The sequence below is a fragment of the Electrophorus electricus genome, chromosome 5 (genome assembly GCF_041902795.1).
Source record: "Electrophorus electricus isolate QZ-2024a chromosome 5, ASM4190279v1, whole genome shotgun sequence".
Taxonomy (NCBI): domain Eukaryota; kingdom Metazoa; phylum Chordata; class Actinopteri; order Gymnotiformes; family Gymnotidae; genus Electrophorus; species Electrophorus electricus.
In genome coordinates, this window is record NC_137501.1 from 9928726 (window position 1) to 10051398 (window position 122673).

A 122673-nucleotide genomic window follows, 5' to 3' on the forward strand; every position below is an offset into this window, starting at 1 on the left:
GATTTCCATATATCTTGTAAACGATTTATCTTATTTCTATACATCATGTAATCCCTATATCTATCATAAATATTGATAGCAAAAATTTAACTAAATGTATAATCAAAACAAGATTTTATTTTATTGTGATTATAACCAAGCTACAGTCTGGTGAGAAACACAGATTCATGGATTTATATATTTAAGTAAAATTAGTAATGCTATGAAACAGGCTATGTCTATGGAATGAATGTCAGCACAAGTTTGCATCATGTGGGTCAGTGTTCATTATTCTTTCTGAGTCCCATTTGACTTTCATATTCAGTGGACTTATTTGCATGCAGATGCATAATTATTAGAAAAGCAAAGGCAACCCATGTGTAAGTAAACTTTATTATACTCATATAATGACCTTGTGGCCATTCACTTAAATCAAATTATCCATGTGGGTTAGCTTCTTTGGTATTTACCATGCAGATGTAATACATAAAATCAAGGTACATTTAGTAGTGCACTTGATGTAAAAACACAAGATTTAGCATAGCTGATTTGATATTCTATTATCAAGGTTGAAAATACTTTCAATTATATTATTATAAGTAATTTAATATGTTGTTGTGCCATGTTGCTATAATGTTTCTTTATGCTTTATGGGTTATTTTACATTAAACATTTCCAGCATCAAGCAGAATGTAGTAGGGAACTACCATGAATACGTCTGATTAATAAAATCGATTTATCATAAGCATAACGAATATCTAATGGAAGGCCATTCCTCATCTCTGATATGTTTGCCTGGCCTGTTATATCATTTAAGTGGGTCACAACAATCAGATAAATTATAATCCAACTAGCCCACGAAACCATCAATGAATTCGACATTGTGACCCAAGCGCAGAGTCAGGTAAACAGCATGGTTATGAGGTCTGAGCTGTGTGTTTAGGCAGAGACTTCAATGCAGTCAATTAGCATGTATGAATAACAATTGCCTCAGCTCATTAGCTTGAGACTCGCACTTAACCTTCTCTGACACTTACATATTCAACCTCGGGCCTTTGGTGTCTGTCTTCATAAATATGTTGCGTCTCCTTAGATAACTCTGGCTCAAGTAACAATCCATCATCATGAATCGTGCTCTGTGTGGTGTTTGGCAATCTTTTTTTTCCCTTTATGTATCCAATGGAGAAATTAAAGATGCATTTTAAGAGAGCAATCTATTGGTCATTCCAATAACCCCAAGCTTTCGAACATCAGTGCTACAAGTTCACTACTGTATACAGAGTCTTAGGATGGACATGGCACAGTTACAGCAATTCCTGAAGTTGCTCAGCTGACGAACTTTTTATGATTGCATATCTGATGATGGTTTACATACATTCCGTTTCATCTGCTGTCTTAATCATTGTTTTTTTATACTTTTATACTTTTGTATGTCTTTAAACCTAAAACTTTTGGGCTGGGTCCAAAGAAGCTTTTTTAGACATCTTAAATTCCTTTATTTCAAACTTTTGAAAACAACTGCAATGTGTATTAAGTAACAAATATTCAATTGTTTTTATACATTAGTGGACCTTTTTTTAAGAGGTCACTCATGGTGACAAAAGAAATAACACAAAAACTGTTCATAAGATCTTCCGCTAGCATTCCACCACACACTGAAATATAACAATGGCTCTCAAAGTGTGCGATTTTCCCACAGGCATTCTCTGGTATGCACTTCAGTATTCAAAACCACTTGTCACTCTTTTCATCTATTGTTCATCACATTGACTTAGAGGAAAGGAGGAACTGTCGCAGTGAGCACCTTAAGTCGGCATATAAAAGCAGGCTTGAAAGATGAGGTGCTTATGGTATGTGTTAAAAGTATGGAAATGAGATTGGAATACGCTATTTCAATTTGAGGACAAAATTATATAGACTTTATTCAGTGGAAAGCTAGCGATGCAAAGCCTGACAGAGGAGGTTAAAGTCTGACAGGTAAAATGAGGAGATTCCTCCCTGGTACATTTTTCCTGTCGAGGAGCAACATCTCAATCAAGGCTCTGTCTCAAGATAACAATCACCTAGTAGTATTTACTAGAACTCAGGCATGTGTAATCCTCTTGATAACTACCAAGACCAAAAAACCCTTCTTCATTTGTTTGCATGATGCTAGTATTAACAGTACTAACTTGATCAAGAGCTGCCAACTTGTTTGTATTCGGTTTTGTACATAATTTACGTAAAGCTGTTTTTCATTGCTTAGAGTATCTGGAAACCTTGTCTGCTTAAAAATAAAATGCAGAGCAAAATCTGTAGGCAGCAGAATGAAGACGGAAGAATGCAAACATATGACACTTTTGGACAAGCCAAATAATGTTAAGTAGAATATTATTATTATTATTATTATTATTATTATTAAAGCTAATAAAAGTATTAACCCATAAGTTGCATAGGTTATTTAATAATGGCCCACTAATAACTCAAAAATCTGTAGCAGTACCAAATGTGACACAGTATAATAGGAGCTGACCTGCACACTTTTTTTTGCTGAACTGACCATCATAAAGACATGAAAGGAGAGTAAGTACAGACATGGCAATTAATAGGCAGTCAGTGATATAATTACAGTATTGTACCAACGTTCTGTAGCCTACTTTTACTCATGCTAGCTAAAGATGCTTTATTTGACCAATCACACATGAACAAATACACTCAATTTTAAAATCAAATATTATATTGCTTAACTAGAGCCCATTAGACACTAAGTAGATTTAGTAATGAAAGTTTACTGCTTAACAATGCCTATAATCGAATGACTAAATTACTGCATTAAGTATTAAGTACTCTGTGTATATATACAACAAATATATGTGTAACTGATTTTGTCTTCATTATTTCTCACAGTTGGAAAACAAAAGCAAAATGTGGCATAACAACATCATAATTATGGCCTCCTACCTCTACAAAGAAACCAGTCCTTATTCAGATCAGATTAGCTATGGCTCTGGGCTGGCTGTTGTCTGTCATCCATGCTTATACAGTCTATTGTCTGATACCAATGTTTAGTTCAGTCTGAAACCAAGCAGAGCAGCATTTGTTTTTTTTTTTTATCAATGTCACTCTTTTGTGTTGCCTTACACTTTGCTTAGAGATGCTTTCATGTCTGTCTAATCACATGTTCAGTCTTCCTTTTGTGATTTCTGCCAGTTTTTATATACATATTTACAGACCTTACATGGACGTTTACACGAACACACAGAATGGAGTAATTTTCTGACACTGAAGTAAGTCTGCTAGCCACGATATGACTATTACTGCAAACCATCGCGTTACATGAATAGGCTTTTGTAAACGAGATAATAAATGTTTTATCAGTACTAAGAGAATTACATTTTCAATGTATTGAATAAGCCATCTTCCTTTCGGCCTAAATTAAACTGTTGAAAACAGAAACAAACAACAAACAAATGAATAAATATGACAATAGGTTAACGATAGCGTTTGCATTTTAAAGCCCACTTATATCGCCTCGGGTGTCAGACAGGAGGATTTTGAATGTAGCGCCGAAGAGCTGCTTGATCTGTGGCCCCCGTGTCCCTGCCTGACTGCTTTAAAGCGGCCGAGTTTCGTGATCAGATTATGAGTTGTACTTAATCCTCTCCCGATCTGCCGACGTCCTTCTTGGTTCAATATTACTAATGTACATTCTATTGGCTGCATTTGACAGATGTCTAAATCTCCCTCAATCCGATTGCGCGTAAGACTTTCACTGCCATTAAATCCACACTGGTGGCCTCGTGCCCGCGTTATGTGGAACCTGTGAGTGATATTTTTGCAGTCAGGATGCGCCAGGATACCGCGTTTGCAATGGGACATCGCACACGTATTCAAACGCTGAAAACGCGCTTTTGTCAGCTTCTTGCTGTCCACATGTGGTGATTTCCAGCAACTTGCGCAAATCAATATTGGGTGGTGGGGGGTGGGATAGTGAGAGGAGGGTTGTAGTATATAAATCTGCCAATATGTCAAGAGGAATCTAAATTATGATTCTCTTGCCCATGTTCTATTTTCACTGACTCAGAAGGCAGACGGGCTTCAAGCAGCCTAAAAGTCTTATTAATGAGAAAATCAAACATCGCGTATATCAAAATTATAATGTATATAATAATACTGGATGAATAAGTTTGTTTGTTTTTTACATTTATCTAACGTTATAATTGCACAAGCGTTATATTATATTAATGATTATCATAACAAAAACAGCAGCAGCAGCAGCAGCAACAACAACAACAACAACAACAACAACAACAATAATAATAATAATAATAATAATAATAATAATAATAATATATCGGGCATACCCTTTGTTTTAAATTAATATGTTGTGCTTTTTACACAAGTACAATGTGATATGGATTTTTCTAAAGTGAAGTGTATCTAAAAAGACTTTAATCGCAAACAGACTATTCACAAAAAGAAGGTGATCACCTTCATACATTTATAATTCTATATTCTTAAAAATATGTCCTATGGAAATGTTTCTGAATAAAATGTGAATTTTGAATTTATAACCAATTAGCCTATAAAATGTGTGTATATATATATATATATATATATATATATATATATATATATATATATATATATATATATATATATATATATATATATATAGCCGTTAACTTTGGTATACCACCACTAAGTACAGAAGAGAGCCCCAACATCCAAAGCACACAGGAGTTTTCTGGCTGTAACTTAAACATTTCACGGCATTTGTATACTAACAGACTGTGTGTAAACGTCTAGCGTAACTTTGTTATTTATGTAAATGCAGTAACACAAACAATGGAGCAAAAATTACGATAGGCGTTTTAAAATTAAAAGGTAAATAATTAAATTAGACCATAGATTAATGTAATTTAGATAAACAAATGTCAATGTATTGAACAGTACAAAACACCTGTTATAAAAAGCAGAAGCTTGCCGGGAAAAAGATGCACGTCCTTATTTTTTGTGAATGTATACATACTGTGACCAACGACAATGACGTTTGGCAGGTTATCCCCCCGTTTCAGAAATGTCCCAAACATGCGCTGAGAAGTCTTCTTGTGCTGACACATAATTTGTGTCATTCAGCACGCGTCGTTTGCAGGTGGCCGATTGTATGAGTATCCCAGAGAACCATTTCAATAGCAAATCCTTAGTCCAATTGGGTAGGGTACCTTATAATTAGTCTAATTTCAAGTTACCCCGACACGATGCAATAGCATCAAAAATAAATATACGCAAAAGAAAACAGATTCATGCAATTTCATTTCATTCGTTGTCTTGCTGGTGGATTGAAGTTGACCTAATGTAACAATGGCACAATTCAGGACTAATGGATTTTGGGGGACAACAGGGTTTAGCACAGCGTAACCTATGAAGGCTACTTTAAATGCTCTTTTTCGCCCGGTGAGTCAGGGAACTAAAACATTAAGAGTAGGTGTTGTAAAAATCGATCAGGCATGAATTTGCTTGATGCGTGCTGTTGAAATGAAAGTCTCACGATAACATAATTATTAGACCAAATGTAGGATGTTTCATGCACAGTATCCTGCATGGCAAGAATAGTCTGTCATCTAGCGGTCAAGGCAAAAAAGCATGAGCTGTTGTTCCACAGCTTCCAGCTCTTCCCAAAGATCTCTACTGCCCTCAGGTGGACTATTAATATGACACACGATCTTATTCCCTTGATATCACTATCCCATAGTGCAGTTTTTATTTAAGATTAGCAGTAACATGCCGGTACAGTTAAATGATAGTCGTTCCTGGCGCAGTGTGCTCTAGTCATCTAGCCCGTCAGCATGAACTCTCCCAGGTAAAAAGCTAGATTTGGCTTCACAGTTTGTAAAGTAGCCTGCAGGTTTGAGAATATAGGCTACCCGACTCTTAATAATACCGTACTGTGATGATATGGCAACAAAACAACAGACCATTTATTTTATTAGAAAAACGTCAGACGGAAATATGGCTTTACAAGTGACAGATTTATTTGCATCACGTTAACTATAGTAATCTTGCGAAGCAGCAAAACTCCACCCATTTCACACTTCCCCATTCCTTAGTTCACTCCTTATTTCAAACGCTTTTAGAGAAATAGATTTTAAACTAAGAATCCTATTTGGTTATGAAATCCTGTAGACTATTTTTTGTTTGTAAACAGAGATGACGTATTTATGGCCGGAGCTTAACCTGTTAACATGACAGCGGTTTTGGAATACTGTACCCTCTACAGTATGTATCCTATACAGAATGTGGATCATGCGGACACCTTTCCGAATTATTTTAATGGTTTTCCAGCAGAAGACTGGTGACACCAGTGGACGCCAACCAGTCGATCGCGATCGAAACGTCGATGTCTTCCAGCTAGTTGGTCTCTGTCTCTGTCTCTGTCTCTGTCTCTCTGTCTCTGTCTCTGTCTCTGTGTGTCTCTCTCTCTCTCTCTCTCTCTCTCTCTCTCTCTCTCTCTCTCTCTCTCTCTCTCTCTCTCTCTCTCTCTCTCTCTCTCTCTCTCTCAAATATCTTCGTATACCTTGTGAAAAGTGGAGGCATACAAACTTTTTCAGGCATACAGCTTTGCACTTTGCGGTCACGTACAGGGCCCAATAAGTGTCCTATGTTTTTATTGTGTATAATGGACCGAGTTAACCTAACTTATGGCCCATCTATGTCCTACAAAAGTACTTACTACAACTAAAAAAGTGCATACAACAAAACTACAAAGAGAAATTAACCCATACCAATAGCAAAAATATTTTTAAAGGTACAAAGTCTTGATCTTGGTCTTGGTATTTTGCAGATTTGGGGTGAGTGATGGCTTCAGTCCTGACTGTGGCTGTACTTGGAGCTGATTGTGGTTTTAGATAAAGTTCTTAGTCAAACTCATTTCATCAGTGACTACCATAGCTGGGTACTATGACAATCTTGAGTAAGATTTGGGTTATAACTTAAGTTATTCCATTAAATTGTAGATTGTATTGTAGATGACTGTAGTGAATGATTTTTATCCACTTGTTTCTTTCTTTATAGGCCAGCAGCTCCACAACCAACCATCTGCACCATTTTTTACTGTGTACCAGAACAAGGTTAGACTTTTATTGAATTAGTTATAGTAATTATCTCCACCTTATGGCACAGGAGAGCATTGCTCCTAATAATACTGAGATATTGCAAACAGTTTTTACAAAGTTAAAGCTGCACTATGTAATTTGACAACCCCTCTTGCGGAAATATGTAACTGCAGGAAATGTGCAGAAGAATATTTTGCAATGTGGGTTGTGCTGCTTTCATTCCTGAGCAGATTTATCTGATGCTCGCGAGAACGTTCACACTGAAGGAGTATTCAAAGAGAACTTGATCAGAACTAGGCAATAGAGATGTTATCTAAGGACGAAAGTGAATTATCTACTATTGTAATTGTCTTTATTAGTATAATGTTGAATTTGCATTTGAAATCTTTCAAATGCAGATACGTATGAGAATAAACATTCACTGAGTAGTAGGTTGAACTTTAGCTGTAAGAGTGGCTGGTCAATCTGACAGTGTTTCTTTATCTAGGTTGCTATTATCAGTATCATGAGCAGTTTATCTGGTAGAAGGTAGCTAGTTACTGTTCTGTAGAAAGCTATGACAAAACAATATGTGCTGTGCTTTTTTATTGAATATCCATTGCTTTAATATTGTCTGGTATACACATTACTGTCAAAATTTAACCTTACACGAGCCAATAGTCAAATGCAACCCCAAGAAACATCCGTTTATATTTTAATCCAGGCTAAAGATGTAAACTTGACAGTGAGAATAAAATGTAGCTAGCTATCTACTTATTGTGTTGAGAATGCATATTATGTACAATATTGTTTACACAGTGACAGACAGAACTGGAAATGAGAATAATGGCTAGCCTGGTATTTCAAACAACAAAGCACAAACTCTGAAGCAATAAAGACACTATTAGCAAAGTAACTGGTCAGCATTAGTGAATTAGCCATTTAATGTTAGCTAATCATCTGAGATAACTTCATTTCTGAAATTACAAGGGTACACTACAATAGCTACATTGCAAGGTCAATATTAAGTTTAACAATAATAGTTTGGCTGGCTATTAAAAAAAGTCAACTCAGCATTGCTCCTGAATCCCTTCAGGTCATGGAACCCTAGGCATAATTTTACTCTGTGGACAGTGGGGACATATCCCCATCAATTTCTGCAATGGCTGATTTTATCCCCACCACATTAGTGCTTCCTCTATAAGATGTCTTTGTTTAATTTATTAAATAATAATTTGAGAAATAATATGCTTGTTCTAGTCAATAAAACAAAATGTCTTATTTTACTATTGACAGAATCAGAACGTCTGTGCATAGATTTTATGTGAAATGATGCTGAGACAATAAACACGTCACAACTGACATTTCATGGAAGGAAACAATTTATTAAAAAAAAAAATTGTACTACAATTAAATTTTAAACCATAGACCTGATATTTTTTGTATTGTTCAACGCTGATAGGCATGACAAATGCAGCTTCTTCCTTTCAGTCCAAGAAAGCTCTTTTCAATGAACGTGTGTGCATGAGGACTTTTTTTTAAGGGAGGGCAAATTTGAGGGGCAGCTGAATGCAACACTTGGTCTGTATTCTTGTCTCCAGCATGTTTGAAAGCAATGTTCCACCCATGCTTGGAGCTGTTGAAAACTCTGAAAAGCCACAGAAGACCACTCACTGGGTTTCTCCATGTGTCTCCATATTTATTGATATTTATCTTCTTCCATTCATTAACTCTCAGTGTTTCACAGTTCATCCCTGTGAACCATATCCTCACTGATGTTATTCAGGTAACCAGCCCATAGAGCCAGACCTTATTTTTGAGCCTGTGCATGTGACATTATTAAGTAAACACATTTGACGTTTTCACAAAAACTCCAGTAAAATCTGACCCAACAACTCTGACTTCTGAATATTTTAATGTTCACAGTTTGAGACACAGCAGCTGAAGAACAGGATACCTTTCTCGTCTTGACTCAGTAATGCAATTTCTTTCAGTTTTAAACAAACTTACATAGTGCGGCTTTAAGGTTTTACATACAGTTTCACGGTACTAATATGATTTCCTGTAATGGCACAGAAAAAAAACTGCATTACATTGGTGCTTGACTCCTACATAACTCATCTAAACAATCTAATAATGCTTGTCTGATCTTCACAAAGTACTTTTGTAATGAGAGCTGTGAGATTTGTCTTTTTCGAGTCTGATATTTAGACAAGGCACTATAAAAGGCTGATTGTATGTATGAAAATGACTTCAGATAAAAAAAATAAAATTTAAATTTTAAAAAAACATTTATACATACCAAATTAGAATACACATTTTGTCTAATCAAAAAACAATAAAGTAAACATTAATTTCAAGCTGATAAAAAAACATTTTTTTTAAACTACTAATGAAAAATTGTCCATAGTTCTGTTCTCAGTGTCAGTTTTGCCTTTAAGGACCTTTAAGGGTAATTGTCTGAATGGCTTTGTATACGGACCTGGTACTATTATTATCTTTCATTTCTAATTTATTTAATTACATTTTAATTACAGTTGATTTAAAAATGTAATCAAATGCATTACATTTCCAATTTAAGGTTAACCATAGTATAAAATAGACAGCATTAGATGTTGTACATATAAATTGTGTATTATTGATGACATCTTATAAAGTAAGTATTGAGGTTTTGTGTTAATAATGGATAAATGTCGTAATTCCTTACATTTTTATAAAACCTGGTTCCCTGGACTGTTTTGAAAATTACAGTATCACACGCAACATCGTTGTTCCAGTCCGAACGCGCATATATTGCACGCATTACGACTCTGTTCTTCCTGCTTTATTAAAAGTGAAAGTAAAATGTGTGCGCGACAGCGAGCTAGTTTATTTCTTACATAGTTTGAACCGCAGTTTTTATTTGTTATCTGAACATAATTAAGTCAAGGCATGTGATTTCTGTATACTTTTATGTTTTAGCTGTTAGCAGTAACTAGGAGGCTACAGCTGTTGTAAATTTGCTTTTGGTTTGGTCTTCCGAGCAACGGAAGGACGCAGCGCATTTCATTGTGCACAATGGAAAACCCGCGATTACCAGAGGTGAGTTTAATTGCACGTTTCATACTTCATCTGTTATTAAACATATTAAATAGCCCTTTCATCATATACCTTCTATCTACTACACTTATATCAAACTATTAACTTATTTTGTCTATTTCCAAAAATACCAAATTAGAAACAAAAGTGTCTTAATATAATGAATGTTATTAAGCATGAAGTTTGAACGGTAATCCATTCCTGTTTTGAAGTAACTCTTCACCTTCCAAAACAAATCACCTGCACTCTTAGTTTTGGGACACTCAACCACACTACACTGTATGTGCACTATTTTTTCAACATCACTGCACTTTGATTTCAGATATTCGATGACGTGAAGCTTTCTGTTGATCCATATATGTTTTTGGAGCCACAGAGAGTTCTTAAAAAACTTAAAGACATGAGCGTAAAAGAGCAGGTCAAGGATTCGACGTTAGTGGTTCGAGGACCATATAAACATATCGAGGATATTTACGTAAACTTGTCACGCTTGGGTAGGAACAAAAAAACAAACGGAGCACATGAAGCAAGGAGCAGCCAGTATCACCATACCTCACCACGACCGAAAGCAGCTCGCTGTACACCAGCTGAATCCGCTGAAATCGATGCTGCTGTCGTCCATTACATCAAAGAAAAACATGCCGCTCAACTTGATCAAATAACACGGACCGGAGTCGACTTACAAATAGGCAAAAAACACGTGACTTTTCGTCCGCTGAATATAGAACAGAGAATAGTAGCTCAGTTAGCCAGAGAGCGCTTTGTAACGTTCTATCAAAAGATTGCAACAGCACTGCAAGCCAGGACATATTATTTAAATACCACCCAAAGGCATTCATTACTCCCAATGTTCCCAGAGCTTCTACACAGTACTGCTCAAGGTAAACATGAAATAACACTGACTGGGAACTATCTTGATCTTGAACGATTTGAGCAATATTTACGGAGTCCTCCTAAAACATTTCCTCAGAAACAAACCAGTCACACAGATAAAGTCAGTAGGCCCATAACAAGCCCACCAGCATTACAAAATAAGCCACAGGACAAAGATGAAATTTGTTCCATTTGTTTGGAACCACTGGTGAACTTACAAGTTAAGACTCTGGAGAAATGTAAGCACACGTTCTGTAAAGACTGTTTAAAAGAGGCTTTCAACATCAAGCCAGTTTGTCCTATGTGTGGAGTAATTTATGGAGCATTGAAAGGGACCCAACCCAAAGGAGGCAAATTACAGCCTACAGTGACAGCGTCTCACTTACCAGGTTATGAAAAATATGGAACAATCATCATTCGCTATTATATTCCAAGTGGAATACAAGGGGTGAGTATGTGGTACAGTAGCTAATTTGAAAGTGGTACATTAATTAGCACCAGCATTTTGTTGAAAATTCTCATCCAAGCAAGTTAGCTGCTAGAACATTCCCACCTATTTGATTGTTAAATGGTACAATGGTTGTTTTGGTGACAAACACATTAATGTCATTCATGTTTAATTATGGAGGATGAGCACCCAAGCCCAGGTGAGCCGTATGAAGGCACATCACGCATCGCCTACTTACCTGACTCCCCAGAGGGAAGGAAAGTTCTTAAGATGCTCACCCAGGCATTTGACCAGAGGCTCACCTTCACGATTGGGCGCTCATCAACGACTGGGAAGTGCAACGTGGTTACCTGGAATGATATTCATCACAAGACTTCACGTGACGGCGGACAAACCTGGTAAACCCAATATGCAGAAAGCCATTCACAGATTTGAGGAGGCTGTTCCTGTATTATGACATGTAGGATTTATGTCATTGTCATAAGCATGTATTGCTTTGTAAAAAAAAAAAAAAGCATCTTCCCTTCTGTTTGTCTAGCTACGGTTACCCAGATCCTGACTACCTGAATCGGGTGCAAGAGGAATTAAAAGCAAAAGGAATCTACTGATGTATTTCTGTGCTGCGCACGTTATGCTACTAAGCAACAAGCTGAACTACCAACAGTTAATACTATGTCTTATGACTAAAATGTAACTAGAGATGAAATATTAATTAACAAAACGTGTGTGTGTGTGTGTGTGTGTGTGTGTGTGTGTGTGTATATATATATATATATATATATATATATATATATATATATATATGCGCACAATTTGTGATTGTGTTATTATGCTAATCATCACTAAAATACATCACTAAATATAATGCTGTACACAAAATACCATATTGCTTAGAATGATTTATACATCACTGAAACTACTCAAAGCCAGGTATGCTGCTTTTAATTCTTCTTTATAGTGGAGTACCCCTAATCTGTCAAAGCACAACTAGGTGCGGGAGTGAACAGATGACATCATAGGGCTTGAAGACAAGGGCTTGACATCATAGGGCTTAAGTCAAGGTCTCAGATGGAACCATGAATGATTGACCATTCTCACCATTGGACAGTGGTGTGAATGATGACAGCAAGATTTCCAATCAGAAAATAAAGAATTTATCCAATAAAATGGCTTCCCTCCAGGGTTAGATCCCATTTTTAATTTATTCAGCTTGCCAAACTACACATACCATTATTTATCAAAAGAGTTATTAAAGGAATCTGAGCTACAATTTAACAAAATGTAGGCTCTAACAACACAAGCTCATCTGCCAAAGTAAAATTGCTTATGAAGTTACTCATATTTTAACCATACTATCAGTATATATTTTGTGAGATGTAACCCTGTGGCTGAATTCCCACTGTTGAACAGGCAAATCAATTTTATTTAAAAGCTTAAGCCTAGCAGTTTGTTATAAACAAAGATCATAGGATGCTATACGACTGACTTCCCCCGAGACAGTGGCAGACATCTTAGAAACTACTGCCTTATATGAGAGCCACAATAAACCATCTCAGCAACTCAACTCTATCTACTGCTGACTAAATGGAGATATGAAATGACTATGGTTGTTAATATTTAAAAACATTTTTGTACATTAAATCCTTTTTGTACATCAAGGTACCTTTTCATAATTAATTATTTATAAACAGTTAACACAGAAATTTCGATTACATGGGCTTCTAGTTGATCCTTCTCAGATGGGCATCTACATGGTCTATCACAGCATATTAACAAGTTATCGAAACCTGCACCTTGCTCTGCTAGGAACCTGTCACATCAAAGGCCCTCTACTCACTATGCGTCCAGTGAATTTCTACTCTTGCAATACCTTTCATACACAGCTTCCTGTAGGGTTCCAGTGTGACATTCAAATGACTGGACTGAATTTTAAATGAACAGAACATTCCTCTAATATTCTGACCAGGTTCAGTATTTTCCCCTAATTATTAAATTACACAAGGCTCCAAACAACAATGTGATGTGAACTTGGCAAAAAAGAAACATGTCTACTTTTAATACCTTAGGAGCATCCCATGCTCTATACCTTATACTTTCATTAATATTAAGAGCAACAGAAAAACACACATTGTGAAGGATGTTACAGTTTGATATAGTCAGCCTTCTTTGCAATGCACCTCATCTTGTGAGCCAATCTTCAGCTGTGACTTTGTAAGGAAGCCTGGTGATGTTTTTATAAAGGACAAAAAATATGACAAAAGTTTGGGATTTATAGGCAAATTCAAATTTAATGAAGATAAACAGGTACATAAGCTACTATTTCCATAATTTGTAAAAAGAAAAAAAAAAGCTTGATCTTTTCGCAAAATAAGGAAGTAAAAACTGAATACAGAAAATATTTGGACTCCAGGTTATCCTGGTAGTATTTACAGTATGTACAGTATTCTTATATATTTGCCAGTAATCCTCCTCTGTAAGGCACCAAATGCTAAGTAGCATGATCCTTGTCACTAAAATGTACAAAACCATACAAACAAAACACTCAGTGCAGTTCACTTAAATTATGTTCAGTTTGAAGTAATATTTTTAAATATTTTTGTGTGAGAAAAGATGAGAATTAATATTTTATACAGGGAGTTTTGACTAATATTTTACTAGTTTGTTTTTCGTCATTTCAGAAATTATCATGAGACTTATGACATATGCCAAATAATGTCCGATATCCATCTGAATTTAAGGATTCCACAAAATTCCACAAATTTTTAGGTGATTCAAACCTCTACCCAAATTACACTTGTTTTGGTTTGCTTGTTTTTTAACTGCAGTGTACAATGTACCTTTAACCAATGAATTTGAATGTCATGGTTCATGTTAGCTGAGTTTCATAGTACAAATGAACATTTTTGTCACTGTAGCAGGTAGGAAAATTAAAGTAAAAAGGTTTGAAGTGTGGCAACCAAAGGTATTAATAACCTCAGGCCAGGTTCAAGGCTTTTAAAACCTATCATTTTAATTGTCCCATTAGGAAAAATGCATTGCTGTACTTTAACTGGATGAGATGAATGTTTAAAGCCATAATTTTGTAATTTGATTGGAGACACCTGTAGTATTCTGTGATGTGGATAATATATATGATCAAGTAAAACTAAAAATATGAAGAACTTTAGTCCATTGAGTTAGTTACCGAGGTAATTTCTGTGAAGGGATTATCAGTCTCTCAAAAAAATAGGAGCAACATTTTTAATTGATGTTTCAAAAACAAATTACACACAAGTGTGTGATTTTTTGAACAACTGCAAAAAACTAAAATAATAAAAAGACTAAAATAACAATAGGGGTTCTGTACTCTCACATTTGAACTGGCTCAAAAAACATGGCAATGTAAAAACAATAAACTGCAAACACTTATTCTGCCTTAAAATCACCTTTACAAAAAGATTCATACTCAAATACTTAGACATTTTACAACTGGGTGCCAGTTTTTCTTTTATAAAAACTGCTATTAACATATCACAAATTGACTGAAAATGCAAGGAAAGCTACATGCATTTTATTTTCTGTCAGTATGGCCAAATACATTTGAAATATTAATCTACCAAATTGGTAACTAAATTGGTAACTTAATGTCACAGTAGTCTGGTTTAAACAATAGATCAAATAGGGTTGCAGTGGAACCAATATGGATAAAATCTTAACTGTGACTTCTTTTTGGAAACTGTAAACCAACACCTACACCATGAAGCATAAAAGTCATTGTCATTTGTAAACACAACAACCACTCAGCTCTTACTGTCTGTAACACCAGGAAATGCTTACTAGCGTTCATCAACGTTAAACAATATATAATAAATCCTGTCTTTGAAAGGCATTTTAAGATGAAGAGGTTCGAACTAATGTCTCACATTAATAAAAATAAAGTGCATATCAACACCTTCAGTATACACAAAGTATCATACTTCTAAAAGTACAACTCTTAGTAAACAATGCAGGATGGCGCATTACCACAAAGGAATATCTTGTTTTCCCCAAAAAGGCCAAATAACGTCTGGTAAAAGTCTCAAAATATTACTCAAAGAATTATATTTTTTCTTTACAAAAAATAGGAAGTCTATCAGTTGAACTGAGAGACATACCACATTCTTTGAAAATGTACATTTTATTAATAAACTTAGCAAAATGGCAAGAGTTTGATTAGCCAGTGTACACAAGGGTATCCATGGGGTATAAATAGTATCTTGTAGATTTGAAATAATCTTCTTCTCTATACTGTGTTCTGTGATTTCCAAAAATACCTATGGTACGACCTCTTACGCTCAAATATCCAGCTTTGAGACAGGAGGACAGGTGAAGGCAGCAGTATTGCACTCGCAGTCTTTCATCCGGTGGCAGTCTGATTGCCAATTACTCGTAAGATCTCCCGATGAATGTTAGGGTCTTGCGTGTTGATGCTCGTGTCACCCACCTGTCCATCCTCGTAACTAGATCATGAACAAAACAGAGCAGGGGTTCACAAAATAAATAAATAACTTTGAGGACTTAAGTTAAAGGCTTCTGTGGTATGCCACAAGTAAGGAAACTCATTGTACGCTAACTAGATTTAGGACCACAGAATCAAGCATTGTAAGTTAACGAAGGCAAGCCTGCTTTGATTTACTTACACAAAGAAAAATCGTGTACAGACATGATCTGTGTTTGGAACTACCCAGATGTCACCATGCTTGTGCAGATCCGGCGACGTTATAACTGTGAGGGTGAAAGTCACAGCATTTAGAAAAAACAGCTAACCTGGCCAAATACTAGTATGGCTGAGGTGGGTAAAGGCTGTACCTTCACATAAGGCTATGCATTTCAGATTGCGACTCTGCAGAAACTGTGGCTGCTGACCCTTCTTCTGTGACTGCAATGGATAATGATTACATTTTGTTATGTGCTACTAAAAAAAGCATTGAACTGAAGCCTAGTTAGATTTTATTTATTGTTATCATTAAAATAATTAATGTCTATTTTTACCTGCAAATGAATATTGGTCTTGTTTGTAGCAGTCTCATCCTTTGATGCAACTTTCTGTTGTTTTTTATTCATCCCTGTGGGAAGCAAAAGTCACATTTGTGGATTAACTTTTACTATTATTATTACTAGTGTACTAGTGTAATAACTTGTTAGAGGTTAGAACAAAAAAAACAAACAAACAAACAAACAAAAAAAAAAAACATCACCTGAGTAACCAAAGGATATGCTGGACAAAGGACTAAGATAGATTCCACTCCCATAGATGGCGCCATGGAGCTGCAGTAAAACCAGAACGATTCAGGATGACGTTTCAAATAAGATGAAGTATTCTACTTGTGTCTATGTCTCCTGCCTTTCCGAGACACACTATGTACACATAATCCCATAATCAGTTGCTGGGAAACCTGAACACATTACGTTTTAGTGTTCTTTACCTGGAGTCTTGTGTTGGACGCAACAACCAATCCATTCCTCAAAATGGAATGCCAGTTCTCTATGTGCGATCCACTGAAAAAGATCACTAAAGTATTTATCAGACAAATTACAGTTCAAATTTTTGTTACATCATCATATATTAAAATTTTTGTAAAATCATTTTTGTGTTCAACACTTTAGTTTGTTGACAATGAATAACAAAAAATGGATGTACACAATTGAGTAATAGTCCCAGATTTTCGGCAAACTTAACTCATAAAAGGTATAAACTTAATATATACCTCCTGAGGGTAAAGGCATTCCAGAGGTGTAAGCAGGATAAAGTAATAATAGTTTTCCTTGTAATCAAAGTAGCCAAAGTATTACAGCTGGTGTGACTGATTTTTTTATTGCTACCTTGGCACTGTCTGTGACAGTCCTGACCTCTGTAAACAGTAACTAAACATTTCAGCACGGTCCAGCTATATTAGCCATTAAGGAAACCTCTACTAAAGAACCAATCCTCCCTGTCTGTCAGCTATTACATAAAAGAACAGGCAGCACATAGACGGGAGGGGCTCAGGAGAAAGTCTGGGGTTGAGGGCATGTACCACTTCTCATCAATTCCATGCCCTCCCCGCCAAGTTTCTGGCCGAAGTTAGCAAGAATTGTGAACACCAACTAAAGCAGGTTTAATTAACTGAACTCTTAAACAGCAATGTCATGGGCCGAACATACTGGAAAGCGAAAGTACTTCCGAAGAGGCCTTTGGCAGCTCTGAAATTGGATTCTTTGGCCGGTGGGCTGCTAAGCAGGAGGAACTGGTGGGGGGTGTGCATGAACTTCAGTTGCTGTTGTGACAGAAAGAAAATATGAGAACATGCACTAAAACTAAGCTTTCGTCTGTTTCTTCTTCCCCTCTGTGATTAGGCAGGCGTAATCATGCTCTAAGCTTTTTAACTGCTAGAGTTTTTGTGAAAAATTAGGTGCCGCGTTGCAAACCTCTCTTGCTTACTCATAGTTCCCTCAACTAGAGGCAAAGCACCAGGGCTGTACCAAAAATATTCATTAGCAGTACACTTTATAACTTTAAACAGTACCACAAACTGGCTTCTTTTTCCACATATACAAACAGCCCCAAAGTAATAATCACTTCATTATGTCCTTTGAATTTTGTACAGATTTCAGGTGAGTTGGTAAATTAAAGAAGCTTACTCTGGTCACTGGTAACTTCACTATGTGAGACCTGTTACTGGATATGACCCTGTGAACAAGATAAATCTGAGTTGTTTGTAAACAATACTGTTGACACCTGACATATATAGTTAAAAAAAACACAGATACATAACTAAAATATAAAATAGCATTTATTATAGCTATTAGTTACCATAATTCTGCAAGATAAGGATGTGGACCTTTCCAATAAAGTGAATTTGGGACATATTTTGGCATTTGCCAACACATTATTATAGGAAATATTGAATGATATAAACAGCATGGCCATGTGGAGATGTATTTACCACTGCAGCAGTGGGTGAGCCAGGGGATCAACTCTATCCATCTGCTTCTTTATCTCTAAATATGGAGCCTGTTTGGCACAAATTAAAAAGTTCAGAAACATTTGCTGAATGTTAGAGAAATTTTGGTTTGAGGCCTTTAAAGAAACACTTAGGGTCTTAGGTAAGGGACATTTCATTGATACCTGGGTCATTTCTCTGATGGACGTGAGGCTGTCGAGAGCTCTCATAACTCGATCATAGTCCTTTTTCTAAGAGAAAGCACAGGGTGATAATAGTAGAAGCTAAGTGGAACACAAAGGTGACAAACTGGCTGTTTTTGTAATCTCTTTGCCAGCAGAGTGTAGACTGCTTGGTTTGCACTGCTCAGTAAATGGCCCCGAGTACACAAATCCATATGCTGGTAGTTTTTGTTTTCATTCTGTGCATGTATTAAGTGGTGTAGATTAAGCTGAAGGTATCAAAGCATACCCTTGGGTTGAAGGCCAGGGTCTGAGGGTCACTGGGATCCACCACGGAGGGATATGGCTCAAAAATGACTACTTTTCTTGGGGACTCCAGTGCAGAGCGACACATGGAGACCAGCAAGTCGACAACCTGCAGTTAGTTTTAAATAATTCAGAGGATCAAAGGAATGCTGAGAGTGACAGCTAAAAATGGTGTGTGTGTGTGTGTGTGTGCGCGCGCGCGTGTGCATGCTTGCGCATGAATTCTGAGGCATGTACCTGGGCACCTGTGGCGATCTCATCAGCAGCTTCATTCATGACTCCTAGCGTTTGGAAGGCAAAGACACATAACTCTCTCTCACACACTGTGGGCTGCAAACACACAAGCACACACATACATACATACATACATGCACGCACGCACGCACACACACACACACACACACACACACACACACACACACAATTATTTCATTGGCTAACCTATGCTACTATACAACACAAGGTTTCAGTTTTAAAACCCTAAGCAAAAGCTAGTAAAGGTAAAGGATTATTTGAAAAAACAACAAAGATGTGATCATATTTCCAAAGTTTAATAAACAAATATTGCAATTATTGACTTAGTAAAATAAATGTGTTAGACTTCACTGTCAACTATCCCTTTGTTCTCCAAAATATCTTAAAAGTAGTACTGCTGTAAAAACAACTGAAATGCCAACTCATGTCACTAACCCACCCATAAATATCTATGGGGACCTAAGCCATATGTATATGACAATTTTACTCCCTCTATCACTAAAGCCCATCTATAGTAACTGGAAACATACTAGCCAGCTGGCTTATGCTCCATCTACATCAACAACATGTTGAACTGCATTGGTCATTATTCACTTTCACATTAGCTTCGATGGTTCTTAATTTAATCTAAATCATAGTTATAAAGACTCCCGTGTTGAGTTGTTCTTATTTAATGAACAATCACAACTTTTAACAATGTCTGTATTGTGCTGTCATGTTCGCGGACCGGAGCTTCTCCTGTTTCCATGGCTTCATGATCTCTTCCCTGTGTTCCAGTCCTTAAGTTTCGTTTTCTCCACCCCTCGTTTGTTTTCCATGCCCATCATTGTTTTCACCTGCCCCTTGTTTATACTCTTGTTAGCTTTGTGTATTTATACCGTGTTAGTGCATCTCAAGTTTCCATTTCTAGGTCTATGTATCTTTGATGTTCTGATTCTTCCTCACTTGTGGTTATGCTGTACTCGTTCTCTGTGTACCAAGTTAAGTTGCTCTCTCCATTTACTCTTGTCATTCTCTTGTTGCTTAGATATACCTCTTGTTTAGTCCTACATGATTTCTATTGGTGTTTTAGTTGATGTTGCTGCCTTTGTCTCTATCGCCCTCCCAGTTCATGTTTAAGTTGTTTCTGTTCTCCTGTCTGCTCTGTTAACTCAATACTCTTGTATGTTTCTTTCCTGATCTATAATCACCCTGAATTGGTTTCTTATTCTTTTTGTTTGTTTCTGGTGTTTCTGTTATTAAACTAGTCATTTATTTACATTGTCCTGTTTATCATTTTCACTACGTGTTCCCCTGTTTTGGATTCTGCTCGCTCTCAAGTCCAAGGTGCTGGTACTATGCACGTATGTTTGCTATCCACCTCACCTACGTTACATGTGCCCCGTGATAGATTGGTGCCCTGTCCATGGATGTTTCTTGTTTTGCACCCTGTGCAGCTGGGATAGGCTCCACCCCCGGGGTGGACAAAGTTTGAGTCAAAGCCCTGCCATGATTTCACTGACTCTCAGCCTGTCCCTAAGTATGCACTTGTGGTTTTATGTACTGAAGTGCGCATTCATGTGTGTTCTGATGTTCAAGAGCTTATTAAACACACTAAATGTGTACTTGACCACATACTGCGTCAAAGTGGTAGTGACCAAGGTGCAGAGGCCACAATTCAGAGCGCTACTGATGTTAGCGGTGCCATTCATTCAAAAAAGGTTTTGGAAGTTAGAATGAATTTGTCTGGGATATCTTTTGGGGGGGACCCTGACTGTAATCATACTGTATAATATTTACTTCACATCAAAATATGTTTAGCATGCAGTGACTTCAGCTATCCATGAACTCTTCTGTTCATACCGTAGCCACCGACTCTGAACACTTACTCTGAGCATGGGCCCGTTTTGGAACACGTGAGGTTCGTCACACACCACGCAGAACTCGTTCAAGACTGGGATCCTCTGCTCTGCATACTCCATAGTCTGGGATCATAAAGAATTAAAGTATTCCACTAAAATAATTCCAAATGCCTGTTGGCTAACTGGTGATTTAATTTGCCCTGTTGATTTAGAATGTGTGTGTGATGGTCAGTACTCACCTGGATGAGAAATCCACGATCTCTGGGTGGTATAGACTTGGCTCCATTGTTTGGCTAGTCAGCAACAAGAGAAACATTGTACAATTTTAGACATGACTGTAAATCAAACCATGAGCAAGGCAATTTCTTTACATAGCATAACTAAAGAGAAAAGTGAAAATTTTCATAAACACAAATATACGTAAATTAATCCCTGCTTGGTAACAAACACAGACAGTGGCATTTGTCTCCATTACTGCAGTTTAGTGATGCTAAATGCAAGTCCAAGCTTGAATCGGGTGTGTCAGTGCAGCAAAACAGTGCTAAATGTTTTGGGGGTGGTTCAAGCCCAGAAAAAATTGCAGTATGTGAAGCAAGGACATGAGGAAACGCGGCCCCTTACCGGTGGCGTAGAAGAGAGTGCCGGGGCCAGGATGCCAATGAGCCCTGAGGTAAGCGAGAGACGGCGGCTCTCTCCGGACGGCTCCTTGGGCCCCTCGCCCTTGCCCGCCTTAGAACTGCTGGAATAGGAGCGGCTGAGCAGGCGGTGGTGGTGCTTGAGACCGTCCAGCTCCTCGGTGCGCGTGCTGCCTGAGCATGAGTGGCTCAGGAGCCGGTGGGCCTTCGGGCCGCCTCCACTGTCGGGTCCGCCACCCGCTGCGGGACCGGGCTCGCATCGGTGCTCCCCTGGGCCGGTGCGGGGAAGCAGGCGGTGGGGCCTTGGGCCGCCGCACTCGTCGGGCCTGGGTGGCACCGGGCACGGCCTGGGCAGGAGTCGACCGGCCGGCTTAAGGGATGGTGGCGGCTCCACTGACAGCGAGGGGCCCAGGAGCTTGCGTGGCTTGCCCGCACAGCCGTCGGCCTCAGGCTTGGCCATCGCCGCACAGGTGCGGCGAAGGAGGCGGTGCGGCTTGGGGACGCCGTCCGGCTCAGGCTTTAGTTTCTTTTTGTTCTTCACGCAGCCAGGAGGGGGGTAGCTAGGGGATCTCGAGCAGCACAAGCACAGATGGGTCATTAGAAATTGTAAATGAAGCAAAAATCTCTCCTATGGTTACTGGAGCTGAATTTCACAAAAATCACAATTTTTTGTCTGAAATCTAAACTGTCTTAACTGGGCAATAATTTGCAGACTAATTACAGATCAAAGCAGGCTTTCTGTTAAAGTCTGAGATAATAAGATACAAAGCATTATTCCACAAGACAGGAATCTTAACACAAATCAAGAGACTGATTAATGAGAATCCCTGACACATGTTAGAGCTAATTTCAGTTTCTCAGCAACTGTGACGATAAAGCTTTTGTGGTCTAGAATGAATGGTTTTAGAAGTACAGAACTGGTGAATATACGATATTTCCCAGAATTGTTCTTGTATGATATCCTGTATTGTGTTACAATACCTTGAATCTTCAATTCTCCTATCCTGTAATTGAAGACCTAATCTGAGGGTTCATTTACCTGTCCCTAAACCCACATTTGCTCATGTCACAAACTGATCTTTCAGAGTACCTTGCATATTTTTCAGTATGATGGTACACTATCTGGGAGTCCACCCTATGACCTTGATGCTATTCCCTCCATCTCAGTATGTAATGAACAAGTCAATACGCCTAGCAAGTACGGTACTAAATCAGGTTCAGACGACGTTCTCTTCCTGGATTAACTTGCATGTATTGCCTAATCAGTGTACTGCAGATAAACGAGGAACAAAGACCACGTCAGACCAGCATGAGAGATCTGAGAGCACCACTCCAATACCAAATGCAGTTCATTATATTTTATGCCTGTGCAGAATCAACTGCAGCATAGCTGTGGTGTAACACCACTGTGGGGACCATCATTGTGGTGTAACAGCACTGTGGTGTCACATCATTGTGGGGTAACAGCACTGTAGTGTAACAGCACTGTGGTGTCACATCATTGTGGGGTAACAGCACTGTGGTATAACAGCACTGTGGGGACCATCATTGTGGTGTAACAGCACTGTGGTGTCACATAATTGTGGGGTAACAGCACTGTGGTGTAACAGCACTGCTCTTACCTGCGCAGAGTGGAGAAGATGTGCAGTGGGGACTTCACCTTCTTGTCTGTCAGCTTTTTGCTATGCGGGCGGTTGAGTTTGTCTTTAGTATGCTGCTTCCACTGCTGTGTGACAAAGGTCTGCATTATCCTGGGAGTGAGACAACAAACGTGTGGAGAAGAGCAAAGCTGATGTATGGGATTTTGTAAGAACCGACTGCTATAAAAAGTCGCTCACACAAATATTAGGAGAATTTAGGAAAGGAAATCAAAATCATACTTTTTCAGCTGATGACCCAGCCCAAACCTGTCTTTTGTGGACACTTGAAATACATCAACGGTGGGAACTGCAAAAGCACACAACAGTAGATCTGAGAGACTGAGCTTTAACTAAAGCTTCACACATTGATAAGCCCTCCTGGACATGAGAGCAACAGACATGCCATTTACATAAGATATTCCTTTATAATATCAAATTTTGTGTGTGTGTGTGTGTGTGTGTGTGTGTGTGAGTGACTGTGTTTGAGTCTGAGAGAGAAGCTGACCTGGTCCATTCAGGTACTGCGTGAGGGAGCAGTGAAGACGTACAATAACAGGTTCTGTCCGGATTACATCCCAGGCAAGAGCAATTTCCTCCTGTGGAACAATAGTTCCCGATCTGCTTTCTGACACTGCTATGCGCACTCACATACTAAACAGTTCCAAATCATTACAAATCATTTTACAATAATGTCTAATTTTTTAATACAAGATAGCATACTTACATCTAGGAAACTGACATCAATGTGTAGATCAATGTCTACATCATCAATTGCACCATATTCCCTAAAAGGTACAAAAATGTTTTGTAGGACTTAATATGGCTTATGATGTATTCAGATCTTGTGATACACATAAACTAGTTGTCTTGAGCACAAAGCATATAGCGACAAACAATCCTCATCTGCCCACAAAGCAGCGCATTATAAAATTGTCTTTAAAGGTTATCTACAAGGAATACAATTTCCCCTTTGACAACTGCTCACTGCCATATTATACATCAAGTAATGAATTCGACTTTGCTTTTTACAGCACACACACACACACACACACACACACACACACACACACACACACACACACACACACACACACACACACACACACACAGACATTTGAGGGCCCAGCAAACTGATGACACAACTATTTGATGTGGCGGTTATTGGCGGCTCTCCCAAAACATCATTGTCGGCAGAAACACTAATGAACCCAGTTCCCAAATCCGACTGTAGAGAAAAGTGGTATCAAGCACAGGAAAGTGAGGTGATGTTTTGCCACTCTTCGCAAGTTCACATGGTCGACCCAGAATAATAATAATCTGTGCTCACAGAGAACACACAGGGAACGTTGTTCTCTGTTTTTGATTTGTCGTGTCTTTGCCCTGTCTCGTGATTTGTTATCTCCTCCATCCACTGTTTGCACCTGTGGCTTTATCATTGAGAGGTTCTAACGCCTTTGTAGGTGGCTGTTTTAATACAGTATCAACCCCAACACTGCCTAACTGGGAAGACAGATTCCCTTTGCACTGCTGGAACACAAGCATTCCAGAGATCATTTGTAGGGATTCCCCCACTGGATGTCACCTATGAAGGGAATCCAAATAAGTACAGTGAGTTTTCTCTTTGATGCCAGCACTGCAGAGCACTTGATGGCACACAAGGTTTGTTTATCTTTAATCAAGGGAGCGCTCACCAGGACAGCTGGCAATTGGGCTAAGACTGTTCTCGAGCTGGCAGAGACTTGGAAAGGTTTCCTACTCCTATAATTTAATTGCTTTGATCCAATACCAAGGGTGGGGGCCAGCTCAGGTTATGCTGCTCCAGTACCACTGCCCATGGTCCTGGCCAAACCAGCTCCGCTGGCTGCATTCCCAGATTCCTTTGTTCAGTTCCTCCCGGTGCCAACCTTCCCTGTCCCGCTGCTCAAGGTGCCGGCCACCCCAAGCCTTGACACATGCAGTACTAGTCACTAGTTAGTATCAGTGGACATCTACAGCTCCTGCTCCTCCTTTTGCTTAAACTGATTTTCTGCTCCAGTGCCTCCTCCCTTCAGTGTCAAGGAAGTCGAACCCACATCTGTGCACTGTCCCCAGTTCCCTGTGTGATGGGGATCTTAACTCTAGAACCTGGAGAAAGCATAGCCACCTTTGATCACCAGCTGCCACATGAGCTCCTGGACCTGCCTGCCTTTTTGATGGACCCTCTAGTTTCCTGCGAAGGCCCGACACCCTATGAAGGAGATCCATCAGCCTCCTTCATGGATCATGCACCCTCTGCAGTTTCCTTTCCTATCCTGGATCTTGTTCCTGTGCCATTAGATTTATACATTTGTGACATTTAACAGATGCTCTTATCCACAGCAACTTACATATTTAGCAGTATGATAGCAGATATATTCCCTGGCAAATGAACCCATGACTCCCTGGCAAATAACACCATGCTCTACCTGCTCTACCTGATATCCTGGTTCCTGTTCCTGTCACAGCTCCAGCCACATCATCTGCCATGACTCCCACATCAGTTCATGAACCTGCTCCTGATTTGGTACCTGGATTTGCTCCTGATCCAAACCCTGGTCCAGCACTGGATTCGGACTCTGATCCTGTGCTGAGTCCTGCTCCTAGCTCCACCAATCCAAGGCGCTGGCCCTGCTCCTGCAATGTCTGCCTCATGTAGTCCCACTGGCTGAACACTTCCTGCTCCAGGGCACAGAGCTGCCACATCACACTTCGAGAGCTGCATGTGAGGCGGTGAGGGTTCTGTTATGGTTTCGCCCCTTCCGTTATTTGGTTCACCATTTGGTTTTGTTACTTTTTCTGTGTCATCTTGTCTCCACCCTGTCTTGTAATTTATGTTTTGTTACTGTTTGCAGCAGTGTCTCTTTATATACCTCTTGTCTTTCTGTAGTTTAGTCAAACATGTATGTCCATCTCTTGTTTTTGTTTCCCAGTTGTTTTGCTACGTCTCATATCATTATGTTTTCTGGATATGTATCTGTCTCCCAGCTTTTCAACAGACAGCAAACAGGAACTTCCTGAACTCACCTCTATTCACTAGTCCAAGAAAATTACATAGTGTATTCTCCTGCCAAGGTTATTGGCAGGTTGAATCACAGAAGTAGTATACACACACGGGAGACAGTCTGATAGGAATATATGACCCCTTTATAGCATTAATCTCATTATTTTTCACAGAAGACCATTGTAAATATGAATGACAACTGCACTGCTGCAGTTTGCTTACAAGAAATCAAGCATTTCCTATAACTCAGTAATCAGGGAAGCCAGATTTTCTAAACCTTAAAAAAGATCTTGCCCTAATAGTTATAAAGAGTCTGCCAGCATGTATGAAATCTCACTCAGCTGTGGCATTTTGTTTCTGCTCAAGTTATTTTAGGTGATCATAACATCATTGCGATGACTTTGTAGTGATGCCTGGAATGAACCGTCACCATGGTTACACATCACCACATGAGCCCCTAACAACCAAGGCATCTGCAAAGCAGGGGGTTGCCAGATAAAAATCTCTTTTTCAAAAACTTCTTTACACACACACACACACACACACACACACACACACACACACACACACACACACACACTCACTCACTGTGTGTGTGTGTGTGTGTGTGTGTAATTACATTTTTTTTAAAGTACTTACAACAATTAGGCTAACATATTATGCTAACTGTGAAACTGGTCTACTGCACTCAATTATTCCTCTGTTCTAGCTCTTAACCACTCCAGCTCCGAAATCAGACAATTTAATGCTAGTGGCTCTGGAAATATTTCAAAGTCTCTACAAAGACTTTACAGAATCTATACACATTTCAGGTCAACTGAGGACACAGGATGGGCCAGCTACTTCATGTTTCCATGCTATGGAGTTAGACACAAATTACAGGGCAAGCATTGCCTGGAGTGTACAGGTCAACCATGCATAGCAGCTATTTGAGACAAATCAACGAAATGTCTGAAGCTTAAATCGTAGTGTTTAGCTGTATGTTGTGGTTGTGTGTGTGTGAGATCTGGATACCTGCAGTCTTCAGAATCAAGTCAATAAGGCCCAGCATTCAAAATACATGCTTTTAATAGATGTTTTAGCCTGAAGTAGGTGCTGAAGCATAGTGGCAGATTTTCAAGATGAATAATTTTCTTAGTAACAGCTTGGCCCCATTTATTATGATTCCTTCCTAGCCTGTGTTCCCAACCATGCACATTTTCTCAGGCTGCTACGAACAGCTGCTTGTTATGGGACGCCGCTGCAATCGAGCCCCTTGATATCCTCGAAGGCAGAAGCACAACTGTTGAAATGGCATTTTCGTAATCTCTCTACCAGTCGATTATAAAACAGGTGGGTGTAAAACTTGCTTTCCGGGATCACGACAGCGGTGGACTCTCCAGGGGATTGCAGCCCCCAGGCTTAGAGAGAAAGCCTAGACCCTGAGTGGGTGATCTCCTTTCGTTTAGGGATGACCAACTGGGCAGGTGGATGTTTTTGAGCCAAGAGGGCTGGACTTCACTATGGCCTGACCTTCACGGGGTGAACCCCTCCACAGGGGTGATGGTGGGGATGGGGGTGAGGTTGGGTGGGGGCACAGCTCTAGGTGCCACAGCCCATAAATTACAGCCCCATGGGGGACAGGCATGGAAACATGTGAGCAGGACGTCCAGGCCCTGTCCATTTATCTAAGTGACACAGAGCAAGGCCAAGTTGCATGGGGGGGGGGGGGGGGTGGCAGCTATGGTACATTACTGTTTCCCTGTATGAGGTCACACCACACACAGAGCTGCATTCACAGAGGAATACCAGCTGTCTTGATGGAGTTAAAACAAACACATCGGTTTGTGAGCCAGTGGTTCTCCCAGAGAGCTGAGAGTAAGTAACACATTTCAGCCCTTTCGGTTGGTTGATTTGAATGGTTAAATGGCTTCTTCAGAGGTATACTCGGCGGTGACAAAGGAAACCGTTCCGGACCCATCTGTATAATGCTACTGCTACGTCTCTCCACTTTGGCTTTCTTGAATTCCTTCATACTGTGGAGAAATAACAGGCACTCCTTGCTCATAATGAAGACTGTAAAGGGAGGAGACTGGTGCCTGCGGGAGGTATTCAGGAGCTGCATGACAACAAGAGGATCTCAAAGCACAGCCCAAATCCAGTGAAAAAATAGAGACAGAGCATACCCCAAATTCAGTGAAAAAAACAGATAAAGCATACCTCAAATCCGGAGGAAAAAGAGATAATTGCTCCTGCTTCCTTTTGCACAAACCAACACCTCAGATTCCCCCAACACAAAAAACCCTAAAGCTAAAAAAGCAAGTTTAGATAGTGTTTTTTCAATGAAAAGATTTATATGGTTTAGAGTTTTCCCATGAAAAGTGTGGTACAATTTAAAAGTTTTCTATTGAAAAAAAATGATGGTTCTATTGAAGTGTCTCCATTTCCCACTTCTCCCATGGCACATTTTGTGCTCTTTTTGTTCCCATACTGATTTACCTCCTTTTGCTCTTAAATAAATAAGAGAGTTCCATAGCACAGCATTTCCCAGTCTTATTCTGGGAGAATCCCTACGCTCAGAAGCTAATTAACAACCCCTTCATTTGTTTAGAATGGATGTATCAGTGCACGGAGGGTGCCAAAGCATGCCGTGCACCGGCACTCCGGGAGCCGGACAGTACAAACTCTCCGCCCACTGCCCCAGGCCAGAGGAGCACTCAGCTCCGAAACACAAAGCTTGCCAATGACGATTCACAAACAACAGGCCAGTCTCATTCTGCCATCCACTACTTTGGCATTTGGGGGTAAAGCCTCCCCAGATTTCATCAGTGCAGATACTGCTGCATGAAGGGCAGCCCTGTGCAGTGGGGCAGAGAGCAGGACAGCCAGAAGGACACATACCTGAGAGATACCGCATGATGGCCGTATAAGTCCCTCACGGCTGACAGGTCCGCCTCCAGCTGGGGGTGTTTGTGAAGCTCTCCGTCGTAATTCACCTGCAGGGATAAATCACACAGACACACATACAGGTCAACCACATATAATGTAAAGGCACACATAGCAAGTTAAGACAGAAGTATGGCCATTCAACCTTGGCCAAGGAACCTGGTGTAATAATTTTTTGGAATGCAAAGTTTGTCACAAAATGTCCTTTGATGTGTATCTATTTTATCTTACGTCTGGAGATACATTTACTTGATATGCCATCTTGAGAGTGACTTTTAAAATATCACTGAGATGCTGAAAGAGAGAGAAGTTTTGCACTGTTTGAAGAAGTTAGAAGAAAGCAAATCAGAATGTGTTCCAAGATCTCTCATGAGAGTCATGAATAATGTTTGTGCTTGTTCAAAGCTAGTCAGTGGATGCCTCAAACTGCAAGCTGTTATGTTTGAAGTTTTGAGGAACAACAGGACCTCCTAACAATCTACTGTGAAGCTATAAAATACCAAATAAAAACACAATAATATAGCTTTGCCTATTTGACTATGATGATTATGTTAATGTAATTGTAACATGGCTCCAAAAAATATTACCAAGTATCAAAGTTGAGAGAATACTATAAACATACAAATTTGTCTGCTATGTTTCTATTTCTGTATTCAAATCCCTACAGATGGATTTGACAGAGAATGCAAAGCTGCTTTTATCCTTTATGAATACTGTCTCATGCAAGTGCAAAAGCTCTTTCTTTTGGAGGAATTGGAGTTTTATCTCACCAAGTAATTTGCACACAGCACTGTCCCTCTAACTCACCTTCTGTCATCTGAATTGAAGAGACTCAGATAATATCAGAACTGTCTTAAAATAATTAACATTGTGATTTAATATGAACAATTGTCTAACCTGGTAATTATTGTCCTTTTCATTCTTTACACTGCATAGTTTTTGAAATACCTGATTAAATATGGCACTTATATTTGCTTAAGGGACTGGTCAACATTAAGTTGGGTATACACTGTGTGATTATCATGACAATTATGCTTTTGCACATAACAGTCACAAGATTTCTTTGGCCATGAGTTAAAGTCTGTGGTCTTTGAACGTCTCATGTGTCATGCTCCACGACACCCAATTTAGTGCCTTAGTGACAGACAGGCTAGGAATATCTTCTAGCAGTGTCAGACATTTTGCTCCAAAATCACAATGCTACAAACCAGACTACAAATCAACAGCAGTACAGCAAAATGATAAAGTATGTGGGACGCAAAACAATAAAGTTACAGAAATAAGTCACATATGGATGGACAAATGTAAAATATTGTAAAGTTGTAGCATCATGGGTTTAACGCCAGAAAAAATGTAATTGCATATCTTAACATTCAGTATGAGTGAAATCACAGTCTGTCGTGGAATTTGGTCGAGATCTCAGCGGCAGCATCTCGAACAGTGCGACATGCAACAAACATACGTATTATAAGACCACAGGATCTGCACAGTGTACAGCCAGTATTAATACGGTGTTGTCTGACAGGATATGTGCAACAATTGTGGAGATTAATACAGACCTCTGGACTTTCCCTGAAATTCAGATGCCAATAACACATTACTAATGCCCACATTTTCCTTCACACTAATATGACACCATTAAAAGAAGTGTCTTCTCCCACCAACTCACAACTTAGTTTTGCAACTCAGAAGTGTTCCTTGATCTGTTAAACTTTAAAAACTTCAAAATAATGCAGAAACTTTGGCTATGACTGTTGTAAAATTTAACTGTTAAACACATTTAAATATTAAGGAAAGGCACTGAAGTGCACTGAGAATCAACCTTAATTTGTGCTGAAAACCAAGAGGGGGAGATGATAAAGAACATACAAGCCTCTGTCGTGCTATCATATCTGTGTATAAAACGCTTAGAATATGTCGATCTCCTCCTCAGTTTGAAGGCAAGACGTCGCCGCTCTCCCAGATGCCGGGCAGGGCGGTGTGCCACCGGCGCAGGCCTCTCGTGATAGAGCATTCCCAGAAGCCCAGGCAATGTCAGTGCTGTAATGGGGCCACACTGCCCTGAGTGAGCACCACTGTGCATTCACAACGCCTGTGAGGCCATTAGGATATGCATCTCCATCCAAACAACAGGCCACCAATCAGTCACGAAAGCCTGCCACACATCCAGCCCACCAAGGGCTAATCGAGTTCACTCTTGCGAGCTTTAACATAATGGATCTCCTCCAATGAGTCGGCATATGGGTCATTTATGACTGAGTCACTTGTGCAGACATTCATTCACATGACGGAAGCCCCCCTTCTCCCTGCCTGACAAATGGGCCAATAGCCCTCTCAAGCAAAGAGCGCCCAAAATTATTTTGTATGAGCCATTACTGCACTGGGGAAATTTCACATGAAATTCAAAGTGTCCTTGGCCTGGGTTGGCTACGAAATACATTTTCTTTTCTCACCTCCACGTTGTTAGGCACCTAAGTGCATATGAAATGCAACTGAAGCTCAAGTTAAATTTAAATGTCAGACTGCTGGTGGTGACTTTTCATCTGACTCTGTGTCTCTCTGCTACTCGATACCCTTATTAGTCAAGAGCTGTCAAGTTCACTGGGTTTGTTTGAAATGGTTTATCACGGCCCTGTGAAGCAAACATGTAGACTTTCAGTGAGGGTCATCTGAACTTGCCTGACCACCATAGTAGAACTCTTCAGAGTCATTATCACCCTCCGAGTCTTCTTCTATGGCATAATGGCACTGCAAGATAAAAGCTCAGAGTCATTTTTCTCAGCCATTCATCCACACTTCAATTCATTACTGTGTGTGGAATTCATATGAATGAAAAGAAGACTGAAATCTGCAGCATTGTGTCTACAGTGTTGTATCTTACTGGGTTTTTGTCGAGCTGAAGCTTCGACTTGATGGAAAGACAGCTGGTCGCATCATTATTGATCCTTATCTCTACAGAAAATGCGAAACCAATGATAATGATTACCACAGAATGAGGTGATTTCCACATTAGCATATTCTCTGCTACATATCATGCATATTTGTCAGCATGCAGCCAATTGAGGCATTAAATGTAATTAAAGAAACTGTGTCAACTCAGTACACTGCAACTAATCAAGGGGTCATATTTCTTTGCTAAAAGCATGGCTGGACATAGTTTGGGTCAGTTCTGTTCCAGCTCCCTTAGTGGCAGATATTAAGTGCCTTTCCCAAGGGTAGGGAATGCCACAGGCAGGCATAACTCATTCAAATCTCATTCACCAGTTATCAGTTACCCTCTCACTTGGTACCTGCCTTCACTAGTGGGATTCAAACCTCCAGAGCTCCAGGGATTCTGGAGCCTGAAGCACTGGGGTTCCGGAAACTTCTCTGGGGTCTAGCTAAGCTGCTAATAATTAGAACACTGGCACATACTCTATATGAGTCTGGCTAAAGATAAAACAAGACTGCTGAGGGTATGTTTTTTTTGTTTGTTTTGTTTGGTTTTTTTGTCTAGGTGAATTTTTGCTGACAAACACGTGTGGAGCTCCAGTTTGAAGAGAGGTCAAAGCTGCAAAACTGGAAAGGCCTGCTCCTTAATGATGACATACTCTGCAGTAAATTAGATGGGATGCAGTTTAGGATTTTCTTATACGAGATTAAAAATGGGAAGGAGACAAAATGAAATTATAGCAATGTGGGCTAATATGATTAGTTGCAGAATGTGCTACAATTTCTTGGCTTAAAAGAAAACTATACCAAAGCATTTTGAAAATATGTCCTGCTTAAAGTTGGAGAAAGCAGGTCACTGAGCCCGTCATACATACTGATAATAAATGTAGACATGTATTGTTATATTTGAGCTACATGAGGAATGATATATTTAATGAAACCCTAAACACTCTATGTTATTAAAACTACTATCATAAGTGATTCTGAGAATTATGCTCAAAGGAACATGAAATCACCCTATAATTTGGGAAGAGAAAGGAATGATTCAAAGAAACATGCAAATGAGTATTTCAGAATTAAAGCATTTCAGAATTCACACATGCTTTTGTCAGTATCAGGTGTATGCTTGCATTTGATAGCAGCAACACAGTTAAACACACTAAAGAAAGTGAAATCAACAATTTATAATTAATAATGTGTACTAATATAATGTACTTCTTATCTTTAAAAGTAGTATTCATTGCACAGTTGCTTTACCTGTTGCTATTCTGTGGAAAATCACTGGTATAGGATCTCGTGTGACTAATACTTCATCATCATTCTCAGAGTTAGAGACATATGTGTTGTCTGAAAGGGAAAAGGTGTACAGATATTAAATTTTTTTAAAAATCACAAACTAAACCAAAGAAGAGCAGTAACACCTACATTTAATCAACATGCATCTGATTTGATTTATATAAACATAGTAATGGTCAAAAGACTAAACAGAAATCATCTGATTAATTCACATTTACTTCAGTTTTTGTTGGTATTGTTGGGTTTTTGTTTTTTTTTAATAGTGAGGAAACCAAATCTTAATGAAGTCACAAGGCTCAAGATATGTGCATTTCCTTTGCCTTTACAACTCTTAACATCACTGAAATTTTGATTCTTACAATTCTATGGTGACTTTTTGATCAACCTGCTGTTTATGGGCTATTCTTGCATGCTGTACTGACTTCATCAGTGATGTCTTAGTCCAGCCCTGGGAAGTCCATATTGTTTCACGCTACTTTCTCTATCTGCCACTGAGCCGTGGGGGAGGCTGGCTTAAGGCCCACACAGGTCAACAGGAAATCTGCCTCCCCTGGCCTTTGGTAGGAGAAGAGCTGTAGATAAGTGGTGTGAATTAGGGGTCAGGGTCATTCTCGGACAGAAGGTACCTTAGCCTCCAGCTTTCCCATGCAAAAGCTTTTGACTTTTTGTGATGAAGCCCACCATTTGAAAGAGTCGTGCTGAGATGGGGTGGTGGTGGTGGTTGTGCTGGTGATGGTTTACTGAAGCCACAGCTACAGTGGCAGCAACCTGGAGTTATGTCGGCCTATAGTCAAAGTCATGATGGCACTAGCTATCATGAGTGTGACCTTTTGTGCAACAGCCAAATTCTTCAACCCAGTGAGGACAAACTCCATTCCCAGAAACTGTGGTGACTTCCCACATCAAACATACCTAAATTAACATTTTGTTACTGAGTTAATTCAGTGTGCCAAAGCAGGGTAAATCATGAAACCAAAAGTTGCAGGCAGAGAAGGAGCTACCCACCCCTGCTTAAGCTACTCACCTTACTTTACCAAAAAACAGGCCCTAAATGTACCATAAAATCAACTGCACTCATCCAACTGAGAGATCATTTCAGTTACACCAACCCTACATATCTAGAAGGCCATAGGCTGTATATTAGCTCTATATTAGCTCTACAAGGACGACGAGTCAGCATAGAGCAGAGGTACGAGAACTGGTGAGCTGGTACAAGGTCAAAAACCTGCATCTGAATGTTGACAAAACAAAAGAGATGGTTGCTGATTTCAGGAGAGCACGGAGAGATCACTCCTCGCTTACCATCAACGGCTCCTCAGTGGAGATCGTCAAGAACACCAAGTTCCTTGGTGTTCACTTAGCGGAGAACCTCACCTGGACCCTGAATACCAGTTACATTACCAAGAAAGCCCAGCAATGTCTCTACTTCCTTCGTATGCTGAGAAAAGCCCATCTCCCATCACCCATCCTCTTCACCTTCTACAGAGGTACAATATAGACCATCCTGAGCAGCTGCATCACTACCTGGTTTGGGAACTGCACCGTCTTTGACCGCAAGACCCTTCAGAGAATAGTGAGAACAGCTGAGAAGATCATTGGGGTCTCTCATCCCTCCATCATGGACATCTACACAACACGCTGCATCCACAAAGCCACCAGCATTGTGGAAGACCTCACACACCCCACACACAAACTGTTCGCCCTTTTGCCATCTGGAAAAAGGTACCGCAGCATCCGGTCCCTCACCTCTAGACTGTGCAACAGCTTCTTCCCAGAAGCCATTAGACTCCTGAACTCTGACTAATTCCAATTCCAAACAAATGGACACTTCTATACACACACACACACACACACAGACACACACGTATACGTAAATACACGTATACATACACATGTATTGTGTATACACACACAAACACACACACACACACAGTTTTTTGTTTTTGTATTGGACAAATTGCTGAAGTCAAACTTCACACACATATAATATGCACTCCTTTTGCACTCTTCCTACTGACTGCTAGAATACTGTACTAAATCAGTACTGTATTCTGAACTGTTTCTGCCTGCTACCGGTGACTGCTATGGTCAGTATAGCATGTCACTGACTCCTATGCACAAACCCACTTTACATATTCCCAGTACTGTGTACTGGTCAAAATAAATGCACTAACTGCTCATTGTGTATTCATTGTTATGGTATTGTTGTATTGTATTGTTGCACTTGTGTAGTGTGTTGTCTGTTGCACTTGTTTTGTGCTGCACCATGGTCTTGGGGGAACATTGTTTTTTTTTTGCTGTGTACTTGTATATAGCTGAAATGACATTAAAGCCTTTTGAACCTTTAATCCTTAAACATGTCAGTATAAGCAGTAGAAATTATAGGTATGCCTGTGAACAGCAGGAAGCCATCTTTAAGAAGACCCTGGAAACGATGCCCACAGTTACTTGCTCAAACCTGATATGCCAGTGGAATTTAAACAGGATCAGAGAAAATGAAGTTCTACTTAAGTCAGCCCCCTTGGTAAAAGCAGCATGACAGGGCTCTCTTATTGTGGAACAGTGAGCAGCTCGGCATGGGTACATTACAGTCTCTTTGTGTGAAGGCCCACAACAGTTTCCTTGTCATGCAAATTTTAGTTCACTGCCTGAAATAAAACCTGTATAAATGACCCCTAACTGCTTATCATAGCTGTGGAATGAAATTCTACAGGCTCTTCAAATATGGCATATGTCATTGCAAACAAAAGGAAAGAGACTACAAATAGTAAAAAATAGGTTTTAAGATTTCAACTACATGTTTAAATACTTGTTTAATGAAAAAAGGCCTGACCTTGTGTATGGACAATTAAGATATCGGGTGCAATCAAAGTCAATTTACATGTTCCTTGCATATGTGAAAAGTTAACTTAATGTAATGAAATGTACAGTCAAAATGGTACTTTACCTGGGTAATCATCAGAGACATGTACAGAGTAAGATACCCTGAGGAAACAAGAAAAGTTAATTACACACATAAATTAAGAACTCCAAAAACCGGATAATGTCTCTTCACTGTTCCAAGAGACATAAAGTTTCACATGACTATGTAGTTATGGTCAATCCAGTCTAAGGTAATCATAGATTAATGTGCCTGAATCAATAACCTTATTAAGATGTAAGATAAGTATGTAACATAGCGATAAATTTTGGGAACTGGCTTTCACAATTGATCCAGACAAATCTCATTGTAATAAAATTACCCATTCACTGATTTTGTGTGACTCAGCACTGTTTCTCACTGGTGCTTCTCAAAGGAGCAACACTGAAATCAACCAAGTGTGCCAACAGACGTCCTTTCATTACACTTCTCTGCCAAGTGCTGTCTTTTCTTTCCCCTTGGCAGAAATGCTATTTTGCATGTTTCCAATGAGTGCTATAGCTGAAAAGAAAACCATCTTTAAACATATCATAATGTAGTGTACACACCAAAAACCAGAACACCTGACTCTTGTATCATATAACACAGAACAACTGCACAAAAGGTTCTAGTGAGTTATACTTCAGGCAGTTTTTATTAAATTTTATTAGAATACCAGTTTTTCTGGTACGGATGTGACATTTCGCATTTGAATGTCGCCCGATACCGATACCAATCTGATTTTTTATTTATATTTTATGCATGGATATGATGGGTAAAATTAAATACAATTATAAATAACAAAAACATCTTTGTTTACAAGGCTAAAGCATTTAATTTTTGCCTTACAGGCAGTGTCTCTTACTCAGATGATATTTACTGTCTTGGTCGTCACCTGCTTGGTTGTCAGCTTTACTGTACTCATCACAAGCAAGCACACACACACACAGACTTTCTCTCTCTGGCTGGCTGGCTGGCTGCTCAGTAGGACTTTCCCAATCACTCACTCCTGAAACTTACCCTATAGTTGTCTGCATTATGCAATGCAACTGTAATGCCACAGCCACATAATAACCTTATAATTGTTCTTGTGAATTTCAGAAGTAAATCGCTATACACCAAACACACACCAGGCACTAAGTGAGCAGACAGAAAGAGACTACCAGTATCATGAATCTCTCTTCCATCCATCTTATTTTAAACCAACAGAAATGTAATCTGATAATGTTTACAAGATGGTTATTTTTGTTTTTTCCCATTTTTTCATGCAGTATGAAAATACTAAAGCCACAGAGTAATACACTTCGTGAATTTAGAGAAGGCACGTATTATTATTTTTGTTATTATTTCTCCTCTCCAGCTCTGTTTCTGTCAGGTTTCTTCTGTTCTTCTGGTATTTCACGGTCAAACTGAAAACATCATTGTTCGTTTTTTAATAAAGATTGATTTAATCACCAAACTATTGGTCGCGGATGTAGCAGTGAACAGTCATAAACACTATTTTTCCCCAGTTTAAATGCTCTAACTAGGAGGTAGGTAGTCTGTTCCCCACACTGGATTATCAAAATCATAGCACACGTGAGAGTGCATGGATATTTGCATTTAAACATAACAGTTTTGAGTCATTAATGGGAAGAACACAGCGAGTGTGCTCAAGTTAGCCCAGCTGTTATCATGTGACCTGCTAAAACTAACTTGGCTGTTACCACATGCTGCAAAGCGCTCGGTTTCCTTAAAGATTTTCTCCAATATACGATCCAGCATTTTTATTGATATTGGACGGGTTCCATCTATAGTTTTTATACATTGTTACCCTCATATAATAAAGACCATTCTATAATAAAGGTAATTCAGGAACTTCCAAAATCAAACACAAGGATAATGCTTATTACAGTAAACAGCAGCAAGCACAGTTTAGCATAGTAAGTTTTATTTATCTAATGCACAACGATTAAGATGTGGCTAACAGAAATGAGAGGTGGTCTACACTTTCAAGTTTATATATAACCTTTCCAGTAGGGACCTGAGCCATGATACAAGTCCTTAAAGTTATTTTAAAAAAGAAAACATTCAAAACCTCATTGATCAAGTAAATGTGATTGCAAAAGACACAAAACCCACTAAATACAATTTTTTTTAAGTAAACTTGAATGTTTATTCATTAAAGGTGCACTAAATATGGTTTTCCAAGGGTTTTCAGTATCTGCTACTGTTAATAGTTTAAGTTAACAAGTGATTGAGCATGCAGAAGCTCAGGGTAGCTGATAACTGTTATGTTTGAAGACAGCAATTTGTGACAAGTTTGTGAAAAGTAAAGATGCAAAAAAAAAGTCTTATGTGGCATTGTTTTAGAATGATGAAAGTTTACTGCATCAACAGTGTTTCATTGGTCTTGGAACCAACTCATGGACTCCTATTCAAGCTAATAATTAGGTTGGAAAAAGAGAAAGGGGAGGGTTTCTAAAAGATGTGTGGAACATGAATTGCCAATGAATTGATGTATGATTTCTCTCAAGTTCTTTAGGGTAAAATGCCAAGTGCAAGCAATTGTTTAATACCACAGTAGCAATGTATAAATTATATTACCTATAGATCATATAACCTACAGATCATATTAACTACAGATCATATAACCAATAGATCATATTAAGCAAATGTCTACATGTGACCTGAAAATGCAGAGATGCATACTGAGGTATTAAACATGAAAAATAAAATGAGCTAACATACAGTATAAGAAAAAGCTGTTTGCTTAAACTCCCACTGAGAGTTCTTGAGGTTTTCTGCAGGGTAGAGGCACTCAAATAGTTATTCAAAGTAACATCTGAGAAGAGCTAAAAATATCTGAACCGCATCATGCTTGGCACAATCTTATTTCACTTTCAAGTTCCTATGTTTTAAAAAGAAATACAGCTTAGTCTGGATTAATACGCATCACATCATCCACTGCAAAATTGATGTGAAGTGCTACTAATCCATCAGTGGAAAAGCTGCAATGCAACTGGCCAAAGACAGCAGCCAAACATTGGCTGTGAACCCCTTTTCTCAGGTTATAAACATCAAAATTAGCTCCTTCTGCTGAAACGCTCTGCTTTCTGTGTTACTCTCACTAGAATGAAAGGCATGTGGGGTTGATTTTTGGGGGAATACTCCACCGACCACCTGCTCTTGTAGTGCTATAGTGAAAGAAATGCCTGTTTCACACCTCCAGTCCTGGGTGGCTGGTCCACGTCCTTCATTGGTGAAAAGCAAAGAGCAAAACTCCTAAGACCCACGTCCACGCTGGAACTAATTGAACACAAGTTTGCCTAATTGACCAGGAGAAATGAGGCAAGTCTTCATGACATTTGGAGGATTTCATGGGAATCTATTTTATACTGACTTAGCACTGTGTATTAGCATAGACCTCTAACCACAGGGGCAGCAGTGTTAAAACCTAAACTGTAATATTCAGCGTCTCGTCTGTTTGCAACTATTCATATATACCGTTTCACTGGTTATTATATATCGTCACAAAAGAAGACAAATGAGCCACACAGTCTTTAGAATAAACCCAAAGGTCTAAAATTAATGCAGTATTGTTATTGCCATGATCATATACCAAACACATATTTGCAGTTCATAGGTCATTACATGAATAAAAATAGAATTCTGCTCCATAGATGAAGAAATGTTCCAAAATGTGCAGAAGTTAGGAAGAAAGCTAGGTTTCGTTATTTTCTATCCAGGCTCTGTGTTTATGTTGGACTGCACAATAAATATAACAACAAAGAAACCACTATTTACAAACTGATCTTGACCACATCTTGTTTTTGTGTTATGAATGTGCCACTTGTGACACATTACAGTGGGAAAATGACAACTCCTATGTAGTACCTAGAAATAGCATTTTAATGGTGTAACTTTTCAAGACATACAATAATAATTTAAGTTCAAAGGTGCCAAAGAAATGATACTCAACTCATAGAAGTAATACTCAATATTGTCATGCAATGTATCTTGCTTGTGTCTTTGATGAAATAGATTCCACCCAAAGAGGGACAGCTGCTCAACACTGCATTCTGTTCAATAAAATCCATGAGGCATAAAGTGAACCCACTAGCTGCATGTGTTCCAGTGCCTCATGGAAGAGACTGTGGGCCAAAAGACAAAGAAAAAACAGACAGAAACAGTGCAGTATTTGTCTGAGAAGCCACTTTGGAGGTGGAGGTCCTGGGGGTTGCACTGTGTTGAAATTAAATTAAAAAAAATCAAGCAATTTCATGTGAACTTTCATAGTATGCTGATGCTAAGATAATGTTAGCATGTGTGACAAGAGATACAGGAGGGCTTCTAAGCTACTATGTTGATACTTTTAAGGGTGAAAACTAGTAGCATGTTGATTCTTGGGTCCATATGTATTCTTTACAACTGCAGACATTTGTGAGTGTGTAAGGGCAGAACAGTGCATTATTCCATTTAATCTGAGCACAGAAGATTAGTTTTGTTAGCAAGTTATTCATCCAATTCAGTCAAAGGCTTATTTGTGAAAAAAAAACACTTGTAGGAGTTTAGCATTGCTTCAAGCTTCAGCACTCATAAAATAATGTGAAAACCAATTAAAGTTTAACTGAAAATAAGTACTCTATCTACAATTAATGTTAGTCATAATTCATATAATAAAGATTTATATTTTCTTACTATATTTAGACCTCTAAAGTGCCAGTGTGGTATCATAATGTGCAATGCGAAAATACAAACTTTGTTTTTAAATTTTACTTTTCCCTCATATTCTCTTTTAACATATGATAATATATGAATGAAAATATGATATGTGAATTTACTCCATTACTTATGCATGTTTCTTGCAAGCTCCTTATTCTTACAAAATGGGTGCTATTAGAAGTCTTCAATGCTATGATGTTTTGATGATGTTTTCATTGTGTGAGAAAATGTCATCACAGTAAAGTAGACTAGCAGGGCATGCATTTGAAATTTTCCAGAAATCTTCAGAGAACAAAGATCCAATTACGCCTCCCCCCACCACGTTCATATTTGATCTAATTCTACCACCTCCCACGCCCTTAATTCATTAAGTGGCTGCTGCACAATAAATGAAATCTGGTAGCTGTAAACTATAGTATATTTCACTGTGGCTTGATTAAGCCTTCTCACCTACTCTGGTGGCTTCACGGCCCCTTGGTGATAGTGCTGAGTCGGTGTGATGCCACTTCATTAGGAGGTCTGTTGGATTGGGAAGGGAGAGGACTGTCTTGCACCCATCACATCATCATATCCTGCAGGTGTTTTAAGATCCTATTCATAGAACTGTTTGGGGCTGCTTGAGGGATTAAGCTAAAGCTTTATAGTTTTCCATGGAAGTCATAATGCAGATATCCATGGCATCCAAAGCTCGTAATAGTGACCACAATTGGACTTGATGGAATTAGAGCTCAGTGAGATCCCATAAAATGCACCAATGAAATATATATTTTGTCTGTTAATACACGGAGCTCACTAGACCAATCTAGAAAGACCATGAGAAGTGGAGCTCTGCTAGTCAATTCAATAAATATTGTGCTCAAATTAGGTACAAAATGTTTGTGCTCATATCACTGTTGTGTAAACTGACAAAGAATTCTGCATACAGATTCATGCATATTTGATAACAGTAGCATAAAGGGGTCATTTGTTTTTTTATGTATATAAATGCATTCTATACTTACACATATTTATAAATGTTTTTTATAAAAGGTTCATATAGAATCAAGGACTTTTTCCAACAGTACCCTAAAAGTGTAAATTGGATTTTTCTATACATAAATAATTTATAAATTTGTAAATATATTTATACATGTATGTACTTGTGTATTTTATGTATGTAAAAGAAGAAGTGAAGCATTTGTTTTTAGAACAACAACTGTAATTGTAGTTGTAATTGCTAGAACAATACTAAACTACTGACTCAAAATATAGATACTTTCTGTTGATACGCCTGTATTTCAACATTTGGTAAGCCTACTTGCTGTGACTCAGAAAAGCACAACACCCACACATCATGTGTGAAAGCCTAGGAGAGCATAAATACTGTAAAACTTAATAAAAGATCTAGGATAGTGATTATATAGCTTGAAGCAGCAGTTAGGTTTACATTTTATGGCCCATTTTATTTGTCTCATTACGTAATATCATCATGTTACCACTTATGCTTGTTGCAGGATTCATTTTATCCATCCTTGGTTTGCTTAAGTGAATATTTAAACTTGAATAAAAAAAGGTCAGTCAAAGATTTCCTGCAGTTCCTGTCATGTTTCTATGGCTGGGGAACACTGTAGCATCCAAGTTGACTGTGGACCTTTTAATGCTGCACAATCTGAGGCATCCACTAGCTCCCAGGTATATGCCTGACTTCACAGATATTCCCTACTGTACACTGACATTGAGAATAAAGATATAAGAGAATATGCAAAAAAAATAAAAATAAAATTATAAAAAACTTTTTTTTAAAAAGAGTCCCATTTTAATACCTGATGATATTCATCTGATCTTGGGAATATATGAAACTGATGAGAAAGTTGAATAGATTTAGCCATGGTTCCTCATCTTTTTCATAAGCATTCTATGCACTAGACCATTTTTGTCATACACCTACAAATATCACCTAAATTATCAGGGATGTTTCTGGATGTACTGGGAATAGTGGAGTTATGGAGCAGCAAACTACTGGATTTAATTAATCATGTCTACATCAGCAGCAGGAACAACGCATTCCCCAGTCAGCAGTAACAGTGCAGCAGGGCCACAGTTCTAAAAACTACAGGAAATTCATCACTTCCTTTTTAATTTTGTCACACATCAGTGACAAAGTTTTCGTCGAAAGCCTTCTTCCTGATTGTGATGCATATCGCCTCCCTTCCGAACAAATGTGACATTTGCAGATCTAGTTCAAACAAATTATAACAGCACCCTAATTCAAACCATTTTAAAGCCATACTGTAGGTTTGGAAAGAGTTTTAGCATCTTTTTTTATTGTATACAAACTAATCAACTTTATGCAAACAATATTTTTTTGTCAATGGGCACTTTTCAGATGCATTAGGAGCTCAAAATGTTTTACTGCATCATAAGATAGTATTTTATTTGAGATTTTGATTATGCTGTTTACACTGCTTGTTTGCACTGGTTTGGGTTTTTGCATGCAGAATTTGAGGTTTTTGTTTTTTTTTATCTGATTATACATTTGAGACAGGTACTCTCACGAGCCACACCCCCAACCTCATATCTAATCCTTTTTAAAGATACAATCAAAGGTTTTCTTATGTCATATGTCAGTAAGTGTTTATATAGAACACTAATGCAAAGACTCACCTTGAAGAGCAATATAGGCTAGATCATGTATGATATGGAGAGATCTGTCTCTAATTAGCCAATTCATTATGAGAACAGTGCACAAGAAAATGTCTTATTTTAATCATCTTACTCTTTAACCAAATATTAACAATACCCATAACTTAACCCATAACTCTGCTCATTGGTATATTCAAAATATTGCCAGCCTATTCATAGACTTGCAATGGTCACACCCCGATTTGCATTGTCTCTGAACATCTTGTGCAAACTGTTTGATGTTTTAGGGGTAAGCCTGTTGCACTTAAAACCACTTCAGTGTCTTACTGAAGTTAATAATCCAGCATCAAGTTGCCAAGCCTAATGAATTAACAGGCTATCTGAAGCTTTGCAGTTTGATCACCATTAAACAATAACGATTAACTGATTTCTTTGCTACAATACGACAGATGCCTGCATCAATGCCTGCACCCTACACAGCAATTCAACAGAAAAGCACAGAATCTTAATGATTAATTAAACCATCAATTATTCACATTTCAGAAAGTTAAATCATTTTGTGCCAAGGTTTTTGAATGGATGCCATCATACAATGAGTCTTTGCAGTCATAAACCTGAAAGTAGACACCAATGGGATGAAGCCACTGCTTTAGGGAAGAGCTGCCTTATTTAGCACGTTAGTTCAATATTTTACCTAATTTTGCAAAAGGTGGTTCAGATTAATCAATTAACCATTAGAATTAAACAATTAAACATTAGAATCAACTACACTGACAGCCTACACAGGCACATTTTTAGTGATTCTTATAATGATTCATAAATAACTGTGCCTTTGGCATAACATACATTGGGTTGTTGTATTTTTCTTGGAGAAAACAAGCATTTATTAAGCATTTGTCTACACCAATTGGCATTTTCACAAATAAACTCAAAAGGGTTTGAGTGTTTAGAACATCAGCTCCAAAACTATAGGATAAAACTGCACATGGGGTCACATGATTTACAAATGGGGTTACAAAAGAGACTCATTTTTGCCCTCAAAATTAATATTACTGATATCACCCTAACTATGTGTGTGAACTATTTTGAAATGTCACTGAGAATTACACTTGAACAAGACACTTTACATTGACAGTGCATGCATGCTGTCATCTGTGTATCTGTCATTCTACCTTTGCAGTGACACAGCACTTCAAGCAATCAAAATGGACAGATTTCTCCGTCTATCTACCACCGCTATTTCCTCAACAACATCAAGTGACTGATTCAGTGGGACAACAGTCAAGAAAACAAATAGGAAAATATGCTGGAACATTTGCCGAATATGGATTTAGAAGCGTGACGGTAAAGAGAATGTAAAACGCCTCATGTGTGGCAGTGTCCTTTCAATCGTGAGTGTGAGGCCAAGCAAGCTTAGATGGCATTTACAGCCCTGTCACAATGAAGAGGATCACACAACAAAACTTTTAATTTAATGGCATAATTGTTGTAAATTAACAATGGTAGAGTGACTGAAATGGCTTGAGGTCCCCAAAACATTATGATGTCCATTTGGGGTTGTTTGCCCTAAACAGTTAGGGAACCCCTGGTTTATAAGGTATAGAAGGTTAAAAAGATTATCAGTATTAATGGTGAATGTTGATTTCAATGGAAAAACATGGTAATCTGGAATGTAGGTCCATGTATAGGAATAAGACTACAAATATCATGGAGGTGCTAGGTATGTTCTAAAAATATTTTACAAAATATTACAAATATCATGGAGGTGTATTTTGTGATCTAGAGATCTTAAATGACCCTAAATATTATTCACTTAAGTCTACTTACTCCACTACACACACACACACACACACACACACACACGACACCACTACCATAACTACTGGCAGTAAGTGAAGCTTTAATTGTGCATAAGGCCATTATTCTATAGGCCTAGAGAGGATGCAGTCTAAGCCGGGGGCTGCCCTAATTAAAATGGAATTAATTGAAATATCAGAGCCCCCACTCTGCATTCATAAATCTTTTCTCAAGACTTCCTTATCTGTGCTGGTGCTGCTCCAATGAACGAAAAATCACGTTCCTGGACACCTACATTTTAATTACCATATTTATCAAGGTATTTGCATGACTGGAGGGAAAGTACTATAACACATTCATCCAAATGGCCTGAAGTAAGCCCTCATAATTTGAGCTGAGTATTTAGAAATAACTTTGCTGGTTCTAAAGGCTGTTGGCCACAAATTACGAGAAGAAAATGGGGCTATACAGCTCTTAATACCAAGCAAATAACCAAAAACATGTTGATAATTACTTAGTTTAGGGAAACAGGATGTACTATAAAAATACCTAAATGTTTTCATTCTAAGAGTAATATGGGCAAAATTCAGAGCAATATTCAGGGCCAAAGGTGAGACCACATGGACTCCCTGTGATGTAGCCCAGAACTCACAGGTAACATTTCTGAAAACTTCCTCCCATTTAGGTAGTTAATGATCATTTATTTTACTGTAAATTAAGAGAAAATGTATGCAAAGCACCGACCAACACAGTTCTGCTAAATAGAAACGTAGAAAGGTTCTTCTTAGTGGACAACCAATATCCTACTGTAAATAAAACCACTGCTATAATCTTTATTTAGTTGATACTATATATGTATAGCATGTTGCTCCTTGAGCTCTCCAACTTTTACACCCTGAATGACGTACAATCTTCAAGCAGAGAAAAGTCAAAATTAAACTCTCATTCCCTTAGATAGACTTAATCTCAGTGTGCGAAAACAGCTGGCTAAAATCCAATCCTTTGATGTTTCTTGGAGGCTTCTCAGTAAAGGTACTTTCCAAAGAACGAATGGGACATGAGCACTCCACGCAATTCGCTTGTGTGTCTCCAAAACATAATATTGAAAGGTTGTATAAATCAGACCTCTTTTTTTTCTTGTTTTCAGATTCCTTGAATCTGTTCCTTTTATCACGTTTACATTATATAGCAAGAGTATATTCTGCCTACTGAATTTGCATGCAGTTGACTTGCTGTATGTAAAACAGCAAGCTGACCTTATTATGGAAATGCTGGTGTTTCATGTTCATGTTAACTAAGCTTTGTTTCACAAGCTAAGACTGCTAACTAATGGAGTTTTACTGCAGACAGCACAAATGAGGTGTATAACTAGCTTCAGCCTGATTGCGTATGCAATGTGTCTACATAAGTTAGAGTGGCAATGTGACAGCTGCTTTTCGAGATAAATCATGTGATCAACAATGTTCTCAATATTTTCTTTATGACAACTGCATGCTATCAATGTAAATACCTTTACCTTTTACATCCTTTTGAATAGGTAAATGTGAAGGTGGCGTCAGCGTATCGAAAATCTGAAACCCAAAGAAAATCAAACAGTCATATATGTGAACACATCGACAAGGACCAGCACCACTTATAATGGAGAGGACCACAATCAAAAATTCCCTCTCAACAAGTGTAGTCTCCATGGCAACATCAAGAGGGATTTCCACTGACGTTGAATATTGAGGAAGCAAATTCATAGCTAATAAATATTTACCCAGCCTCTCCTCATACAGTCGGTTATTTGTATTCTTTACCTGACTCATGCACAGGCCATATGCATGTCTTTTCATGATGTAAATGTTTTGATACCCTGGAGAGCACTTGCTAATTGCATGACAGGCATATTAATGCCTTATTATGGTGACGTTTTTCTTAGGACGTTAGAAAGCAAGAGTGGTAGTTCACGTTTTGCAAGGCCCCGTAAGAAAAGTCGATTACTGTATATTTCATAAATACAACAAAATATACGAGAGCAAAAATGTAATGCGCACACCTAAGTGTGCACTAGAGGCTCTTTATTCAGTATCTGAACCGTTCTTTGAATGTGAGAAGCAGGATACGACATTCAGGATTATACAAACTCTGAACTGTGTTTAGGTCTACCTTATTCAGTGTGTGAATAACGTATCGAACAGGCAAGCTAAGTAAAAGGAAGACACTACACTTCATAACAGGCTAAGGAAACTCACCAGAGAAAAGGCAGTCCTTTTCTGCCTTGCACCTTTGTATAACGATGTCGACGTCTTTTTGAATTCTCTCTTGTCTTGAACACATCCCCATGAAATAAAAACCCACTGAAATGGCCTTTCTTACTAATGCTCAGCAAAATATTCTTTCCCTTTCAGGCACAATATATGTAAAGCAGTTAAACGTAATTGGACGTTTGCTGTGGAACAATCCCAGGTGTGTCACATAGACCGTGCTGTTTCAGTTCGGCGACACCGTTTCATCTCGTCTAACAATAGATCGTGCCAGTAAAAAAAAACACCTTCAGCAGTTGGAGCTTCCTTTCCGCGACAGATTTCATAAAGATATCACTTTTATACCGGAAGCATCGTACTGCCCTCCTCATCACTCTGCTAGACCCAACAATGGCGATTCCGAGAGGCAAGAGCAGGAGCTAGCAAGTCTTAAAGTGAAACTAACATTGCTATTAGAACATATGTGCGAAATTGACGAGCACAAAAAAAAACCCAAAAACCTGTCATCAAAATAATGTTGTGGAACCCTCTTTAGAACCAAATGGCACATTCAAACCAAGCCAGATGATGTCATGGGCATGTTTTTCTACCCACGCGCCCACTCAGGTTTTCGATTTACCGAATAGCTAATCACGTGACCTGCACTGGTAATTACTTTATTGATCATTATTCACACTTAACCATACAATTACATTGAAGGAGTACATTTTCAGACGATGCGCAAGTGCTCTACATTAGGCTAGTAGGTGTGTGAAAGCATTTTTTCAGTCAGCAACCTGTGACCTAATGAAATACCTTTTGACTTAATAACAGCGCTCAAAATATGTACCCTCACTGCACATCAAAAGACCCACTAGCAACCCTGCAGCATTATAACATAACCTCAATGTAGTTGATTATCTTAATATCATGTTTCATCACCATCACTTTTTCCCATCATCTTCCAATATACTTTATGACTTTGCAACAAAGCTGTTGCAATCCCTTGAAGAGCAGAAATGAGCCAGATGACCAAAGGTCGTTAATTTTTTAAAATTAAATCCACTTCCTGGACTATAAATGTTCATGCTAGCATCAGCTCCTTCCACCTCAGTAGAAATATTAGTACAAGATAAGCACAAGGTAAACTAGGGAGAGAGAGGATGTACACACAGAGAGAGAATGTACCACAGCCAGTGACTGGCACTGAATTTGATTCACTTTGATTCACAGTTCTGTCCAGGCTTTGGCTGAAGATGACAGTAAATGGCTGGAGCCCATCCAAGCAGACGGCAGCAGTCCAGCTGTGCTGTATTAGACAAGGCTGCAGGTAGTGACTGGATGTGCTGCCTGAACAACTCACTTCAGCCACACAGGCCTTTCCCTACCACAGACAGTTTAGATACGCTCGATGAAATCAGAATGACTGAGATCATGAAGGTTTTTTTGTTGTTGTTTTTAACAGTTGATTTCCACTCGTATAGAAAATGAGCCTTTTTTCTCTCTGAACCGCTGCTGAAGAATCTGATGAATTGTTTAGCAAAATGATGGTTTCTTCATCCCCGTTGATGCACCTTTGAGCCGCCTTCTGATCATTTTAATGTACTGCATTATCATGCCTGCAAACGAGTGCTGGAGGTATCCGGCTTGTAAGGTGAAATCTACTGACACAGATCGGTAGAAACAGAGGCTGTAAAAAACATGCTGGTTTAAAGACAGGAATGGCATGAGGGTACTGAGTGTATGTACTGAGTATATGTGTCTGTGCAAATGTAAGATAGCGAGAGAAAGAAAGGGAGAGGAAGTGTATGAGAGAGGGTGGGAGAAAGATGAAAAGAAAGGGGAGATGAGAAAAGCATGGCAAGATAAAGATGAAGAGAGAGGAAGAGTACTTCCCACACCATTTGAGTTGACTATCTGCTGAACCTGGTTCATTAATCCCAATTTCACAAGGATGCAGACAGTTGCCAAGTGTGCCAATGTAACGCATATATGCACCTCGCTGCAATTTATCATCAACTTCTCATGGTACATAAAGCCTGCTTAAGTGGCTCAAGACCTAAGATCCAATTTAATAATAATGTTTATTTTCTTCATCACCATAATCTTGGTTCTGCAGGTAATCAGAATCAGAATCAAAATAATTATTTCACCAAGTATATTAAACATACAAGAAATTAGCCTTGGTTTGTGCACACATTTAGAACGCAACATACTAGACAGAGCAGACAAGTACACAGACTGTTTACACATATTTAAGATAATTAAGATGTTAAACTAACAGGGAGAATTTTTTAAGTAAGTATACAATAAAGAAACAATTATCTATTACTTACAGTATATTGCAGAATTAAGTGAACATTGTACAGTTGTTTACAGTGCATTGTAGGGGTATGGATACTGTACAGTTGTGCAAAGATGTGTTGTGTTACAATGGAGTTGATCCCCATTAAGAGAGATAAGTCCAGAGTGTCCGCTGTGGTTAATGATTGCAACACCTCTGTAGAAAAAAGATATTTGCATGTCTTTTTGTGCTTGGCTTGATGGCCTTGGTGGCCCTGAGTCTTCAACCTGAAGGAAGGGGCTGGAAAAGGCAGTAGTGTCTGGGGTGAGATGGGTCAGTTATAATCTTGCCAGCATGCTTTGTAACCCTGCAGTTGTAAATGTCCTGAAGCGTGGGCACACTGCAGCCAATGATTCTCTCTGCTGCCCTGAGTACTAAATGTTTGTTTTGTTTGGCTGGGAATGAACTAACTTTATTCACCTAATAATATGGTAAAACCATCTTCTGTAGTGCTGATTCATTTTCACTCTGACGCAAAAGAGTGCTGTCCGAACTTCTTTCATGTAATTATTGTATTCTCTTTTATCATAGGCCAGATAGATTACTGCCTCACTTTAAATGAAATTGTTATATACATTTGCTAAGTGATTTTCATGGTGCAATATTTAACTGATAGCTAAAATAGACTTTGCAGTGATGTAGAATTATTGTGTGTGTGTGTGTGTGTGTGTGTGTGTGTGTGTGTGTACATGCACATGTGCATGCCTGTCTATGTGTATATGGAGCTCTCTGCCTATATGTTTAAAAGAGCATGTATATTTCTTAACTAAGGATGTGAGAATTCTGTTATGACAGTGTTTCACCTCCACAGTATGACTAAATATCCAGTTGCCTTATTGGGTTTGTTTGAGGAAAAGAAACACTTTTCAACCTGTACCAGCCAACGTACCCAGTTATCTTTTAATTAAAGAAAACATCAGAAAACAGAGCAAGGTTTTTTAAGGAGACATCTGAAGAATATGAATGAAAACCTTCAATACTCTGATGGAAATTTACCCCAGAGGGGAAAACGTTATCAATTCATTGCAAAAGTGCCAGTAAATATATTTGTGGAAATATACATGCCTATGTTCCAAAGACATTCTCTCCAGCAGTAAGCACAATGTGACTATGACTCCATACCCCCTCACCCCTCAGCTTATGCCCATTCTTCTAATACCTCAGTGGAATGCTTGAGCCATTTCAGCTTCTCATAGGTATATACTTTGGTTCTTAGCATAGGTCTAATTTATATGAAAAACTCATAAGCACATTGCATAAGTTCAAATGTACGTTACACGATTATACTGAGTAGTTCTTTATTGTGCATGACTGATATCTGCTTGTGAATAATATCGTGCTTTTTGAATTCATGGACATATGATCACAAGTAAAAGGTCTAAGCAGGCAATCTCAGAGACAACACTGCCCAAAAAGGCTCGGGCATTTTCAGGAACTTCTGAAAGATTTTGGGCACTGGAATCATTTTGTGTTCTATGTTTGTGCATAGATACCGGTGCATGAGCAAAATAAAACATGTTCTTATTCTAATCAAGCTTGAAGCTTATTAAGAAATAAAAGGCCCGGCATAACCCAGCCCTCCAACTTCCTGTTTTTCTTCTGTGAAACCAACATGTTGATTGGCTCTTTATATCTGAGATGGGCAGATGAGAGAGCAGACTTATTTAGTAGGCAGTGGGCCATTTTCCAACCAGAGGAAAGCATGTGTGCTCATCTCCTTTCGTCCTCTCTGACAGCAGTTTGAACTCACATTGTGGATTTTGTTAGACCACCCGTCTTCTTTTTTTTAATGCATCAAAAGGTATCACATTAAAATGAAAAATAACATTCGAGGAGGAAATAGTTTACACACACACACACAGGCTGATTCTAGTCTGGCAAGTACATATTTATGTATTTGTAGGAGACATTAGCCTGAATTGACTGCCTAATATGGTCCTCCTTGGATGGTATTAGTTGTTTAAGATTGCATGCCACTTACTTGACAAGTAAAGGGTATAATGACGAAGCATCCTTTTTCACACAGTCTGGTATGTCTTCCTTTTGAGCAAACATCTTTAAAATTCCACTCCCAATTCCATTTTCTCACAATGCAATAATTCAGAGGACTGTTCAAAGGAGTGCAGCAAAGTGAGAAATGAGATGTCGTCAGTCAAAGCTCTGGAGAGATACACATATCACCTCATGCCATTCGTTTTGTAACCATGGGGTCAGAAACCGAGTGTATGAGAGTATGTGAGGGGGTGAGATTACAAATGTTTGGTTTTTTTGGACAGTGAAGAAGAATTAACTGAAGATATTATGTGGCAGGGCAATTTGGAGAATGGGAAGTATGGTCTCACTTTGAAACTGGAACAAAAGTAGTAGGTTCTTGTAGGGCAGAGGTGAAGTCAACTTGTGCTAAATTACTTCAAAGAATAACAGTAAAAATAAGGGAATGCTCATCAACAGAAAGTGAACGAAACATATTATAGCATGCTTCATTTATTTAAAAGAAAGTTGTACTAGCTCTGGCAATCTTCCAAAAGTCATTCTATTCATAGAGTCATTATACTATCCACAGCCTTCCCAAAAGTCAGGGGCATGACTCAGATAACATTACAATTAACGAACTAGGAGTCTTCATGCTTCTAACTTAATCACTCATTTCCATCGCATAGTAAATTTGCTATAAAATTTAATGAATATTGATATTATTCATATTCACATTCACAGCACACATATATGCGAGTTAGCCTGTCAGCCTAAGCTGTATTCAATACAGTCCACTGGTCACATCTTCACATGTTCTGAGGACAATCTAATTCAGTGAAGGGTATGTGTCCAATTTTAAACTTTGTTCAAGCCTATTTGTTTATTTCTAGGTGAAAATGTGCCTTTCAGTGGTCAGCAAAGATGGTCACAAACCTTCAGTAGATATTAATTAGTCTTATATATGACCACACAACTGGCATTTTGACTTGCTAATGTACACATAGATTAAGGACAAAACATCTATTAAAAAATCCCAGCAAACTCTGAAGAAATGTTGAATTGAAAATCAGATTTAGAGTGAGTCTCTTACATTTTGGGGTTTTTTCCCTCAGTGTCTCAGAAAATGGCAGGATCTCTGTCTCTTATGCGCGTGACGTTGTAGTGGTTTTGCTAACACGAGATGGGTGACTGCTCAGAGCAGAAACAGGAAGTGTGTGAAAACCGAAACTTATGAACTGCAACATTTTCTACATCACTGAGTTTTCTTTCTACTATGTCCTGTTATTGCATCCAAACAAGCCCTGGGTACAGTCCAGATTGAACAGGGAAATTACTTTTAAAACATTACACATTACTCATTACTTTCAATGAAAATTATTAAGGTACATTACAATTTTACTTTCTCTTTTTACTTTTGCAATCTCTGAATCTAAATATAGCCTATAACCAAAGGATATAAAAGAGTTAACTAACCTATTCTAAAAGTAACTTATTTCCTTTAAGTGAAGTTAGCATTGCCAAAAATACAACACATTAGTAATACAAATAAATGTATTTAATTTAATAAATGTATCGAATTAATTAATTAATTAATCCAATTTCTACTGAGCTGCAAGTGGATATTTATCCCATTGAGATTTTTGGATTCTGGCAAACGTACAATACTCTAATCTTTCAAACAACATTTTCACCTAAAAATTCTTAATTTGTAGTCAGTGTTGTGTTCTTGTGTTAAATAACTTTTCAAAATGCAGATCTGAGCTTTAAGTTCAGAGTTTGGAAGAGATTCACTCTGGATTCTAAGTGACTGAAATCAGCTACAAAATTTGCCGCATGGGGAGGCGAGGAGGCCGTCACTGATACACTCCTGTCTCTTCAGTTTTTCTAATGTCTGTTTTACAACTGTTACATCAACACATTCTGTTTCCACCCATGCATACTGATACAAGCCATTTTTACAGTCTTCTGGCAAAAGAAACTCCATTCATTTCCAGGTATGTAAACCTCAGAGCTTTTGCAATGCCAAGACATTCAAAAACATCTGTAGCTTCATCGTACCACGGTCAGTTGGGAGCATCCAAACACCACACATATTTACTGAACACAGGGTCCTGCTACGAAGAGCCCCCTGTCTGGCAGGCTTTAATGGATCCTTGGCAGACAGAGAGCAATGGTAAGAGTCTCAGGAGGTTGTCACCACCATCTGGACAGGTACAAAATATAAATAATGCTTCCCTTGCTAGCCACCTTTGTGTTGTAGAAGCAGTACATTCGTGCCATTGTGCCGCAGCTAGGCTAACAGCATTTTCCCCCCCCAAAACTGTTGTGGCGCATGCAAAGTTTCAAGAGAAACTGGACGAAATTCAAAAGCACTTTGCTTGCACAGCTGATGAAGGACCTCTGTGTGAAATGTCGTATTTCTCGGCAAACTGTGTACTTCAATTTTGAAAATCTCTGCATCTTTTACTATAGTACACTGCAGTTATTGACTTGGAATCTCAGAATATGTATAAATCAGTTTCAGTGTCAATCCACATTAGAATTGGAAAATCAAGCAATCTGAGTGACTTTGGTCAGAATTTGGCACAAGCAGCATGAATCATTGAGCCCTTCCTGTCAGGTGTCAACAGTTCGGGCTGGTGGAGGTGGAATAATGGTGCGAGAAACATTTTCCTGGTGTACCCTGGGTTCTCTGATACCTGTGGATGGATGTTTAGACAGTAGGGTTTACCAAAGCAAAGTGGCCAACCAATATCATCCCTTCATGTCAGTTGTTAACCCTATGGTAGATGGACACTTTCCGCATGACAATTCACCATGCCATGGGACCAAGAGGCATATGGCCATGGACTGGTACCTGGAACATGACAGTGAGTTTTTCTTGCTTCCCTGGCTTTCACATTTCCCAGATCTTAATCTTACAGAGCATCCCTGGGATGGCCAAGAATCCTGCAGAGCAATGTCAGCACCTAGTGGAACTTATGTTATGATGAATTGCTGCGGTTCTTTAGGCCAAAGAACATCCAACATGCTACTATATATATATTTTCTGTGCACATATATATATATATATATATATATATATATATATATATATATATATATATATATATATATATATATATATATATATATATGTAATACTTACGTAATGTAAATTAAAAGGAATTATGGGATTTCACAAGTAACCCTAGGAAGGAAAATAAAAAGTGAAAAAATTGCTGAAATGGATGAAAAAAAGCATTGCTCTTGCTATCTAAAGTTAAAATACCACTGCATAATTGACCAAAAAATATTCAAAAATAAAGATTACCGCTGCACTGAAAAATATTTAATGTCTTTACACAAGGGAATTATCAAGAAATGACTGGAGTTTAATACATACAAACATTATTTATAATTACTTATTTGATATGCAATCATTATAAACAAATTTGTGTTTAAAAGCCCAGATACATTAAGTTAACGTATTGTTTGTGGAGGCAGCAATATTTACACATAGCAATTCAAGTAAAATAGAGCTATAGCATTGATGAAGTATTGATACAACATATCAGGGTTAGGGCTCACTGGAAAGTCCCGCTGAAAAATATTCACAGCTGCAGGGATACAATTAAGTAGTCCTGCAAGAATTCAAGAAGCTCAGTCTGCAATTCACAATGTTTTTGGTGAGATGTGTGCTTATCTAACCATACGTTACCTTGAATGATGGAGCGTCCAGGTCCATTTGAAGTAGAATATTTCAAATATAGACTGTGCAACTTCTTACGTTAAAGCATTCGCAGAATGGATGCAATAAAATAAGCATCTTTTGAAAGCAGGAACTATGGACTTCCCATGAGGAGACTGGATAGGAATAAGTTAAAAACCAGGTAGATATGCATGCATGAGTATGCATGACATTTGTCAGTCTCAAAGCTTCAAATCTGGTTTTGTTCAAACAAAATTTCGTCTTAATAAGATTCCTTTTTAATCTACTTAGAAATAAAAAATAAAATACAAAATAAACCCATCAATAGGAAATCGAGGAAATGTTTTAAATTAAGACACATTATATTTCTGTGAAATTATGTGTAAACAGAATTTCATTACAATTTAAAGTTTCTTCCTACAACTCTGAATGAATGAGTACTTAGCTACACTGATTGAACAACTAGCCAGTAAGTAACCAAGTGACTACTGTAAAGCATAAACTGGTTCTTAAGATTTGTTTGGGTTGATTTTAACATTTGAATCAAAACAAGACAACACCGTCTCAGTCCTACAAAAGGTCACTTCTAAAGGCACAATTTCTCAGTATAAAACCCATGAGCAAAAACTTTTATCACAGGTTTGCAGTAAAAAAAAAAAAGTATAAAAGGGAGCAATGGCAAGCCTCATATGTACAATGTGTTTGGCACTCTGATTCAGTGGAGAATATGTCCACAAAACACAGACTTGTCGGCTGTCATACTGAAGTCCTGGGTTTTCTAATGACTAACTGGACAGGGCCCTCGGAGACGGTCTTGATGAAGTTCCAGGCATCAAAGTGTTTTAGGCCTTGCAAGGACCTGCCATTTATAGCTAGAACCTCATCTCCCACATCGATAACCCGTGACAGTTCAGCAGCACCTCCTGAGCACAACACAAAGAGCAATACCATGTGAGATGATCCCCCCCCTTCTGTGAATGTTTACCAATAAAACAACTGTGAGCCACAAAAATTCAAAAAGAATTCAAAAATTCTTGCCAATCATTTCAATAAATTAATGACATACCAACTTTTTAATGTGACATTAACTTTCTACTGTCACTCTGGTACTATGTCAGATGCATTATGTTAATGAACCCTTTGGACAACTGTAATGTCTCCCTCTAATGGAGGACTGAATGGACCGAATGAAGGGGAAATTACCTCTGAAGATCCGTTTGATGTAGAGTGGTCGGTCCCCATTGGCTGATGCTTTGCCTCCGTCTAGACTAATACCCAGGCCTGCTGCAGTCTTCAGTAGCTCCACACTTAACGCACCATCCGTCCCGATCTCCATCACTTTAATATGCCAAGCCACAACAAATGTTTGAATCAGCACAAGCAAGCAGTAAAAAACATTACACACACACACACACACACACACACACACACACACACACACACACACACACACACACACACACACACACACACACCTGCAGATGATTCCAGGTGAGTAAGTGCAGTATACTGTAGTAAAAGATGAAATGTAAGAATTTTGCTTGCATAGCTGATGAAAGACGACTGTCCAAAACATCGTTTTTCAGGAAACCTTGTGTACATCACTGTAATTTTGTACATGTATATCCATCCAAAAAAGTTAAATGTTGAAATATTCCACCTATAAATAACATACTAAGTTTCATGCAGTAGTGTGATTAGTAATGTATGATTGCAGGTTTCAGGTGCGACTTACCTGTTCCGTTCTCTCTCCTGTTGATATGGTAGGTTGGGCAGGGATAGGATGGGGGCCGTAAGGAATGTTCATTCCTGGCTGAGTCTGGCTCACTGTCCTTCCCTTTTTGGATGACTACAAGTGCCTGCTTGGGCAGCCTGGTCTGATGTAGACAAGACAGGGCCTCGCCATGCGTTGTCCCACTTAGACTTCTCCCATTTATGGATAGCACAGCATCTCCCCGACGAATGGTACCTTCCACTCCAGCAACCCCTCGAGTGAACACTCGATGAACCTGTCCAAAGTAAGCAGATTGTACACTTCTTTGTGCATATTATACACGTCTTTTGTGTCAACCACAAGAGGGTGACAAAAAAAAATCTAATCTATATCTAAACAGTTTTATAGATGTATGTAAACCAAATAGATCATTTCAATTAAAGATAATGTTGTTGATCTCTAGTTTATTTATTTATTTGCTTTTTATTGTATTAGAAATAAATAAATAGCATAATGCATGATAAAATACAAGATAAAAATGTATCTATTTAGATTATGTAGTCTATGTGCATTAATTTAAAGAAGTGTGAAGAAATGGTTGCATTTACCCTGACTACTTTGTGCTCCAGGTCCACTCCTCCAGCGATGCTGAAACCCAATCCAGAGCCCTCTTCCTTCACCAAGACCACAAAGTAAACATCCTCTTTAACCTGAAACAAAATGTCAAAATATTTGTCAGATTGAGTTTTAACAATACATCTCTTAAAAACCGTCATTTAAGGAACACTGCATTAGAAACAAAATAATCAAACCTTAAATAAATCTTTTTAAAAAGGTCCCGATCAAAAGCCTGGGTTAAAATGCAAATGATAAACAAACAGAATAGCATAAATACAGTGAAATTACATAAATTTCCCTAACACTGTGATGTGTGTATCTTCTTGTGTCTGACACATCTTCCCTGCATATCCCAGCAAGGACGTGGTGGTTGTCAAATGCGTGTGATCATGCCACTCTTAAGATCAAAGTACTAGCTCTCCACAAGGAAGCTTTTGATCATGCTTGACAGGAAAAATATCATTTGAGATGAAAAGATATGCAGTAAAGCATTATACTATTCCACGATCCCTTGATGGGCCTACTGTAACACTGCAGAATCAGCTGTCTTCGATGCAGTATAAGCGCCCACAGTATTACCTCTGAAACTCTGTTTAACTCTGATATCAAAGTCATCACATCCACTTTGGCCATAAGGGAATTTAGAACCTTCTGCACTCTCTTCTGGTCCAGTGGAGAAGATGACAAGTTATGCAGACTGGGAAGGGAGAAAGAAGGAGCACGGGAGTCAGAAAGCAGCTTACTACAAGTGTCATAAAACAAAAATCTACAGTAAGAGGTGCCAAATGTTAGTCAGGTATAAAGTATCTAAAAATACTTTCACAGCACAAATAATCAGCTAACCTGCACAGCAATAACAAGGCATAAGGCTTTATTTTTTAATATACTGACAAGTTCATTTAATGGGCCATTCAAATAATTGCACAAATAAAACATTATGTATTTGGTACCATTTGCATTTACAAACAAGCCATTTGCATCAATAATTCCAGGGAGAATTCCTAGTCCTAGTCTTCCACAAGAAAATTATTCCTATGTAGCATGACATAATAAACTGAACAGCTGTTACAAAACAGAAAAGCTGGTCTTAGACAAAGAAGCAAAACAATAGTGTAGAGGATTCCAAACAGAAACAGTGATTCCAAACAGTGGCAGAATTAATGTGGATTTTTAAAAATTTGCCTTTTAACTAATTTTAACAGACATTTGTGATGTTATTTTCTCTTTAATTGTAAGATGTGATGCCATTTCACTAACAGTTATTCAATATTAGCCTTAACCCAGAGTTTTCATATTGGTGCATGCCATTTTTACACATGCAACCCAAAAATACACGAGTATACATACTATCACACATACATATCACATACACTCACGCATACATACAAACAAATGCACACAACACTATACCTCAACCAGTATATGCATTACAAAGCTTTCTGTGATATTCAATAATAATAAGTGTAAAATAGCTCAATGCCACTCACCTTATTGACCAACTTGAACACTTTATGATTTGCTCGTAGGGGTGACCACCATTGCTAATAGTGACAGGTGTTTCAGAGGCTGTCATTCTGACTGTGGTCACCACAGTGCCCTGAAGGTTGTCTGATGGCAAATCTTTGGGCCTTGCAGGATGGATTTCAAGCTCTGTCTTGAAAATGACATTGCCAGGGTCACGTGAGAAATCCTCTGGGCTTAGTTTGTCCAGTTCAGGCATGCTAAGAGCCCTAAGTTCCCGCAGTTTTAAGCGTGACAACCCCCCACGGGCACGTGCATTCCGGGATCGCAGCACTGCTGGAGTGTGTGGTACAGGAGTGGACTGAGGTATAGCATTCTCAGTGTTTGTGGTCTCCTTTATGAGTGGCCCAGAGGTTCCAGTTGAAGTTGCTGGATCAAAGTTGTTCAGAATCACATTCAAAGAGGAATTCTGTGGCTGCAGAGTTGAAGAGGGGCCTAAGTTTAAACTGTCTATACAAGAGCTAAAGCTCCTTCTCAAGAAGCAACAATCACTGGATTGGGTGTTGATGGAGTCCATGTAACCAGACAACCTCCTGTTAAGAGGAGTTTTAGAACTAGTGGCATAAGATCGTATGTCTATGCACCTTACAACTGGCCGATCAAAACTTGCCAAGTTCTCAAAGGACTTGATTCTTTGTCGAACAGAAAAGGGGTTAGGGTCAAGGGTGCCACTGGTATATGTGGAGCTCCTGCGGTCCAGTGTCCTGAGGTAAAGTTTAGATTTGCCTGGTTTAAGACTAAAAGTAGTCTCTGCAATGCTTCTGCTCCTGAGACAACTGTCTGCTTTGCACACACTGTGATTTACATTATCAGCAGATTCAGCTGGACTTCCAATAGAATTATTTTGCTCTGGTCTAAACCCAGAAGACTCTAATGATATGATATGAGATCCACAGTAAAGTTTTTGTGTTTGGTCTTCTGGGTCTTTGAGCACTAAAGAACTTCCTTGAATTTGGCTTGAATAAACACTATTTGAAATTTCCTTGCGTGCCAGAACTGGTGTGGATGAAGATGAGGATGGGGAGGAACATGATGAAAGCCGCACCTCAATGAAGGTCCTTTGTGTAGTGGTGGTAGTCTCACATTTAGATGTTAGCTCATTTTTCTTTGTGCAAGAACTCCCTTCCTGCATTTCAGAATTATGTTCTGCCTTTAGACTGTCATTGTTTTTTAAGGTGCTGGAGACATTTGAAGCACTCCTTCCTTGGCTTTGGTCATTTGTTTTTAAGGAAGCACTACTCTTCTCCAGGGATCTGCTCATTTTTGGACTGCTTGTTGGGGTGATTTTTCTGTCCACTGGTCTAGGGGACTGAATGGGGGAACAATTGTCTTTTTTTGCCAGTGGACTTTCAGACTTTGCCGACCAGCACACTGGCTGCTCCTGGCCTTTGCATTTAATTTTTATACTTAAACCTTTAAGTTTGCTAGAGGTAGTTGACTTTTCATTCTGTTTAAACCTGCTATTTAGAAGAGGTGAGACAGGGTTATCGTGTAGGGCCTTGGGTTCCAAAGTTCTAAGAGAGTTAGTGGTGCATTTAATCTGACCCTGAGAAAGAAGACTAGAGTATGCTTTTTCTCTCTCTTTCTCTTTCGTAGTCAGAGTACTGGAGCTTTTCTCACTTCCATAGTTGTGATTTATAGCCTTGGGCTCCACAACAGTGGAGGCATCTGAGATCAATAACACATTTGAATGCATCTTAGAGTTTCTTTCTTGACTCATGTGGTGGTTATTCTGAGCATCGGGAGCACTACTGACACCTGGTGGTACCTGGGTTGTTGTGACAGGTGCCAAAGCCATTTCACATTTCTCATCAGTTTTATGGTCCAGTGGCTCTGAGCTTGCCGGCGTTCTCTCAGTCACACACACAGTCTCCTCTTTTTTGGGAACTTGTTCAATGTCCCCATTAAAAACAGACTCTGGATGTGGGGACTGGGGACAGGACAGACTCTGAGACACTGTGAGGGACGCAGAAAGGTTTGCTGTCTCTGAATCAATGTCCTGCAAGGGGGAGGAAGATGCTGTCTGAAGAACTTCATGAGTGCTCACCTCTTTATCAGTCTGGGTGCCTGAGAGAGAATCAGCCTTTACTTGATTCAAATCAAGCTGAGTGAGTGTGCTGTAACATAGCTCGATTTCCTCTTCTGAATCAGTATCCTGGGGATTTTGGCAGTGATCCTGTGGCTTCTCTGTTTTCACAGCACCGTCAGTGGCTGAGTCACTCTCAGAGTCACTATCATGCAACATGTCGTACATGCTTGGTTTCACTCCACACTCTTTCACAGAAAGAGCTGCGGCTTCATTTGGGAGCTGACTGAAGTTTCTGGAGTAACTGTTTAGAAACGCTTTCCCTACTTGCATAAGGCAACCTCTGTTTTCTGAATCTAAGACAGGAAAAGCCAAAATTTGGGGTTGGACTGATATGGCAGTTGGACTCTGCTTGGGTTCAGAGCTCCTGGTCTCTGCTACACATGCAGCTGTCTCTTTGACATTGGGAACAGTTTCTGCTGAGGTGACAGTGTTTTCCCCTGAGTTTAGTTCAGCTACTATATCATCAATATTAGTGACAGGTACCTCATTGGTGTGGCTTGTTTTCACCTGTTTTGAGTTTGGCTCTGGGAAGGAACTCCCTATGTTTGCAACCTCAGTATTGCTGATTTTCTCAAGAATAGCTCTAGATTCATCCACCTTTGTCAACTGTTCACAGCCAGAAGACTGGAGAGTCAGACTGGAGAGTCGATCTACAGCTACAAAAATTAAAACAAATGGATTGGATTAGACAAAATACAACACATTTATGTACAGTTTAAGATCATCAACATTGTAAATATGCTATATAAATTATATAATGCTCTAGTAAAGACTGTCTGAAAGTACTGTATCTCTCTAAACTAATTTCACAATTTAGACATAGACTGACGCACTGCCTATTATTAATCAACATTCCACTGAAAAACTGGGACAATTTTTACCCATTATCCAGAAATCAGAAATCCAGACTTATATATCAATTTACATGTTGCTTCAAATTATACCAGAGCTCCTGCAATCTACATCATAGCTTGACATTTTGACAATTAAAAGCACATCTGGACCCGTAACTCATAGGCGTATTAAACTCCCATACACAATGCTTGTCTCTAATTTAATCCCCTGTACCTACTCTAGGAACAGTAATACTAACTCTGAGAATATGCTGTGAAATCAAATGACTTTATGACAAAGCCAATACAAAGCCAAGTGGATAAAAATTTGTATTGCTTCATATGATGTCAAAAATAAATTTGAACTGGAGGTAATTTTTCCATTGTTACATTGTATCATCTACTTCATGGAACTTTCCAATTTTGCTTGAAAAATAAGGATGGGTTTTAAAAAGGGTTCACCTCCCGTTCCAGAATACTTTTGTAGGTATCACATCATAAAGCAAGTCTATTCTCAATATAGGCAGTAGTTTAAGTAAAGAAATTCCACTGAATATCTTTAAAAATCATGTATTCATCATCATGGTATTCAAACAATTGTAATGATCACACTGACTTTCTATTGTAATGTCAAATGTATAACATTTCAGCATGCACTACCATATATGCATTAATGCATATGCATGAGTTATCAATATATTTGATGGACAATGTATGTAATAAGTATACATACAAACAACAGGTCCTACTACAGTCAAGCACAGACAGACAAATTACCATTCTAGGGTAATTAGTGTTACTTTGTTAAAAGTCATTGCTGTGAGTATAAAACCAAGGACAGATTACTTATTAGACATACATATTATTAACACAAATGATTCTTACTTGCTTTGCAAATGACACTCTTATGCTTAAAATACTCACAGTAATAACTCTAAATCTACATACTATGCCCAGATTAACACACACTGAGTAGACACCGGGACTCTATGGTCACTAGGGTAGTACATTAATCAGTAGTCACCATTGATACAAAGCCAGCTGATTGCTGTTCCGTTTGAGGTGGAGAGGGGTACTGCCAGCAAGGGTAAGCCTGGTGTGTTCCTACATCTTTAAAGTACCATGGGGAAAGACAGACTGTTCTCTTTATTACAGTTACAGTGGCGACGCAGACTGTAATGGGCACATACTTAATAGTATGTGCAGAAATTTCTTAAAATATACCACAGTCTCTTAAAGAGGGTGGATAATACAGTCATCTATAGCTGTGTGAGACTACACATAAACTTTAACAGCAGCTGCTGTTCATATTAATCTCTGAAATTAATATGTGCCCTTGATCAAAGATTTCTTGGGTAAATGAGCTTGGCTACTGCATTATAGAGCCAAGAACTCTTTTAGGTAGCTATGACACTATTATGGTGTTATAAATAAAATAGCAAATGTGTTGCCAATGTTCCAATTTGAGAGCAGTGATCCAACTTTAAAGGACAAAAGCATTGCTGACATAAAACACCCACTTACCTGAGACTGGCTTCTTAATCTCTAAGGTCAAACTGACTGGCAGGTCATGCATGAGATCACAGATTTCCTGATAGGATGAGGTGCACACAGGGGTGTCACCGATTGCTACGATTTCATCACCTACACTCATTTTCCCCCTGGCTTCCTAATGGTGGGAAACAAGACAGAGCGAGAGCAAAAGTGAGGGAGAGAGAGATGAAATAAAGAGAGAACCGTGTCAGATGAAATACTGCCACAAGAGTGAATTTTAATAGGAATGTTAACAGGAATTAATAGGAATACTGGTAATTGTGGTTTACTTTTTACTATAGTTTTGCTATGTTTTAATAAAGTGAGTTTGTGTTATGTTGTAATAAAGTGACGGATTCAGAATAATTTATTCCAAATTGCAAATATTCAGAATATTAAATTAAATTAGCATAGCATAGTCACGAGCCCTTTATAAAGTAGTATAAAGACAGTAAAATAGCACTGTGACGTTCGGAGGCAAAGCAGGATGCGGGGAGACGAGCCGTGTATGACACACTGAAACGTTTTATTATAAACATAGACAAAGACGTGGTAGACAAAGACGTGGTAGACAAAGGACTTATATACATACACACTAACGACACACAACAAGCAGCAGGTGTGAAACACAAGGAGGGCGTGGTCACGCAGACGAACACACACGCTCACACGGGAAGACGTTTGGGGAGAAGGGCCGTAACGTGACAGAGCCCCCCTTCAAGGGCGCGACTCCCGGCGCGCCAGCCTAACGGGCTGCAGACCCGAGATCAACGCCAAACGGCAAGGCCAGAGGACCGGGCAGTCCGCCATGGGCCAGCGCGAGCAGGAGCGCGGGGGGAAACACCAGGACTAGGACAACAACAGACACAGGGATAGACGCACTGACCGGAACAGGCACTGACATGAAGGGAGACAAGGCAACAGGTACTGTGACCAAGACAGGGATAGACACAGTGATCGGGACTGGTACAACAACAGGATTACACAAATGGCTGCTAATCAGTCCAGGGAAGGCAGCAGGGGCGCCAACCACGCCCCCAATCGTTGGCAGGGTCGGCGTCCGCCCCGGCTGGACAGGATGCCTTTTCGCCGACGTGTGTGGGGGTGGCTGCTCAGGCTTTGGCGCGCGTGCCTCCGGAGATGCCTTAGCCGACTGGCCCATCTCGGGAGCGGGCACCGGTGATGCCGCCTTCTTGCCTTTGCATGGATTCGGCTTAGGCGCTTGAGCTTTGGGGCTGCGATCCTTTGCTGAGGGAGTGTCCTCCTCAAGGACAATACCCCATGACAAGCCCCCTTGGGCCGCCTGCTTGTTTTGGAGCGGAGTCTCCTGGGCGGTGCCTTAGGTGGCACCTTGGGTGCTGGAGGCTCTTCGCATTCAGAGTCCGCCAACACTGTGTCCATATCAGAAGGAGAATCCCAATGGAGAGCCTCCTCCACCTCCAACACCAGATTCTCCTTCTGATCGACCTCTGAGCCAGATCGGGAGCTGACGTCTGTGTATTCCCATCGGAGATCGGTGTCCGTTTGGCGCTCACTCTCATCTTACTCCTGTAAGATGAGAGCATAGTACTCCTGCTGGTCCGCGTAAGGGTAATAGGACCCCCTCCTCTCTCCATCACCTGCGTAGCCCTCCGAAAGGTCCATAGTCCATGTCGTCTGATTCGGAGGACTGGAAGTCGTTGTACCAGTCTAGATTGTCGGACGTAGCCTCGTGGGACTCTCTCGCTTCCACACTGGGACCACGCTCCCCTACTGCGGGAGTCTGGAGGGTACCCAAGAACACGGGATGCCTCCCTGCATGAGCTAAGGGCTTGCGCTTACTCCCCTTCTTCCCTTTCCTTTTTCCCGGCATCCTTTGACGGTCGTTGTTTCTGTGACGTTCGGAGGCAAAGCAGGATGCGGGGACGAGCCGTGTATGACACACCGAAACGTTTTATTATAAACATAGACAAAGACGTGGTTAGCAAGCTAACCTGGTTCAAACAACGACAAAACTAGCATGTAGACAAAGGACTTATATACATACACACTAACGACACACAACAAGGAGCAGGTGTGAAACACAAGGAGGGCGTGGTCATGCAGACGAACACACACGCACACACAGGAAGACGTTTGGGGAGAGGGGCCGTAACATGACAAGCACACAAGGGTACTTACCCTCTCAGCGGCACCCCCTGGCCTCAGTCCAGTGATCAGTATCTTCAGAGGTGATGACTTGATCTCCAGATCTAGCCCAAAGGACTCGGCCTCGCTGCGCATCAGAACCACAGTCTCAATTGTACAGATCCCCGCCAACTCACTGGGCTCTCCTCTCCTGCAGTGGTGTTGGGCTTTCCCTGGGGCCCACGCCCTGCCCTGGCTGGAATGAGCAGAAGCAGCCGTGTTTGGAGAGGATTCCTCGCCTTTGGGCCTCTGTGGCAGGCTGGGGCACTCGGTGCTCATCATGCTCTTGACACGCGTCACAGCTTTGTGTTCCAGCTTGGGTGAGCGCTTTGACTCCTGCCCGTCACGATATGGCTCCTTCTTTACTCCCAAGTTGGCTCCACCCCCTGCGGCATTGTGCTCAGAGCTGCGGATAGGCATGTAGGGTGAGTCGGCGCCGGAAGGCTCGCTTGGCGTTTCCTCCAGCTCTAGAGAGCTGCCAAAGAGCGGAGTTGCGGGCATCTGCCCCTCGCTGCCATCCTGGCTCTCGTCATCTACTTCCACCGATGAGGTGGCTAAGATGATGCCCGAATCTTCTTCCTGGAGGCGGGCACTGTCCTGTTTGGCATGCTGGAGTCGTCGGAAAGGCCCCGTGTCTTCGTCAGGGACGAGCTCCTCGTCGCTGGGCTCGTCCTCGTAGCATATGACCCGCCGCTGCCGGAGGAGGGGGCTGCAGACAGAGCTGGGGCTGCTGCACATGCTGGCCTGTTGGGCTGTGTCCGTGCTGCTGCTCACGGGGCAGGAAGGTTTACCACAGCGGTCTGCACATGAAGGGCTACCATCGGCACAGGGGCTTTCTTTATAAACTGTAGACACAGAGAGAAAGCAAAGACCTTCAGTGGAATTACTTAACAGTAGAGCCACTTTACAGTAGTGATAGAGAAGGTTTCTGAGCTTACAGTGTGAATGGGGTGCTGCTTGCTCATCCAGTGAAGTATTGCAGCTCCTGGTGTTGTGATGCATGTCATCGTCACTGGAGCCCATCGCCATGGTTTCTGAGAGGGAAGACTGGCTGTGCACATCATGGGAGAAGTACTGGGAGAGCTCAGCCTCAGAGCTCAGGGAACCTTGCTGTTGATGGAAAGGTGGCAAAATAAAGGCTATATGGCTACTGTTTTGTACTCAGGCACTGACACTAAAGAATTTTAGAAAATAATTTCATTAATATTTTATATTAGCAATGAGTGAGGACGTTGCATTGATAATTTGGATACTGTACTTAATCTAAGTTCTACTAATCCACTGAAAAGACATGGTGTTAAAGCTTTACTTATTATTGGTCTTTTTTGAAAGGTTACTTAATATGAAGCTTCCTTCACACCTGAAGAAAACCACCAAAGGTCAATGCAAAAATTAAAAATTCCTCATATGTGCTGCCTTCTTTTGCAGAGATATATTTGTAGAAATATTAATACTCAGAATACCCAACTTGCCCCAGAAACATTTCAGCCAGCTATGACCTCATGGTGTTAAAGTGTATGCTGGTGCTTTACCCGGCTGGCAGGCTCTAAGAACCTCTTCATAGTCCAGCTGAGAGCCTGGTTGCCCTCAGCCTGCCTGGTCCTCACTGTGGGAGAGGGGCTCTTGGTCAGAAGGCCTGCAGAAAAAGCACATGGTAACGAGCTACAAGTTGGCCATGTTGTTTATGGTTACAGTCAGGTGTGAGCTACAAAACTGTCCAACAAAATACAGTACGACATAAGTTTGTATTTGAAATTTATAGTAACTATCAAGCTGTTGGTCCATAAGAGAAATGATAAACAGTCAAACACCTCTGATAGGCAATTCAGTCGTAAGAGCATGATGACTGATGAGATCTTTTAAAACCGAATTTCCACAGTAAGTAATGAATGATGAAAGGAGCTCAGCAAGGCAACACTAGCTATTAAGTCAGTTCCACAAACTAAAGGGTAATTTGATGAGAATGCGAGCATTTCAGAGTTTCTACTGCAATTCCATTTTTAGTGTACCAAGGCTATTCTTGGTTATTTAGGAACAAGTATAAGGAGCAGCTTACCCAGAGTGTGGGAGGTATGGCTGACCATACTATCTCTGTGAGTAGAGCGAGTGATGAGCTCATCCATCTCCTGCTCTGACACCTGACAAACACACACACCAAAACTTAGATAGGATTATGAGTCTACTGGTTCTTAGGCCTTGAAAGTGAAGATCTGAGACTAAATTAAAAAAATGTCACTAATGTGACTGCAGAATGTTTTGTTTTAACTTATTTTCATATAAACGCTGATGGGTTTTTAGACTTAGTTTGCTTGATGAATCAGCAGTATTACAGTTTTGGTAACGTACAAATGGGGTTTACACTACCAAATGAAAACTAAATATGTTATGTAGCAGCCAAAAAGCAAGAATGAAATGTGTGGTGCAAAGTGACCACAATCTTCTTTAAGTTCAACATATTTTCAAGTGTGATATTCCTTTGGGGTTTGTATCAAAGATCAGAAGGAGAGGTTTCATTATGAACATGATTCTTGCGATCAGAAGACACACTGAATTCTGGTGCCTTCCCCAACAGCAGGCTTGGACAGCACAATTATGGTCTGTATCACAAGTCCTCTGCAAGTAGTAGAGGGTGAAGTGCTATAACGCTAAAGATACGTTAGGTTAGGCCTACAAATTAATGAATGGGAAATGGAATTGGTTCTAGTGAGTGGCTAACCAACATAGTAAGATTAGTAATGTTCACTAGGTAACATTAACAACACATTACCTTCAGCAGTAAAAATCTGCAAGTAACGCTAAGAAAGTGATTTAAGACCTGTATCAGTACTCTACAATGCTGCCTACTGGTGAATGAACTATAATAGGCAGCATTACTAAATTATACAAGGTTTATTGGTAACAAAATGAAAAATCCTTCTTGTCCCCTGAGCTTGGAAAATGCAAGATTTTAATGAACTTTGTTAGCAGTACTTACAGTTTAGTAATGCTGAAGTTCATGTTTGTTAAGTTTTGACAGTATTGGAACTTTATTGTAAAGTTTAACTGAAAAGGATAATCACATTCCCAATTAGATAATTTTTATGTATTATCTACTTTTTTTGTTTTTTTGTTTCATTTTTGATTGGTTGCTATCATATAGACTGAGTGGATGAATACTTTAAATTTACTAGCAAACATTTTCACATTAAACCATTTGGAGAAAGCTATTGGCAGTCTTGGGCAATCTATGTTATTCCTTCACCTCCCAAAAACAGAGAGTCCAGAAAGTTTAGCCCTTCTTTTGTTGGTTCTGAATTGCTTTCACACTTGAACAAAGCCACACCTGAGTTTGTTTGGCAACGTACCACAACCACACCTAGGTTTGGGTCTAGGTGTGGTTGATTGGTGTACACACAACTTTGAATAACATGTTCACACCTGCCCAAACAAATCAAAATTAAGGAGGCAAATGGTTCGAAATAACCACACCAAAGGAGGTAGGTCTCAAACGACATTAAAGACTTCCCTTCCCAAAGAGTATAGCTGATAAGGAATTATGGCCACTAGATGGCAGTTCACAAACTATTTATAATGCAAAACATCAATTAAAGAGTGACTTAATGAGACAAGTGCTCATGTCTAAACAGGGGCCTGGAAAGCTTCTTGCTCTGTGTCTGTAATTGTGTGTTACTGGTAGTTGTGGCTTTTTCATATATTCCTATTACTACTATATAACAGAACACTTACAAACCCATATGATTTCAACACCATTTCCTGATTTCACTCAGCTCCTTAAGACAATCTTCTAATAGAAGGTTCTACATTAATTTGGCAGAATCCTGTCTGGAATTTCCTGAAGTAACTGCAGATTGTTATATGCAAAATAAATTTGACTGGGTTCAATGCCTTTGAGAACTTTCATTAAAAAACAATAAAAACAATTTTTTTCTAATAATTTGATTTGAATCATTGGATGACATTAACCACTCAACTCCAGACAGAAATGTCATAGCATCTTTGACATTTGTTGCTTTTGTCTTATTATATAGCAGGAAGATACATATCGACAGATGACATGATGCACCTAATGTTAATGTCAGTACCACAAGCTGTCAGGTGTCATGTACAATAACAATTTGTGTATCTTTGTCCACTATAAGGGACAATTCCTCAGTTCATGTTCCCCTTCAGGTGTAGCTGAGCTTTGACTTTCAGTGTCTGTTAATGTGGCATCCTGTCAAACATTTTGCAGATAGAAGAGCACAAATGTAAATCTTTGTGTGACCTAGTGTCTGGGAACAAAGAAAGAAATCATCAGGTCCTCCTACTATTATGTGTGATTAATGTGACTAATGACCTTTAATAGGAGTAACATTTTTTTGTATATTTGTTTGCTTGTAAAATGTAAAATGAGAGACGAATTTTTCAAATCCAAATATTATCATAGCAAATTTTAAAACAAGCCCCCCCCCCCCCCCCCAACACACACACCTTTGTCTTTAAGAGGTTAATGACCCCTGAGAGAGGTTCTTGACTTCTTTCCTCCTTGCGTTACATGGTAAGAGTTAATGTAGGTCTCAGGTGCATGCTCCATTAGCATTAGCAGCCATTTCGCGTCAAGAGCAAAGTGGCAAGCCCCTCCCACCATGTGCCACCATGGGCCGGCCCTCGACGCCACTCACTAGGTGGTGAAAAGGCCATGCCGCCGGCACGCAGGCAAACTAATGTTGTGGCAAACTAATGTTGTTTACTTTTTGGTAGGCCTCAATGATTCATACTAAGAGATAATTAAAGTATTAATATTGGTGGATGACGTTGTTAGCTATTGCCTGCTGCTCATATGGCAGTGGGGGGCGTCCAGCAGAGCACTACTGATGCAGGATCTGGGGATGGTTATGTAGAACTCTGAGGGTTTAGCCATCTACGCTTTCAGAAATTTCATGGCCTGTCAATTTAGATCTTGACAAGATAAAACTATGTGCCTAGACATTTCAAAGCTGAGTAAAATAAATTAATAAATAAACAAAAACAAAAAAAAGTGTGTGTGTCTGTGTGTGTGTGTGTGTGTGTGTGTGTGTGTGTGTGTGTGTGTGCATCATTTACACTTGCCTTAGGGTTGGGATGTCTGCTTATGATGAGGCTAACTGGGCCAGGTCCACATTCGCTCAGAATAGCATAGGCCTCACTTAAAGCAGCATGCCGAAGACTAACAGAATCTACCTCCAACAACTGGTCCCCCCGACTGAACACACACACACACACACACACACACATGCACACAAATGCGAGAACACACGCAATTATAGAGGTTGCCTTCATGAGCTTTCCTCTGCTGATAAAAAAATGTAAGACCTCAAAACTGTACAAAAGGTTTGACATTGATGAATATGACATGACAGTATTTTAGAATGTCCTTCAGCCCCTCTGGTGGGGAAAGGGTGACATGACTAAATGTGTGTATTGCGCTTTTATCTTCCCCCATGGACAGCTGCAAACACTTTCACAGAGAGATACAACATTCAGAGGCCCAAATCTCTATCTAATCCCATAAAGAGCGTATTCATGCCCGCTTGGCACCCCAGACGCATTCTTGTTAAGTAAAAAAAACAAAAAAAACAAACAAAACAACATTCTTTGAGATGTTTCATCTTGATATGCACACCAACTTCAGCACACACACACGCACACACGCACTCACACATATACACACTCACACACACATACACACACACACCCCACAACATAAGATGAACTCCAATGTAGACATGCTCTTAAATGTGTAGACATGTGCATACTCACACAAGCACATTGTGGGCTCTAGGGGGAATATAGAAATTTCCACAACTAGGACTTTTTCCCTTATGGGGACTGATTCCTGCCTCTCCCTTCCTTAATTAAGCAAAACTGATGGAGTTCAGCTAACAGGTCAAAGGGAAGCAGCATCTTCTGAATGTGACCTGTGCCATGCAGATTAACGACCTCTAAGCATAAGATAAGCAGCAATATTTTCTTAATAAACTGCACTACAGTTTAGACATAACAGTATTAGGCATAATGGAATTATCATACATGACAAACAGAAAAACCCTTAGTATAGTGCTGCCAGTAGGAAGAATTGTATTTTATGTAAGATGTTCTATATACCTCAATTTGTCAATTCCTGATGGCAAGTAATTTACTGAACAGTTGTGTGCAAACCAGCTTAAGATCAGATGCATGTTAGCAGACCCTGAGGTGAATTTGTTTTGGAAATACAAACGGACCTGAGTCTGCTGTCCATCTTGGCTACGGACCCTGGTGCCAGACTATGAATGTAGATCCCAGGAGCACTGTTTTCCAGTGTTAAACAGCAGGCACCAATGCCCAGCCCAACACCAGGCTCTAAAAACAAACAAACAAACACACACACACACACACACACACACACACACACACACACACCTTACATATTTATCAGCATGACAGTAGATGTGCTCCCAATGAATCAAACCCATGACCTTGGTGTTTTTAGCATCATGCTCTCCCAGGTGTGCTACAGGAGCTGTGCAGATAGTGCAAGACCAGGAGGTTTTCTTGATAACCTCTAGAGCAGGAAGACATTTCACTGTGAAGGGTCAAGCAATAACCATTTTATGAAAATTCAGCTAAATATTGGTAGAGATGTGCATGTAGGAATTCTGATGCAAATTTCACTTTTATAATAGATTCCCATTTGCATTCAATATAGGCACCAGCTAGAAGTGGCTTTTTGTGGCTTATTGGATGAGCACATTTTTTAGATTCACCCACAATAAATCAACTTTGTGCCATCAATGTTTTAGACCCACTTACTCTAACAGTGCATTGGTCAAATTTACACAGACCCAAAAACAAAAGTATAAATATAGAAAAGAAAACGTGTATATTTTTATTCAATTTGTATTCAATTACTATAATTTCATTACAAATACTATTTGTACTATACCATTTGTAAATACTATTTCTAGGAAAGGGCCCACATGGGCTGGAACTGTTTTATTATAGCAGTCAATACAGTCTGGAATATTTAAACTGCAGTCTATAAGTAATTTGACAGACTCTTTTGATAATGATATCATAAATCACAACAGCAGTTCTTACGCGTTACTTCTATGCACCAAAGCAAACAAATGCTTCAGAATTGCATGCATAGTGCTTCCCATGCAAGGCAATGTTTCAAAACGCACATCTAAAACAACTGTGCCAGTTTTCAGGGCCTACCAGTTGTTATGGAATGTTCTTAAGTGGCCAAGTGAATCACTTGATCTGATCCCCACCGAGCATGAAGGGAAGGCAAACGAAGGATTTGCAACCATGTTAATTCGACATGTGTTCAGCCCTTGAAATCAGTGGTTAGCTGCAACATTCTCCACTGAACCCATAAAATGACTGAAGTTATAAATTGGGCTAGAGGAGAATAATTTGATAAGCACTTTATTTCCTTACAGCCTGTATAATGAGCAATGGCTTATGAAGTCTTATTTTTTTACTTACTTATTTATTTATTTAGTGCAGAGTTAGTTCCCCATGAATAAAAGTTCATACTTTGGCAGCAGAATTTGTTTGCGAGAGCAGTTTTCCTTTGCTATAACCACCCAAGTGTGAGTTTATTCCATTAAAGACAGACTTAAAATAAATCACTTGAAAGTAAAACAATTTTTCTGCATATTTCAGTGAGTTTTTGTTTCCAACAAAACTTGGCATGAATATGTGAAGGCATATGTATTGACTGGTTGGTTGTTGTGACAGGTGCCACACATAAGTGGTTGGTTCACTTATTGAAACCGAGAACGTACGTGCACAATAGGCAGTCCAGGAAACTTTCCATTGCAAAACTTAGATGGTTTCACTCTGGCAATATTTAACTCAAATTAACTTCACATCAGTTTTACCTGCACCAGAAATCTGATTGGCTGAGCAGCTTTGCTCCGAGAACTGATAAGAAATCAAAGACAAAGACGCTACCTTTATTTAACGTGACCTCCATAATGATGCGGTCCTTGGGGCCTGGGCCCTTCCGACACTCTCCATCATCAAAACTGGGCAGCACAGGCGTACCGCCGCTGGTGTTGGAGTTGGGTGAGCTAGAGCGGCTGAGCAGGGTGGGCGTTGGGCATGGCGTCAAGCTAGGGCTACGCAGGCGCGTACGCACCGTCAAGGTCACCACGCCTTTCTTCAGTTGCTGTGCAAAGGGAAAACAGAAAAGAAAACCCCATGGAAAACCTGCAATCACTTTATATTACTGCATAATGGAAATATAATACACAGTTTTAGTTTTATACTGACCGTAGGAAAGTGCTGTTAATGAGATGCCCTGGCCACATACATAGAAAAAAATTATTCCCACAGTTGTATCTATTAAATACCCTGAGAGCAATTGCAGAATTCCATGGAGTTTCTAAGGGTGTCTTCCAGTTAGACCCTTTGGCCCAGACATTTGATTCCCACCCATCTTAACCCCATTGTGAGTAGCAGGCTTAACCTTAAGAATCTGCATGTTGCCTAAGCCTAAATCCCCACATCTGACTTCTGCCTGGCTGAGCCGACGGAGCAGTTTACCTTAAAGGTCTGAATGGCCTGCTGATGTGTGAGCCCTTGAAGAGATTCTCCATTCACTTCTAGAATCTCATCTCCTGAATTAGATAATGAGAGACGGAAAACATATGTAAAAAATACCAGATAATCAAGATTCCAGGAAGCATTTTAAAAAGTATATGAGCACAATGAATGGCACTGAAATATTATTAAATCCCTGGTCATGAAACTAGAGACTTTGACATGACATAAATCAACGGATTCAAAACTTCACTAATTTAATGGCTATATGCATATGAATCTCTCTTGATATGCATCAGTCTTCTTAAAGTTCTGAACTGCTTTTCATTGATAAAAAGATAAATATGAAAATTGAATGAAAAACACCTTTAGACAAGGAGCCACTTGCTCTCAAACTCTTCCATATATTCTTCCATAAATTCTCAGTTCACCATAATTTTTTTGCCAGTAAGACTATGGGAAGTAGTAGTATCAAAGCATTTCGTACAGAGACACTACACAGTTTAACACACATCCTGACGATCTTACTCAGGCAGACATTCCTAAATAAAAAAAAAAATAGGAACCTGTTCAAATCATGATCACTTAATGAGCTATATTTAATGGTTGAAAGAGTGATTTTTTTAAGGAACTATGAAGATAGAATCACTGCTAGTCTGATAGCTTGTACCCAAGGGAACCCCTCAGCACTTACCCACTTGTACCCAGGGGAACCCCTCAGCACTTACCCTCTTGTGTCCAGGGGAACCCCTCAGCTCTTACCCTCTTGTGTCCAGGGGAACCCCTCAGCACTTACCCTCTTGTGTCCAGGGGAACCCCTCAGCACTTACCCTCTTGTGTCCAAGGGAACCCCTCAGCACTTACCCTCGTGTCCAGGGGAACCCCTCTGCACTCACCCTCTTTGAGCCTCCCATCTGCTGCTGCTGCTCCGTTGGGGAAAATGGTCTTGACGAATATACCCATCCTTCCCCGTGCTGAATCCTGTCCACCGACAATGCTGAAACCCAAGCCCTGGCCAGGAGGGAAGGGAGAAGATTCACTATGGGACTGGGGAACCAGGATTTATGACATTAATGAAGTTTTAGTTCTATAACCTGCTTCTGGCATATGCTGATAATGTCGATGGCCTCCTGAACAACCGTGGTAAGAAACCTGAATTAATAAATCCAGCTATAACCACCAAGTCCGTACATATTTATCAAATAAGCAAAATTAAACAATATGACCCTTTATGATTTATGACTCATGACCTGACTATGCAACACAGGTCTGTCTGAAGTGATGGCCAGCATAATGTGCTGGCAGTGCATCTATTGTCCAGAGAGGCCACTCACCTTGCCCTGTCCTTTCATCAGGACGATGTTGGAGATAATAGATGGCTGTGCCAGTCGCCATGGAGACTCCACTTGAACAGTGCTTAGGGAACGTGTCGATTTTTTCACAATTTGATATTCCTAGAGAAAATTATCAAAGAAATCCTGGTGAAAAAAAGCTTGACATCATACCAGATGCTATTTATTCTTGAGTGTGATAAACCACTAAGAATGATTATTGCCTTGATAATTCATTTTGCATGATCTATGAAGCCTCAAAGGGTCCCAAAATAATTACAGTTGTGCGACCATATAGGGAACACATTCAGACCATAACGAATGCCCTAGATGATCTATTACTCCCGCCTAGTCAAAACAAATCTCTCACCAAAATTGGATGGTTGCTAAAAGCATCACAGAAATAATAAAAGGTTAATCTAAGTTCATTTCACTTTGCAAACATCTCCATCTCTCAATTAGCTCTTGACAACTATGGCAATTAGTGGATCCTTGATGATCTCACAGTCTGTGTTAAAGTAAGAGACTGGTCGATAAGACTGGTCTTTGATGTACCACTGCCACCTAATTAAACATCAAAGGAGACTTCGACCTTGGCAACGCTCTCTTAAGGTGACTCTGCGTCTCTTCATTACTTTCAGAACCATGAATACTTAGCGGAACTTTTTCAAACATGACATGCAATAAGACAGCATGGGCACAAGACAGTATAAGATATAGTATAAGATCTTAATACTATATCGATAGTCCTTAGTGATGAAAAGTCCTTAGCGTAAAAATGGAGCCTGAGGATAGCTGACTGACCTGTCGCACTCCAACAGTGTCCAGCTGCTGAGGGAGGGAATGTTTACGTCCACCACGTACCGGCTTCTCTGGCATGTCACTTGCTTCTCCGTTTTCAACTACCAGCTCATCATCTTCCCCAACAGACTCTAGACGGCAGCCACCCCCTAATAACATCAATGTCAACATCAACAAAATGGTGACATTTATCTCAAAGACTTTTGAAATGTCCGGGCCTGAGTCAGGCAACAAATACATCAAGAAACATTTTTTAATCTTGTTTGGCCAAAGGGATGTTTCGATTTCAATTTTGACAACAACTTCGGGTCAGAATCCAAGTAATGCACACGCATTACAAATTCTCCGCACTCTGCTTGTGCTTTTGGCTTGATTAAAGATGGCAGCCGTAGTGTCCTGACCTTGAGATCTGCTGCGGAACTTCATGGGTGCTGGGCTGCGGCAGCATCCTTTGGGTCCCTCAAACCGTCCACGCTCGTCCGGTTTAGCCATCTCGCTGAACTGAGTGAGGAGAGAGGGAATTAGTGATGCTGCACCAAGCTAGCCAAGGGAGAGAGGTCTCATCTCCATTTCTTGAGGAGCCCTATAGGAAAACAGTGAGAATTTGCTTGCCCTCTGTCAGCTCTCTAAACATTTGCGGATGGGCCTCAGGAATGTTTTTCACAGCTCTGTATCACTTCGTCACAGCCAGAGATTTTTTTTAAATGATAGCTGAAATCTTAAAGTTTCTCCAGAAATGGCCCTGCCTAATGCTTTGTACAAATGTGTTCAAATAGCAAATTACAGATACTAACAGCCAAGATGTGAGAAATCTCAACCTATGTTGAGTAATTGCCAAAATGTAATCACCTAACTCTGACTTACAAAAAAAGATGAGCCCCTGAGATTCTTTCCTTGATTTAGATTTTGATTTGGAGCATTTATTATGTCAGTGGTATAATTTAAAAAATTAAAATGGATATACAGGACATAACTGCATGATTTTTAATTCTAATAGATATAACATTAAGGTCAGTCAAAATTATTGCTGTTGGTATAGCTTGGCTCTCTCACTTGAAGCCTGAAGCAGGATGTAAGAATGTGAGCAAGGGACCACAAGACCACACAGTAGATGATTTTTCTAAAATTCTAGAATTATTTTTCTAGAATTTGTGTGGCAAATGAATTGGTGAGAAAAGAATACATTACTTTTAGAAGGCAGAGATTCACAGGCACTACAACATGCAAAAAAATCAGCCTGGCTTGGTAAACCTGGGAGTTTGGGATGGGGGCTGGAGGCACCAAACAAAATGCACCAGAAAGAACTTTGTGGACATCAGTGTTGTAGAGACATGGTATGTGTTTACCTGTCTGTATGCCATTACCTGAATGAGACCAGAGGGACAGGAATGTTAAGAATGGCATATCTGGATAAACAGAGCCAAGCCATATCAGCCGCTCAAATCTTTGCGGCCAAAATGTTCTAGATTTTTCAGCTTTAAATTGCATGGTATTAATACTGACCTCATCTTCACATCTGATGAACCCACAGAAGACCTTCCATTCTCTAAAACTGTTTTTCTGTACCTCACTAATAAGTTGTGGAGTAATATGAAACAGGTGAGCTGGCAGTGGTGGCAAAGTAGCAAACCAAAAGCAACTTGAAAGACAATAAGAAAAAAGGGGAAGAAGCAACAGACTCACATGGCACCACACTAACGTTGCCCCTCTCTTCAGGTACACACACACAAAACTTCATTTTTACCCCTGTTATTTTAAACGAAGTAAACAGCAATGCTACATATCAACAGCTTTGCTCTTGAGCTGTGGCCCTTGTCCTTAAACGAGTCTAAACATGTGGGAAAAGATTCACACCTCTCATTTCAGACCTGCAGAGAGGAAGCTCTCCTCTCATATTTGATTAGACTGATTAGGGAGTCCTTTGCTGTCAGCAAAGCATGCATGTCTCCTGCATGAGCGCGCCGCAGATAGCCACAGAACGGGCCTGTGGGCTTCCAGGAAAACCAGCGCACCACTGCTCCTCACACAACTTGGTGTGTGACATGCACAGCTGTGTGACTCTTCTCTCATTTTCGTCATCATTCTCCCCTTCTGCTCTTGCTTATCTCACACTCTCTGTCTTCAGACAACACTATGCCCACCAGATACAAAGGAACCTGACAAATAACTTTATCTGGAGAGCCTACCTAGTGTCAACACTGGCAATCAATACAAAACCTTCTCAAGCTCAGAAATGTGAGAGTAGAAGTTAGGTAAATCCTCAAAGTTTATTAGTGTGTAAGGAAACATTTGAGCAAGTGTCTGGTGTTCTACTATTAAAATGTCCACAAACACTACAAACATGGAAGGGATTTTCAATTCACTTCTAATTGATTTTACAACTTAACTGGTATCCCAAGTCATTAAGTAAATTGGATTTCATATTTTATTTTAGTTTTTCATGTCATCGGTCTCAGGTAATCAAAAGTAGTTTACACAGTAGCAAAGTACTAAAGAAATGACGACAGGGATGTCCTACAATTAGTGGGAGGTAGATGAATCATGAGGAAGTGTTGAACAATGGCAAATGAGGTCATTCTTCTGCAGTCCATCAAGAGCAAGCTACTCTAGCAATTCACTTTAGCCCCCAGGCTCAAATCATGCAAAGAAACCAGCTTCAGGAAGCACACTCTCAAACAAACAATCCATTCCCACGGTGAGGGGGTCCCAAGTTTTGAAATCTATGATGTACACTACACTTAATAGATAGATGCTTGCCAGATGCAGACTCTAGTAACTGCCCTGTATTCATGACTGAAATTAGCAGGCACCCTTCAATACTAATGCAATTTGATGGTGGGCGGGAGCCAAGCAAATTTTCATTTTCACATCCTGCAAACAAGAAGGAGCTGAGAAAAGCCATTTGAAGTCGGCAGTGGTAGTTTGGGGTGCAGGGGGGCCTTCCATCATTCCATCAGCTTGATGACTGTCCAGGATTACCTGCGTCATTGTTGATCGCCGAACTAGAACAGCATTTAGTTGCAGCTTGATTAAACTTTAACAATGTCTGACAACGTTCGTCTGATGAGTTGCTGCTTGCTCACAACAAATTAATTATTTCTTACCTGTGGTGCATCAGGGCAAACACTGGCTCTAGCTGCCTAATAGAAAACCTGGTAAAACAACAGATGAACTGCAAGCATACACACGAGCCCCTAGAACACATGGACATAGGGACAGTGATACAGATACGCTTGGTGGCCTAGGGCCTGTTTTAGTTACATGCCAAGGTGGTGAAATGGCAGAAAAATGGTTGACAGTCCTTATGCTTCTCAGGTCTTTATTGTTGCTTTCAAGTGTTGGTATGAGAGTTATAAGGGAAGAATTTTGAAGAGCTCATAAAACATAAATTCCTCCCTTTCAGTCAAATCTACATAATGCCCCACAGCTCTAGCTGTGTGAAGTACATCTGCAGTCGGCATGTGTGTGCAGACATGTGGTTAACATAAGTGAGAATGGAACTTTCAGTGATAAAGGATTGCAGCATGAAATCTATGTGTTCACAAACACACACACACACACACGCACACACGCACATACGCACATATGCACACATACACGTATGCACACACATGCAATTTGGCGGTCTATCTGGCAGCGACGGGAGGTGTGTGAGATGAAGGCAGGAGATAGTGAGGCTGATATGGCATAATGGCATACGTACCGAGTCCTGGGTGGGCAGGGAAAGGCTGCTGCCTCTCACGTCCTCCACATCCGGCTCCATGTTCTCCTTCTCCTCCCCAGGGGATGGCAGGGCGTCCTGCCCCGAGCACACGCTTACCAGGTCAGGCAGGCTGGTGGACGGGTACTTGTGGAAGTCCACTTCAGTCTCGGCCTGGGAGCGCCAGGGTAGAATCAAGTGGTTGGACAGAGAGAAGCAGAAAGAGAGTGAGAGAAAGCCAGGAAAATGTAGAACAGCCTAGGTTTATTTTTATCTTAATCTACTAAAGTGGTATGATGTGCACATTAAGGCTTCCCTCTTCTAAAACGTTTTAGATGTTTCAGGCTGAAGCTTGCATCTGCCTCACCCGTCAAAGTCGCAGTTGCGTTCGTTAAACCTTGAAACATTACATAGCAAAACTCCCAAATATCTAAAACCAGAGCAGGACTAAGTAGCCCTCTGAAATCACACCTGTCACAGGCAATAACAAAAAGCATGTCGAAACATTATTATATCTTGCTCATACCTCAAATTCTAAATCTGCAATCAATAGTATATCAATCAACAAAATGAGATAAAATTTGATTTAAAAAATTACTCTTGCATAAAGGAGAGTAATCACAAAGCTAAACAGGGTAAATATTAAATAAAAGAAATATAAATATTAAAATAAGATAACACTTTTATTGATCCCAAAGGACACTGAAGATGTGTCTTAGGGTTTGCCCGTATGGGATGTCAGTGTGAAGACTTTTCAGTCGTACCCTGCTGGCAACTACCAGCTGCACCAGGCCTGCCATGGAACGAAGGACTGCCACAGCCTCTTGGTGTGAGAGGCCCACCAGCGAGTGCCCATTGAACATCAGCAGCTCGTCTCCTGCCTTCAGCCGCCCATCCCTATGACAACAATAGCCAGTTTATCCTGTTCACAGCAGGAGCACTGATCTATGATCAGTACTACCCTGGATATGCTAATGATTACAATGGTACCCTCCTAGTTTGGTGGTGTTGGATGTTTGGGGAAAATTAGGTAGCTAGTGGGTAGAATCTGAGATGACTAACATTTGGGGAAAAAAACAGCATTCACCTTAGAATTTGTGAGGACATTGTGAGGGAAATTCAAACTGCCTTTGCTAACAACACGGATCCAAAGATCTTTGACAGAAAAAAAGATATCTGAGAAAAATCCCAGCAATGTAATTTTAAAGGCAAGGGAGCACAAAAATGATGGATATCACATTACTCTCATTAACCCTTCAACGATGAGATGCTTCACGAGGCTCTAGGGCAGAGCAAAACAGGCATGATCTGATGGATGCGTAGGGCTCATAACAAAAAAAAAAGTATAAACTAAGGTTCTACCTTTGTTTGTTGTAGACTAACATTCCACAGAGCTCTCACAACATTTAAGAACTTCCTGTCAATGAGGCCCAATCATGGAAGTCTTGTATGACTGCAGCAGAAACAGTCCACCCTTACTGTGAGGACTCTGAAGGGCTGCTTATATGATCCACACAGACCCTCTACTTCTCAGGAGCTCATATATCATAAGTACTTTGTACTTTATTCAAGGTCTGTAAACTAATCCAAAGGCAAATACCGCAAACTTCATTTTTTTGTGCTAAATGTTTCTCCTTTAACTTAGAATATCACCTACGGGGTCAACTGAAATGTTTGGAGACGAGTGATCTCAATCTACCTCGGTTCCTGGCTCATTACCGTCCAGTTGTGCTTTCATAAGCCTCTGCCAATGATTTGCGAAGAAAAGCAAGTCAGCAAATTCCATAACATATTATAGCTTTAAACACAGTCTGTGTGTAGGCGTAGTTGGAAAGATATTTTTGGAGCAAGAGAAGAAAGACTGAGTGCAGGATCTGAACAATACAGGACTTTCCCACAGTTTAACATTTCTCAGTCATTGCTGCATTTTAGTGCATTGCCCTGTTTTGCAGCAAAAGGAAATAGTGGAACAATTAGGATACGTCAGCATCATATGCTACATTATAACCCTCTATAACAAATTTTCATTTAAGCATCTATACAATGCTTGTTTATGTGTACTATTAATACATACACTTGATCCACTATGTGGATCATCCTATACAATCAGTGACAAATAACATGACTGCAGCATCCTTTCTTAAAGAATATCCAACAGCATTGTTAAGCTAAGGCTGATATCAGCAAAGGCTGGTAATAGAAGTGTATACATTCTGAATCTAAACACGGACACTGCTGTGGCTTTGAAGATTAATGAGCGTCCTGGAGAGCACTCGAGATGGCAAGACACTTTGCATATGGATGAAGAACCGTTGGGGCAGTGTGTCCACAGTGCCCCTGGTTGCCACGGCACCGCATGATTGCCTCTTAGCAATGTGGGGTGGGGGAGGGATTACCTTTGCGCAGCTCCGCCCTCCTCCACGTGGGCCACGATGATGCCATGCGGGGATCGCTTGGAGCCGCGGCCACCCGTGATCTGGATGCCCAGGCCATCCTGCCCTTTCACCATGTGCATCTTCCAGATATGACTACTCTCCCTCTGCTGTAGAGGACCGGTGGGGCCGAGAGAGAAAAAGAGATGTGTTACTTTCTCAGAATAATGTTAGAAAAGTGGTTTACTTAATGAGATCATATTTACATATTTCCTGCCAAACGCTTTGCCTTTGCAGCCCCAGCTGTTACGTGATCTTAAATTAGAGAAAGTATTTTACAGCACTTCGCCGCCTTTTTCTGCACCAGCAACTACTTGCAAAAACTATCTACAACTTTTCTGACAGAAACTCGCCTCCTCAATTAAACACATGGCCATCTACTGCCTGCAATGCAAAAAAAAGGAAATTCACTTCACCTCTGGAGTGCCATTCACACTGAATGGGACAAAACTAATGGGTTTTCCACCCTGCTCAGACGATCCCACTTTTTGATCCAGACTGCTTCCTTTTTGGAGTACTCTACAAATACAGAGTGAGAGACTTGTAGAAGCACCTGCCTGTGACAGCCGCTGAAGGCAGAGGCCCCAGCCACCTCTCTGCTGAGCAACTCCGTTAATCTCAACATGTCTGCTGCCATTACCGTCACTGAGAGCGGAGGAACTCTAAGAGAGGAATGTTGTAGTGCTTTCAGCAGACAAAAGAATTAAGGGTGGATGAGAGTTCAGGGACAGCAACAGAGCTGTACAACAATGATTTCTGGGGTTGGGGTTTAGTCAAGTCTCAAAGGATTATGAATGAAATCCACATCAGAACACAAATGACTAGTAAACTATTACTATGGTTGTTATTTTGGTTTATATTTCATGGAAATTATGTAAGACCTTCTTGAAAAATCAACAGAACAATGGCTGAGCAGTTCAAATGTTTACCATGGCTCACCACTTTAGGGGTGATGCTAGGGCAGTCACAGATGTCCTCTGGCTGTTCCTGACTTCCTGACTTAAAATATAACACAACACAATGTTTCCTATAGGATGAAGACCCTACTATCACAGTGCCAGTGATAAAATATGGATGGATAAGAGAATCCATTACTCTAAACAAAGCCCAGTCTGGCGTAAAGTTCTAAGTCGCCCTAAAGTGTAGACTGCCACAAAGCTCAGGCTTTATTACATCCTTCACTTTAACCCTTTTTGTAAGCTTAACGTAGGTTTATCCAGGATTGGCTTTGTACCATCGAATTTATATTTGAGCTAGCTTTCCATGCCATTGTGCCCTACTAAGAGCCTAGGTCTAAGAGGCACTACTAATAAAATGTACATCACTAAGAATTGAAGACATTACTCCCCAGAACATCTACTAAAATAAAGTTTTTTTCTGGTAGTACCGCGTGGTCCTGCTCACCACCTCTTTCCATTAGTCTGATGTACTGACCTGGTCTGGACACATGAAAGGGACAGAAAACACTACAGGCCTTCTTTTATATGCTAATGTGCTCACATCAAAAGTGTCCAATTATACCACAGAATAAGAGGCTTCAAGTCTTTACTGTAAACTATACTCCCCTGGTCAAATCTGACACCAAGAAGCATGAGGAAATGAGAAGCTCAGGACAATATTCACCTACAGTAGTAAAGCTGTCTATATGTTTCTTTTATGATACATTGCTGTATGTAGCATATAAGTAAGATGCAGGCTCTGAAATGCAGCACACTTGTAGAAAGTATACAAGAACAGGATTTCACTTAATGAGAGGATTCTGCTTTAAAAATAACCGTCCCAGGGTTGAAAATTGCAAAACAGGCTGGAAGAAGCGAAGAAAACTCACGAGTCAGGAGACCATGGTTTAAAAAAATAAATAAATAAATAGATATAAAAAAAACCACAGTTAACCACAGTAACTATGTATAGGCTAAGTTTGGCAAACTGGAACAGGCACAAATCAGAAAACAGTAAGACAAAACACCAGGATATAGAGTGGTTCAAAAATGACACCGTGAGTGAAGGGGACTTTGCAGAGCACTGTAGAAGGACATGGATAACATAGCCAGGCAGTGATTTGGCCCAAACAGGGTACAGGTTGATATCATTGGGGATGAGCTTGGGGGAGGAGCAAACCTTGTAAACAGCCACATGAGTGACAGTAATGAAAAAAAATTTAAGAAAGAATTGTAACTAATTATCACTGTCTGAAAGTGGTTTAAGGTATTCTGGCTTTAAAAGATCTACCAATTAAGTTCAAGGATTTCATTGATCTACTATGCCTTTTTGTAGCTAAACAGAATTAAGAAGTTAATTAATTGTTTTAGGCAATTACCCTTGAGGCTTTTAGAACATTATGGTTATTGGTTCAGTCAAGAACAGTGTGCTGTTTAACATTCAACCTCTAAAACATCAGGCCTTTGTGCGACTAAAATAGCATTAACTTTGGAGCCTCGAATTCAGAGAAAAGTTCCTGTGTCGATTTAACTCTGAGCTTTGCCTTCTATCAACATGCTGGAATCAAACTCCTTTGAATGTAGAGCCTGAGAAAGCTAGCACTCCCAGCATGAGGCACTCAGACCTTCTGACAGATAAGCAAACAGTCTGACTCTGTCAGCATGTAGGTGCATGTTAGTGCGAGCCTTTTCTATGAGATCCAAGAGGAAGAGACGCGTCTCCTTAAAGAAAGGCTGCTGGCGGGGGTGAATCACTGCTGCTGAAAGGCTGCATGTTGCAATGAACCGGTCTGATCCCACCCCCATCCTCTCACCTCTCAACATTCCCACGACAGCGCTCCACACACCCCAAATACAACCATGGGCACACCTCCCAGCAGCACGTGCTAAAGGCTTATGGCTTTTTTTTTTTACACACAAATGCAACACAAACAAACAAGCATAGAACAAGCCAAACCAGATGAGCATAGTCACTTTTCTGGATTTGAGCTACCATAAACCCCAGTAGAAGTCATACAAAACCAGAGCAACATGTTGCTCTTCTTGAATGGGAGATACATTTTATAGGCATTTCATAAGCAGATATAACAGCCTAATATTGTGAGTTGACTGACAACTTCCAGTATCTAGACATGATATCTAAAGTAAACAAGCACACATTCCACAAAAAGGGGACCTGGTGTACCATAAAAATTTAACCCTGTTCAGGATCTTGCAAGCAACTTTCACTCAAGATTGTGAAACTTGTGTTTCATTTTGTCCCCTGTGAAAAAAAATGGAGACAGATACAACATAAAGCAGACTAAGTAGCCTCTAATCCTAATTCTTTAAAGTGGTCTGTCAGAAATGCCTTAACTGCATGAGGCCCACAGAGCCAAATCCTACTTGTCTTTGAAATACCATGCGATTGGTCAAAATCAAACTGCTAGAAATTCTGATGTTATCCCTTGAAGCTGCAATGAACAACCGCTAGTGCATGGACTCATCTGCCTGCAAGACAGCATGGTTATTTTGAGCTAGCCAGCCTCCTTCAGACATCACAAGGCATATTGGTTAGGCGAAATGCCCGAGGTTCCCTCAGGGTCAGATCAGAAACATATGCACTTGGGCACACTGTGGGCCCCAAAATAATTACATGATGAGCTATAACAGACAGTTCCTTACAGCACTGAAGGATGATGGTGGAACTGATGGCAATGGCACTGTTCTAACAGAAATGGTGCATGGATCACAGTAGCTGTTCACTGATGTGGGATAATTCAGTTCTGCTATTCATATTAGGCATCTACATGTGACAACTACTGATTATGGCTTGGCCTCTTGTCAAGATTTCAGCTGTTAAATGTACATGACTGGGAAATATTAGTGAGAATAAACCAGTTTTCACAAAATTCCTAAGAGATGTCAGTTGTATATCAAACTAGTAAAGCTGTAATTGCTGGTAAATCTGTAAATGTTAAATGTCTTTTTCCATAATACCAAACTAAAATCCACAAACGAGTTATCCCCTCAGTAAGAACATTGAGACAGAGGGAATCTTTCTTAGAGAAACTTCCAGTCAAGGCACCAGCAAAAAAACAAAACATTTAATTCTGATATGTCTACTTTGGACTTTGGATTGCTAGTTTTGACAACAAAAATTCAGTTAAAAATTCTATTTTTACAAGATATAAATATTCTGCTGCTGTTATATATCTGGCTAAGGGCTTTTTTAATGACAGCGCTAACCCACCTTTAGTTCTATGGAGAAGACAGATATTTTAGACTATTTTTAGACACTGAGCAAATAACTATGTCCTGTCTTCTTCACTGCATTCACATTAGCAACAAATTTATAACCATTGTAAAATATATTCATTAGATCTCCTTAAAACTTTATCTGGAACACTGCACTGATTTTGGTTTCATTTAGTCTGAATACAACTAATAAGATATCTATATATAGTATCAATGGATTCCCTCTGGTTTTACCTTGTTGGGGGCTTCACTGGTTATTGACTCGGCCTTCAGGCTGCCTGACAGCCGTGAGTAGGAGCAACTGGGCAGCGTGGCAGTGCTACCAACCCTCATGTGATTGGACAGGGGCACATCAGGTCCCACAACTGGCCCCTCCTCAGTTGGTGTGTCTGTTGGGGTGCCCAGCTCTGGAGATGCAACTTCCATCCCGTTGGGGCCAGGGCCATTCTCATGCTCGCACTCCCTCCCATCCTTGCTGTCCCGCGTGAACGAGGAGCGGGAGATGACGCCGAACTTGCGCGTGCGCTTGCCGTTCTGCGTGGGGCTGCCCGTTGGTTCCAGGGGGGTGCTGTCGCAGTGCTTGGCACTCCCAGCACAGATCCTGGTGCCAACCCCGGCGCCGTTGCACAGATGGACAGGGGCCTTACGCTTAATTCTCCGTAGCATGATCAGATAGATGCAGCCACCATTCCAGCACTGATCCGCCAGGTAGCTGCGCAAAAGAGAAGGAACAACATATGGTCACTTTCCCAAACTCCAAAACCACAGGAATGCCAAAGAAATATACTAAATGCCTAAGAATGTACTAAACTAACTTTGTTAAATGCCCCAAAACCAAAATGTTTCAGATAAGTCTACATGCTTATACACACATGCTACATATTGCAATGCACAGAACACCAAAATCAAGGTAACAATTCAAATACCAGAAAACAGTTCCAGCAAGTTCCTAAGAACCTAACTGTTACACAATTTTAGGATTAGTGAGAGTGGATTAGTAAACCATTACTCTTCCAGGGAGGGGAACAGCAATAAGAAATCCATGAGCACTGTGCCAAACAGCCAGTCAGGTGCAATGAAAGAGTCACAGAGGATAAAATGGATACATAATAGATTACAGATCAGGTTCAGGAACCCTTAAGCTTAGCATTTTCTTTAAAGAGCTTTGGCTTTTTATCTTAAGCCGCAGGATAAAAACTTGAACATTTTGTTAGCCACATTCTAAATAACCTCATAAAGCCTGCATGACCGGCCAACCCCTTGGCCACCACTGAGAAGGATTATTGTTGCTATATATTAACTTAGGCCATCTAACATGTTAAAAAGAGCCACAGTCAATTATTTGCTCTGTTTTCCAAAGTTTGGACAAGCAGTGTCCAATGGTGTAACAATGGTGAATTTATAACAGACCTGGTTCTACAGAGGCAAAATCACATATACTTTACTATCCCCCTAATAAAAGAAATGCAGATCACATCATTAGACTGACAAAATTAGAAACAAAGAAACCTTGTGAAGAAAATTCAACACACATTGTGCGGAAAAGTCTTTAAATATCAGCACACAGCGGCACACAGACGTCAAAGTTATGTCCATACACTGACCATGTCTCCTCTATGACATTCTACAAGTATTCAGTCGGCATTAGGTGCAGGCGGATGATGAGACATGCTGCTCTAGACAGTTTGTCCGGCCTGAAAAAAGCACTGGGCATGTGGGTCTGCTACATATGACAGTGTTCTGACTCACAGTACAATGCTGATGGGATGTACCAACAAAGCATTTTTTTACATCCACAACACCACAATGAGAATACTAAGACCCTAATGAAAGAAAGGCATGTGTCTGCCTGTGTGTCAGAAGAGAGACACACAGGTTGAACTTCGATATTTGAAGAAGCATTTTAATGATGACCAAAGAATGCAATGGCCAGTCTTGGCCAGTATCTGTAAGATTATGAAAGTCTGATAATGCTTGGATGCTGAAACGAGGGAGGAAATCTTGAAGAGGCACTGATTTTTCATTATCTTCAGAGGAGTAAAACAGATAAACATATCAGTAAATGTAAGCTCCACTGTATGCAATAAATAATTTCACATGGAAGGCAAAACATTCTGCTAATGTCCTTTTCCAATAACTTCAACAGTTCACAGCAAACTGCATATCTTAAGATGAAAATAAAGAAAACCAAGTGAAGAGGAGGACCACAGTCTTTATTTATGAATCCTTTTCCACAGCACCTCCAGCTTTAAACTGTAACATTAACAAATGTAGTATAACTGAATGATGACACCCTGCTGCAGTAAATTAGATCTGTATTTATGTGTTTGTGCAATGAGATATGTAAATGGAATTACATTTGACCTCTTGCACAAAGTCTAAAAATGTAATGACATAAATAATACAACAAAGAGAGACATGTCGGAAACCGGAAGTCTGCAAGGACTCTGTCTCCCAGGATCTCTGGAATAATGCGCACAAGGAGAGGCCAGACATTCTTAGGCAGCCACTTTGATGAAATTTGTTCTTCTGACAGAGCTCTGTGTTGCTTCAAAGCTCCATTATGTTTTCAGTCAGCATGAGAATATACGAGTCTATGCCTTTACCTTCCTCCTTTTCATCCTTATCTAGCTAAAATGCCAATTCTTTTATCCATTTCTGCCATGGATCGGTTATATGTCCCAGTGTAAACAAAGACACACACACCCACACACACGCGTAGGCACACACATACACACTTGAATATCAATTGGTTTACCAGCTACAGCTCAAGAGGCATTTTGCTTGCGCAAGCTGATTGGACTTCTTCAAAAACATTATGTGCTACAGCCTCTACATTTACAATATACACAACTAAACTTCGAAAAGTATGTGCTGCTGTTATACAGCATGAACCAGCATTGTTACATAAACCGCTTATCTCACTCTGGAATGCCAACTTTCTTATTGGCCCTTTCACCGGAACATTTATATTGCTACTTCCATGCTAGAATAAAGATTACTGTGGAATCCTTTTGGATGCATGTCTAAACATCTTTACCCTTGACACCACTTCTCTGTTGCACTACAAACAGGTTCTCAGGGAAACAGGTTTCCTGGGGAGGAAACCATTGACATAAAACACCTATGTAGTATAAATAGCTTTATAGTCAAAGCATCACTAAATACATTTTAACTGATTTTACTCCATAAATTGCTTTGCACATAGCTTGGGTATTGTCTGCTGTGAGTAAAAGATCACAGGATTTGTAAAAACCATTGTAACATTGATCAAATAAGACCAATATCATTTACAAATCAGTGAAGGAAATACGAGGCATAGAAAGCTTCACAATTTAGTGGCTACAGTTCTCTCATCAAATGTGTGGCATACCCCAGTAAAGTTTAGTCAAACTTCAGTCATCACTCCCATCACCTTATGCCACCTAAGCAACCACATGTTCACCATTAGGCATAAGAAAGGGGGGCAGTACAGCACCAATCTGATAAAGACAAACAATGAGGAAGAAAAAAAAAGCAAGCCATGACCTCAGCTTTGGCACACTGACGAGGAATTCGGCTGCTGTAAAATGCTAATGGGGCAAAGTGAAACGAAACAGCAGTTTCAGCCCTTCTGCTCCTTGAGAGGTTGAGCCTCAGCTCTGTTACAGCGCTGGGGGGAGAATCCAAACAGACAGGCTTCGACATGTCTCCAGAATAACGGAGACCAGCACATGGCAAAACCGGGCCCTTGGCTTTCAAAGGCCACAGTTTCCTGAGAGTGCCGGCCGGATTGGGCAGTGAGGTTTTTAAGTTCAATGGAGTGATGAGAGAAGTGATGCGGTGATATGTCTGGATGGTGGCAGGTTGTACAATGTGCATCGCTATGCAGGGGTCATGGTAAGAAATTTGGACATGTTTTGAGACAAGGAATTATGAATTTGAATAGAGTTGGGTTTATTGTCCACCTGAATAGTAAAGAAACAGACAATAATATATAGCCTGGTGTTTTTGTAGGTGTTCCTATGTGCACCAACAGAACAATATCCAGAACTCATGCGTGCACCTGGCTATCAGATGCTTCAACGGATCTGGCATAATCCTGAGAACTGGCCTAAGCAATGCAAAGAGCTCATATTTCTTGGATTGGATCTGGATGGCGCATAGCAGTGCATCATAAGCTACCTACCGTTCAGCCAGACAGAAATTCCATTCGGAAATATAAGATTACGTTCACTCGCATTACAGCGGCACACTTTTTCTGTGCCCCTTCATGATCATCTTCAGCACGGTGTAGAGTGAGAGGAGGAACAATCTCCTTGAGCAGTGGTTTGGTGCCTGCCAAAGTACACAGACTTAAAGTAGACAATCTCCAGCAGGAGCAGGGGGAGCAGAAAGCAACATATGTTGGGCTGCTGTAAAGGTGGAAGTCTGGGTTCCTGCTGTGCTACTTGAGACACTATAGAGGAAATCTCCCAACTGTACTACCACTGGCCCATAGCTAAAGGAGTCTATGATTATTTGCCTTGACCACTGATCGACCAGCAACACTGTGGAAACAGTCAACAGATTTAAACATATTTAACAACCAACAAATGGATCTGTCTCTCTACTTAGCCGTCAAGGAATAAACATATGGACAGAACAGACTATGTCATTTGATATACATCTTAATTTGATTACATTCTTGTGCAGTAACCAAATGAGTCCTAATTTAACAAAAAATGCAGAAAGAATGTTGTTGCATAACAGTTAAAAGGAAATTTATGTGGATGTCTATAACTGTAATTCACATTGTCAATGTTTTATTATATTATGTCAAGGTCATTAGTAATAGAACAATTCTTTGTTGGAGAAATAACCTTAAACTCTTAACCTTAACTCTACATAAGATAAGCTGCTAAGGACCAAGATCGGAGCATAACAAAAATACATTTTTGAAATAAGAAACATCACCCATATTCTACAGCACATGGACTGGAGTCCACTTGCTCCACATACTATAATGACAGATTAAATCAGTATAACTATACCTCTCTATCCCGGCCAAGACAGGAACAAGCACATGAACCAAACAGATTCCACTTCTTATACATAATAAACTGAACCTGTTAAACCACCCCGCTGTGCCCAAAGAGACAAGAACCAGTATGATATAAAAGAAGCTAAACTGGATTTCATTAGCTCGGTGAATGAATAATTTGAAAGGCACAGATGTGGATGAGGACTAGAAAAACAGACATTAAGATTAGTATAGGTATCTTATAAGTATCATTTGGTCCACACAATACGTCTCATATTGTATATACCAAGAATCATGGAAAACATGTCAATCTTGAAAAACTAGCATATTAACAAACACGAAAAACCACTCTAATTCTGAAAAAAAACTACCAGTACAATTAACTTGCTACATTATGGAAGGGTCATTCTATTTCAGAGTACAATAAAGAATAGAAACAGAGCAATTACAATAAAAGTACTGTTTCATTGTAGGCACTGTCCAGCAGACCAACACAGTGCTGAAATAATACTTTAGCATGGCCATATAAAAGCAGTAGTTTAGTTGATCCAAACAAGGTGGAAAAGTTGACTTTAAGGGCAGGTGACCAAGTCAAACAGTGAAACAAAGCATAAATGAGAGATACTGCACTGCAATATCAATCAAATTAAAGCCACTGATATCATTACTATAGGCATCACATGATTCATCATCACATATCCAGTAAACTAACCTAAAAATGTTAAGAGGAAACAGACTGCACTGATAGTGTTGTCAAGCAGACAAGGGTTCTAGAAGGCTCTCTCAGCTGTAAGGCTGCAGCTGAGTGGAGAGAACTGAGACACACACAGGACTTCATTAACCACTGAAGTGCTGTGTTATGAGCTGCTTTGTGTGTTAAGGTGTCAATTTTGAACTTATTCAGAAACGGTCAGCACACTGCACATACTGTAGCTCCTTTACATATTTGGCAGATAAACCACAGAAAAGGGTTATTACAATAGAGAAAAATGCATGTACAAACCCTTCAGCAGGGCCTAATAAATATTTCACAGACTTTAGAAGAATGGTTTATGGTTAGTGTGTGCATGTAAGTCAGCTGACTGTCGAAGACAACATTAAGATTCTGTGTTTGAGTAGTTTGGACAGAACTGCTTCAGTAACCATCAACGAAAAGGAGAAGACAACCAGTAAATAGGAAGAACCTACATCTTAGATTGGTTCAGTTTGAGGACACTGCATTGCATCCAGGACTTTATTTCCTTAAGAAAATATAGTAGAACAGCTATGAAGTGGAAAACATCATTGCATAGTGGTGTGCTCCTGCATGATACTGTGCAGCCAAACTGTGCAATCAAACGTTTTTAGATTGAGAAAATCATCAATGTACTGCATAAGAAAAAAAATGCTAAAACTTGTAGGTAACCATACCAAAATAAATCAAGTCCAATACACCATAAGTTGCTTTTAAAAACCTTGTTTGTAAAGAGCACTGAACTAATACATGACATGCCTAATGTAAATGTGGGTTTTGCCATAAATGCATTATCATGTAACCTATGCACAAAGCTGAAAATAAATATGTGAGAAATGCAGCACTCAAAATTATTCAGTATTTGTTTGGGTTTTATGTGTCATTGGTTGTTTCACTGTTTCCCTACTTCTATTTTAAATTCCAGTCACCTTTTAATGAAAACTTAAATAATCAGGGAACCTTATGGACACTTTGCATTCAGAAAACACAGACACCATTAGCTAGATACAAGGGCTAATATCCTCCAATGGCCTTCAGTAGCTTTGCAACACATTACTGCTCATACCACTTATATTGGCGTACATTCATATTACTGCATTCAACATATTGACAATGTTACATGCCAACCACAGTTTTACAACTAGGGTTAAACTTAGCATTTCTATTAACTAATAGGCTAATTATTATTTAGGCAGTTAGCAAGGTATTCCTTGTCTTTGGTTTATTAGTCTTCCATCTTCAAGAATTGTCTTATAATGAAACCCAACATATAGACTTTTGCAAGATCTTATGGACATAGTATGTAATCAACCATGCAGAAAGGCTGTAGCAGGAATGAAATGCAAATCCAAAATGCTCAATTTAAGTGCTGAAATTAAAATGGAAGAAACCCTGGTCTCAATGAGCTGACTGGCTAACAGTGACTAAAAAGAGGATGTAAAAATTTATATATATATATATATATATATATATATATATATATATATATTTATTTATTATTATTATTTTTATTTATTTATTTTTTTTAACCATATGAATCTTCAAAAATGACTTTCCTGACATTATTTATTATCTACACTGAAGTTTTGCTGTCTCCCAAAAATAACTAGTGTCACAAAGCAAAGCCTGTAGGTTACAGTTCAATAGGCTGCAAACAGCAGGTCAAGTGTTATTTTCCTTAAATTGGTGCCATGACCCAGATCATCACTGGTTAGAGCTCATAGGTCACCAGGAAAGCTCAAAAAGGAGGTGGGTCAATATCAAAAGAATGGAATCACACATATCAATCTTCAGACGATGAAATGGCTAATGTAGAATCGATTTCTGACTTTTACATTACATAGACAGTTATATGGGCAGAAAACAACCTGCATAACTTCAGAAATAAAGACTGATTTTAGTCCTTTAGTCCTCAGTTAAAGCTCTGACACCATAATTATGGTAGACATGTTCAAGCTTTTGTTTTCTTCCTTGGTATCTCAAGGTTTGAAAGTTTTTTATCCAGTTATCAGTTTCGTTATTAACTAAAATACTCAAATAGCAGGATCAACCAATTCACATCCAAGACAAATACTGTGAGCCTTTCTCTAAATTGATTTATAACTGAAATAACTGATTTCATATATAATTAATATAATGATTTAAAATGAGAATCTGAAAACTATCATACCTTTTGGGATTAGGATTTGGGATTATATGAATGAGAGAGCATAACCTAAAGTGTTAAAGTACAACTGCAGGGAAGACATTCTATAGTGTGGTGGGGAACTGAAAAAATAATCTCAGCCTTATTAACCAGACTAGAGAGAGGAAATGGTGCCTGCCACAAGCCCCTCTGCAACTAGATTCATCAGACAAAACTTGCTCAGATGGGGAGCAAGATTTAATTACGCAAATGTTCTTTGGAGCAGAAATCCACCCTCAACAACATCTAAAGGAGCTTCATATAAACAAGTCTGTGTATGTGCCAGTTAGTTCAAGAGTCTGGTTTTCAAAACAGCTGACCAATCTGGTAGCTCTGAAATGCCAGCTAACATAAGGTTCCTATTATCATATCATCATCTCAATGTAATTAGGAACTCGCTCAAGTCAGTGTGTCTGGGAGACCTGCAATGGAGAGAAACTGAGGATGAAAAACAACAATAGGGTAAATCTGCTATATGCAACACCAACCATAACAGCCCACAGGAACAAAATTATTACTACTTTATTTTAAATACAGTGCATCAAAAAACAAGTCACTAGAGACAATCAAGAAAACAAAATAAGGTCAACTCCAAGTCAAGTGTAGAGCCAAAAACAGCCAGAGCCAAAAACAAACTCACAAACTTAAACAAAGGGACCAACAATGCAAAACATATCAGCCTCTGAAATTACTTTCACACCAGAGAAAGATGGTTTTCTACCTCTAAACCAGTTGGTGCTGTGAAAAACAAAAGATAATATGATTATTTAGCATAACAAATATGACTCAAACACAACCCTTTGTTACATATACAACTGAGGCCAAACTGTTGCCATTACACTTTCAAATTTTCATATTGCAAGAGTTACAATAAATACACATTATTAACAACTAAAGAGTTTTAACAGGGCTTTTTTTCTGCTTTCTCAGTAGCATTTATTGTTCTATCATGACAATAGTTGTAAAAGTGTTAAAATAGCCTAAGGTCATTCAAATAAACAGCAGCAGCAAATGCATTATTTTATCTGATTCCTTTCAGGGAGGTAAATTTGTAATTATGTCTTGTGTATTTCTCATTTGAAGCTATGTGGACCATGATAACACATGAAGCTTAACTGACAGAACATAGGCTAATCATAACTTACACTGCCATCATAATAATAGTCAGAAAAATCACAATGTTCCCAAAATTGTTCAGCTCTGTTTCTGGCTAATACTAGCAGATCTCCAAAGTCAAACTGCAGATAGACTGAAAAAAGCAGACATCACAAAAACTACCTATAACACAATTTTCAGGAAAATAAAAGTAATGCTCTATATACAGATTATATAAGAGCCTTCAAAAATTCAACCAGTTCACCCAATAAATCACCAAAAAAATAGTAAAACGACAGGGATAATCGTCAGAATGAACACAAAGTATAAACACAATAAAATGGTAAGATTAGGCCTACCATTCTGGATTAACATTTAACAAACAACTCTGTGAAGACTGCAAATAGATCTAATTAATGTCTCTCATGGAATAGCTTGTTGTGTCTTTGAATATGAAACATGGGCTTATGTTCATTCACAAATGTGAGCTCATGACATGGTATTCTCAGAAGTCAGTGTAAGAACAGGGAGAAAGCAGAGTATCCATCTTTGTCTAGTGCTCCAGGGGAGATTATGTGGCTCAGAGATAAGAAGATTTCTCTGCTCCACTTACCCACTACGCCCATAGAAATAGAATGCTTCCCACTACAGTGTACAACACTCCCAATATATGCAGCACACGATCCTGATTTATTTTAACATGAGTGTACAAGAAAATATGCAGTATGAATATGACAATGTGCTTTTAAAAGTGATGTTCTATGTGCCTTTAAAAGTGATGTTCATTAATTGGTTAAGAGTCCAAGTCCCTGAAATAGACTATCACTTACTAATTTGCTTGTTACTGTTAATGTTCTCCTTAACAGTAATTGTCAGTGACATATAATACTGGCCATATATGAGGAATGAAATTACTATGCATAGGCCTATAATTGAGTGTGTCCAAGATTGAGGATTGACCACACAGAAAAAAAATCAACAGGCTATCCTTATATAATGCACGTCCATTTCTCGAAAAAACATGGCAAATGCTTTGAGACTGAAGTACGATGGAATTAGCAACCAAAAAAATAGCCAATACATGAAGGACTGGTTTAACACCACTTCGATAATAACATGTAAGAATATTTAACTAGCTACAGTTTGATTTAAACTAGGTGAGTGACAAATGTGGTAATAGAAACGTATAAGAATTAAGATAATTAAGTAATTTAGGATCGTATTCCTAGCCTAATAGAGAACCAGACGTGTCTCACTTCTAACGGTTTTAATTTGTTCAAATAAACCAGCAGAATACTTGAAATCAAACATAGGAAAGATAAAAGCCAATGAAACCATCACACCTGAAACGTAGCCGAGCTGTTCAACAGAATACAGTATTACTTTAGTATATATAAGTTACAGAAATGTTTTCTACCTTACGTTTTTTTACTGTTTCATCTTCACCTATGACTCCAAACAGCGACTTCGCTGACAGCCGACTGGCACGTTGTTTTAACCGTGAAAAATTTCTGGTTTCATGAGTTCGATAATCCGCGAAGCAACAGTCGATGTGAAAAGATTTTTAAACGCTTTAGCAATTAGATATAAACCTTTCATCAGCTCTTCGCTGCGTTATTCTAAACTCTATAACCGCTTTTTTTCCACGGTGTGTCTGCTGAAGGCGACAAGGACTTGTGGAAAGGCTGGCGGGCTCCTCTGTCCTTGGTTCTCTCGCACACGCACACAGTTTGAGCGCTGCAAGATTTTCTAATGCGGACGCTTATGTTACTAACACAAAAAATCCTTTGTAGCATATCTTCACCTTTTTCAGAAGCACATTCCAACTTGAGTTTGCTCAACAAGCGGTTTATCGGAACTACAGTGTCAGATTATATTCTTTCCTTGGCCCGCCCCTTCCCATGACCAGTAGTCTGAGAGTCTTTTCATCTGGCAATGATGTACACATAATGGACATAAATTTCTCAGGGCTCAGTAGAACGTATCCCATGAACTGTTTCAACTTTACGTGCTCATAGAAAATCATATAATATTTGAATTATGTTTCCGAAGAGTGGGATAACTGCTTTTGAGCAACTAAGCCCTGAAAGTATAATGTGCCTTAGATTGCACGCACTTGATATTCTCATTAAAAAAAAGATACATTTCCTTGAACACGTTCTTCATCCTGTTGATCTGTTATATTCTTCCAAAGACCATAACACTCCCACAGTGTACCAAAGGGCTCTCTAAATCTTAACTCCAAAAGTAATAAACTTTTTATAACTTCTTAGGGTCATTTAATCACATGCTGGGGTCATTCATTATCGAGCATGCTATAAAATGACACGCCAAATAATAGAACATTATATTTTATGTAATTAAAATGAACATTTAACATGTGTAAAAGATCTAGGATATTGGGAACTAAAAGTGAAGGCTCATAGCTGTCACTGAACTATAGCAGAATGTTTTTTTCTTGCATCCTGTTACTTCCTGTTTTGAGTATGACAAGCCATGTAACCAGACATGTGACCAATAATAACTTAGTAGCATAAAGGACATGTCAAAATATTACTTTGTGTAGCTATATGATTTTCCTGAAGGAACAAACTGTTAATAAAAACAAATAAATAAAGATGCCTATATATGAGCTATCCCAGATTTCTTCCTATGTTGCCATCTATCTGAATTGTATGTACTGCAGATTCTGAGGAATAACAAAAGTTATGACGAGTTATCCATCAAGCAGGTATCACGATGCTCAACTCGATCTTCAGATTTCCACTTTATCACTTCTTTATGAAAATCAGGTTCCACACTATGGGAAATGTAAGTAGGATTGCACAAATAAGCTTTATCAACAAACAAGGTTTAAGTTAGGCTTTGGAAGGGAAATAGCAATGCAAGGGTGTTTCAGGTTTGTTGAGGGATGTTTCCTTCAGTTGTAACCACAGCTGCATTCTTAGCTGGTGAGGTGAACAACACGATTTTTTCTGAGTTTATGATAGTGGCAAGTCAGAGAGAGGGACACTTAAAACCTGTATTTTCAGACAATTTATCAGAAAGAATGTTTCTGTCTGTCTGTCTCTCTGTCTGTCTGTCTGTCTGTCTGTCTGTCTCTCTCTCTCTCTCTCTCTCTCTCTCTCTCTCTCTCATAACAAAACTAGACTGCAACTGAAAAGAAGAAAATACCCTTTACCATATTTTACTATTTAGGCCAGAGGAGACTCTGCTTAAGAGAATTAAATTACATCAACAAACAAATATCACAAATGTCTTTGCTCTCCACTGATTTAATTTCCATAAGCGGCACCTGAGTTTCCACTGGCTGGCTGTCTCCTGCCAAAGTCTCTTTTCATTACACAGGACATCTGAGCTCTGGCGTCTGTCTGGGCACACATTCTTCACATAACTGAAGTTTTGTGGGGAAATGTCCTAAAGACACTAACATCATTCACAACCCATACCCGCTCTGAGAAGACGAGGAAGTGTACTCGAATGGTACTAGAATATACAGAGTGGTCCATAAGTAGCATGACCACATTGATTATAACAGGACTTGAACTGACTATTAGGCTTTCTTTCATGGATATTAAGCTTTAATGTAAGTATATTTCCTTCTATATTGAATGAAGAATATCACAGAGGGAATGATTTCTGGATTTGTTCAAAGTTCAACATAAATTGGCTAAAACCCAAGGCAAAAACAATTTTCATTATGTGATATCAACTAGGCTAATGGTTTAGTTTAAAGAAAAATTACAGTGACCATTTTTTAGAGCCATGATCACATGATTTCATTTGAATGTTCTAAATTTAATGTCTGGAGAAAACCAAGTCACTTTGAATATTACTTCAAATATTTGAAAATACTTTTGCGTTGCTGCCATCTTGTGGACAAAAAACTATTAGTGACTACTACGGATACGCTGTTCCAATGTACAGTAATAAACATGATATGCCTTGCAACAACAGATGTAACAAAATGTAAAGTAACTACATATTTTAGATGATGTCAGAACTGATCACATACTAGAGATCAGCTCTAGAAGGAAAAGGTGCACAGGATTATTTTTGCTTCAATCGTAATAATCACCTCTGCATGAGACCACGTCTAAATAACTGAACTTCACTCCTGTGACATCAGAGATTACACCCTTTACTCAAATAAACAACTAAACCTAGTGTCAGAAGAAAACATAATTTGAAAAACACAAAGGTGTCTGAACACCTGTCAGTGTGTCTGACCAGACTGCAACTGAGCCTCAGGAGCGGCAGTGTTGACCTGTGCATGTCCTTATATCGGCAGTCAGCAACATCATGGCCTCTTCCACGTTCTGTTGCCCCTGCTGCCTGCTTTCTACAGCCTTGCTTTAGTGGACATTGATTACAAGTGCCACATAGCCAAACATGTTGGAACATAGAAGACGGGTGAAGGTGGGGATATTAGGATTGCCCTGCCCAAATCCCCCACCCCAAATGTGGCCAGGAAGTTTTGTGGAGCTTTCCTGCTTATTTCTACAGTGAGGTCCTATGTACACTACAATAAGTATGCCATGAGGTACAGTCATGAATAAGCAAACCGCCATGTGGCAGTAAGGCCCTTCTTTGTGGAACTCAAAACAGGAATTTATACAACATATACAAAGGGCTGTCAGGAGCACAAAGCATCAGGTGTGTGAGTGTGTAAAAAAAAAAGTGAAAGTAAAGCGACCTTGAGTTTGAGAAAGGCACTATATAAATGCAACTAATAATAATAATAATAATAATAATAATAATAATAAAAAAGCTATTCACTGACCAACATATATAAAGCCTACTTCTGCCCTCAGGCATTACACAGCATAGAAACAATGAACATGAGCAGAAGCATCAGCTTCTAGTCCTTGCCTAAACTCTGCTGAGCTATATGCACACTCCTGTATAATCAAGACTGCTTTGCTTTTTTGTACAATGAAACTCTGTTACAGCTATTACAATACTGCACTACTGTCACTCTATGACAGTTTGATGCTAACCACGACAAGCTAAAGCATCTGTTAGCTATGCAAATTGTTTGGTGTTCTACATCTACACTATAACCGGGTGGAATAAATTCACTGACCACTGAATATATTTGAGAAGATTTAAATTTTGAGGGGTTTTTTTATTTCTTTTATTTTCTCCCATTTTTCCCTATTTTAGTCATAGCCAATTCCCAACCACTACACAGCTTTCCACGATTACTCCACAGCTGCCAAGCAAGGAAGGTGAAGGCTGTCACATTCTTCTTCCGAGACACATGCTTTTTCAAATTACCACACGTACAAGGCCGGGGGGAGGTGACAAAACACATTCGGAGGATGGGGTTATCCACCCTTTCTTAATGCATGAGCTCACAGATGCCCATGATTGGTTAGTCTCAATCTGATTGACAGTGGAGAGAGAGAGTATGCCATCCCTCCCTCTCTAACAGCACAGCCAATTTTGATTTCTCAGGCTGTCAGCTATGGATGGCTGTGGCATCATTTGGATTCAAAGACGACACTGAAATTCATTAAAACTGGTGAGCCTTAACTGTAGACAGTGTTAATATACCAATAATATGAACTATAACTTTTGAAATGAGGAATGCACAGAGAGCACTGGATACTGTGCAATAATAGTGTCAGTTCAGTTCTTATAATACCACAGCCTTAATTCCATATGAATGCTTTGACCACTGTACCACAACTTTTTATTAGAACATTTTTGGTTAGAAACTTTTGTAACCTTTTCGATTACAAAAAGCAACAAACCATGGATGCTGAGAAGCCACTGTTCAATCAAAGAACTGTCAACTCTTTTACTAGCCCGTAGCTTTTCATGTGAATCAACTCATATCTTCCACTGTGGGAACGTCTCCTTGATGTACCACATTTCAGATGAGTTACGGTTTGGTTCTCTGTAAGCCATGGGAAAAGTGCAAAGTCAGGCTTCACTTATGCCAGGGAGACTATGGCAAGCATAGCCCTTAGTTATCCATGGTAAAGATGCTTACCACTATGAGTTGGCCCACAGAGGGAAGACGCAGACAGGAACAGAATTAGAGTTCAAAGCAAACAAAGAATACAAGGGCTAACTTACAGAAGGGGCTTTGACACTGAAAGCAGGCAGATCTCACTAGTCTCCATGTTACTAGAGGTGACACTTGGGTATAAGGTTAAAATCTATTTGCAGTGGACTTGGGATTGTGGTTTTGAGAGGACAGATAAATTGATTGATGGTATGCAATTAAAATCACTATGGCGCAATGGCACAGTATATGTCTATAAAAACTAATTATGACAGAAACTGAGACTGACAATTGAGAATCATTGTAGTGGGAACCTTAATTTAATTGTCACCTTGATTCTAAAGTGCCTCCTGCCAGATATTTGTGGTTAATTTCAGACTACATCCAAGATCTTTGGAAAATTCTTTTAAAACAGCTCTTAAATGAGCAGCAGACTGTACAGAACCTGTTTGATCCAGTGTTTGTGGTTTGACATTTCTTAAACAGATTGAGCCTTAAAACATTTTCTGACAATTTCTCTGAATTCAGAACTCCAATTTATGGAAAAATGTGTCATGGCTCCTATAGTGTTTTTCTAACTGTATCATTCCCACCCTCATAAAGCCTTCTCCCACTGACCATGTGGAGAACACTTTGCATTGCCTGGAGGAGTGCCACTGAGCCATTTTCCACAGACAGATGCTGAGCCAGGCTATAAAAAAAGGGAAAGTCATCCAAAACTACAAGAAGACACATTAAACTTTTCTGGAAATTTCTTTTAAGGCCCTTTTTTGTACTGAAAGTATTAACATGAAAAGCACTTGATTCAGCTCAGCACCTTTGAACATTTTACAACCAGGCAGAGTTCTTTCTAGCCCCAAGGCTCACTCATGTCAAACCTATGGGACCGAGCACCTACAGCGCTAGCTACCCATTATAGACCTCCACTTCAACTCAGGGAACAGTGAAGGCAGGGCTGCAAGTATCCACTTCTGTGGTAGTGCTGAAGGATTCATCCAAGGCCAACTCTGTATTTGGTAGTTCTGACAGCCACTGGCACAGGTAAGATGAGAGGAGAGTCTGGTGAAAGGAACTGATTCCTGTGGTCAGACCTTGGATTTCCTGCTTAGACCAGGTTCATTTTTGTCCAGTCTCAAATGTCACTGCCTGTGATATCCTGATCTAATTTCAGATGTGAGAATCTGTGGTATTAAACAATCTCTGTTAGTTTTTTAATCCTTGCCACCTGTAAAGTCAAACAATGCTGTCTAATTTACACACATCAGCCTATTATGTATAAAATAAAAATTATTCATTGTTTAACTTGTACTTTGTAATGCTTTACTGCGGTTGAAGAGGCTAGCTATTTTTCTGAGCACAGCAGTCCATTAGGATATCCTGATCTTGTAAAGGCTGTAATTTGATCACTGTTTTAAGTTTCAAATTCTCAGGGACCTGAGCTACAATAGCTTAACCTCAACGAGCACCAAACTGGAAACTAGAAGGAAATATAATACTTATCTTTTTCACATCCACCACACTAAATGCGTTTATGGCTACTTTTCCTCTGCAAATCTTTTTTGACCCCACCAGTGCTCCTAATATACATCTTCTAATGTGCTCTTCTTTTGACAGTAATCAGTCTACACTGCGTGCACGATTATTAGGCTATGGAGGATTCTTATCTTATTATTTCTATGTACGTTTTGTAAGGGTTGGTGCCAGGCCAAGGCCCCCTCCGGCCACCAGAGGGAGGCCTTGAGTCAGGCACGCCACTAATTAGGCTTAACACCCAACAGCTGGGCTAGGCCTATATAAGCCCAGTGACCCAGTCCCTTAGTGCTGGGTCTTTGACAAAGTTCTAAACCAAGTGCCTAGCTGGTAACTTTAGGTATTGAGGTATGTGTTTTTACACATCCCTTCCTCTCTCCAGTTTTTCCCCTTTGTGCTACACCTTACTTCTGTGCTGCGAGGGTGTCTGTGTTTTTACACGTCCCCTCCCCTCTGCAGTTTTCCCCCTCAATTCTGTCTCTCTTCCAAGGCTCCCCTTATCCATTGCAGTTCCTCCCTGTTTTCTGGTTTTGTTTGGGAAGTTTTAGTTTGGTTTTCCCAAGGGCATCAGGGCTGCCATTCTTCCCGTGGCATCTTTGGTTCTTCCTTTTCCCACGCTCGGCGTGGTGTTTAGTTATTTTTTCTCCTCTAGGTTTGTCGTCCTCCATTCCTTTGAAGGGCGATATACGCACAGGTAGTTTTATAGCTGCCGCAGTCTAGCGGGTATTTGCCTGCCTTGCACCAATGTGGCTGGGGTTCAAATCCCCTTTGGTTATTTACTTTTCTTGTTTACCTGTTCCACGATCTAACTGTTCTGCACAGGGGCCCACCATTAGAGCATAGTTTCTCACCCAATAGGCTATCGGGGTCATCACGTAGCTGACCTGGGTTCAAGCCCACCTTATACATTTTCCAATGCCAAACTGTATAAACTTGAATGAGAGGGTTTGGTCTAAAGTGATAAACACCTTAAATGAAGGCATGCTTATTTATTAGACTGCTTCATTACATCAAGTAAAATGGGCTACAAAAAGAGATTTAACTGACAATAAAAACTAAAAAAATTGTAAAATGCCTTTTTTTTAATTGTAAAACGCAGCACTCTTGAAACAGCTAAACAATTGAGGTGTGACCACCGGACAATTAAACATTTTGTTGCAAACAGGGTTGCAAAAAACATAAGGAGAAGAAAAGGTACAAATGAACTGCAAGGCCTGACAAAAATAAAAAATTATGCTTTCAAGACCTGTTCGGGTTGAACTTGGACTGAAAATCAAATACCAAACCTACTGCCAGTTTCTAGAAGACACTTTCTTGAAGAAATAGTACAGGTTCAGGAGGTAATTTAGCAACATTAAAGAATGCCATTCTCTTTATACAGGATGATGCTTCATCACACACAACCAAGAACTCCACTACTTGGTTAGTTAGGAAAGGCCTCAAAGATGACCAATAATAAGAACTTGTCCCCTTTCCTCACCTGACTTAAATCCTATTAGGAACTTGTGGGCTGTTTTCAAACATTAGGTTTACAGGGAGGGAACACAGAATACCTCTTTAAATAGCTCCACCATTTCACTGCGAGTTATACTGTGTATGGCTATGTATGTGACGAATAAACCAAACTTAAACTTAAACAGCATTTTGGAAGCTGTCGTTGCTGCTTCAGCAAAAGTTGATTGTGAACAACTCAAGAAACTGATGGAATCCGTGGATGGAAGGATCATGGACTTTACTGAAAAGAAGGGAGACTATGTTGGTCACTGAATGTTTGTTTTTGAAAGGCTCAAAATGCTATTTAATGTCTTTTTGGGTTAATTTATTACACGTATATTCTCAGTTTTTTAAATAAAAGTGTGATTTTTTTTAGTTTAGTTGCTTAATAATTCTGCACACTTATGTATTTTCCTGAGAAAGAAAAAACCCTCACTTTTCCTTTGTAACACTGTAACATTCCTTTGTAAATACCATTTTGAAATAACTGAGAGCACTCTATTCGTTCAACAAAATCCTGAGGAATAAAATTTGCCTAATAATTATGCTCTCAGTGTAATAACCCACAAATGACATTCATATGTCACAGAATTGATGAGATTTTCTTTTCCAGTAGCAAGACATCATGATGTCATGATTGTCGCGCTTGGTTTTCGCGTCTTTCTGTCCCCTTTATGCAGCTGCCCTGTTGTGTCTCCCTCAGAGATATATTACGACTTGCAGCTTTTCCTTTGCCATGAGAGCTTGATATGTCTGTGATAACAGCTGCATTTCTTGGTCAAAATCTTGTGCCCCTCCCTGGAACCTCCTCCCTTCCCCGCATCGTCTCATCCGCCTGTTCGCATGGATGGCGAGACTGGTTTGGACCGCTGCGAGAGCAGACTCTGTGGCCTATTCAGGAACACTTCCCATTGTTAATCAGCAAAGCATACACTGCCTAATTACAGAGTACAACCGCTAAGGACAAAACACACTAACCAAGCAACTGTGGGCACATTGTTCATACTGGTTAAAGACACAGGGAGATAGGATGCTGCAGTTTATATACACTTGCTGCTGGATCTGCTTGTGGCCATTTTATACTGTTAGCTACATTGTTAATACATTTTGTACAGTTGGCTGTGGATGAGCCAATTAGACAAGCAGGGTAGAACAGTCTGGCCACAAGCAGATGTGTCAGTTCCCATGGTATTCAGTTTTTCACCACCCAATGATTTGGCCACAGTGGTATCTAAGCCCGCGAAGGGGTACCAGACCAGACAAATGAGTTCTTTTGAATTCTATTCCAAGTACAAATTTCTGCTTAGACTACCAATAGGAAACACATGTAATGTGATAGCACATTCCAAAATGTTTTAGTTTTGTGTCCCCATTGTAATGCTACAAATTTTGCGATGATGTCTTGGTAAGATGGGTAGAGAAAAAGTATGGTGCGTCATCTGCATAATGGGTAATAACACCAGTCCCAGCACTACTGAATGAACTGTGATTAATACAGTGAAAAGATCTATGTACCAATTTTTGCCCACGACCCCTGATTCATCACACTGGGACTCTTGGCAGCACTAATGAGGGCAGACAGCTTCTCCAGATGGAAAGCCAGATCTGAGTGACCAAAGGCTGTCTACGATCTAACACACATATCCTCCTCCGAGCCAGAAGAACTGGGCAGCAATGGGGGCAGAGGCATGTTCTCTGGCCCAGGTTCAATCTCAGTGCCATAAGCTTCTATATGAAGTTCCATCCACCTATGTCAGGGAACATGTCTGTGCAAGATACAGTATGTCTGATGGCAAAGGTCACAGAAACAAGATTGTAGTGTCATAACAGAGTCTAAAGTATCTCTGATGTATTGCTTAAATATTTAATGACAGCAAATGTACAACAGGAACTGAGTGGAAATCCAGGTTAAAGGGAAGTTTCTGAACCCATAAATTCTACAAAGGGTCATCAAAACCACAAACAAAACCTCCACAATGAGAAAAACCATGCTAGGTTGATTTACATTCTTGTAAAAAGGTACAGTACTTTCTCAATTCAATAAAAAGTTAGTAAATTTTCATTTTTCAGAATGCATACTAAATAGTTTCATCATACAGGCAAATTATCCATATAAGCTAAAGCCTTTCCAAAGGTCAACACCCATGCAGGGCACAGTTCTGCAAAGTATCCCTCCTTACAAAGCACCAACGCATGTGGAGACCATAGAGTTCAAGGCAACATACTCGATTCTCGATACTAGATCACCCCCAAGGGTCCTACCTGGCTCCAGTTACATCCACCCCGACCATCAGTTGCCCGTTGAGGGACAGCAGCTCATCTCGCAGCTTGATGTCCCCACAGCGCGCTGCCGGGCTTCTCTTCTTCACCTCCATCACCCAGATGCAACCCACATCCAGCACAGGTCCCTGGTCACCTTTCCTGCGCCTCCGCCGGCTCTTCTTCTTGCCCTCAGGGTCCCCGAAGATGGGGATGTTACCGAAGCTGAGGCCAAACTCAGGCCCATCTCCATCAGCCTTGCTGATGTACACTGCCCTTACCTCCACGTCCACCTCCTCTCTGGATGTGCTGCCATTGCACGGAGGACCCTCGCAGTCGGTAAAGTTCAGCTGGATGTATTCAACCAGCTTTCGGATGGCAGCCCGACATGGGCCGATGCTGCCTGCGTCGGTGCCTGGCTCTCCCTCCGGGTCCTGGTCTATGTTATGAGCCCTCAGCCAGCTCTCCAGCAGGGGCAGGTAGCTCAGCGCATTCTCTTGGGTGATGGGCATCCTGACTGCTGGTACTGTCCCTGCCTGGGCCTCCTCCTCATGGTGGGCTGAGGTTGCCCCAGTCCACCCCACCCCAACTCCCGTCTCTGGGGTTGCCGACAGCGGCACGGGATCAGATACACAAAAGCTGGCTTGCCTCCATCTCGGCCTGGCTCGCTATGAAATGCGGCGCCCCTTGGACTCTAGACCTACAGCGCTGACATCCCCTGGTGTTACGTTTGGCCTATGGAGGGCCATGATGTCATTCAAAAACACAAAGGCAGAGGAGAAGATGAAGGGGATAGCTTTTTACGCTACAAGGGGTAACCAGAGAAAACGTGCCATTGGCCAGTCTGCAAGGTTTGTTCCAAATCCAATTTCCAGTGCAGAAAAAGCAGAAATCATAGGAGCGCTGGAAATAGGGGACTTAGAGCCTGACTTCCAGGCATTTCAAATATTCACCTAAAAAGGGGAAGATTGAATCTTGATTAGAACACATAGAAAGACACTCTATGATGTGACAGGCATTTCCTTTCTTTACCTATTTAATCAGCTTGACTTTGTAGATGTTAATCTGACAATAAATGCACAACCCACTGGCCAGATGTTACCATGGTGCAACTGAAGCTCTTTTTTTAGTGAACCACATTTCTGACATTTTTAAGTATACACTGTTGGCTGTGACCACAATAAAATTACTACTTTAGATTTGGTCTCAAAATAGCATGAACTTGTGGTTCAGAAAAGCTACATATACACAACTCAAGCTTACACATGTGCTTTGCCTGCAATCAAATACTTGGTAAAGGAATATTAATGTGACTTTTACAAGGTAATTGAAAAAGTTTCAATATTGCACATCAGCTATACATTAGCACTGAATTATCATTCAGAATTATTAAGCACAATTATTCAGAGTAAAATTTGTAAGATATATAGATAGATAAAAAGACACATGTAAAACACACAAGTATCTAGTAGTAACCCATCCATTACTCACAGTAACCTACAATAGTCAATACCCATGTAATGTTCAATACCTATGTACAATGCCCTCAGTGACTCAAATCCAAATATCTAATGATTCATGAAGTCATGCGGTCAAAATGAGGCAAGAGACTTCTATTGAAACAATAAAAAGTACAACAGTTCTTAGATGGGCATTCATGGCAATTCAGTGAATCAAAAAGCTCTGTGTTAAAGCATACTTTGTTCACACATACTTTACTGTACTGTTTCCCCCACTTTATCCACCATTTCCATTCAAGAGCTAAACGCTGAGTCTCATGCTGCAGCATCCTGTCCCGGTGACACTGAGGGTCTACACGGCCCAGACTCACCCTCAGATCTTTAATCTAATAGGATTAGCATTTCCCCCCTCTCCTGTCACTTAAAACCACAATGGCCACCCTCATATCACCACTTCACTCCTTGTGTGTTCAAGGCTAACGGATATGTTGAAACTATTTTAAAATAATCACCTCATTCATTGCTATTCATGATTGATGGAGGATTATTCCCTGTGGTCCCAGACACTGAAGTGTTTGCGAACATGCAGAGGCTAACAGCATTGAAAAGAGCCCCTGCCAATAATAACATCCTCCTCAACACTCTGCCGCCCCCCCCCAACCTGCCCCCCACCCTCAACAACCTATGCTCCCCCACCACCACCTTCCCAATGGCTGGCAACTGTTTTCCACTGAACAGAGAAACCAAGAACAGTGACTAAAGCTGAAATCAACACTTTTTGCTTGGTCCCACTCATTGATATTCACCTCAAAGTCCACGTCTGTTTAGTATTATCCTGCAAACAGAACCAATGGAGGAAAGCCAGAATGGCACATGACTGTGTCACTGCACCACTTTTGAAGACTTTTTCTCAACACCTAAGAGAAAGCACAAGTGACACATTGAGTTCTACTAAGTGCTGTGCACTTTTGCTTCCTGGGTAATGTAAATAGTGCTCTACAACTGTAGTTAAGGTAAGAAGATTTGGGCCACCTGTATACACAAATCAAAGAATGTTATGAAAAGACATATCAAAGGCACAAAATACACTGTAAAGTCAGCAACTGTATGATGAAATGGAAAAAGAACCTAATTACCAAAAATAAAAAATATGTTTGATGTTGAGATAACAATGAGCAATATCAGCTTGGACTGGTTCACAAAGGAAGAAGGAGTATAAGTGAATTTAATTACCCTCTGGAAGGAAGGGGGAGTCAAAGGAAACACTCAGAAACATGCAACAATGACCTCTGTTAGGAACATTACTATTTGTGCTTTAGACTGACAAAAAACAGTGATGCAGCTTTCTCTTCTGCATTAGGGTTACATTTCAAAAAATACCTTTCCTGCTGCCTTTTTTGATTCAGTCCACACAGTGAGGTAATGGAAGTTAAAAATAAAACTGATGACATGATCCCAGCAAGTATGAAGAAGCAAATGTCCTGAGTCTTGCTGAGGAACCAAAGTACAGCATGTATGACTCCAACAATGGCCGGTCCAAGAGTGTCAGCCACACAGCGAGGGTGGTCTTTCACAAGCACTTGTTTTTTTTCATTAAAGGTAGGTTGTTGAATATTCCTGCCACTGACCAGAATGTGCTAGCTGGATTTCTTTTCATTGATACTGAGCTTTGTGGTTGTTGAAAAACATAAGGTCTACTCCAAAACTAGCACGGACCAATAACAACTTGGAGGGCAACTGTGGGAGTTTACTTTGAGTTTTCTAAAGTAGGCCTCTTGAAACCCTGACTAATGATAGAGAACGTGACCAAGGGAGGGGGTTTGCGGCGGGCTCTTAAATCACCCTACAGGGTTCTGCCCTTGAGTCAACTTGTCACCACTACATAATCTACATTGTCATAACGGGTTGGCTCAAGCTTTGATGTCATCTCCCTTTTGATCTCACAAATGTCTTTCTCAGTTACAAAAGTAATAGGTTTCATTGTTACCAGAGTTGCTAGAATACAAAATATAATTTATATAGCTTTGTTTATATAGCTTTGTCTGACAAGATAATGTTCATATCTGTAAGTCTTATGTACAACCAAGCCCATTTCTATTGCAACACAGAATGTGTTATTTTATTAATAACAGGCATAAAACAGAAAACTAGTTGCTCACCCAAAAATATACTTATTGAGCAACAAATCATTGTGCCTAAGTAAACATAATACAATTGGGTCTGCAACTAGTGTTTTGAAAACACTAATCAAATTCAGTTAACTCACACTATTGTCTATAAGGCCAGGAACAAGTGATAAGTGTTGGAGTATTTCAGTGAATGAGTATTACATTTATGTCAGTAGGTTGAGGGATGTGGCAGGGTGACAGAGGGGGATAGCTATGTTAGGTTAGAGGAAAACCCTAGCTCTGGTTGCTAATGGCAGTGGTACAGATGGCTCTGGCATGAATTGACATCAATCTGCTCAAGACATGGTGCGTTAATCCCATGCTGTCATGATTGTGGGGTGGGGGGAGGGGGAGGGGGTAGTTGAAGGAGACCCTCAGGATTCCCCAAACTACAGAAACTAGGTTGGAAACAGGTGGAAAGGTACCTGCCCTAGGCGGAATTGCCTCAGGTTAACACTTGCATTAATCATGCCCCCCACTTGCTAAAGACTTCCAAAGCCTGGGCGTGAACTGTTAATTGATAATGATGTTTTTAAAGCCGAAGGAGTTCCACGCGCAAAAACACTAAGAATGAATGACAATTAGGGGAGAGCAGTTAGCATGACTGTATTTACAAGATGCTAACTGGCTGTTAGTAACTTTCCTCCACTTTTAGCATCATCATTTTTGAATGAGCTCCATCGTTGTCCTGGAACTTCTATGGCTGATTCAACAGTATTTCCCCTACATGTGAAGTGGTGCATAAAATCAGAAACGCATCCCAGAATCACAGGAATTAATGCAGTGTTCCGGGACAATAGTTTAAGATCACTGTGTCACTTCTGGGTGGTCAAGACATGGTGATGGAAATGTTCATCCAGTGAAAATCATCAGTGTCAAGGATTATTTCCAAGTCTCCAACTATGTGTTAGACACCCAATTCAATTCAAAAGATGAATGCATGTGTCAAGTTGTATCTTGACATTAAAGTAATCCGTGTAGAGCAACTATATGCAATTTAAGTAGTGATTGTATTGTAATAATGCATTTTGAGTATACTATAAGACAGTATTTGTGCTATGTACCATTCACAACAAAAGAGCCTTTATGATATCTAAAAACACAGTAACTAAGGATTTAGAGTAACTAAAATCCAAACTGGGTCAGCACAATCTGTTTTGTTAAATGTTATTTTTTGGCTTTCTTTTTCATACAGTGGTTTAGGTGCACGTTGTCCTTGACTTAACCTTTTTCTTTATTCCTTATCATTTGTCACTGATAGTGTCATTGGGACTGTGGGGTCCTGTACAAATATCTACATTAGATGCTAGAAAGCTTTGTTTGATGTGCACTTATTTACAATCACTAGTTTGCACAATCCCTAGTTTCCTTGCTTGTTTGTGTGTGTGTGTGTGTGTGTGTGTGTGTGTGTGTGAGTGTGTGAGAGAGAGAGAGAGAGAGAGGGAGAGCCTGATAGATAAAAAAAAAAAAAGAAAATGAGACAAAACCATAGACACTATGGCATTTAGAACACCTATCAACTCTGTTTCTCTCCTCAATGTTCATCATAGATTATGACACAGGCAGCCATTTGTATTGTCTGCAGAGTCAGCAGAAAGCTAAGAAATATATATAAACTTAAGCAGAAACCATATATTGTGAGCCATTTGGGATGATTTTTTAAATCAATAAATAACTTGGCTAGAACCCAGAACACTTCATAAACAAACAATCAAGCCGCTGATTTTGAACAGGGTTGAGATTAACAGATTGCACAGACAACTGGCAGACATAGTCTCGCATGACCATAAGGCAGTTACGTGACCACTGATGTAATCAGTGTGGACTCTACTGCTAATTCTGCCGTCACGAAGCATACAATTAAAGTGTGGCCTGTTTAAATCACTTTTTTTCCACACACAGGAAATTTTTCATAATACATACCTAAGCAATTGTACTCAAGTCTGATTGCAACATAATTTTTTTTTTATCTAATGCACTAACGAGCAATTAAAGAGGTTGCACCAGTGTCACAGGAATGTGTGAACCATTACTGCAGAAATTTTAACTGTGTTTGTGTTTTGACTATCATTTGAAAATAAAAATTTAAAGGGTTTCTTTTCAGTGTTTTAGTTTTCTATCTAGTCAACAGGAACAAGCATTCTAAGAAGTCCTAAAAATGTGTTGAAAGTACTCAAATTGAAATGAGATTTCATCTTTGTGTGTGTTTGCCCAGACTTCAACAGACCTGAGACCGTGAGGATGAGTGTGATTAACCAGCAGACGACTGATTAGTATGGCGTGTATGGATATCTGAATGGGACCAGGACTGCTGTCTGCACAGCGCAGGCGAGTGTGTTTGGCACCCTTTGTTTTCCACACTGGAGCAGTCTGTGTGCCCCCTCCCCCGTCCAGGGGGCCCATATGGCCAAAGATTACCAAAGCCCCTATTCCAGCCCACATGACACGGCACTACAACCGCACAATATCATACGGAGGCCTCCTCCTTCGGATGGGAATGGAAGATTTAATGGACTGCCAACACAGGAGCCAGCCCTAGAGGCCAAAAGTGAAACAGTTGAGAATGGTGGTAGACAGATAGATGGTTCTAGAGCACATCAAAGGGGGGCATTTCAAATAAAAAGCTCAAAGATCCATTTGACTTTGATTCTGAGTACTTTCTGCCTGTGTAAATAAAATTAAAAAAAAACAGTTTTCTAACTGGAAAAGGAAAGACTGCCGACAAACACTACTTAAAATGTAGTGTTACATAAAATTGTAGTTGCAATAAATAAATCTTCATATACTATAAGACAAAATGCATATTATGTAATACTAAACATCAACACTAAATATCTTTAAAATCACCAGATATGATCACCAAAAAAAATTATTGCTACATCAAAATTAACAATTTTTAAGTAAACAGACTCTTATTTAATGATCTCCACACACACACAAAAAAAATTAAGCATGTTCATAGTGTTATGCTAATTTTCAAATGATGAATGACCTTAACTCCACTCCCCCCACAGCCTTATGCAAATTAAACATTAATTAGCACCCAATGGTTTTCCTTCGCTGTTCACCATATCAAATAGTTCGTATTTGGCCCCTATGGTTACTAAAAGGGTAGAGAGACTCTATACATGCTGGTACCTACTGACACCTACTGCACACCTGCTGACTCAGATTCACAGTGATGGGCACTTGGAAAAAGGAGCTCACTTATTATTTAGGTGCAGTCACTGTTCACATGTGTTGTTCCAGCTGCTTGTGAGTCATAAACTGCTCTGGTCCTAAATAACGTTTTTATGTAGAGTACAGTACTGTCTTGTATTTTTTTCAAAGCAGAAAAACAGGTACTTTTCTTTGGCCTGCTTCACTTAGGGGAGAGATCTAAAGAGTATTACCACTGTAGGAACTTAAATGTTTGTTTTTATATTTAAACTTAGCTGGAGAGTTAGCATGTGATTTTTAGTCCAAGACAAGTAATCCCATTATTAACATTATTGCCATCTTCCACTAATGGAAACCATGATGCCAATCTCAAATTCACAGCGTCTGCTGGCGAAATTGAGCATATGGTCCTCAATGTCTACTGAGCTCATCTCTAGGGGATGATTCGCTAAGCAAACTCCCAACACACTATAACAGTTTGTGGCGTGCTGGAGGGGGGGCTTATTTAAAGCTACAGCTCAACAACCCGTAGGTCCCCTCCTACGGTGAGTGAATGAATTGCTAAAAAATAGCTCCTGCATGGTTTAATGTTCCCCAAGGGGATCTCACCAGCATGAGGACTGGGTTGGGTAGTAGGGAGGACAAAGGAATGGCCCATCAGGACTGGGTTGGGTAGTAGGGAAGGCAAAGAAAGGAATGGCTCATCCTGGAGCAAACGATCAAATGCTGCAAGAGAGGAGCCAAGAGGGGTGGCCTCCAGCTGGGTATGCAAGCGCTGCGGGGGGGTGCCGGGAACAACCGCCAGAAACACACACACAGATGTCAGAGGTGAGACACTGCCAGCCCTTAATCACAGCTCTGAGATCTTAATGGAGACAATGGCAGGCACTTATATTGGGCTCTCATATGTAAATGACAACCAGGGCCGAATGCACACAGTGACATAGTATGTATATATATATATATATATATATATATATATATATATATATATATATATATATATATATATATATATATATATATATATATATATATTTATGTTTCCCAAAGCATCATGGTAAGATATCTCCTCAATGATACTTCTGGGAAATTCATCCCATTGGTGCAACACTATTTTAACAACAGTGTATTAGATTAGTGTGAGAAGAAGTAAGTGTACTGCTCTTTTGTAGACTCAGTACAGAACAATGTTGAATGTAGGAGTGTATATCTATGACATTCTGCTTTTTTCCTTTGTAAATAATACTTATTATTGCTGTAGATAAACATTATTTTTTGTCTTCTGTAATCTTCTTCTAGAGTGGTCATTTCAACAATAACTGATTGGGGCTAAAGAAAAGTCCTTCAGTCTGTTGGTTTTTTTCATATGAACTTATTCATTTTAAATTAGTATCTCTCTCTCACACATACACACACACACACATACACACAAAGATATCAGTGGGGACTTCCTGGTAAAACAAAAGGATAACAAGAGCCTCTCTTGTTTTAACATTTTGAAACACTGAGCCTTCTTGTTAAACTACCTTATTTTGTGCAGTAGTAAAAATTACTGGCCATTACTTTCAGCTCTTATTGATTATTCTGTATTTGGCAAGTTATATTATGAACATTATATAAAGGAAATAAATATATTAAAACGTAATGTGGTGTGCCGCTCTACCTCAGTGTGTGTATGTGTCTATATCCTTGACCCATGACTCTTACTCTGTGTGTGTCTAAATAAATAAACAAAAAATAATAAAATAAATAAAAGACCTTTACAGTCCACTTTGAATGTTCCTACACTGTATACTGAAAGAGGAAGAGATAATACTTCATTTTTTATAATAACTCTTTACAATATATATTTTTACCAGTCTTTGCAAAAAGGAGGAAATACATGGGAAGAATGGGATAATGATAATGAATAATGTGATACTACCATATGATTAAAGGCATCAGTCAAACCTTTCTGTGGCATTCCTTCTGGGTAGATGTTTACCACAAGCAGTGCAAGGCACCATTTAAAAGCCATACATCTATTTATAATATCAGCTGGGTATTTTAGCAAATGATCTGGTTGGTGAAAGTCTTGCCATTACTATGTAGGTCAAAGTGCTAAATACGCTCTGGACAAAACACGAACTTGCTAAACAGACTCACCATCATTATGCTTGCTCAGTTAAGAAAACAAGGCCAGCTAGAAAAATTTGATTCAATGTTGAAAAAGCACCAAGTATTCTGAGAATCTGAGATCCTGCGCTGTAAGTGGACAGGGCAGACAGTGTAAAGCCAGGTGCAAACAGCCTGATCATGGTACTGGTCAAAATGACGGAGGCGCACATCTGGCCGAGTTTGCATTAATCCAGCTTTTAGCAATAAGGGTTAGCTACATCTTGTAAAAGCCAACCCCCCACCTCCCAAAAAGTGTGAATACAATGTCTTTTGTCTACACATTGAATTGCAGCTGTTGCATCTGTTTACTCCGACTCTTTTCTGCTCTTGCTGACCAGCACAGAGACTGCACCTGGAAACTATGTCCTACATGTCAAGACCAAATTGTCTGGTGGTTACTGGTAGCTGAACAGTGCAAGTATGCATGACAAGTTACAGCACTACTGTGGTTGGATTGCATCTGCATCTTTGAAGGTATTCTGTACCCCTTTATATTTTTTGAAGCACCCCAAATGAGATTAAATGCAGGGAGTATGCTTGTGGGGGCACTGTTAGCTGACTCGGCTCCACTTACTGCCAAGTGCAAGCTGGGCAAGAATGTGCCCTGGCACTTTCAAGCTTGACCAGTAACCTCCAGAATCTTCCATTAATAAACAGACCATCTCTGACATAGAACCCGATTCTTCATGCCCCAAAAGGTTGTCTCACTGTCACTTAAACTGTGTCACTTCACACTGTGTGCATTATGCTAGTTCTTCGATTGTTACTTGCAATAGAGAGGAATTGAGGTGTGTGGGATGATGAAGGGCTCATATTTGTCCTGTTGGGTGCTATAAATGAATAAAACACCACTATGTATGTAATGGACACAGGACTAGAGCAGTGAAATAGCTCTGATGCTAGAGAGAGAGAGAGACAAAACCACAAAGAGAACGAGAGCTGCAAAAGACAAGAACACCTTGGCCTGTTCTTTTTCAGAAGTTTGCAATCTCATTCTGCACTAATGTCTGCTTTTCTCCAAACAGCTGGAAAACAACTGGTGGCATGTGTGTCCACGTGGGTGTGAGGGTGTTCTCTACTAGAAAGTCATAGCATTGTTTTATTAAACCCAGGGCAGGAACAATTACTTGGGAAACTGTATGCCATTAGTGTTCAGAATTTCATAAAAGCAATACAACATTTCGGTAACAAGGTATATTAAGGTGAGTTCCGAGAGCAATGCTAATAAAGATTCAGTACTGAGCTACAAAATAGAAGGCAGACATATATATTTAGGATATTAGTGATGATTCATAAGATCATATTATAATAATTACTTTTGCTTTTGAGACAGATTCCACCAAGCATATGTATTTACCAATGTGTACAATATGTGAGCTCAGAGCTAGTCCAGGGCAGTTTGATGAAATTCCTGACATGGTATAAAGAAATGTAAAAAAAAATGTTAAAGCCAACTTAAAACTAGAATCCCGTGTTTCAAAAAGCATTCTTTTGCAATTACACATTGAAGCTGTGTTGAATCATGTTTGCATTGGATTCAAACAGTTTGATCTCCACCTCTATTAAAACACTTCTTCGTGTATTACCCCATGGCAACCATAACATGTACCTGGAATAACATAGCTTAACATATAATTGTATTACAGAGAGGCCTTGGCTTTATAGTGTTTCACTACAGTATCTAAATTCCATATGCCCAGCATCTATGAAGTTTTTTGTGCTTTTCTGGGTTTATGGTTAACATTTTGTAGGACTATAACCCATGACTGAGAGCGCACTTAAGAGCTCGGAGAGCTACATCACAACTCCCTTGCAAACACAGGATGCCAATCCTATTGTACTAAAATTAAAAAATAAATCTAAATAAATCACACACACGGGAACATGGGAAGCCAAAACAATGTGCCTCAGGGAAAGACAACTATTTGATTTTTCCTTTGGAACTTTAAAACACAACTCATTTTCATATACTCACTAATTTCACACTACAGGGAAATATGTAAACATTCTATGAGGTGAATCACTGGCATTCACATGCTCTTTTTAGCACTATAACTTGTTAAATGCCCTGAAAATTAATGGATTTTTTCTACTCTATGCTGTCTGTGTTAATAAAGTCAATGAGTCCAGTCAGTGCACATTAGACTGAGTACAACTAAACAGTTAAGACTGAACAATGCAACACAACAGTATAAACCTAAAACATACATGTTATCAAACCTTTTGCTTACCAGGTGTGGAGCGTTCAAAAAATGCAATAAAGAGTTGTTAGGATACCTTACACCAGCACTAGAGCATCCTCCACAGTACATACCACTCTCCCACACACTGAATTCACTCTCCTTCCCTGCACCCTGTCCATCGTAAGAGTGGGAACTGTACAGATGTGTCCCCTTCGTTCCGAGTATCTGATCCAGAGGAGGCGGGGTCTCCCCACCCACCAACCCCCATGGGGGACGGCCGTGTGCCCACTGCGGTCTGGCTTGGCTCGGACAGAGCTCCCGTTTCCCAGCCTGCCGGCAGTGTGCTGCTCTCTCATTGGACCCTGCTACTCTGCTGCCATACCTCCAGACCTTTTCATTTGTATAGAGCACCCAGACCACTGGTCACTTTTTCCAGCATGTTCACTCTGAGTCCTTTTCTGTGACACCAGTAGCTTCAGGCATTTGGAATTAAGTTTGCAAATGTTTAAATGGGGAACGATTGACTAATGAAAAAATAACAATAAAACCTTAAAATGGTTATAGAGATTAATTCTAAACTACCTATTCTACTATTTAATATAATTTTCTTCATGACTGTCACCATCCTCTGTGCCTGTCCATTGTACTTGTATTTCAAAAAGCACTATAACTATACGAATTCAAGATGGCTCGTAAATTGATATGACTACACTAGATCAATCGCTGCAAACATTGTAGCAAATAAATAAATAAATAAATAAAATCAGGTAGTAACTCAATGGTGCATAGATAATGAACCCCAGCCTTTATGGGAATTACGCTCAACTAGTCCTTAACGACGAAAAAAATTAAGGCATTCATATTAATATAAGTTGATGACCGTCCAGGCCAGAATGTGGCGATTGGACATAAACCACAAAGCGCTCCCGCGCACAAACGGACGGACGCGCGCAAGCTCGCACTGGCAGACGTGTCAAAACAGATGAGGTTAAATTAAAGAAACCGAGAGTCCCTGCAAACACTGCGCTAAACTGTGTCTACAACTGTGCAAAAGTTGAGATCCCGTTATTCCAGAATGAGTCCGCTAGACTCAGCGTAAGAGTTCGTCAGTTCAGATGAACTCGAGCCAGTAAACAAAAGCGCATGTAGCCTACACAAATCAAATGGGTATATTTATCATCCTAAAACACTGTTTACTAATTCTGTCAGTTTCCCCATTTGGTGAGAAATAACCTTAATATGGTTATTCTAGCGACTGCTCACCAGGTTCGTAACCAAACACTGAAAATAATTAGCTAGCAAGCTAGTTATATGAAAACGAAGTTTTAAACTCCTTTTATATGAGCTACTAAATTCCTCTACGGTTTTCTGCTTCTATGTACGAGATGTCTATTTAAATAACACGGTAAAAATCGGCACATTTTCTGGAAACACGAAAGTATCCCCAAGTATCGCGTAGGCCTTTGCCTGTAAGTATTCGACATGAACGCGTATAGTTTCTTTCAATGGTTTTGGTTTACAGATATAGATGTCAGCGTTAGGATCAAAAGTAGTCTAATCACGTTCATTGTTACCTCTCCCGAATACACGGCTGATACTGCTTTCCTGGACGTAGACCTTCAAAGCCAAATCGGTCGAATGCCGAGGACTGCTCTCTTCAAAGCGTTTTGAAATGAACGCGGTCTGAAAGCCCATTCACAGGACTGCCAAAGGAATTCAATGGACACTTTTTACAACTGCAGGACCTAACTCGGGAAGTTTGCGAGTGCCCACTTTATTGTTGTATCCCCTCATTAATCAGTCGTTTAAGTCGTTGGTCTAAATTATCCTGATATGCCGTCAAGAGTAGCCCACTATTTCTCAACACATCGAGGATGCAGTGTAGCTGTATTCCGATCCAAGCAAGCGTGCCATTAGGTGGTAAACGTGTTGGGAGGCGGCGTACGATTATAATTTCTGATTTCAGCCTTCCCCTGTCCAGTCAGAAGTTGGCTCTATTGTAACCGTCCTCGTTACAAGAAAGCTTTACAGCCCCAGTTTACACTGTTGGTATTTGCAATCACAGTTGAAATGAAGCAGAAAAAAAATCACATATTGGTTATTTAGCTATTTATTTAACTTTATATCCATCTATGATGAATCTTATTTAAGAGTAAAAGTAAAAACGCAGATAGTTATATAACCTAAGAAAATGTTAATAAAATCACGGTAGAAGTCACACATTGTGTCTTTAATTAGGATACAGAAAACAGTTCTTAACATGCTTTACTTCTCCCTGCAGATGAAACACTGATGAGACTTTTGGGAATTCCCACTATTTAGATGTGCCTAGGCATGATAAAACTGACTGGTAAGAACATTTCAAAATAGCAATTTCTGGACCAGATCATGCAACTAAAACTTCACTTTTTGTAAATGTATTTCCACAGTGTGTGTTTGTGTCAGATCAAAACTCTAATCTGAAGACATTTATAAATATTTAGTATTTTAAATTCTCAAGCAAAACACTGCCTGCAATTGCCTATTGGCATTCAGAATATAGTTATTTACTATTTACTTACTACTTCTACTATTACTATTATGACTACTACTACTACTACTACTACATATATATATATATATATATATATATATATATATATATATATATATATATATATATATATGTGTGTGTGTGTGTGTGTGTGTGTGTGTGTGTGTGTGTGTGTGTGTGTGTGTGTTTGTGTCAGATCAAAATTCTAATCTGAAGACCTTTATAAATATTTAGTATTTTAAATTCTCAAGCAAAACACTGCCTGCAATTGCCTATTGGCATTTAGAATATAGTTATTTACTACTTACTTACTACTTCTACTTACTTACTACTACTATTATGACTACTACTACTACATACATATATATATATATATATATATATATATATATATATATATATATATATATATATATATATGTGTGTGTGTGTGTGTGTGTGTGTGTGTGTGTGTGTGTGTGTGTGAGAGAGTGAAATGTGGGATAAGGAAGGTCTAAAGGAAATGTAGAAGGATGTCTAAGCGAGGTTTGACACAAAAAGTCACATAATTCCTTGGCCTGTCCTTGTTCCACCACCATTTTCTCAGCAAAGAGGAAAGCCGTTTATGACCAACATGTAAACTGATGAATATCTTTTACACTTTTTACACATAACAGAGTACAGTGTTGCTATTCAGATATATGGACTTGGTCAGTATCTTCAACACATCTGCACAAAGATTGTCTGTTTCCCATCAGGCATGTTTGATTTATATCTATAGCTGTTACACATTAAACCTGTACCTTTCAAGTATATGAACTTCAAGTGAACTAAACATTACAAAAAATGCATTCTACCTCACCTGTGCTTCTTTCTTCTGTTGTGCTTCTTTTAATACAAGCCAAAAATAGAAATATGAATCATATTTTAGTGACTCATAAGATGAATCTTCATCTTATTGTATTAGCAAACATCAGATGTCTTGCCTTCAGTGTCTTTCTATTCTACTAAAACACAGTTGTACTGAAAGCCATCTGTGTTGCAGATGTTACAGATATTGTGTCAGGCTTGTCAAAACCACTCATGCATTTACATAAAGAAGAGATCTACCTATTCATATAAATAATTCCTTAGAGAAAATATATATATATATATATATATATATATATATATATATATATATATATATATATATATATATATATATATATATATATGCTGTACTGTATTCTGAGTTAGTTTTTTGTTAGTGTTCAGAAAAATACAACAATGCATTTAAATGTAGTCACAGTGTACTGTGACTCAAAGAGACCACACAGGCACTGATTACACTCACTTTTCAGCTGGCTTTGAGTGTCAATGCTACAGAGGGAAGAAGGTACACCATAATGGCAGAGCAAACACCAGTTCATCTGTATAAATCATGGCAATCTGGCCTTCATAGTGCCTTCTACTACTTTGACAATGTCTGAAAACCTATTTTAATTACTTATACTGTAGGGAAAAATGTAATTAGAGGTGAACTCCTTTTGAAGTAAGTGTTTTTATTGTGGTCTGGACAGACACACTGCAC

General features: G+C 39.6%; 3 protein-coding genes and 1 long non-coding RNA gene across 14 annotated transcripts; 1 reads left to right on the top strand and 3 right to left on the bottom strand.

The window, feature by feature from the left end:
* The first annotated feature begins 9761 nt into the window (after positions 1 to 9761).
* On the top strand, positions 9762 to 13109 carry si:dkey-3h3.3 (E3 ubiquitin-protein ligase DTX3). 2 transcript variants are annotated; one of them, XM_027029259.3, is made up of 4 exons: positions 9762 to 10133; positions 10453 to 11451; positions 11632 to 11849; positions 11990 to 13109. In XM_027029259.3, the coding sequence occupies exons 1-4, from the start codon at positions 10110 to 10112 to the stop codon at positions 12057 to 12059; spliced, it is 1311 nt and encodes a 436-aa protein (XP_026885060.2). In that variant the 5' UTR covers positions 9762 to 10109; the 3' UTR covers positions 12060 to 13109. The 2 variants fall into 2 exon arrangements, with proteins under 2 accessions (XP_026885060.2, XP_081570266.1); XM_081714140.1 differs by lacking the exon at positions 10453 to 11451 and having other exon boundaries at positions 9766 to 10133.
* A 1085-nt stretch (positions 13110 to 14194) lies between these two features.
* Positions 14195 to 48147, bottom strand: parp8 (poly (ADP-ribose) polymerase family, member 8). The gene is made up of 26 exons (XM_027029519.3): positions 47679 to 48147; positions 46961 to 47015; positions 36370 to 36407; positions 33384 to 33473; positions 32077 to 32147; positions 31875 to 31943; positions 29151 to 29245; positions 23976 to 24036; positions 23757 to 23847; positions 23492 to 23558; positions 23234 to 23362; positions 21598 to 22180; positions 21216 to 21269; positions 21004 to 21099; positions 19118 to 19210; positions 18864 to 18989; positions 18578 to 18643; positions 18396 to 18463; positions 18091 to 18139; positions 17614 to 17726; positions 16896 to 16968; positions 16668 to 16737; positions 16462 to 16535; positions 16279 to 16348; positions 16110 to 16194; positions 14195 to 15929 (listed from the first exon to the last, which is right to left on the bottom strand). The coding sequence occupies exons 1-26, from the start codon at positions 47767 to 47769 to the stop codon at positions 15827 to 15829; spliced, it is 2580 nt and encodes an 859-aa protein (XP_026885320.3). The 5' UTR covers positions 47770 to 48147; the 3' UTR covers positions 14195 to 15826.
* A 218-nt stretch (positions 48148 to 48365) lies between these two features.
* Positions 48366 to 53431, bottom strand: LOC145657856 (uncharacterized). 3 transcript variants are annotated; one of them, XR_014123749.1, is made up of 4 exons: positions 53078 to 53431; positions 52356 to 52421; positions 49571 to 52173; positions 48366 to 49330 (listed from the first exon to the last, which is right to left on the bottom strand). It is a non-coding gene; the product is annotated as an uncharacterized LOC145657856 (long non-coding RNA). The 3 variants fall into 3 exon arrangements; XR_014123750.1 differs by having other exon boundaries at positions 49571 to 51646; positions 51995 to 52421; XR_014123748.1 differs by having other exon boundaries at positions 49571 to 52421.
* A 1865-nt stretch (positions 53432 to 55296) lies between these two features.
* Positions 55297 to 120458, bottom strand: pdzd2 (PDZ domain containing 2). 8 transcript variants are annotated; one of them, XM_081714143.1, is made up of 26 exons: positions 120163 to 120458; positions 109725 to 109835; positions 107462 to 108411; positions 87379 to 87856; positions 82934 to 83079; positions 81302 to 81434; positions 80541 to 80711; positions 77239 to 77338; positions 76841 to 76986; positions 76040 to 76159; positions 75602 to 75716; positions 74709 to 74782; positions 74115 to 74331; positions 72395 to 72512; positions 71241 to 71373; positions 68209 to 68290; positions 67685 to 67788; positions 67091 to 67262; positions 66147 to 66997; positions 63978 to 64122; positions 59498 to 62276; positions 58590 to 58707; positions 58001 to 58102; positions 57414 to 57687; positions 56882 to 57016; positions 55297 to 56601 (listed from the first exon to the last, which is right to left on the bottom strand). In XM_081714143.1, exons 3-26 carry the CDS (start codon positions 107968 to 107970, stop codon positions 56435 to 56437), a joined length of 7389 nt encoding a protein of 2462 aa, XP_081570269.1. In that variant the 5' UTR covers positions 107971 to 108411; positions 109725 to 109835; positions 120163 to 120458; the 3' UTR covers positions 55297 to 56434. The 8 variants fall into 8 exon arrangements, with proteins under 8 accessions (XP_081570269.1, XP_035385910.1, XP_081570268.1 ...); XM_035530017.2 differs by lacking the exon at positions 120163 to 120458 and adding an exon at positions 110299 to 110313; XM_081714142.1 differs by lacking the exon at positions 109725 to 109835.
* Between the last annotated feature and the right edge of the window lie 2215 nt (positions 120459 to 122673).

What these genes read in the sequence shown, in the direction of transcription:
- si:dkey-3h3.3 (XM_027029259.3), top strand. Translation starts at nt 10,110, where the DNA reads ATGGAAAACCCGCGATTACCAGAG. An exon ending in TTCCAAGTGGAATACAAGGG is followed by an intron (nt 11,452 to 11,631) that starts GTGAGTATGTGG and finishes TTAATTATGGAG; the next exon opens with GATGAGCACCCAAGCCCAGG. An exon ending in CGTGACGGCGGACAAACCTG is followed by an intron (nt 11,850 to 11,989) that starts GTAAACCCAATA and finishes CTGTTTGTCTAG; the next exon opens with CTACGGTTACCCAGATCCTG.
- parp8 (XM_027029519.3), bottom strand. Translation starts at nt 47,769, where the DNA reads ATGGGGATGTGTTCAAGACAAGAGAGAATTCAAAAAGACGTCGACATC. An exon ending in TTGATGTCAGTTTCCTAGAT is followed by an intron (nt 23,848 to 23,975) that starts GTAAGTATGCTA and finishes ATTGTTCCACAG; the next exon opens with GAGGAAATTGCTCTTGCCTG. An exon ending in GCAGTACCTGAATGGACCAG is followed by an intron (nt 23,559 to 23,756) that starts GTCAGCTTCTCT and finishes GTGCTTTTGCAG; the next exon opens with TTCCCACCGTTGATGTATTT.
- pdzd2 (XM_081714142.1), bottom strand. Translation starts at nt 107,970, where the DNA reads ATGCCCATCACCCAAGAGAATGCGCTGAGCTACCTGCCCCTGCTGGAG. An exon ending in GGAGGTCACGTTAAATAAAG is followed by an intron (nt 72,513 to 74,114) that starts GTAGCGTCTTTG and finishes GTTTGTTTTTAG; the next exon opens with AGCCTGGTGTTGGGCTGGGC. An exon ending in TCTTAGAGCCTGCCAGCCGG is followed by an intron (nt 67,263 to 67,684) that starts GTAAAGCACCAG and finishes TTCCATCAACAG; the next exon opens with CAAGGTTCCCTGAGCTCTGA.